Below are 113,688 nucleotides of genomic sequence, written 5' to 3' on the forward strand. Positions count from 1 at the left end.
ATTAGTTATCCTATGATTTATATTGACTTCAAAAATTGTTTAGCATCTGAAAATTTCAATAGACTTAGAAGAGCAGACAGTTTATTCGCCGATCCCAGCAAATACCTTTGTATTCAAATTACTGATTAGAAATCCAGAGAACCGCTTTGAATAATTATTTTATTCTCAATCTAGAATTAGTTGTATTAATTAGAAAAACATAATGTTTGTAATAATTCAAAACAACCCAGTAAAAGTTGTCTACAGTGCAGTTTTACCTGGGCAGGGCACAAAGCAGGGCTGCTTCATCTCTTGTTGGATCATCCTCTTCAATTTGTCTCCACAAAGCTTGTCGTCCACTGGCTGAGGAGGCGACTCAGGCCAGTCTCCCCAGTGGACGACGCATGACAGGCTCCGTCTCTGAAGGCCGTCGCCACACTCTGCACCCTGCACACACACACAACACACACAGGCACATTTGTGTACGTGGCCAGAATACTTCATGTTTGTAACATGTCACTATAATATTGATTTAAGAGGATCTGTGTTGTGTTTTGACATGAATTTGACCATATATGCATTATAAACAGGGGATTATGATGAATCAACTACAGGCGTTACGAAAGAAAACAGTGATGCCAAGTGTAACAGTATTGTCTATAAACCTTGAGGGAGGATATGATATGAATAGAACACACGTTTATTTTGGATTTTGACACACAATCTGAGCCCAAAGAAGCACCAATCCAGGTTTCCACAAAAGAGAATCGAGGCATAATTAAACAATTTGAAAGCATCATTCTTCATCGAGCATTTGCAAAACTATTATTTTAATTCCCATGTGTTTTTCATCAATGTTAATGTGTTGGCGTGTTAATGCAACATGAATGTCACAGAATTGGTGTAAAACCACTGGTGAGAAAGTATATTACATCACCTACAGATTACAAAAGTCATTTCTTCCTGCATCCGTTGGTTTTATCAACAGCTTGTTATGACCAGCTTCTATTCCACTTGTGCACTTTTTATCTTTTGATTGTGTGATGACTGAGTTGCGGTGTGTCTCTGCTGGTTGTGCAACGAATTGCCCCTCACGGGGATAATAACGTTTTCTGATTCTGATTCTTTTTTCTGATTCTACATGAAGCACATGTACAAACAAAATGGGGGACCCACTTATAAAAGATGCTCTTCATAGAACTACTAGTGGTCAAAAACTCCACTTGATATGCAAATCCATCACCATTATTACATTAGGATTTATTACAACATTTAGAGTTATGATAAATGATCTATTATCATTAGTTTTTGCTGTGCTGGGATTTTGCCGAGTAAGCCCCAGCCAATAACAACAGGGTTAAATTTCTGACTCTCTCTCTCGCCTCTTCTCTGTTCATATCATGGATGTGTAAAAAGCTGCAGGTATGCATTTTTGATGAATTATCACAAAGTAGCACAACTGATTTACATTTAATTCGTGCTTTAGCGTGCCATTGCTGTTAAACAATCACAATGTATTTTCTTCTCCGATTTACAGCTTGGTTGTCACTATTGCTGCTTCCTCGCTCCGTTTACAATCACGCTTGCACGCCTCCCCGGCACTATTAGCAACAGCTAATAGTGCCGGGGAGGGGATGGTCAGTCCTCAATTAAATGACCTAATCATTGTGAAAATGGAAAAATAATTTTATATCCACCCCATCATTCAGATTTGCTCCAAAAATGCTGGGCTCTTCCATGACCCATGATTCACTAATGAAAGAAAAGGCCAACAGAGTGCCACAATTCACACAAGCAATAATATAGGTAATACCTCTACTGTGCACGGAGACCAGTCACTCAGCAGCCAAGTGTAACAAGGCCTGATGGGACATGGCTTGATCTGGGCGAGCTGGTTGAGACAAGGCCGACCCTCTTCATGAGCCTCTTGCAGGATCCGGCGGGTGCGAACGGACTGACCTGCAAAGGATCAAAGACAATGCATACGTAAGAACAGACGCATGTATGTACAAATGTCAATGCAATTAGGTCTGCTCTGTACAGATCAGATGAGAATCTACATTTCTAGAACTATAATTATCAAGATGAAGTGCATCTCTGCACAGTCATGGATAATATTAGAACATTTGCATGAATAGAGAATAAATGAAAATGTGGCATTCATACCCCTTGACGGTGCAAGACATGGGGGGAAAATGCATCAATGCACAAACATAAAGGTCCATAAAATAAGAGTTAATAAAATGAATGACAGAAATGAAAGATGATCATCCTATTGGGAGTGAGAAGAGGCTGCGCCTTCTCTTCAGCCTGTGAAATATTTCCCTCGTGACAAAGAGGAATTAGCGTGACTGAACCATACATCTGTGTCACTGTGCCACTTTATGCTCACATCTAACAGTTTCCTACACTAAGTGCTTTGTTCAAGTGAGTCATTAATCATGTGTGAAAGAAAAAGTTTTGTAAATGGGAACAATAAAAATAGCTGCCTATGGAGCAGCCCTGCATGGCAAAGCAGTAACGGCTACCGTGTTGCATCCTGCGAGACTCAAGCAAATCCATAGAATCCGTCAGACATCCAGTCAAGGCAGAACTTGCATGTACTTGTGTTACGATGGTGGAGATGTATGGGGAAAACTGCGTTCTGCTCCACCGACCGTCTCACAAATCAAACCCAAAAGCATCAACAATCCTGTGAAATCCTGACAAAACAAGATACCCACACTGCACATCCATCACCGAAGCAGAAGACTGTTCTTCTTCGTCTACGAGAGGGAAGTGAGTGAAAGGCAGAAAAGGAGCCACAGTTAAAAAGCCAGAAAGCCCAGTGTAAGTGTGAGTTTATCAGAATAAGGTTGTTAACTAGGCGGAGACGGACGTCGAGTGACAAATTTAAATTACCGGTAATGAATTTAAGAATAAACTGTTTAGTCTCTAATTAACGGAATAAGAGGTGTCCCTTCTGGGATATTGACTTTTGGAGGCCGGAGAAACAATGCATGCATCTAGGTCAAATCATCAACTTTGCAAGTGGCGTTTATGACATGGCTTTCTCAACGTGATGCCGAGCGGTTGGTAATTACCGGTTGCTTATTTGAGGAAGCTGTATATTTTAGTGAGGAACACTGAATAATTTCTGACATCCAGAAAGGTCAGCTGCATAAAATCTAGGTTGAGCCAACTTGAAATACAACATTGTATGACAAAGTTGATGGTATTTATAAAAAAAAATCGGGCTAGATAAAGAATGATAATTAAGTGGGAATATTAATAAATAACCGGGGGGAAACACACACACACACACACGCGCCGTTCACCACATAATGAGGCTTTGGATTCCTTATACTAGTAAATATTAATGCATTTAAATGTATTCATGCACAATTCGACATTTTGGTGAATGCCTGAGTCGACGGTATAATGAGGCACTCGCGGTGGACTTTGTGTCTGTTCATCCGAGCGGTGTTCCCATTGGTTTCAGTCGCGTTTGTTTGCTTTAATGCTTACCTTGGCTGCCGCAGGTATGCGAGCATTCTGCCCACGGTGACCAATCAGAGAGTATGCAGCTCACGGGACAGTCGACCACGCAGCTCTCTGACAGCCTCCACTTGTTTATCAGGCCAAACTGCAGAGAGCAAGAGCAGAGCTGTGAAGAGGGCTGCTGAATTATTTCCACCAAAGAGATAAAGAGAGCGCCTTCATTTTCAAGGTATGGGCCGCAGTTCATCTCCGGACAGGAGGAATTAAATATTAACTCTATTTCAGATGATATTGGGCCACATTTTATGTCGGGGAATCATATTATCAATGTGCATTAAGCAGATGGAGCAACATCCCTTCACGTTTGTCTTGACAAGATGTAACATTGGTGAAAGTTTTAGTCTCGTAATACAGTTATCTTGTAAAATGCAAACTTTACTCCGAAGATATGATGTTTTCTCATATTATTTTCACTTTTATCACGATATCTTTTGTACCGACCCTCAGTATGACTTAATAGTCCTTCGTTTACTATATATTTCCCTGGACAAAGAGAACCATTGCTAAAGAATAAATGCACGGACCTGCCATTGTGGAAACAAGTCCAGATCACACAATGAATACCTGCTTGCACTTTTGTGATTCCACAATCTTGCCATCGCTGCGAACGCAGTCCAAGAGACGCAAACGTGATCCCCGACCACATATGGCATTTTCACTCAGCTGACATGTACTCCAGTCTGCAATACACACACACACACAGTTATGCAGCAACATATGTTATTTTCACTGTCAGACCAGCTTGTAGTCACATTCATTCATCTTAATAAATTGCACTGGAATTACAACTCTGTCTATAGTGTGAGCCACTGGGAGCTGCCCAGTCTTAACGCCTCATCATGTAACTTCAGGCTTGCTGTGCTGATCTGATCATCCTACCTGAAAGTCTGTGCTGGTAGGTAAAGCAGGTGCTGCTGACAATGCAGGGCTCCGACTGGAACAGTTCTGGACATGCTGGGCTTTCCGAGGCTTGGAGTCGGAGCACATGTCTACTCCTGTTCCTCGCTGTTAATTGGTCACACTGCTGCACAACAATAAGAAAAGACAGACTAGCATGTCATCGTCAAGCATGAAGGCTGTCAGACATAAGGGAGGCTGGGATGTAGACAGCTGGCATCAAGGCATCTTTAAGCAGAAGAAAGATATTAAAGGCCATGCTTATTACCTACTGGTTAACATATTCTGATTGAAGTGTCATCAGTGGTAATGTTGTAACTTTCTGGAACATAAAATGTGGATTTATCACAACATAATGAAGATTTGAACACGTGTGAGTGGAGCCGCTGCCAACATTAGCTCAGGTTATTCATCCAATAACTTCAGATCCAGACATAGGATGACTTCAAACCCTCTGCGTAATAGTGACGAGGAGAAAAACTAGGTCTACAAAATGACTAGTATTTTCTTTCAACAATTCATTGGCTTTCTATGAAGCTTCCCTCTCTTATTGCTTCTGAAAAGAAGAAAAATAAACACACATAGATGCAGGACATCTCTGAATATATAATGGCATTGAGAAAACACTTTCTGTGGCGAAGAATAGGTGGTTTCTGCGTGACGATGAGAACAGCCTGAGCATAACAGTAAAAGCAAATTTACATCTTTTATATCCGCTCACCAAAGGCATCGAGAATAACTGGGACACATGTTTGAGTAGAACTATTTGACATATATAAATTAAGTACGGCATCCTGCGTGCTATAAATACTGTGTTGTCAGAAAGAATGTCCATCTCATCCTGTAAAGTGGGTTAACTGGGAGAAGTTGAATTTAAAACAGTATTGACTCACACTGGAAGCAGTTGCATGTGTGGGATAATAATTGTCAGGAGACTTATGAGAACTGTAAGAGTAGGATTAGCAATTATCTACCCGGGGACAGTGGTAGCAGGAGCAAATCACTTAAGCCACCCTCATTAATGAAGACAGGTGCGAAGGATGTGGGGAAAAAACGTGCGGAGAAACCGTCAGCTGTGTTTCTGAGGAAGAAGAAAGATTCTACCCGTAAAGGTCGTCACACTGAGCTGCAACTGTGTCTGCTCCTGATGCATCGAGTCTTGCACCTCAATCACCTTCGCCTCCTAATGAGAGAGTTCTGCACATTGCTCCTGAAGATACTGCAGCCATTGCACCCAGAATGCTTGATTATTAACTGCAGCCGAGCTGCGCGTGCCCATTTGTATGCTGTATTAGAAAATAAGTCTCTACAATCTGAAGGCTAAATTGTTCTTTTGGTTGTTCACACCATTTAGAGTCATGTTAAAGATACCTGCACGTATGGATGTAAAAATATTAATTTGCATCTACCATAGGTTGCTATAAATGTTAAACCACTAAGTATGAAATACCAATAGCTTTGGCTCTAATACACAAATTGCCTCACAGTTACACGTTCCCTGCGATGCAGATACCATACTGACTGGGGATTCTTTACTAGTGCCGTTCGTTATCTACAAGTAGAATCGATGCTGCATTCCTGACCTGAGTTAAAATAAGCATGTGTGCATAGACTAACAGAAAACCTGAAGAGTTCTCACACAGCATAAAAGAAGATATTGTCAGAGGGTGTGCTTAATAAATAGAATGAGAAGTTAGCAATGCTCCACCCCTACAATTCAGAGCAATAATAAATGAGTACCAGTACCAGTAACAGTTTTCTTGTTTGTCTTCTGCTCCTTTCTCTCTAAATCTTCTGGAGGGAACAATTATCTATTTCTACAGGGAGTTACAGAGTCGCCTCTGACTTCAAAGTGTTGATTCTCATCCCTGACCATCTCACATCCAACTAAAATTCACCCCATGCTGCTGGCAGAAACAAGCTTTGAATTGATAGGTTGCTGAAAATGAACACCATTTGGCAAAGGGTGTTTATTCTTAGAAAACAATTCATATTATTTGTTACCCTGAAATCGGCAAGTAACCGGAAAATTGGTAGCTAAGATAGAATATACGTGGAAAAAAAAAATCAATTTAACACAAAGGTGGCTAAAAGTTTTTAAAATAAATGGGCCTCATATAACCTGCGTCGGTTTGTTAACAAGGAAAAATCATTATAAATAGGGTTTCAAGATTAACTGTATGCAAAAATCGACTAAGTGAAGTTGCCTCATTGCAGGAGATTAAATACAGCTAAATTGAACCAGTCAACACATATTGAACACCCCAAGAGATGACGCATAACGCAAGGAGAACAGAAACAATCATGTAATATAAAAAAAAAAATGAATCAATGAGTTAAAAACAACAACATTGATGTGTGCATTAGTCCAACTGTATAGACCCTATAACCTACTTTAGGCTACTATTTAAAATAGCCACTGTCAAAGACATGATGAAGTTCATGAAGCAACCCAGTTTGCATGTCTGAACGCTGCCTTTGTTGTAGCAGCTCATACGGAGAGAGCAGGATGTGGGACGGCTCACGGGGGAGTCTCTCTACCCGCCTAAGTGGTATTCAAAGAGAACTGATGCTAATGCATTTTGGTATCAAATAATTCCATGGCAGGTTGAGATGTGCTGGTCATCAAACTATGCCAACATCCACATCCTGATTACATCACTATTTTCTGTTTGACTCCAAACAGACATAATGTTATTAGACAGTGCGAGGGCCACAAAACCCCTACATGCGTTTATTAAATGAAGATGTTGAAATAGACAGTTTAAATGGATTTGATGCTTTGTAATGAGGAGCAAACAAATCCAGGTGATTCTCACTTGACGACGGAGTTACGTTCCGAAGGCCATTTATACTGTACATATGCACGTACTCACTCACAACTCCGCAGCCATTGCATTATTTGTCACTAAACACAAATGTCCGAAAGCTCGTCATAACTCCGAATTGTCGTTAAACAAGTTCAACGATCTACTGTGCTACATGTGGTAACTATTTCAGGGTTGAATTAACTGTTGAAAAAAAATACTATAAAAGGTAATTGAAAAACATTGAGGCTAATTGCATAATATCTGTATTGTGTTTTCTCAGCCTTGTTCTCGCTCTAGTTCCGTGTTTCAGTCCAATGAACTGCTGTGTTTGACAGAAAACCTATAACACGGACCCAGTCATGTGTGACCTGCAGCCTGTGGCCACCAAAAAGTGGCACAGGTTACATATAGTACTTCAGGTTATGGGCTAACCTTTATGGGAAATGGAATCACACTGCTAATAACTGTATTTAGGTAATGTTATAAGAAGGTGCAAGGCCAAACTAATGTTTGCGGGGGGGGGGGGGGGGGGGGGGGGGTAAGAGACTGGAAAATACAGGAAATGAGAGAAAGTCAAAATTAACAGTTGAGAGAAAGACATCATGTTACAAAATAAAGGCAGTACAAACTAAAGGGAATGAAAACAGTAAAAGATAACAAAATAAAATGATACCCCGACAACACTAAATAAAGGCAATAAAATAAAGGAATATTACAATAAAAGACAGCATCCCAAAAGGCAACTAAAATCAATTAGGCTGTAGAACAGAATGATCAAAGACGAATAAACAGGATGGCGTTACATAAATGCAGTTCTGTAAAGATGTGTTTTGAAAGAGGCTACTGAATACGTGAGCCTTATAGTCTGGGATTCCAAAGCTGAGGCACCCAAACCGCGAAAGCCAGGTCACCTTAAGAACCCCGCCCAGAGATATAAGGTCGGGCGCTGGCTCGTAAAGCCTAATTAGTTCTGTTATGCCACACGGAGGCGGATCTAGCCTTGCTTTAAAAGTGACCAGTAAGATCTCAAAAAGAGGGTGATGACATGGTGATGTCATCTGTCAAAGCCAGTAGAAGCCGAACAGCGGAAGGTGGAAGGAGTGATTTCGGTGGAAGGAGTGATTTTGCTTGACGTTAGTTTTGTGGTTACAGGAAAACTGGGTGGATATAGAGCTACAGATCAGATTATTATTTCTTTTTTTATTATTACTTCTTTTTTATTCCCTGAAGATGTAATTTTGTGTATTTCTGGGAAGTCTATAGAGACGTCGCAGAGCTAGTTATCATTTACACCAAATCTATTTAATCAGAAAATAAATTGAAGCTGGTTAGAGTAAAATAAGTAATTTAGGCATTCAGTAAACTTTCAATGTATATGACATAAATGTGACTTGACATGCAGGAAAGGGAGACAAGAGAGAGACACTTATAAAAACCATTATAACAACAAATGTCAGAACAAACAAAAGTCAAACAAGCTCCCTCTTCTGTCTACAGTGGCTTTATTTAAAAAGATCATTTAGAAATGACACATTATTTTAGGCATATTTCTCGGGAACACACAACTTGTCATCCAACTAAGAAAAAGTTGTTCGATCAATGCTTCTTACCAGAGGGCAGCTGCTCCATGGTCCCCAGGCTGTTGTCACACAGTCGTTGGGGCACGCGAGGAAGCAAACCTGGGCTGTGGGTGGCATTTCCTCCTGATCACATAGACCGTCTTCCACACTGCTGGTTCCCCCACTTGTTGCTCCCTTCTTCACACATCTGCCAGAGCAGTATATGTAGGTGTATAACAAGTCTCAGGGGGGAACTTCTAAGTCTGACTTAAAATAGATAACACAATTTTTCACAGGTAGCTCATTTCTCTCGCAGAGTCTCTAAGCTTTGTCCCAGGCGTTCTTTAAACATTAGGCTGCACACAATGGAAACATGGGTTATAAACGAGTATTTACTGGACAGAAATGAGAGCACTGGGGTGTGTGCTCAAGTTAAAGACAGCTAATGGAACTTCTGGGTCTGAGAAGTTCAGCCAAGGTGAAGCGCTTTAAAACTGCATTTTCTCCCCTGGCCAGCAGGGGGTGGCTCTATTGTTTGCAATAGCGATGTGATGGCGTACAAATAGGTACCTACTCTCTAATATCCATCAAATTACCTTGTTAAACCATTTCCTAGTTACTTCATTGTTCATATTATAGCCTCATTATTAATAAATTACACAGGGTATGCAATAAGATGTGATATAAAAGGTATTATCAAATCTTTAGTTTTAGGAAAGAGTTCCGTTTCAGCAAATATTTCTTAAGTATTTCATCTGAAAACTGTCAGGTCTTTCAGTCTAAAATTATGTACACATTTCTAAAATGTAGAAAATAACTTTTTTAACTCATCTTTTACAGTGGCCTTCTGCAAGCTTGACTGGGGCCAGATTTTATTTCAATGGCTGTGATTTGGACCTAAAGGTAGGCTTAGACCAAATTAGATGATTTTAGCTTTTGACACAGCCCAGTGCCCCCCCCTCCCATTTCTGATGGTGCAGGGAAAAAGTCAGCATGTCACTTCTCTCCTCTGGCTAGTTTAAGTACTAAAAAGGCACTGCCAAAAAATCAATGAAAATGGAAAGCTCATCGTGGAGCCGAGGTTTGGTTTGAATGTTTATTTCCACTGGCATTGGCAGTGCCAGGAGTAGTGTCAGCGCCAGCTAGAGGACTATGTCCAATCTACTTGCCCAGTGTGTGCTGCTGTGCTGGGCGAGCAGCCTGCCAAGTCCAACAGGCTCACTGACCTGATCTTGCGACTTTGGACTCCCTCCCCACAGGCTGGCAGGTCATCCACGGTGTTGATGGTGCACATGGACCAGGGCTCAATCCTCCACATGTATTGGCTGCATTCACTGTGGCACCGCACAGCCTCGTACACCTGTACATGTAAATGTGCACACGCACACACACAGACACACACACCAGAGACACAAAACACAGAAGGAAAAAAGGAAACACATGAAGGACGATCGTAAGGAAGCAGTCGAGTGAGGTACCTGAAAAATATAGATATTTACATCCTTTGTGTGAGGAGGAGGTGGATACACTTGTAGAGAATATAGACACTCATTTTTCTTAGTACAGCACTGAATGTCGGGTCAAATCCTTGGAGCTTTCATGTTGAAGGATTATTTTATAGACTACAGAGCTTCATTGTGATTTTTAGATTCTCTTGACTTTTTATGTCAAAAGACCATTTTTATGACAAGTTTCGTGCTTAAGAACACAACACCGGCTCACATTGACTTCTTTTCCCCGTTTCCTTTTGAACTTCAAATACGGAGTTAAGAATGTATTGCTTTGTATATTGCACATTGCTTCCCTGGGATGTTTTGAAGTCTGCACAACACCCAATTAATGGAAGATATTTGTGCTGCGCTGTCAGTGATGCTGAAGTCTAATAACTGGATTATATTTCATTTATTTACCTTTTCTGCTTTCAGACTATGACATAAATCATAAAGTAAAATATCGGATTGCCAGGTAGACTTTTTACCAAAGAGACCAACACTAATGGATGAAAGCGTAAGACTGTTGCAAAGGGCGATGGATTATCATTCTTTACATTAAAAACACATGAATGCATGATATGGTGAGGACAACATGAGGCACGTAAACCGGCGATGACATGGCAGTAGGCACTTGCGCTGAGGATGTAATTGGGTGGAGGTTGAGCTTATTCCCTTCTGTGTATAACCAAGGGAGCAGCCAGTGCAATGCTCCTGTAAACACATGTTCCCTCTCAATCTATGTAACAGTCTGCCTCAGTAAAAGGTATACTCCAGAGGACACTTTGTGGGAAAAGCTATGACAAGCAGTAATGGGTGTTTATGTGCGTGTGTGTGTCTGTGCACAGACTAGTGAGCAGGAATGAATCTGGAGTATTCCCTCCCCTACGAGCCACACAGATGCCCATTACACACCCTCATCATCTTCCATCTGTCTCTGCAGATGCCCCTGCTGGGTAAACTGGCAACTGATATGCGCCCACTTTCTCCATTACAACTTTAAATACCCAATTCTAGCTCAACAGTTAATTTTTTATCACCAGACAAAGACTTTATAGTCGCCTGCTGCAGTATACCACGGTGTATTTATTCTACATTCTTTCACTAACTCGATTTGTTCTGTGAGACATTTTGTCACCTTTCCACATCAGGTGTCGGATGAATATTTTAACACTTGTTGCGACATGGAGAAGAAAAATATTGGAGTTGCTCCCAGGTATATGATCTTATGTCAGTCACGTTTACAAGGCTCTGTCATCCTGGAGGAAAGAGGGATCGAGCCGCAGTTCGAATCACCCACAGGCCAGATTCTCTCCCGATCTTGTTATGACAATTGTGGAGTCAAATATATATTATTTAGATGAGCAGCAAGGGAATAATTATTTCCCAACTTGAGCATATTCTGGATTTTTCTTTTTTTACAGAAAATTTACTTTTCTCCTAATGCTATTTTGAAAATGTCAGTCTGAGTCCCTTCAGGAAAAAAAAGCAGATGGAATATGGTCCAAATGCACTTCACATAATTACGTCCACCAATGTAGCACTCCCTCCAATTACACGATTGTTCTTTCTTTCTCTCGACCGGAAGGGTCACGGGAGTATATGTGAGTTGGACAGATCTGGCATGCATTTTGTCTTCATTAGCTAAAGCAGAGTATATGTACAGAATGAACAACACTGACCTGAGCCTGCGTGGATGTCCATATTAGCAGTGCATGACAAGCCAGAAGTTGGGCAGGGGAGAGAAGAACAATGATACGATCATTAGTTTAAATTTTCCCTGTAGTAACAGAAATGTATGGGGTTTTTTTTTTGTCTTGTATTTAATTTTCATCTTCATTCTGCTCTCTGTTCCATTGATGGCGTAAAGGATGATTAAGTACTTCGACATCTACAGTGGATCTAGCAGTGCTGGATCTTTTGCCAAAAATGAAATGATTCATACTGCTGAGAGAATTTCAAAGCACTGCGGTTGGTTGTGCAATGGCAAGACCTGCAGCTGAAGGCGACTCTGAGACATGAATTTATCTGTGTTGGTGGTGAGACGGAAGTTGGCGTAAATGAGCATATGCTCAGAAAGCTTTCTCGTCCTCCGTATATCGAAACAAGGTTACGAAAAATAACTGCTGTCAAAACAAAAGCAGTAAGGCTGCGCCAATGTATTTTTCACAGAACAAATAAAGTCACCTGACCCAAGACGGCACAGACATAGATAATTCTGAAGTAGATTTTTACTGGCCTCACATGATGCACGTGTGAGTTAAATGCTGTTTGTGTCATGACGTGACAAATGGTCAAAGCAAGAACATGTTTCCATGGTTATTCCACAAATCCTCCTGGAAGCCCAGACAGTCTCTTTTTCCATCTTCATTCCTTTGTGAATGTGAACAGAAAACGCTAAGGATCAGGTTGACCGATTCATTTTTTTAAGAGGCAATTATTCATGGGCAGTAAATTTACAACAGTATGATTTTTGAGGGGGGGTAAACTGCAGTTGATTTTCCATGTGCATGGCTTTGCAAGTAAGGTAAATGCTTGTTGAGCGCTCTCATTTATGGTTTGAGATATTGGATATTGCTTCATCCTACGCCGGGGAAATGAAACGCACATCTGCAAAAACTTAAACCCCATGCAGACAGACATTCGTAAATGCAGACTGCAACTGTCTGAGTAAATTATCCATAACATTCAATCCTCTATTACAGAAAATGACGCGCAAGAGGACACGTGAGTGCCGACTAACCCTCCCACAGGGGTACCACTGGATTCTAAAAAGAGGAATACAACTCAATGTGTGGCAAGAATATATAAACTCTTCTATTAATGTCAGTAGGCACATGGATTAGCTGACGTACAACTGCTCTGCTGAGAAACAGGAAATAAAAATAAATAAATCCAGCAAAATAAAAATAAAAAATGGAAATAGCATTCTAATTCTGAAAGATGGAATTCCATAACATTAAAAAAAAACATTTTGCAAACTAAAGCAACAAGAGATCTTTAATCATAACAGGTATTACAGGAACAACAACACACGGCCTCAAGTGAGATATGGCTTCTAATTTAAACTCTTACTGCTAAAGACTTAAATGACCCAAAGGCCTTACAGGATATTCCCCCTGGACCCAACAATGTCGGCTACACCACAGGGCAAAGGCATGAATCTGCATAATTAAACTAATTATGGACCATTAAGCTTGATTTCCAGCTCTGAAAAAATCTCAATTTCTCATTTAGTTTGTCATCCATTAAAACCACACAGCTTGACAAGACATGAAATTATTAGCATACATTTAGCCAGCACTTAACCATACACCAGTTTTTAATAAGCAATGGTCAAAGATCTTTTTTCATAGATATGCAAAATCAGGGTTAGAGCTAATCTAGTTTTAGAGCCGAGTCTCTCTTTCGTAGGTCAAATCCAGAAACCAAAGAGCTTGCACCTCTGCCAGCATAATGTTCATTAAAACAGGACTATTCGGAAAACATTCCAGGTTGTATCAAAACTGAATCATGCAACATTTTTTTGTCAGCATGTCTATGAAAGAGGAAATATGTGAGCATGTGGGGGTGCACAAAGTGTGTGTTCAATTTTGTATCATCTTGAGGGGATCATCAATCACTGCACTCATCGCCATAGTGACAGTTGCTTTACTTGAATCTCCTTCATGGAAAATTAAGCACCTAATTCCTTGTCCCTGGAAACCTCCTCCGAGCAGTTGGATTAATGTATTCATCATAAAATATTTCCTTAATATTGCATATAGATGTATTTTTATTCGAGATATAACTTCTTACTTTTGCCACGTGTATGAAAGACTGCTACATATTGGTGGAATTGGTGGATGTTTCATCTCTGTACCCCTCTCTGCTCCTGCACTTTCACACAGTTCAACAACACATTTTACCCATATTTGGATTATAATCTGGATTTGTTCCATATTTAGATTTAATTGTGCCCAGCGGTGGAATATCATTATCATTTTTTTGTTTCTAAATCTAATTATTACCATTACATTTAATGAAATTGACAAAAATATAAATTCTTCCTTTGTCCAAAATTGATCGGTAGATAAAATGTCATCACAATTCATTGTCAATTTCTTTTTAGAAAAAACAATCCAACAAACCAGATGATCTCATGCAACTCTCATTGGTATAACTAAAGTGAGTGATGCATGTAAGCAACTTGTACTTCAATGGAAATAAAAACATTTAATTATTAAGTCTAATAACACCTTGATTCATTTGGCATGTCTTCTTAAAACATTTTTTATTCTGCTATCTCTATCGGTTTCGTGTTGGTTTTATTTCATCTTTGAGTTGTTCTCCAACAGCCATTCGTACAAGTACAAAGTTAACTTTATCATTTAAAATAGATGTTATTTCACTGACACTATACTATCAAAATACTTACAAGTCAAATTAACAGAAATAAATAACAGGATTTTATGGAATTAATTGAGAGGGAAAAAAGGAGCGCTTTCTTTGGAATTACCTTACAGGCTCACAGCAATTATGCAACAGCTGTGTCTCTAAAATACTCCTTCCAATTGTGAAAGGATGAGCATATTTAATATTCAGTCCGTAAATTACAATACACTTAGTTTTTTCTATAAAGTAATTACAAGACATAAGCTGTGACTAACCTTTGTATATGAAGTAAATGCTAAGAGCCATTTGAGCAGCCAGAGGCATTAAACCACTAATACTGCACTAATACAGCGCCCTTTGACCTCTCGCGATGCTTTACGCAAACACATTCACATACAGTGAAACGCACCACTTGCTCTTCATGAGCACTAATCATTTATGCAGTCCCTCAAACACCCCCCAGACTCCATAGAGTACCTAACTTTTGGGGCTGTTGATAGATAAAATAGTAACACATGCCTTAGCACCGCTCTACATTAATTACACCTTATTTGCCTTCAGCGATATTTCATTCTAATGGACAGAAATGAATTAAGCACATGGCTGCATTCTGGTAAAACAAATAGTTTCCTCCGTTTCTTTTTCATGACATCTGCGATTCTTCCATTCATTGGGCCTGTTCTGGGCTGTTGTAGCTTTTTTTCAGAAGAAGAACAGCAAACAGATAGATGAAAGAGACATATAAAGATTGGCATTTTAAGAAATTTGCCACAGAACGAGGATGAATCCTAAGTTCTTGAGCAAGTCAACTTCTCCCAGGCTGTAAGCTATTATTTGGATTTTATTTTGCAAACTTGTTGACAGGAAGAATTAATACAGCATGAATTCACGTAAAAATCTTGATGAATGAAAAAATGGGTTTAAGTTAAGGTGAAAAAAATGAAGCACAGTAAAAGCTAAAAAAGTCAAAAGTTACTGATTAAAGAATTTTATCAAATTTTTTCACTCTATAAACACAAAATGTCTTTGGATAAGTGGTAGCGGTTAATATTGTGGAAAAGCAACTGTAGTATGTACAGTTTGCAGCAAATACTGACAATACTTAATGAGCTAGATTACAAATCCTTGGATGATATGGTTGCTGTATGAATCAGGCATAATCAGTGGGTTTATAGGCACACTCCAAAAAATGAACAAGGATAAGGTGCCTGTTTTTATATAGCGGTACTCGAGAAGGAGCATCCTTGCTAAAAACACTCCTGGTCAGTGGGTGGAAGGCAGAAGGCACATGACAGATTCCTTGGTCATCAATCTTTCACCCTGTTTTACTTGTGGGAAACAAAGTGTCCCAGGACATAGTCAACCTCCTTCATTAGTTTGGCTATTTTGGTCCATATTCAAGATACCAATGCCTCAGCGTAGGAGATAATGGCTAAGCCAGGTTTGTATGTGAAATCTGATGCCTTGCTGTGAAAAATAGCTCCTTTGCATTATCGTTGAGTTGGAGGCAGTTAATAAATAGTGATATGCTATCACTATAGGAAATAGTGATTACAGACCTGAAGGAAAAAACAACTATAGATACAGAGTCACCCTTAATATTCAAGGGCGAAAGACAGGAAGCGGCAAGCCGCTCGGAAGTTACCATGTTTGCCCCATCATGTGATGTGCTCTGTCCAGTGAGCAGTACAGACCCACCTGACTTGCTGCATGATGCTTACATGCATCAACTTTGTAGCAGAAGATTCAAGAAATTATTTTCATTACAACCTCAAGAGTTTTTGGCTTGGAGCATACAAAATAGGCTCCATGAAAACCAGCATTGATAAACAGCAGATGGCCATGAGCTCATGGAGTGTCTCTCCAAGTCCAGCAGCTAATCCTGAGACGTTTAACTATAGCTCTGCTGCTTGGGGGGTAATTTATGATCTATATGAACAGCAGTGCAAGCTGCTTCATAACTCTAACCCATCATGCTGATATAAAATTTGTAGAGCCAATCTGGATGTGATGACCTTAAGTTCACCGCACTTGCCTGAAAGTTAAACAAAGGGCCTCTTTATCATAGGCCTAAAGCTAATACACCCATATTAACCTCTGTCTTAAACTAAAAGACAAGAAGAAGATCATGAGGCAACAACGGCAGAAACGACAGCTTTGAATAATGCTAATTCTTTTAAATAAAATGCCGATTTAAGCAGGTGAAATACACAGCTGCTATCAATATAATGAAGTATGGCTGCATGGCATCGCCCAGAAGCAGCTCTGTGGGAGAGGCTATCAAACCCTTCAATAAATGATTGCCGATAATCAACCATTCATCAGCGTCCTATTCTGTTCTTTAAGGCAGGCAGAGCAGCAAATCTCAACGTAATGAGGATAACAAGCAGCATCACCCTTATAGCTCATACTGCCATTTGCTAAGAAACCAAACACCCAGCTCAACTGAGCCAAGACATCCAAAGGTAGCAGGCATGCACTAAGTGTTGAGTCTGGACACTCAGTGTTGACACCGGTGATGTTCACAGTCAATAAAGCCATTTATGAGACAAGCAGTGATCCCAGGTCTCAAACAGCAAAACATGAACCTTTGCCTCGAAGTGGGTGTTTATCGGCTGCCGTGATTATTACATGGGTCATTGCTTGGAGTTGCTGGACGCTGCCCTTAGCAGTGGATAAGGAGGAACACATTATTATTGACAGGCTTGCACGCCGGCAGTCGGCATGCAAGCCTCCTCATCACAAGCTAATTAAAGCATCGGCAGCAGCGTCGAGCAAAGTGCAAATGTGACAGCTCCTGTAGACTGCATGACGTGTGTTCCATATGCATTTTGAATAATGGTATGTGCAAAGTACTCACCGTTAGAGTGCTTTTTTTTACAGTTCCTTCAAACTAAACTCGAATTTCCAACATGGAATTTGTGCACAAAAAAATCTGTGTTGAAGAATCCAGTCTTCTACAAAGAATGCCCCCCCCCCCCCCCACCCCCCCCAAGTACAGCATCGGAAAGAAATGGGGGGAGGGGGGGGGATCATTGATTTGGTTCTTTTATCTGGATCCGCTCCAAAATTGAATGCTTTCCTTCATGGATCATGTTGCACGCTGCACACAGTTTTATGTTAATCTGTGAAGTAGTGTCTTTGTGGCTTACTGACAAAAAGTCAAACAAGATATTGAACAAAGAAACAAAAAAAACAAAAAAACTGAATCTATTATGAAAATGTAATGAGTTTGTCAATAATTAATGTGAAATGAGATTTCCACCAGTATTTGTTCAAGAAAGGAGCTTAACTATTAGCTACTGATCATTATTAGTTAACTGCGTTCTATTGAGCTCTGCTATGGCTATCTGTTAAGAGGACTAATCACTCGAAAAATATAGTCTTGAATTACATCACATTTTCATCTCATCTCAATCTTGTGAAATATCATCTCATCTGGAATAACAATAAAATACAGAGACAGAAAACCATCGTTTTTGTCATATTTCCTATCTGATGTAGAGTTGGACCAAGACGTAGAACTCAGAGCATGTACTCTGTTCCGTCTCTTGATTATATAACAGCAGGATCCAGTATGCTGAGGGTGGAAATATATATATATATAACTCCAAACTGCTGATTAGCCCAAAGCAATCCCAATAAGCAAAATGAACAGGCTGGTGTGTAAAAAGGACTTATCTGCCAAATTCAACACAGACATTCAGTCTTCAATAGAATTATAGTGCATGTCTTCCTGCCATTGAGATGTGAGTGGGGCATGCAGAACCTTAAGCAGGGTTAAAGTGGGATTTGGCACATGAATAAGCTTCATATTCTGGTCCAGTGACAAGCAAACCTTAATGGAATCAATTCATGTTTTATCCCTAACCAGAACGAAAAAATAATAATAATAATGAGATTACAAGAATCAAATTATCTTCAAAAATGGAAAGCAACTGTGTTGAACGTTATACCAGCATGTATACCTGATTTCTCCGAAGCAGCAAATATGTGTGTGAGTTTTAATATAATTAAAATGTGTCTTGTAATTACAGACCGAGTGTGCATCTCCAGGAGCTCTACTTTGATATCTTTTAACTTTCTCTAAGGGTCCCTTGGGGAATTTTGCTTACGTAAATGGGCTCCAAATAGCAGTGCTGTGAAATAAATTGTGAAGCACCATTTTATTATCATTTAGACTGCACCCATCAATATACTGCACAAGTTTGATCCCTTATGCTTCAAACTTCAGGAAGAAAATGATGCATTTTATCTTCTCTCGATGAACTTGTCCCTCCTGATTGACACATTTCTCACAGTCTCACAACTGGCACATCATTGTCCGTTATTTTCCCCCTTGCTTCTTACCGGGGTCATGAGATCCATCAGCAAGATACTGCATGACTTACTCGTTTTGATGACACTTGCTATTGATCACGTTTCCAATGCAGAAAGCCTTACAGACCATCTAATTAGTAACAGCAGCAGGTTGCTTTAAACGCCGACGCAGCCTGTTTAACTGTATGTTAAAATGTGTTGATTTTTCCTTGGTATTTTCATGGTGACAGCATCTATTTCCTTCCAGTATCTCCCCATCGTTCTTGATCACTCAACCATGTGATGAGCAGGTGATGCTCTGTAAATTTCATCGGTGTCAAGGTAGTCACTCCCCGGTCATTGCTCCAGGGGACACATCTGCTGGAAGGGGCAAGGATACACTTTTGCTACAGAGCTTTCAAAGTAGTAGAACAGCATTTTCCACATTCATTTATTTGGGTGGGTTGCTGCAACATCAAACATTTTCCATTTTTACAGCAGAAACACATGCATTTCCTTCAAAATTACTTTAGTTGAGTGGTCTATTAATCTCTATATAAATGAATGAATTATTGCAGAATTTAGCATTTTCTTTATTTCCTTTCTGTGAGGAGTTTGCAGGTTTTCCCCGTGTCTGCGTGGGTTCTCCGGCTTCCTCTCGCCAACAAAAACAAGCAAATTAGGTGAATTGGTTACGCTAAATTTTCCATAGGTGTGAGTGTGTGCGTGAATGATTATCTGTCTATGTGTGGCCCTGCTCGCATAGGCTCCAGTAGATCCCACTACCCGGATTTCCAATGAAGCGGTTAAGAAAATGAATGAATGAATAAATCTCCCCTTACTTCATGGCAATTGTTTTACTAAAATTGGAGGTGTTCCTCAGAAAGGCAGCGATACACATTCTCCAGAAACATCACACACATAAATGCACGGTGGTTGGTGCAAGTCCGAATTTTGACAGGGTTATGGCCTTGATTGAAGTATAATACCGTCCACACCTCCAGCAGATGTACTTCACTTAAACTGGCCAATTTGATCATGTTATTGAGGTTATTACAGGGCAAAACTACAGGGGCCATATAGACTGTGTTAGTGGGTACTTAACCATCTGTACACAAATCTCCACTCGAACAGAGCGGAATATTTTTCACGCAGTGATGCCTCCTGTTCCTACTGACCTCTACAAACTGAAGTGTCCTTTCAAGCCCATTCAAGCATACAGACAGCATTCATAAAACGCTTCCCCTCTTTAAACCATAACCCCATGAGAAATATGCGGTCACAAAATATTCAGGGCTATGGCTTAAACATGACTGTGGAGTATGAAAAGCTCCCATCTGTCCACTCTGCCCCCCTGCGCCCAGCGCCTTTTGTTATTTAACAGTGCCCTGGTTTCATGCCAAGAAAAAGCCATGTCTTGCAGGGCAAATTATTTCGTCTGAGCGAAGACACCGGAAAATCAACAGGTCACCCAGGAGTCCCATTGGCTGATGCTTAATAAAGGTTGTCATTGAAATGTGAGCTGAATATAAAAAAGGTGCAGTATGTATTTATACAGCTTTGGGCTACATAGCTACATTTATATATATATAAACGCAAAATGGAGAGGTGTACAAAAATGAAAATGCCAACATACAGCATTCCAAGGTCACATGAATAAAACTGTATAGCGCATATGTGGACATCATATTTAGTAACACAGGAACTTTACATTTAACAAAGCCTCCATATGACACGTATTGTGCAAAGAATGAATGCACTCTATATATGAAATGCTGCTATATTTAAGCAATGGAAGCAATTCAGCTGAGAAGAAGTGGCTTGAGAGAAATGTAGATAATGATGAAAATGATGATGATGTCACAGCTAAAATGTCTTATTCTATAATCCACAAACTATACACGAGCAACTGGATTTTGTTTGGACAAACAGTCACATTCCATAATTTGTTTCCATCTTGTGCTGTACAGAACTATGGCTATACAAGTACTGCTGTTCGCCTTACCTGGTTTTTTAAATCCAGCTGAGGGCATGGGCGTCCTCCGTTGAAAGCTTTCTCCCTCAGCCATTTGGACCTGATCTTTAACCCACTGCCACAGGATGCGCTGCAGGCTGACCAGGCTGACCAGTCACTGAGCTTACAGTCTAGGGGGCATGCAACGTGGCAAATTTCAACCACGTAACCTAAAATGTAATTATTGGGAGAAAGAGAGAGGCCTGATTCAGACTTGGTCACATTAATAATGCCAGGCTGACCCTGCCCTGGACAGTGCTTTGTCAGACTTGGGCCCTGCACACCACTAACACCAAGAGCTAATAATCTGACTAATAAGTGTCTCATTCCTACATTGCACCAACAAGGGCAAAGTAAAACTTGGTTTGCACACTGCATCATGCTTGTCGTTTAATTACCATCCCCGAATGGCTGAAAACCTAGTTCAACCATCTTTTACCCAAAATTATGCAGAAAATGGGTTAAAGTCCCATGAAGCATGAAAACAAGTGCAACGTAATGCAATGCAAATATTTTTTACTTCTGATCATTCTTTCCAGTTCACTTATGGCCAAGAAAACTTGCGTGCATTTAATTCGAAAATGTATATGATTATCTTTCATCTGATGACTCGTAAAAATAAAGATACAGTTCCGATCACCTGAGTTGCTACTCACACCTGAACCCGATTGCTCATTGATAGCTTTAGTATTTTATGTTTCAGTTTGGCAGTAAAACAATTGACCAATCAGATCTAAATAGAGGGGATTGACAATGTAGCATGTCTCACTGCATGGCTAGAATCCTCTATCCATAAAAAGGTAGTGACAGAAAATAGCAACAAGGGTGCATAGGATTAATCTTTTGTGCATGTAAAGGCCCAGCAGGTTAAATTAGTATAGATACTTTCCTACCTGACTCTGTACAGAGTGTGGGGTCAACCAGGTGTCCCTGGTGGTCATTGCAGGCGACAGCTCTATAACGTAGACCGTGACCACACTCTTTTATTTCCCGGTGGCTTGTCCAGCCCTTCAGCGACCCTGGAGCTGAGGGATTAGGGAGGATGCAAGATGACCAGTTTCCATAGGGCTGGGACAAAAACTCATCACAGGGACAAGCCTCAATCTCCTCCATTGGATACAAGTCTGCATTCAGGCATCGCTCCTTCTTTTTGCTGCGACCTAAGCAGGATATGGGGAGAGAACAAAAATATTGAACATGTTCTATGCACACACCAGAACAGAGCACCAGGTGAATGAAACTTAATTGCCAGTAGCAGCTATTACTAGCTTTTCCTTTTGTGTAAAATGTGAATGCTCAGGCCAGAGGTTACATACAAAAAGAAGATTAAGAGCTGATTCCACCCTTTAATTTTTAAGCAATTAAACTGAGTCATGATTTCACTCAGAAAAGGCCATTAAACACCAATCGTTCACTTTTAGATTTCGCTTATGAAAGCAAGCAATCATAAATGTGTTTACCATTTTCTACATGTGGTTCCATCAGAGTAAGTCAAATGGAATAACCCACAGTAAAATGTCTGGTTACGACCTGCAACTTTTGCTAAGGATGAAACCGGTTTACTTAATGGATCATCTTGCTCTGTTCTTCCCTATCATTTCCTTCATAGGAAATTAATATAAATTAAAAGCCAATCTGTTCTCTAAAGTGCTCCAGGAAGTCCTCTTCTATGTAATGCACAGATAACACATGAACGCACCCCAGAGAATGATTAGTGATCATTGAAAGCATATTAAACTTTAATCTTTCCTCAATTTTTAATCCTCGGGGGACTTGTACATAATTCATATCATCACTACAAGTTTATGTTGTGAAATTTAGACTTCAGTTATTATTTTATACAGAAAAAACTCATTCTGAATGCATAATACAAGCAAGGTTACCATTGTATTCGACTGAAAGGCATATTCTTGACTCTTGCATGGCATTTTAATGCAAATGCCCATATCCAGGCATCGCACATCATGCACAGACATTGTGTGCTACCGTGCAGAAGGAGTACTAATATTGCTGCAGTTGTTCTCTCACTCGAGATAAGAAAGACAAGTTCCTTAAAATATATCATGCCTTTTTGTCTCTTGATGAACATTTAGTCCTCGCTTTCTTTTCCATCTTTGATTTCTCACCAGCACACATTTCTTTCCATGTATTATTAATTCTCGACGACACGCAGGCAGTTTGTGATTCAAAGCGTTTGAAGCAGTGGAGAAATATTAGACAATGGAAAGCTGCCCATCTGCTCAGAGACTGTTCTCTCAGCTGAGGACGTTTGTCTCAGAGGTGGTGTCACGATTAAATGCGTAAATTCTCAGTTTGGTGAACCCACTTTCCCTCAGGCTGCCTCATCTCTTGTTATATCACTAATAATGTCCATATATTTCCCACAATTCATAATTGTTAACGGATTTACTAACAAAACAAGATGGAATATCCCTTCTATCTTACAATAAACATGTTTTGAGGGTATCAATGTGATGGCTGAGGCTTCTTGAATGTCTTCTGAAATGTTTCTGTGAAACCAAACATAGTAATAATATCAAATTGAACCATCCGCATTTATTGATTAAAAAAGATAATATGGAGCCTAGGCATGTTTCGATAGTTTTCCTTTCAAACTGCAAATTCGATATATATTTCCTTTAAAAAAACACAATCGCGCTGAAGAGCTCAATTAAATTATCCATTAAGACCATAAGAACTAAGCACAAAGTACATTAGCCCTGTCCATTACAATTGATAACTATTAATAAACCAGCATGAACAGGAACGTAACTTAGCAGCTGAGATGCAAGTGTTCCTCTCAGGCGCTGTCACTATTAATATCTGGACCAGTAACAGATGCTACCCGTCAAGCCATCCGACTGCTCAAGAAGAAGCTTCAATGATTGCTTGCCTGCTTTGCATCATTCCATGGTAATACATTATATGCTATAGTGTTCATTTCTGAACAGTCATAAATACGCCACTTTCTCCCATCGCATTACAAAAAACAAGTAGTGCATGTAATAGAGGGAGACAATTCGAGCTTAAACAACAGGCTAGAATGGAGTTTGGAAGATTTTGATTCATGTCACTATTTGTAAAGCTATTGTTCAAACTTTTCAGTTGTAAAACCTTTGAGTAGTTGGAAATGTATTTCTACAGAGCGACTGTCTGCTGATGACCAGTGATAATCCGGTAGGTTTCACCAATGGGGGGTTTAAATGAAGGTGAACTCAGTCAACTTCAAGCATAAACTGTAAAACAAATTCTCTCCCAGTGGTCTGACATGACCAAGCAAGCCTCTCAGTTGATATTTTATTGTGTAGGAATTAAACGTGAACTTGTTGTTTGGTAATAAATAAATAAATAATGCAGCAGGGGCAATCAACACTTTGACAAGCATGCTTAAGTAGCTCCAACGAAGCGTAAAATTCTACTAAAGCATTTTTGAACTTCAAAAAAGTTGCACACAGTCAACATACACACCAAGACCAAACCAAAGGTCTGTACTGTAATTTGGCTAATCCTGCTGCACTTGTGTTCCTAGCTGTTTCATGGATCCGGGGTGTATGCGACGTCCTGTGCGGCCATCGAGGGGCCCCATCTGTTTCTGAAGTGGGCCTGATTGCAAACACTCCCTTCACAGAGTGCGAACGCACTGTCACCGCACCATAATCGTACAACAATCTGTTCAATCTACGCCACTGCTGGTGTTTGATTGAGGAGGCACCAGTGCGACATTACTTTCCTTTGACAACTGCATTACAAGCAACACAGCAAAGTGTGCCTTACACACCTTATTGTATCATTATGTAGTTGAATTATTCATAATTTAACATTTGCTGTGGCATACTCCATCAGCAGCCACAAGACTGAAGTGTTCGAGTATACCTTCATGTTCAATCAATGATTGATGCATTTATAAACAGGCTGAGCTGATTTATAATTTAATATTTGTTACCAGACTACAAACTAGCACAAGAGTCATTTTCTGACTGAATAGTGTTATCATGGGCTCTGTTTCTTTGCAATGCCTCTGACTCACACCTCTGATTGGCTTGGCCAATTTTCCGCCTGATTGTCTGAACCTGGTATTCGCTAACCGACATAACCCCTAAACGCTCAGAGGCAGAGCAGGGTGCACAGTGGACATCACATTGTTTGGTTCTTAGAATTTTTTGTGAATCTTTACCAAATTCCTACTAAGACAATATTCATATAAAATGTAAATATATAATGAACATTACTATAAAATATGAAATATTGATGCATTTAATTAATTGACATAAAGTTACCAAACCACAACCTTTATTAGGGAATGTAAGAACAGACAACCGAAATTGAAAGATAAATAAACAGAGGAAATAATAATAATAAAGGAAAAGAGCAACAGTAATATCTAATCCATTAAAGCAACTTGACCAGAAGGCTGACCCAAAATGATTTTTTTTTTAAATGTACTAACAAGCTTAGTCTGACAAATAAAGCCAGTCAAAGCAATTTTCAACGGCTGAGTAACAAATCTGGAGTGGAGCTAAACCATTTATCTGCAGTCACATACACACGGACTCTGCTCTATGATCGCTGACGGGAATAATTCAGAAGTCAATGTATGAACCTGCTGCTTGAGAAGGAACCCAAGTACGTCTCAGATCTGCCAATACAGAAACATGTCGGCATCACTTTACAGATTTATTTTCTTTCCACCTGGGTTAAAATCATTGTTTTTCCGAAAAGAGGAAGATTTTGATTATAAAGGCATCAGTGTAGTTTTGTATTATTTCAATTAAGCATTATCTGATTAATATGATTTCACTATAATTAAAGTAAACAAACTGAAACAGCACTTCCTCAGCGCCGTCAGAAGTGATGTTTTAATTGCAACAGTAAGAAATTATGATTCAGTGTTACTTTCAAGATGCTAACAATTTGACAAGGTCTGTAACATATCACAGCAACATTTTGCACATCTTATTAAGGAGAGAGAGGGAGTAGGGGCGCCCTCTCTCATTCATCCTGCAGCGTGACGGACCTGAACGGCCCTTGCTTGTGAGACGGGAGATGTTGTAGTTCGATTTATTTCAGTTGTCTATATTAAATTAACGATTGCCACTGATCATCGACATGGTGCCGTCACTGAAAAAAAACCCACAGACACGGCAGCAAGAGAGTTTCACTGCTTCATAATAGTCATTAATTGCCCCCTTCGGCTGGCAAGCCTGCACATCCAGTAAAAACCTCCCTGACTACAGAGGAGTCACATGTCTAATTTAAACTGGTTAGCATTGAGCAACAAGCCAGGGAACATAGCTATAAAATATATGTCACCAGACCAACACGCTGCCTGCACTACAAAAGAAGGAAAAGGGCTCGAATGCATATATCGCAGAATAATGTTTTTTTAACGTCTATAATATATGAGCTGGGTAACTTCATTTTGCACACGTGATTAAAAGGTAAATTCTAAAGAAAAGAGAAAAGAAAGCTGGCAGGCACTGGCCCATTAAAGACTTTCTAACTTGGCTTGCAGTTCTTGGCAAAAGGCAAGAGTAGAAAGACAACTCCCATTCGGTTAAATACGTGGAACGTCTTCAAGCCTTTCCTACGAGCACACGTCCAAGTTGACTTTATTCAACAGAGATATCTACCATGACCTGGATGACCGAGGATCTTCACAGACAGTCTCTCTCTCTAAATTCTCCAGAACTCCAATAGTAACACACAAGAAAGTTTAATACACCCAGGACTCAACCTAGGTGTTGACTGATAGTTCCTACAGTGTAACAATAACAGGACAGCTGTTTTTATACTGGAATATTCACTGCAATCTGATCTATTCCAAACTATTACCTTGCCGGATTTCAGTTTATGAAAATTTTTCTTCCAGGAAATGCAAGCTTGTTAGACCTATATTGCAGTTTAAATATGCAAAATGTACACTTGGAAAGTATGACTTTAGCATTGATATTAGCATGGCTGTGTTTTCTAAGCAGAAGGTAAGCCACCAACATCCTTAACTGCATTTCAAAGCATGGAAAAGTTTGGATTTACTTTCAATGTACATGTGAGTTTTTTTTAGGTTTGTAATAACGCTTGTATAAAACTGTTCTAATATAAATTGGTTTTGACTAGTGTGGCTCTGTGAAAACAAGAACACACTATTCCTGCATAAAGCCCACACTAAACTAGGGCTGATTCCATCTGTTGGATTCTAAGAGCATTATAAAAGGATATATGGTATATTTACTGCAAACCCCTCCAGCACTGGATCAAATATTTATAAAGACAAATAGAATCCAGCCCAGTCTGCAGCCACAGCATGTTGCACAGACTTTTGCCATGTGCAATGAAATAAGGGATTACAAGATGGGGAGACATTATTTAAGGGACAGTAGAAAGTTTCAGAAGCAGTGAGAGCGTGAGGAAATAGGTTTGTCTAGATCCTGTTGTATAATTCACAGTCAAAAGTGCAATTTACTACATTAATATTTGTCAATATACAAACAGACCCAAAACTGAAAAAAACATCAATAGCATTAATTGCAATTTGCTAATTGCTTTGAGAATTGAGATTTCCAAATCACTGTGCCTTTGCTTGAGCTGGGCATTTTCCCAGAGGCAGAGATAAAGGGAAGGGCTTGTCGTCTGCCGTTTACCTGTGAGTGATCGTTTTCGACTGCGAGGGGTGCCACATCCAGAGCAGTCAGAGAACTTGGACCATGCAGTTATAGAGCAGTCATCCTTGCAAGGCACCCGGCACTGTCTGATCTGCGGGGGCAAGGGGCCAGCCCTCAGCAGGCACTCTGTCATATTGGCTGGCTCTCCGCTCTCTTCAACACAACTGATTCCTGCAAACACAGCCCAGAGTGCAACATGAACAATTACATGAACAATGCCCATAAGACAGATTGTACGTCATGCAGTAAAGTCATTCAGCTGTAGTATTTTAATTTTTTCCAATTTTCTCCGAGCAATATTTTCACATTCATCCACATGAGTTCTTGTCACGCAGCAGTGGATCAGAGGCTTGGGACTTGGTTTAGAAAGTGGAATGTCACCGGTTCAAGTCCTGACCCAGAAAAAATATGGAGCGTGGACTGGTGGTTGGAGAGGGGGCAGGCTACCTCCAGGGCACTAATTCAACCTTCAATAACAACACCTACAAAAGACTTGGGGAAGTAATGATAAATTTAACAAAAAAAAGGGGCACTGCTAATAACACATTAACCTGAATGGTGAATACAATCAGAGCATTTGTAGCTAATCAGTGATGAATAAACATTATGAACAAGAACTACAAACATGTAATTGGTTACTGATCCACTGCAGTGGAACCTTTAAAAATGAAAAATAAAAATATTGTACTGGAGTTAGATCATCAAATAACATGAGAAAATACAGCCTTAAATGTATTTAAGTAAAAAAAATAACGGTACTTATTACTGATTTCAACACAAGAGAAATAAACCCCCCACAACATAACCAGACGTACAACATAGCATTTTACTGTGAAAGCTCGCCATCAGAGCATTAAGCTGTTGCTCTGATTTTTTGTAAAATAAGAAACAAATAAAAAAAAAATAAACATGTTACGTGGGGGAGACACTTCCTAAAAATAACTATTGTAATTTTCTTGAAACCAAAGCTTTGCTCTGCAGAAAAGATGATTTGATTTCGGACCATATCGCTGCATACATTTTCATACTAATGACGGTTCCTTCGACACAACTGTAATTTCTTTACTCTGAGTTATGTAGTTTCTGAAGACATTTGTGTGAAACTTAAACTCTGCTGTGCAGCAGAGTTTGTATTAAGAAAAAACATCAATACTGTGTTTCGTTATGAAATAATCTATAAAGCATTATAGTCTGTTTCATAGTTTTAGACACAGTTATTCTTCTTATTTTGTGTCTCATCATTTGATAAATTGCACTGCTTGGTCTAATAAATGGCTCATCCTTGAAGTCGAGTACACAAAATATCCAAATTTCCATCTCTGGAAGGATATTTAGCCAGTTTGACTTTAACAAAGCATAAAGCAATAAATCATTTTGCTATAGATTGGGCTGGCCACTACATTATTTTAGGGGGGGATTACATTTGATTTGTACCACTTTTGCAGACCGTGAATAGCGAACCAAATATTGTGAATCAAGTTGCACACAGCCAGCATGGCCCTTTGCATGGGGGTTCCAGGGAATAATCATTCTGTGGGTGTAGAGCTCTGGAAGAAGCAGCATAAACAAGACAACCCAGAAAATAGTTACAAAACCAATCTGAGTGAACTAAAATAGTTGTATAGAAATGAAAAGGAAAGGAAAACAAATGTGTCACTGCTAATGCAGGATGAGAAGGGTGGAGGTTTTTTGTTTTTTTTGTCAGGTGCCACTATTTGAACAGGATTGGTTCATTTTAACTGGAGCTTTCTTGAACATAAAAATAGACATTACAGGAAAAATGCAATCCCATCCACTGGCCACTCATGTAATCATTGAAGGAAATGTTGCCTCCCCCTAAAGCCTCAATGTCATTGAGGATTCGCTTATATATACAAACACACCTTTAATCGATTTCATCGATTTCTATTTGACTTTTAAATTCTGCCCGCTGACAAAACTGCTCAGTTTCCACATTTCTACAGCGAATGTTGCCGGCTGACGATTTGCTCACAGCTATAAAAAGGTCTTTTTTTTTCTGCCGCATGCTTGTTTTTGTTCAAGACTGATGATATCTAGATGGACCTTCAACAGTGAATAGAATTTTCCCTTTTTGAAAAACACCAGTAAAATAAACAACAACAAATCATTAACAGCCTCTACAATATTGGCCTAATTAGAAACACGGTGGGAATAATTCCACATCCCTGCTGACAAGTAGTTCTGCCCATTTAAGTCCAATAGTCCTCTCTTTTATCAAACCTACTCCACCAGTTACAACCGCATTCTGTCATCCGGTTTCTTTTTATTAGCAGAGCCACACTACGCAAGTACTGGCATTATGATTGTGACATTAGAATTCCTGCCTCCGGTTGCCCAAGCCCATTTGTGTGGCCTTTCACATCACGGTCTCTCGAAGGTTTTGTCACGTATCGTTGCCACCGACTGGGATTGTCTTTAATTATACAGTTACTTAGGAAGGTGAACTTTTATGAGAGCCAGTTGAAAGGGAGAGCTTTGAAAAGGATTATCGCACGTTAGACTTTTAAATAGCAATTGGTCGCTTTTATCAATTTGTACATTTTTATTTTTTATCATCACGTTTAAAACGTGGTTTTTCATCCACACAAAGCGGCTCCCATCGGTTATAATATTTGTGCTAATTCACCTGCAATACATTCATACTGGGTTCTGTTTTCGACCCTTCACAGTGAGGGGGGGGGCAACACATCCTGCTGGTTGGCAGAATTTGGACTCATGTGAAAGTATTGGCTCTTTAAATACTACACATTTACCTGTGCTAAAACTGAGCTGTTTCTCATGGGTGAAGCGAGCTGCCTTAAACCACCATGTTGACAATTCCACTGTTCCCCTGTTCCCTCAGTTCAAGATTTTGGGTGACATCTTTCATAGTACAGTATGAAGGCCATCCTAACCGCACCGTCACCGTTCACACTCTGATCATGTCCTGATTTGATCATTTTAACTCCATCCTGTCTGGTCTCCCTCCATAAAATACAAATGCTTCATAACTGAGCAGGCTGTGTTTCTACCAGACCCCCTTACAGACAGCATATTGCTCCACTGGCGTCCATTCCGGCACTGATTTCATGATACTGCTTCCTTCTTTGAAGACTCTAAACAATCTGGCATATCTGTGACTCTGATTTCCTTCCCCTCTTTACACCCTCTCACCAACTGAGAGCCTCCTCCGCTATCAACCTCACTGTATACCTATACCTTTCTGAACCACCATAATGCTGACAACCTTCAGCCCTGTTGACACTTACCCCTGAAACTCCATTATAGGAGCGATCGATAATAATAACTCTCTACATACATTTATATCTGGAATGGGTGCAAACAAAGGCAATGGAAAGACATGGGGAACCAATGCACACGTGCACTAATCTCAAAAAAATGGAGCAATGGTGATCCGAACGTGTTCCCATATACTTCTTCTCATCCTTATCTGCTTATAATCATGTGTACCTACACTCACACATTGACTGTGAGATTCAACCCAATTAACACGCGTCACGCCCTCACATTTCACGTGTTTTCTTTGTTCATATCAAACTTCTCCTTTTGTGTTTTTGTTTATTTAGCTGAATCACAGCCTATTTATGGATAGTCAGTGAACTCAGTGATCTGCACATATGCCAAACAAAAGCAACAAATAATTGTGATGTGCACTCTGGTGGAGCAGATGCCTTTCAAATAGTTCTGGCAGCTAATATTTACAGATGTCTGTAAACAGCACGCAGTGCAGTATGCTGTGGTTGTGATGTCAGCGCATCAGACTAACTGTGTGGACAAAAAGTGGGTCTGATATATATACAGACACACAAACATATATTATCAATAACTAGTAATACACAAATTATTGCATTATCCAGTATAATTTCTTCTAAGATTTGTGAACTTCAAGTTCTTCACTTTAAACACCAAATTCTCCAATATTTGGCAGATAAGTAAAGGAAGCTAATAATATAAAGCTTATCCACCAAATACAACAATGTCACACTAGATTGTTGACTGCGGTTAGATGCAACCGGTTAATCATCAAAATATTTCTGATGCTGCACACAAGTCAATGTGATATTCAGACTTTCAGCATCTCTCGCTTTGGGAGTGTTCGTCAATGCGTATCTAGTAAGCATTTTTAAGTTGTCGCATCTGACACAAATGAGTCATTGTTGTCTAATTTATTCATAAGTACAGAATATAACATACTATTGCAATGGAGTTTAAAAAAATGTGCATGTGTCAAAATGCTTTCCAGTCCCATATGTGCTGAAGACCATCCAGACTAGAGGGGCTCAGCTGCTACTTAACTGCTGAGAGCCAGCAAGCTTTAGAGGAGCCAGCTGGGGGGGGGGCACAGCCAAACCTTGTGGAGAAATTAACATTTGCAATCACGTTGGCTTCTGCCCTAATCCAGCGCTGTTTACCAGTGAAAGAAGACATCATCATGTCCCAGTGAATCCTATTCTATAACATAGAAGCAGGCTTTCACCTTCTACTCTATATTTCTTTGTAACCCAAGTCACAGCAGTGAAAAGCGGGTGTTGACTCGCCTGACATCATGATGCTGCACAATCTGCATCTTCATTCTGCAAAAAATGTTCCACCACTTTGAATACCTGGATTAGAAATGGAAAATAGCCTACTGCTGAATATTGTGAGTATATGTAGATGGCCCTGAACCATTTGAAAGGTTCTTGATATATTTGCATATCACCCAGTATAACTTCCTGTAATTAGACTAAACAAAACTGCTGCCACTCTCACAAGTAAAATATTTATGCATAAAAAAATATGTATTTATCTCAGTCTATAAATACAGACTTGATTTCCTTCGTCGTGATAATCGATCCATGTGACAGCACATCACAATAATGGTCAACCATCATGTTTTTGACATCTGAGTGCCTCGGGCTGGTCATGGGAAAAGGTACATCTAAAATGTGGAAAATAATTTTTCATGCTCCTGAATATCTGCCTACAGGAATATACTAAACATTCAGGAACATTGATCTCACTCTCACATTGTTTCAAGGCAGTACATCAAACTAGGGTCACTGCAGCAGATCAAAGCTAAAATAGTCAGGAACCATTTGTATCCTTATCGTCTTCACTGGGTCAAGACCTGCCTGCTATTCTGACTCGCAGGTCAAAGCTAACTTTTAATGGTTTCTGGCATTTTGGAGAAGAGACAACGTGCAGTTTCTACTGTGAGAGGCAGATTGGAGACAACGTGCAGGACGCGCAGCTTTCTTAGCATTTTGAATAGAATGCCTGAATGTGGTAGTGAGGTTATGGTACAAGCAGGCGACAAAAAAAGAACATATTTGAATATGATGGTGGAAAACTAAAAACAAGATATGCTAACAAGATCCTGAGGGCCATCGTCCTGCTTTTCATCCATCATCACAGCACGCCCCAGCACAGCCTGATATCATGGACCCATATTGCAAGGGCCTGCACACACACCTACTTGATGCTAATGCTAATTTTAGCCATTTATTGATTGACCATTTATTGTGACCTGTCCAAACCTCACTCATCCAATCATCTTGCCAAGTAGATTCATTTTCTTGTAAAAGGACAAGTTGTGACTAAGAAGAGCTGCAAATTGGTGCTTAAACTTTGTGTACGAATCAACAGTATTGTATGTATTTTTTTTGGTCTTTAATATGTTCTTATTAAAAGTTTTAATGCCCATTGCTATTGTTCTATTTTGCTCTAATTGTGCCTCAAATTTGACATTTACATGCCATTTGCACTGAAATGTTAACTCACCCAGTGACTGAAAGGAATCCTTGAATACATTCTTGCTACCAAAAATCTATATTTAAACCTTGTGCATCAACTGACAGCAAATTCCAGGCTAATACTTAAGATATGAAATGTCACAGGTATTAGAATCATCATTCACAGAGGAAGCGTTGAAGGTCAATGAAGGTTGCTCTTAAACAGAGTACTCCAGACACTTCCTCAGTCCTCACAAAAAAGTCATAGAAAGTCACTTGAGAAATGTCAGTCATAATTATACTGCCAGGAAAAAGTGAGCAAACCAGTGAAAACGTCACTTGAATCCTGTAAAAAAAATTAGAAGATACCATTTTTAGGTGTTTTAGGGACATTTGTTTTCCTCTAAATCACATGCATCAAACTCAAGGCCTGGGGGCCAAATGTGCCCCCCCTACATAATTTTTTGTGGCCCCCATATGTCGCCAGCTACATATGGGCTCACGATCAGCACTGGACAGCTCCTTAGGTAGTCGGCAATATATGGAGCTGTCCAGTGCCGATCCTGAAAGTGACGTCTTTTCCGTGGCATTGACTCGGGGAATGTTCTTTATCTTGCCCACTTCGGTTGGTTTGCGCATGTCCATGACAAGACAAGGTGGTGGCTTTTTGGTTTTGCATCAATTATCTTTGTTCCTGCGTGATGATTGCATTTGAATGGAACGTTTCCACATGATTAGATGTGTTAATTTATTCCCATCGCAAACTTTGGTTCATACTTATGATTTTTCTCATTTACAGTATGGCTTTATCTCTAACAATTTTTAAGCTATAACCTTTAAAAAAAGTGATTTAAAAACTGAATCTTTTATTTTAATTACTGTGGTGGCTAAAGAGTTTAATAAAAAAAACAATTGCTATTTAACAGCATGTTAAGGAGTAGTTACATTTATTTTACATTAAATGACATTACATGTAGTTAAATGTTTTACTGTGTTAGGGTTTACATTTGGCCTTTGGAGGGCAAACATAATGCTAATGTGGCCCTTGGAGAAAATGAGTTTGACACCCGTTCTCTAAATGAATCTGAAATCATCCATTGCTTCTTAGCAATGTGGCTGAAATCGCTTTGAGGACTCCACTCTCAGATCAACTCAGAAAGACAGTATGCAGGAATCCACATAATCTAGAAGCATGCTACGAATGGTAATCATTTATGGTTGACACTCACTGGGACACAGTACAAAACCCAAGATATACTGTAACCGTTGTTTCATCAAAGAGGTAATTCTGCTGTGCAGGCATGCTGACAATAATCAGTATCACATTATAATAAGACAAAATGAGAATATGCTTACAATGAAATAAACACAGCTGGAGTGTAGAATGACACCTCATTAATGGAAACAATAGTAAAAGAAGATAAAACTTTCAACGTACAGCATGATTTTGATAAATAATAGATTAAAACCTAGCAATACAAGCGAGTATATCCAGAACACATTCAGCAGTACAGTTGCTCAAATAAAGCTTAAAGCAACTAACTGCAATATATTTACTCTTAACTGCTTTAGTGTAGCCTGAACATTAAATTTTATTTGTGATATGATTTGTGAAGCAATAATTATGAAAATGTTCATTATGGATGCGAGTTTGAAGCTGTGGAAACACTTTCATTTATGCATTCAGGGGGAATTTTTGTTTTACAGTTTTGATTTTATTATGTTACATTATTAAAGATTGTATACTGTTTTCGTTCACCTTTCAGAAACAGAAAAGGTTCATCTTGTTATTCGTGTTAGACAAATTTAGTTTTCTACCACTTTCTTGATCAAGGAGCCATTCTGAGTCTGCTCGGTAGGTCTCATTAGGTAAGGATAAAAAATAAATGGAAGAGGAAAGCTTAAGGTGTCAGGTGGTGGCAGCTGACATGTGTACAGCTTTAAATATGTCAAAAGAAAGAAAACACTTGCCTCTTGTTTCTACCCCATTCCCACACTGCTCCCCTGGTCCAGATAATCCACGTCGCACAGAATCAGGAACCAGAATACAGATGTGCCACTTGTGTGTCCTCCACCTACAACACAGTTTATAGTTAAATCTTCATTTGCACAGCAGACAATATATATAAATGTGTGTGCGGGTGTTTTTTCTTTGTTTTGTAATTGCCGATCTTGACCAAAGGCAAAATCCAATGTGCAGCCGTTATTTATGCAAGAAAAGGGATTTGGGTAATCTTCAGATTCACAGCACATACGATTTATACATTATTCAAAGTATATAATATATATATATATATATATATATATATATATATATTTTGGTTAGTTTAGTGAACAAAGTTGGGAAGAAAAAGCTTTTACAGCAGAAGTTATTCTCCTTTAATAAGCCTTAATAATTAAGCGATTGTAAGCAATTCAAAACTATTTCCTTCACAGGCTGTGCTAATGTACTGTAGATGAACAAGGATTACGTATCCTGGGAAGAAGACAGTGTAATAATTGATGTCTTACCTATACACTGGACATACAGGAAGCGTTTCACACTCTCTTTCTTCATACAGCGTGTCAGGACACTCTTGACCTCCATTTGAGGACCGCTGAATGATGATCCTATACCGAGACTGTGTGACAGCAGTCGTATTATCTGTTGAACATGAAGCACAACCATCAGAAGAAAGCAGCACTAAGTAAACACAGTTTGTTGCACAGTGTCATTTCCTATGTGTCTGCTGTGTCAACGTTCATCCAAGTGAAAGCAGTTTGCCCTTGAAGCTGTGGCGTCTTCCACTTCGCTGCAGACTGCCTTTGGACTCACAACACTGCAACGGTTTCATTTGGCTCCTGCTCCAAGGCTCATTACACAACACTAATTACTGAACATTGAAAATGCTGCAATTAAGAAAGTGATTGCATCATCAGTGGACCCAATGGACTAGAGCATATTTACAGACATGAGATGCCTGCTCAATTCTTTTTAAAACAATTACATACTTTTTGATTTCCAAGATACTTACAGTACACACATTGAAACCCATTAAATGCCCCATCTTCATCGTGATGTGTCAGCTGAATGTTACGGACGGTTAACACTCTCATTTACACTTAAACGTCATCATTGAATACACCAGAGACACCAAGGGAGAGAGCACATTTGGTTGGCAACATTTTAAAGCTAGAGTCCCTGGTGGCAATGTTATCCCTTATGAGGTTTTTCTCTCATATTCCTCATGTCTTGATATTTTAACTGTAAGCTGTCCTATCTTTTGGATATAGATTTACAGATGCCAAATTAAAAGTATAGCTTTTTTTGAATTTCATGTAATGCCATAATATAATGTAGTAAAGGTAAGGTAAGGTAAGGTTACTTTATTTGTACCCGAAGGTAGAATTGGTTTACAGCAGTTACACTTCAACTGTAGTCTGCTGCTGGTCGCAGCGTGCGCATGCGCCCGGGCAATGTGGGTGAAGTGTCTTGTTTCCATGAGAGAGACACTCACAACAATATCGTGATTTATTTTTCTCAAGTTTTAATTGTCACGTTTTTATTTCACCATGCCACGGAGTCAATTCATGGTTATTGCTGTGTAATTCTATTAAATATTGCCATTGATATTTAGTACCACCACTCAAGCATAGTTAGTCAGTAAACTTGAATTATCACATTTGACATACAGTATTTGTGCCTTTAGAAGAATATTTCATGGAAAGTTCACATTCTTAAGAGCTACCTGGTATGCAAGTTGAAGGGCAAGCTGTCCATTCACTGAAGGGTGTCACAATGCAGTCGTTCTTGCAAGGAAGCAAACAGGGCTGAACTGTTTCTGGACGAGCAAGATCTGAACACCTAAAACAGAGACAAACCATGGTCTGAAATTCTCTTCAACCCGAGGGCGACGAATGATACATTTCCACTGTCGTGCTGGTAACAGAAGAGTGCAGTGAAACAGCTGGCCTGTCCTTGACATCACACATCTCCCGACAGGAAAAACAACAATGACAACATCAACAAAAATAAATATTATATGCCCGCTTGCCTGCAAGCTCAAACAAAATGTGGACAAATGTCAAAAATTCCAGATTTGTCACACATTGTGTTTCATTGTGGGGTAAAAAGAAAATAGTCATATTACAATAAAAGAGAGACACTCCCAGTATTCATGCGCAAAAGGTTCTTGTATGTCATCTATCATGAGAAAAGGGATGTCTTAGAGTCGGCTGTGCAGAGCCAAAATAATTAATCAGAGCATTTTACCCTTTTTTAATCATCCAACAACCTACTTTTCATCATTAATAAGATGAAAATTAAGTTAGGTTTAAATTATCTGAGAAAATGACAACACACTACCACGCCATTACCGTAACAAAGACGAGGCGAGAGCCTAAACGCTGAGAGCATTAAATGTGTGATGTGACAAAAGATACATTTGCACTGTCTGGAGTCACATTTATTGAATAAAGATATGCAGCATGAATTTCAGGTTTCAACCAAAACCAGTAAAAAGGGAAATGCAACATATGCATATGTAAATATATGTAAGTATTATCAAAAAACAGAGGCTTTACAAATATATACATTAAATATAACAACGAAAAACAAAAATACGTGCCGTACAAAACACTTGCTGTACAGCTGAAAGATAGTGGCACGAACTAAAAGATGAAGATGGAAATTGAGAGTTTAAGATATTTAAGATGTTATTTTCATTTGGACTCAGCAGAATCAACAAGAATTGGAATGGTCGCGGAACAGTGTGGGTAGGATGGTTTGGATGGTTTGGAGACAAATTGAGGGAGACAAAATTGAGATGGTTTGGAAGAGGGAATATTGGGATATATTGAGAGAAGGATAATTAGGATGGAGCTGCCAGGCAAGAGAAGAAGAAGGCCAAAGAGGAGGTTTATGGAAGCGGTGTTGGAGGACATGCAGGCGACAGAGAAAGGTTGAAATGGAAATTAATGATCTGCTGTGGTGACCCCTAACCGGAACAATCACAGACCTACAGAAACAAGCAAACAACACATAACCACCTCACACATCTATTCCAATGCTTGTTAGTGGAGGTAATAAACGAAAAGGGGCAATAAGTGAATTACAACTATGTAGAGGAATAGTTTAATATGTATGCATTTGAATATAGCTGCTAACACAAATTCCTCATGTTAAAATATGTATTTAACAAACTGATTAGTGGAAACATCACAGTATGGGATGTTCATTTTTTAATTTAGCCTGAATCTCATCAGCTTCTCTTCAGCTGCTCTTGTTGGAGCCACTAATGTCATTGCACACCTTGTTAGGACAGACATAGACCTTTAAATAGGCATGAAGTAATTCCTAATTTGATTGCATATGCAGTAAAGTTCAGCAATTGATGGAAGACTTGTGTTTGCCCTCAAATAAAATAACAAAAATTCCAGGCTTCTTGAACATCTAACGAGGTAAATATTGTTCTTTCTTTTTCTAATCCAGCATGTTAGCATTAGGTATAAATTTCAATCCACATTAAATTTGATGTTATATAACATTAAAGAGTTACATAAAAATAATGTTGCAATTTTTTCAGTATTTATAGTAATACAGTACACAAAAAGGGTGAGCCCCTTTTTTGTTTGCTATGGTGATAGCTCAACAGATGAGGTGAGAGAGGAAGCTCCTTGGAATATGATGTTTGCAGATGACATTGTGATCTGCAGTGAGAGCAGGTAGAGGATAATTTAGAGAAGTGGAGGTGTGCTTTAGAAAAGAGAGGAATGAAGGCGAGGAGGAGTAAAACAGATTATATGTGTGTAAATGAGAAGGTCCTACAAGGAACAGTGAGGTTACAAGGGATAGACATAAAGAAGGTAGAGGACTTCAAGTACCGAGGGTCAACAGTGCAGAGTGATGGAGAGAATGTGGAAAGGAAGTGAAGAATCATGTGCGGACAGGCTGGAACGGGTGGAGGAAAATATCAGGTGTGCTCTGTGATAGGAGAGTGTCAGCGAGGATGGAGGGAAAGGTCTACAAGACAGTGGTGAGGCCAGCCATGATGGACGGCTTAGAGACAGTGTATCTGAGGAAAAGACAGGAGGCGGAGCTAGAAGCGGTGGAGATGAAGATGCTGAGGTTCTCCTTTGGAGTTGGTTGGATAGGATTAGAAATGAGACAAAAAGTTGGACAGTGAAGGTTAGACGTTTTGGAGTTTTGGCACAGGTGGTTGAGCGGGTCTTCCTATGATCGAGAGGTCGGCGGTTTGATTCCCGGCTCCGGCGCATGTGTCCGTTGTCACCCACATTGCCTGTGTGAATGTTGTGAGCGAGTGAATGTTGGTGGTGGTCAGGAGGCGCTATATAAAAATCAAGCATTATTATTATTATTATAAGATCAGAGAGACCAGACTTCGATGGTTTGGACAAGTCCAGAGGAGAGACAGGGACTATATCGGTAAAAGGATGCTGAGGATGGAACTGCCTGGGAACAGGGCCAGAGGTCGACCCAGGAGAAGATACATGGACGTAGTGAGGGAGGACATGAGAGAGGACGATGCAAAGGACAGGGTGAAGTTGGGTGATTTGCTGTGGCGACCCCTCACAGGACAATCCGAAAGTACAGCAGTAGACAGTAGTATACTTAAAATGGATTACAACTACCACGTAAATGTAGGAGCAGCTTATTTAAAATAACAACTAGGTGGGTGCATGTATCTTGTAACAATGTACAAAACAGTTGCAGACTTTTGTTGTTATCAAGGAGACTGAATGTTCCAAGAATAAATCAATCAAAGTCCACCGCACAGCTACTAATTAAACCTGCAAAAAGTGAGGCTATACAAATTGTTTACCAATGAATCATTCCTGCCACACCAAGGACACAATTATCAGGTCTTAAAGAGCACTTCACAGAGTTTTACCAATTTCTTTGTTTTAAAATAGAAAATAATCCTGTTTTTTCTCTCTGCTACACATCTTTTAGAACACATTTATGATGCACCCTTTGGCTGCGTTGCATTTTGTTTGTTGTACAACCTTGAAGTGGTGCAGATTAATGCAGCTAAGTAAAATCTAATAAGTCTGCACTTTGATGTCTTTATCAACAAGAAGACAAACCCCTTCCTTAACACACACATGAATGGCCATGCACACACATAATTTTAACACTTTTTAAATAGCGAGTGGCTTCCTTTGCTAAATAAGCTGATCCAGGTCTCAGTAGAGACCCAGCATGGGGCCACATTCCAGCAACTGCAGAAAGCCAGCACAAACAGGAATGAGATCAAAGTATGCCAAAGGATAAGGATTCATAAAACCCATCCTCCCCTTGCTTGATCCCCTCTCTCTCCCTTCTTTGCAGTGATGGATGCTAGAGGGCATGGCAACGCAACAGAGCAGCTAGGTGAAAACTGCCTACTTTGCCCAGAATGAAGGGATCAGGCTCACAGTCTAGGCCACGGTGTTCAGCTGTAATAAGGTTAGAAACATTAATTGTCTTTCACATGTTGGTGATTATCTCTTCAAAATACAGCTACTGTAATTAAATGAACCTTACACTGGTGTATTTATCTGCTGTTACAACCCTCAGAATAAAGTTGATACCAACATCAATAAAATCTGCCATTAATTTCCCCTACAGAAGAAAAAAATCAGTATTTGTAAATTTCAAAATAAAATAAAATAAATTACCACACATGAAAGTGTCATATATTTTATTCAATTTAGTGTGTTGTTGTTCTGTCACAATTTACGAATGTATGTATTTGTATAAGTATAAACTTAGACTTGGAAGGAACACACTTGGTATTTTTGCAGACTTTCTGACTGAAGATTTCTACTATTTAATATAAAAATATTAAATACAGTCCCTGTAGGGGTATTGAGCAATCTTATTTACAGTTCTTATTACAGTGTGTTAAAATAAATAATCCCCCCACATAGTACACAATACACATATTTTGCACTCTTATTGACATTTATTTTGTTTATGAATAAATAATGTATCTTCTTAAGTGATGAAAGTAACTGTAAATTCAATTTGCAATTTTTCTTAAGGGTTCTGTACTGACACCAGGAAAAACCTAGTGACCTTTCATTGAGCCAATGTCTGTCTAGGAGACAGAGGTCTGTTTTCCCGGCTGCACATGTGGACTCTTGTGGATGTTTTCTGAGTTAAATGACCTTTCTCAAGTAGCTTAGCAACAAAAACTTTCAGGTATCTGCCAATCAGATGGTGGCAGTTAAGAAAAAACAAAGGAATATCTTACAGATTAAACATGTCTTTCGGTAAAATGAATTAAAGCTAAGGAAATAGCTTTAACTATTAGTAAAGGATATATGTTACTTATAATATAATAATCTATGCCATTCTGGAAAGACAGTCAAACCCTGACTATGTCTTTGCCAGTGTTGAGAGACAGCAGAAAGTCTCAGTAAGTTGTTATTGATGGTTTTGCCGCTGCTACATATGAATAGGAAAGAAGGGATTTAATTTACAGAATACAGCACCGGAAAGATCTGCTGGTGGATCACGGGTGGCAGCGTTCCTTAAAGCCTCTGTGTTGGGAGATAGGACATCCATAAGGAAAAAAAACCCTCTCCATAATCCATTTTATGGCACTGTCAATAATGTATTGAGGTAAAGAAGGGTAAACTTCTTGAATTATTTTCAAATCTATCTTCCTGCTGTGTGTTATAACATCATTACAGTGACAGCACATAAGCGCTGTGCAGCGTTTGGCGTCGCATTGCTGGAACGGCAGTCGATAATGGAGGAGCATAAGCAAAATGAATTTCAAGCTTATACAGAGGAAGATCCTCGACACCGGCAGAATGCACAAAAGAAGAGCTCAATTTACAAAACCCTGGAGATGTATTTTCACAATGCTTCAAGTCCTTTGGGTCATTTGTCACTAAGTAAAAGCATACACTCTGTGTTTTAAAATGAGATCCTGCTGGAATCTTAAAACATTAGTTTTTTTGTGAGAGAAACACGATCACCTCTGAATTGCTCTGCATATTTTACAACACTCTTTCTTCTTCAGCACCATAATTTTCTGTTTTGTTTCTCTTGGGAACTATTTTGCCCTTCCGGTGTCTAGAACTAAGCATAGCGGCAATGTCAGAGAGTTATAAAAAAGTAAAAAAAAATGATGCTTCAAAGCGCCTTTCACTTATTAGCATAATGACTCAAGAGTCGACATTTTGTGGCATGAGATACAATTCTTCCCATTAAACATTTAGAATAGGTAAAAAACCATTTATTCTATTTATGATCAAATGCTTTGTTACACAGACTTTGGAGAAACACCTTCCCAAACTAAATATGGTAGATGTGGTTTTACCGTATATTAATAAACAAAATGACTCAAAGCTTTCGCCTTTGGGTACCATTGAGAAAAATAATTTCATTGCCATATGAAAAGAGCTGCCAAGGGGGAAAAAAACGATTATATATAATACTGATATTGAATAATTTTTATATTGTCTAATTATAAATTGGAAATACCATAATTAAGATAACCCTGGTCAGAGCACCTACCTTTTATTGATGACGGGGCCTGTATTCATCTTCGTGCAGATCACTTTGCGGATCTGAAATCCCGTTGCACAGGGGGCGGTCCCGTTCAAGAAGCTGGATCCACTGAGATCCATTAAGGCATCCTCGATGCACGGACCCCAGGCTGAGGCTTCCCAGTAGAGGACCATACATGGGTGGTCATTACAGACTCTCCATTCCTCCAGGGCTGCCGCAGCTGGACACGGCTTACCTTCTGGCGTGCAACACACAGGAAGCAACAGAGGGAAAGACAGCCTTTTGATGTGTTTGAGTGAGCGCTAGTCCAGCAAAACAAGGCTGTTTTGCAGGGTGCATGTTATTTGCACAAATGTAAACTCAATTTGACCTTCAGTACTAGCTGCAGTTTGTTGCTGGAAGTCATGATACTGTTCCTGCCCATGCACCGGCTGCTTTGCAGAAGCACAAGCGTTTGTTGAAGTTAGCAGAATGGAATTTAAATTTGTTGTCATTGCAAAGGAAAAGTCACAATGAGGTCACAGTCAATGAATTAAGAGCAAAACACAGCCCACTGCCACGCCGTGACAATCAATATCAGCCCATAGAGCCTGAATCCTGGCTGTCATATATCCGGGCGTTATTTGTATTCATACATTATGTTATTTTCTACACGTAACCTCCATGGCATGATGCCACAGTCCAAGCTGGAGACCGCTCAAGCCTGACAGAGATATTAACACACTTTTATTCTAAAGGAGGGGAAAACAACATCATGAATTAATCTGTGGTATTTAATGTCGGTAATGAGGTAATGGATCTAAAATTAATATGCAATATTACTAATATTATGTGACTTTTGATGGACATAAATAGAACCATTGGGAGGAAAATCTCAATTGCAAAGTCCAGTAAAATTTACATTTGTAAAAACGAGAGTATTTGTTATTATAAAATTAAAGACTGTTGCCATCTTTCAGAATGTCTCTTCTTTCATAGATATCAAGACAAAAAAAGGTCATTAACATAGAGTGAAAAGTCAGAGAGAACCCTGCCTTACCTTTCCCTGGGAGGGCGAGCACTGCTCGAGTTCGGCTCTGCCGGCCTTCTGCACTCTTGGTGGCACAGCTGTGTGAGCAGGTTGACCAGGAAGACCAAGAACCGACCACACAGTCTGCTGAACAGGCCACCTCGCAGGTTACTTCTGTGGGGGGAGCAATGCCTTCACAGAGCGCTCCAGCCACATCTTTTTCTGAGAATGACAATTTTGGATACAGAAACTGAAAATGAGACAACAGCTGACGGATTGAAAGTAACTAAGTCCTCATTCGACACCAACCGGATATTTAGGCTGACAGTCTTTGCACTACAATGGTTCGAGTGACCCAATTTTTCTCCCATGTGGCACAGATCTACTAAGAATTATGAATGTGTAAGAAAGACATAAGAATGTGGAATCAAAGCTCAGAATCAAGCATCTATCATATGTGGAATAAATCAGATATGAATCAGTTCTGTGCATCATCTAATTGAACAGACTGGATTTTCCCTGTCAATGCATGTCATACATTATTGAAAATGCATGTGCACAGACTGCAATAAGGGCGGTCCTCTTTCTTCCTTGCCTTAAAATTCAACCAATATTTTTACATCTCTGATAATGTTTTAGAGAGCAGTAGTTATAGTAAAGGATAATTAGAATTGAGTATCTAGACTCGTAGTATAATGACAGCATTACACAACCTTGTGCAACAAAAATTGGGGCTGCATACAAATCCCAACCCATAGGAAAAATGCATGACATTTCAGGGGTATCTAAGAACTGCAGATGAAGTCTAACATTATACTAGGAACGCCAAGCAGCTCATTCCCCTCCTAATTGGATTTACACATGGTGATCTGGATCATCATTAAAAGTTTTTAAATTGTTCTTGGTATCTTTATACACCAATCATGAAAAGTAAAAGTGAATCGGAATTGATGCGTATTTTTAACAGATTTTTGGATCTGTAAATGGGGTTTTCAATGTTAAAATGTAATATTTTTTACTGACTCCATTCTGGATCAGATCCCAATGTAATTTAGTGGTAAGATAGAGGTCCCCATCCTACATGAGTGTGTCAAATTCCATCGGTCAATAACGAACCGAGATATTGAGGAACAAATTTTGAAACTCCATTGACTGCAATGTTAACGGAAATTTCAAAGTAATCCATAATCCACGATCTCTTCACTCCATAATCCATATAATCCATAATCCATAATCACCACAATTTTATCATCCTTTAACATTCCCAACACATTTCCCGAAAATGTCATCAAAATTCGTGTTCATGTGCATGAAGACAGATTGCCAATGATGCACATCCACAAACAGCCTCCAGAAAGAGAGCAGCTTCATATTCCGATCACATTGGAAGAAAGAGTAAAAGCATTTCTGACTTTTCCTTCAAGGATAGCGAGGGAGGAGAGCAGCACGACCCTGTTCAGCTGTCCTCATAGATCATGATTGGATCAAAACGCTGGTGCATGTTAATGTCAGGTGCAAACTAGATGCAATCTGAGTAGGAACACATTTCTGGAGGAGATATTTAAAAGAACTCTGTGGTTCTCAGAATGTGTAGAATAATGATGTTTTTTATAATGATGTTAAATAAAAAAATAATTTAATTTAATACATTCTCAAAGGTAGTCAAATGCAAAATGTTTTTGATACTTTGGGGGAAGCAAAGATTCTTAATGAAAAATTCATTGAATTTTGCAGGCATCCTTAGTTGTCCTTCCTTCGAAGTTGCTGCTCAACACAAATATAATTTCATTTTGTCATCCCATTGTTTTTCTCAGCCTGTCGTCTTGCAGTCAAGTAATGAAATATTCATCAGAGCTCTCAGTTAACTCTTCTTTTATAAGAGAAATAGATAATCTCTTCTTTTTACTGTACTTTCATTCTAATGACTCTTTAACCATGTGATTAAACAAATTAAAATAAACAGTCTCATGAATGTTAATTTCTGTATAACACCCTTATTAAAACCTCTTTTTTATTTCATGTTGGAGTTGGTAGAGGCCCATGCTTTTTTCTGGGTCTCTTTGTCCATGAAATAGTTAACAGGGATGCAACACTCATTTCTAAACAGTGCCAGCGGCAGCCAGAGGCTTGTTCTTTTTGGATATACGCTCATGGACAGTATCATTAAGTTGCTCGAACTCTCCATCATTCACTCCATTGCGGAATATGGCTGTTGTACACCAACAACTCCGGGGCAGGTTTGCCATCAATTTGTCTTTTTGTTTTCTTTTCAAGCAGATATCCTCAATGCAGAGGAGGCGAGTAGAGAGAGCAAATGTAGACATCGCCTCATCAGACAGATGTGAAAGACTCCCTTGGGAAGTTTGAAAACCTTCAGTCCATAAAATGAACGCATCAGGGATCTCCTGCCATCAAAGTGCATACAGCCGTGTGGCACAGGCGAGGCGCTCAGCTGCTGGAATAGCAATGGATACGGCGTGGTGTTAGCAGCATAAGATGAAAAGCCAGCCATCCCCAAGCATTTTGCACTAATACTTTTCCATGCTCAGTATTGAAAACACTCCTGCCATATGGGACATGTGAATTATATATTACATGGTTAATGATGAGAGTATAGTACAATGATTTATTTTATTTTAAGTTAATCACCTTTGGGAAACAAGGAATATTCTTTTTAATTATCTCCAGATTTGCATTTTTCATTTAAATTATTTAGTTTGAAGAACCCTTAGTTGTCTATATAAAATCAACTCTTTCCTGAATTTGGTTGTTGTTGGTGTTTTATTGCTATTATAGTTCATATGAGGTCTTTAGTAGCAATAAAACACCAACAACAACCAAATTCAGGAAAGAGTTGATTTTATATAGACAACTGAAAAGGTCCTGCATTGTAGGTTTGTGAACAAGGATGTTCAAATTATCTCAAAAATGCTTAGTTCATATGAGGTCTTAGCATTTTTGAGATAATTTGAACATCCTTGTTGGCATTAAAATTGTTGTATTGTATAAAATATGATCATTTTTGTTCATGCATTTCTTTATTGTTTAATCTTTACAAAAGTCCATTGTTTTCTTGTGTAGGAAGCATTAATATTGAACATAATTGTTTTGAACCGGTGGGGCAACTGCATTCGGTGGGAAATACATTGTCTTTGTGTGCCGTGTCTTCCGCCCAAGTAATTATTGCTTCAGGCGTCTGTACTTCATAGAAATGTGCATAAAAGGAAATGTTATGCGTTGCTTTTTCTGTGAGGCGACCTCTGTGACCCATATGCAGAGAGACAGACAATGATATCGTTATATAGCACCTGTGTAAATGCTGGAGATAAGAGACCAATTTTGTCCTTGTAATGCAAACCTGCTCAGTAAAATACAGTAAGCTAAAGCTTATAAACTTTACATTGATATAAAAACTTAGGTATATCTAAAGTTAAGGATACATTATTTACTTTGTTTAGCTTCGCAGGAATGCCCCGAGTGTAACAATTACAGTAGATGCTGAAAAGGTCCTACATTGTAGGTTTGTGAACTTTCTTTCTTTCCTTATAAAGTATTGTGGTTTTGATTGTATAAATAGCACAACCAGTGTAGGAAGTGGAGCCTAATTAGATTCCATTTATACACAGTATGGAAATCAGTCATGTTCCAACAGTTCTGCTGAAAATCACAAAGGACTGATGAACATTTTAGCAGACAAAAAAACAAGAAAACATTCTGACAGCTTTGCCAGTCTTGAAATGCTATGATGGCATGATGGTCACACACATGTGCGTGTGTGTGTGTGTGAGACTGCATGATGGGGTTTCTGTAAATAGATGCTTGCCCTGGGGGTACGCTTGCATTATTAAAAAAGGGCTCTGTTGTTGAAGCTTTTACACAGACATAATATCCCAGCCTGCTGAATACAATTTTAAAGTTTTTTTTTTTTTTCTATTCTCCTCAATTAATCCTCTTCATTGCAATTATTCAAGTAGCTAAAACTAAACTGCGAGTAAAAAAAATAATCGCATCAACTATGTTCAGGCTGCATTTAAGACAAAGCTGGCAGGCAAGCACAACAATATTAGAGCTCACTGTGAATATCAAAAATGGGCTCAGGCAAACCAACCGCGATCAATAAATAATGTTCTTGATGCATCAAATTATTATGGCAATCACACAGGGCTGCTTTACAGAGTTCATCACCACCTGAATGTTTATAAATGTAGCAGAAACAGTTCAGACCAGCAGCCATAATGCTGATTTATCATTTTCTGGTTTGGGAAGTTTTGCCCGCATGCATCTCAAAGGGGTTAAAGATGTCAGGTCTCCTCAGTCACATGTCCTCCTGGTGTGTTGTGTCGTTGTTCGATGGGTCAGAAAAGGAAGCTGACGAGTGTAGAGCGAATGGTTGCTGTGCAGTTCGTGGGAGAGGATGGAACGCGAGATCTACAAAGTTAAAGGGTTTAAAAACTAAAGGCTTTGGTCTCTGCATGAATGCTGCATGATTTAACAGGAGGAGGTTTTTTTAATTGGACAGAACAACCCTAATCTGTCGCCACAGGATCTGCCTGACTGACTACGCAGTTGGATCAACAAAAATAACAATAAAAAAAAACGTACAGTCTTATTCTCAGAACTCTGCATAGAAAGCAAAGCTGAATCTCACACTATCAAGGTTGTTTCTTCATAAACTCGAATTATTTTTGGAAAAGAAAAAATATTCATATTAATAAATAATTTTAATGGTAAAATTGGTAATTTAAAAGTTTGTTTGGACATTCACATTAATGCGGCTCATGGTAATCCTTGAACATTGAATATAAAATACTCAGTCAGACCCATTACCTAAAAATGGTTCACCTGATGACAAAACACCCAAACAATAAAATAAGAGAAACCAAGCAACCACTACACAAAGACATGGCATAACACAAGAGACAGCTGTTCAGACCAGGACTCAGCAGACCGCCAACACACAAGGACAAATAACAAGTCTGTAAGATGACAAGAAAGACATTTTGGACAGAGAGAGAACATGGTTTAAGAGGAGTGTAAAAGAAGACGTGTGTTTCAAACGGCCAGCTCTAAAGCGAGGTGGGGGGTCTACTCTACGCCACAATTACCAACATTCGCCAACATTCACACTTTCAAGTTAAACTGATGATGCAAATGACGCGCACTGTAATTCCCTATCACACAAACACTTGTGTCTTCAAAGACTGTGAAAGCCTATAATAACAGTGCTTCTGACTCAACTGTTGAGGCTCGATCCTAATGACTGTCTTTGTGTTAGGAACCTTAGAGGAGTTTAAGTATCTGCACTCCCCACCAGTCACTTGAAAGTGAAGGAGCCTCATGGATGGGAAGTGAAATGTGTCCAAACCCTAAAAAGAAGTCCAGTCTCTTCGGATCCATCCTTCACGGAATAACAGCATGTTGCAATATCAAGTTGTAAAATCTAAAATTTCCACAATTAATCGATTAATAACAATCTACAATTAATTATTAATAATAATTAAAGGCAATACTATCAAATGCAAAGAAAAAATAATAAAGTGATGTGAGATTCAGTTACAACTCCCTGTGGTAGTGGACATATCAAACGTTCAGACAGACTCATTAACTGAGGGCCAGAAATGTCAAATGGTTACGCAACGACTATGTGCTAAATGAACACCAGTGCTATCAGCCATTATTGCACTAGCATTATATGAGTAAAAAGTCATAAGTAGTACATTAAAACCAAAATGTATTACATGTATTACATTGAAATGTCATGGATATCTTTAGAAATCTTATATTATGGGTTGTATTTAATCTGAAAGACAAAAAGGGACCAAATGAGCTCATCATACTACAACCTAACACAAATCTGAATAGAAAAACCCAAAGCAAATAGTGAAAAAAAGAAAAAGGAAAAAACATCATTAGCGGGGCAACACGTGTGCAGAGTTTAGGAATGATAATGAAACTGGATCAACAGATTATGGAAATGTACTGCAAATACTGAGAAACAACAGCCTGCCCTGGGACATGCTACCATTTGTTACTCGTGCACTTGAGCAATGTTAAGGAGGGAACCACGCTGCTCAGCTTATGACGCATTTGTTTGCTTAAGTTGCAGTGGTGAGATCAGACAGCTGCCATTGCTGGTAGCAAAATAATGTTATACTCAGGAGGATAAGGTAAATACAGTAGTACCTCAGCTTACGAATGTCCCTACATCCGAAAGTTTCAGGTTACGAAGTATCTGAATGGGAAAATATTGCCTCTCGTTACGGAGGCGTTTCAGGCTACGAAGTCAAAAATAGCTGCTCGTAGCTGCTCTGCCATTGGCTATCGCCTAAAATCTGCCTGGCAACCCGTTGCGTATGCGTGTATCCCAGCACGCTATTCGTGTCCCCCTCGTGTCACCCGGAAAAAGTGTTGACAAGTCGGGCTATTGCTCATGATGATGACGTCTGCCTCGCACATTTCCGACGGATTGTCAAAAGCCAGCAAAAGCAGACGTCATTGGATCAGTTTTTCAAGAAACGCGAGGCAGAAAACACCGCAAAGGACCAGTAAACAAAGAGGACAAAAAGTAACAGCTAACAGGTAGATTAATATTTAAAAAATATATCATAATGTAGCGTCCGTCGGACGCTGGAATAAGCACACGACGGGTAACTCTCCCTAACTCCCGCAGCTCTCCCGCAGCTCTCCCGTTCTTCTCCTCCTCCTTGCGGCACCCACACACACACACCGCCCCTCCTCCCTGGATGCCTTTGCGGACTCTCTGCAGCGTAGGAATAATGAACACTCCTAAAACATGAACCGTTACAATACTTTTGCGGGGCTTGGAACGGATTAGTGCATTTACATTCAAAATGCGTCTCTACTTACGAAGTTTTCACGTTACGAAGCTACTCCCAGAACGGATTAAATTCGTAAGTAGAGGTACCACTGTATAGGTAAAGTTCATGTGTGTCCAGAGTGATACATTGATATATTTGTGCATTATGCATTTATGCAAGGGGAAATTCATCTGGGTGATCTGCCTCTCGAAGTCGTAAAATGTCCTGGGCTGGTCTATTCCATTATTCCATACATAAATCCTTTCAGAAATGACCTTGTGTTGTCTTTAATCAATACAGCTTGGCATTTATGTTATAGTGAGGGTTTCCGTATTGCTTGAACAGAAAAAGGCTCGAAGAAGTGGTATCATAATACATCAAAATGCCCGAAATACAAAAAATATTCATCCTATTCAGAAAAAGCAATGTAAGTTATTGTTACTACCATTATATGAAAAACACATTTACAATTGGCTGAATTTTCTTTGACTCTATGGAGCCCATTTATGTTGATCGGCATAGGAAGTTCTGAGAGTGTTCTATCGCTCCATGGGAATTCTCTGGTGTGATTTTGAATAGAAAATAGATTTCATTCTGTACTCGGCTGGTCTGTACATGTCCTCTATTGAAAATGTGTAGCATTTACAAAGACAATGAAGACGAGGCTGTGGCGCAACTGAATTTCTATTTAAAACTCGAATGGTAGGCACTTAGCAGGCATTTAGGAGCGCTTTAAATAAAAGATGAAAATAAAGTTATTAGCTTGAACTTTTTTCCCCCCAATAATGCTTTGTAAAACATTGTATTTAACATCTTGGACACTGTTTTGTTGGATTTGTGATAAAATAAAATAAAAAAAAATTCCCAGCACTCCATTGTATAAACTTCACACCTTTCATGAAGGCTCAATCTTAATTCCCTGCTGTCATTGTTTGGGGCTGTCAGTTGAGACACCAGCTGTTCTCATCAGCCGGTTATAAAGATCCAACAGCACAGCGATAAACCTTTATTGTTAGTCTATCATCTTGCTACTGTCGATTTCATTCGTGTCGTTGTTATGTGCCCCCCTCCCAATAAACCGCCTTCACAAACTCACCAACTTCATCACTCACCATCAGCCTGATAAGTGTCAGCAGCCGTCAACCGCCACCAGCAACTGGATCGTTATTTCCCTGAAGATTCTACAGTCAGTCTGATTAGCAAAAATAATTAGCTTTTTTATTGAACTTAACAAAAAATAAGACATAAAAATATAAAATGTAAAGTTTTAAGTGTAATTTATCAATGATATTGGAATCATTTTTTAAAATATTACAGCTAGAAAAGCCCTCAGAGAGCGCAGACCTCCGCCGAGCAGCTCATTCCCTTATAATTAGATTGATTTAGAGAGGCACATCATCAAAAAGTTCTAGATCATTATTGGTATCTTTATACACCAACCATGAAAAGTAAAACTGAATCAGAGTTGATGCGGATTTTTAACAGATTTTTGAATCCGTAAATGGGGTTTTCAATTATAAAATGTAATTTAACGTCATTCTGGATCTGATCCAGATGTAATTCGATGGTAACATAGTGGCCCCCGCCCTACATGACTGTGTCAAATTCCAGACACATTAATCAATAATCAACCGATATAGAGGAACACATTTTGAAGCTCCATTGACTGTGATGTTAACGAAAATTTCAAATTTATCCATAATCCAGGATCTATTCTGGATTATCACCAAAATGTAAGTATCTGTTCCTGGAAACATTCCCAACTTTTAATGAAAATGTCATCAAGATCCGTCCAGAACCTTTTGAGTTATATTACTGTATAATTGATGTTTTTTTTGGATATACTTTCTTAATTTTGCAAGGCTGGATCACTGGATCAAACTCAGACACAATATTTGATATGTATTATGCCTGCAGTGGAGGATGGCTTAATCGAGCTATATATACCTTTTGATTTGGCACTAAGGAGACACCCCTAATGGTCCACAATACCCACGAGCAACTTTAAAGAGAAGTTGATGTCAACGGTGTCGATTTATAAGACCAATGCACAGGCAACATTAAATGTATTGAGGCTGTTGTAGCACTTCCTGTATGAAGGCAACACCACCTGTAAAAATATAACCAGGGCTTATTCAATATGATTAGAAGGCAAGCTACTACTATTGAGCGATGCCTCCACAAATCCATACATGCTTCCTGTTTTTGACAGCATCATATTTTTAAGTTATATAATCTTTATTACCGGTACTCATTTTAACTTCTCATCAACCCCTCCTGTTCGTATGCTTGAGAAAAAACCGAATATTATCGTAACAATAACTACGCGTATCAAAATGTCCAGCCTAATCATTTACCCGCCAGCACCTCCACACTCCCTCTCTCCACAGATCGAGCTGAAAAATACTGCAAGGTAATATTGGAAACTCATCAGCAGAATCACACCAAAGCAATTCAGAGATGACGCAGATAACATGAGTGACAATTCACCTTCAGGCCTGGATTTAGCTTAATCTGATTGAAGCTCCTGTGAAATGTGAAAATTGAATTGAAATAGTCTATAACTGCTTCACACGTGTCTGACCGCGGAGGGAATGGCGCCCCTTCCAGCTGACATTCAGGCAAGAGGGTTACACCTCCAACAGGTCATCAGCTCATCACATTTCATTACAGCCGAAACGTGCAGCTCACCAATTCACGTGGGGGGGGGGGGGGGCATGGAAACTCAAAGGTCAGAGATTAAATCAACAACCTTCTTGCATTGAGAGAGCGCAGCGCTAACCAACTGGACACTTCCTGCTTGTAAATTCTGGCATTTATATTCGCAAGTCCTGAAACACTTTAGCGACTCGTGAATTAATACGTAGAACAATCGAAAGAAGCATCAAAGTTAAGAACACCCGTGCACTTTTTGTGAACATGAAAGCCTTTCATGCTTCTAAAGCAGTGTGACAAAGGTAGAAATATGTAGCTATATCGTCAAAGATTCATATGCTATATTCTTTTTGGTCTTTTTATATTATGGAGAATTAATAAATTATATATTTTCTTTTCTCAAAACAGCTCTTTCACAGATGAAAATAAAAAACCCGCCAGACTGAGTGATCTGAATGAATTCAGACTTGTCCGCATTAAATAGAAGACACAGACAAAGACACACACAAAACGTGTCTCTCATCTTTACTTCTGGCTCAGAAGGACAATTTGCATGTGGTGAGTCTGAAAGTGCAGACATGCTGGCAATTAGCGGCTGCTTTTTTCCAAGGTCTACAAAAATATAAATGCCACGCATAAAAGAAATGTCACTAAATGCATATTCCGTCTTGAGGAAAAACTGGCCACTGGAAAGAGATATTATTGAGATGTCTGCATAAAACAAAGAGTCATATTAAAAACATATTGCAACTTATACTGTCCACAACATCTTCTATCCTTCATCAACATTCACGTCATCAAACAGACTTATTTACTCGCTTTATCGGAAGTAATTGCATCCAAAATCTAGACTATGTAATAGAAAAAGGCTTTATGTTACGAGTTATGATGACAGTTTGACGCTTTTCTAATTTGGCTGTTCAAAAAATGTTCAGCAAGTATCTTAAATGGAATCACGTCGTGTCTTTATTTGCTCTTCGATCAAGTCCTATCACCCAGGAAACCGTAACTCTCGGTGTTAAACACAGTGACGATGCTTTCCTGATCTAGCTATCCCTGCTGTGTCAGGCTACAGCAAGAACATTGGACTTTACATTACTGAACAACTTGACCCGAACACTGAATGAAATACTGTGTGGCAATAATGAGTCTGATGCTCCAATTAAGAGAGGAACAGTGAACAACTTGTCAAAATTCACTGGCAATAAATCTGCTGTGGATAATTTCACAATACTTTTTTTTCCTCTAACCTAACAAAGCTCAAATTCTTAGTTGTCCTGTCACCAGTCATTAGATTCTCTTGCTGGCTAATAGATTTGGACCCGCCACTGTCTTCCTGATAAACACACACACATGATTTATGGTGATGGAATAACAAGGCACACGAAAAGTATGCAATTAGGTTTAAAATCCATGCAGATGAGCAATTAATGCCTGATAGGAGGCTGTGATTCTTGATTCTAATCAGGCCAATGTTGTCTGCGCACATAAACTCCGTGATGGACCCTCATGAATTACGCATGCTTCGTTAACTCGGATATTCTGATCACCCAATGTGAAGAAATGGCTCATCACAGACTTCACATTATACCTGATGGTTCATACGTCACAATATTATTGATAGCATTTCATTTTTAGCCCACAGTGCTGATGGCTCTTCTATGAACGTAATGATTTTTTACAGCCACACGTAGATAGAGTTGGATTGATTTGAAATCCTAAAGTCAATATTAATACTGAAATACATGCAGTCAAACCAAAACAGAGTTAAAGATGTTAAGCTTGTCCTCTTAGCTGTGATTTTGCATTGGTAGCTAGCCACAGCGAGGAGCTTTCTCTCCCACATTGCTTTAAGGACTGGAAAAAGAGGACAACTGCAAACCTGTCTGTCCAAATGTCACAAGAAACGATGACACCAATCGGTTTAGGTTTTAGAATGTGTCAAAAATATTGCTGTGATGATTTTAAATGGTAGAAACTGTATTAGCTGGATAACAATCCATGATGCAAATACAGATTTCTAATTTTGCACAAACTGATTATTTACGTCGCGAATTGAGAAGATTACCTTCAGCGCTGACGCAGCTCACATTCTGGGCCGCAGTTCCAGGACCACACAGGCCGGTAGTGGGGGTACATCGTTCTTCTGGTTGGATCTGCCACGTGTAGCACGCAGGATCTTCACAAGGGAGGAACTCCACCAGATGAGGGCAGACCTCCTGGGGACTGCTGGACTCCCACAACGGCTCTCTCCTCCGGTGTCTGAAACCTAATAGAGAATAATAAGTGCAATATTTTATGCTGTTTCATTCTAACTCATCATTCAGTTAATGATACAATTATTACAATCTTCAGATGTAGACTTCACTGGTCATTTTCTCTGAAATCCACTCCTTAGATCTTACATCATCTGCACTCTCAAAAGCAACACCTCTCAACATCACCAAAAACCATGAGAGTGGAACAATAACAACAAATGCGAGTGTGAAATAAGGCAAAGGAGTCTGTGTTTATTATCTTATTGTTTACAACAACAACAAAATATGTTATCATTTTGTTGAATTTCTCCACAGTAACTTTAGGAAATAAAATGATGCTTCATACCCATGCAAGTATGTTTTAGAATAGAAAGCCTTTATTTTCATGGCATAGTAGCTACACAATGAGATTAGGAGTGCAGCTCCGTCTGGTGTCTAAAATCAACATAAAATACAAATGATAACGGAACATTCAAGTACTTGCAGGATAATTTAAAGTTTAAAGTGAACAGTGCATGCAGAGAGATTGACCAGTATTTAGCATATGTTAATAGTATACATTTGTTATTGCATGTTATACATTCAGACATTTTGAAGTGAATTAAAAGTTCTGTTATTCATGAGATAGCGCTGAATGACATTATTTGTAATGGCGGGATTAGAAGAGCAACATTTATTAGATTCAGCTTTGAATAAGAGGAGCTGTAAATAATATGATCTCACACTAAATTACTGCAATGTTCAAAGAATTTAAAATTGCATTTGGTTAATCCATATGAAACTGCCTTTAAGTTTCAATAAACCAAAAGCAAACATTTGCTATTGTTGACTTGTGACCCTCTCATTTGTATAACTTTAAATAGATTCAAGCAAATGGCCAATACCTTTTGCTTATCCACCAGAGTGCTGGGAACTTCATTAACCTTTCAAGTAATACAACATGTGATGCGAAAAATGTCGAGTCTATGAAAACAGCATAGAACTGCCTTTGAAAAGTCATTTCTGTCTTGTTCTTCATATTCAAAAGAAACACATTCTGTAAAGACGGAAGAATTTCTGGAGCTTTACAGGAGAAAGTGAAGGAAATAATGAGGCCTCTGACACATCAGTGGTGAAAGACAGTGATTCAGGTGACGTTACAGTGACAATGGACTTGACTCCTCTCCAATTAGCATGTGTCATTTTTTATCCTGCTGCGGGTATATTTAGTGTTTCCGATGATGGTCATTTGCTGTGTTTGTAACAACGGCTCACAAAACACAACAAGAAATTAAACAGCGAGTTAATAAATACAAAAACATGACAAAATAAATCAAATTCACAACAGCAAACTAGGAAACACAACCACAAAGCGGAAAAACACAACACAAGTTAGGTGCACGCGATCATCAAAGACAGCCATTATTTGGACTGTTGCAACAAAGACAGCGTAATCAAAAAATGGCAACATGAGCTGTACTTATTTTTTGGCAAAATGATGCTGGAAATTTTCATGAATGTAATAAAACGTTTTATTTATTTATCACTTATTATACATCACATTTATTTCCTAAAAAATATGTCCAATGTGACTGTCCAATCAGCAATGATCTTTGTTGATTTAGTATTTATTTTATTAATTAATTTAACAGGGACAATAGACATTACGTAACAAATACTACGGTGGCCCTGAAGTGCAAATCACTACAACAAAATAGAAGCACTACAACAAATTGAAAAGCACAATAACAAACAATAAAAAATGTATTTAGATTTAGATAACTGTAACCAGATAATCATCTAAATGGCACGAGATTCTCAATATAGTCGGCGAATCGTGACCATTAACAGCCAGGAATACTAATTGAAAGCAGACAATAGGTGAAATATATGAATAATTACATTCTGTTGCGTTGATGGACTCTGATCTGTGACCCTGAATTGAACTCTTGTAAAACAAGCAAATTAGCATTATGTAATTTGCTTTTAAGCTCTACCACTTGTCTTCCACTTAACCTTTTTAAGACCCATCTATCCTAAACAAGAAGTAAGAGCAATAATTAACCGTATAACTCTCAATAATACAGTATTCTCCATGAAATGGCTTTGAATTTTTGGATCCCCGGATTACAACATCATTCTACTTTTCAATTGCTATCAATTAAATAACATGTATGCAATATTGTTGAACATTTTTTTTTTAATTCAGTACTATCTTGTTGATATGCTTAATAATTTAAAGAAAAAATAGAGCAGGGAGATGTGAAAGGGGAATTCACATTTAATAAAAATATATATATTTAATACATTTTTATATATGATTCTGAGTATGTTCAATGAGTCAACTGGCCCATAGCTCTTATCCGTCTCTCAAAGCTGGATTGCTCATGAAATATTTCTTCTTACTTGACACATCATCCTCTAATCTACAGTCTCTATCGACTTCTGGGCTCCTCCAATTCCCCGATGACATAGAAGAATGTCCTGGTAGATGAAAAACAACAGCATCATGAAGCTTTTTCTCAGCTCCTGGCACCTCATCCAGCCAACACCCGAGCTGCAGCGGCAATTTTCTTGGAGCCATCCTCATTTCGCCACAGCACTGAAACTGTGGCAGGAAGGTACCGCAGTCTTTCCTTGCACAGGTGGACGTGTCTAACCCCATGATACCCACTCAACAAATTACATCCCCTGACCGACTGCGGGTGCCAGGCACCAGTTCAGTCGTCTGATCTGTGGTGCTGCCAGAGAGTGCTATCCGAGAGCAAAGCGACTGTGGTTCGATAGCAGTATTGCCTAGAGCATTGACTGCTTCTCACATTCAGGCCACAAAAAAATATTTGGCATGTGCTTGCCCCCATGGATATTAATAATTGAGAGATTCCGTGGTCGTACCAGGTTCATTTCAGGGAAAGCAATGGCTATCGAGGGATTTTTGGCCCGTTGTCATTCAGAAATACACCAATCGTCAAAACTGTGACTTTGAGTGAGGCTATTAACACAGTTTCATCACATAACCACTTGTGCTCTGTTGATTTTTTCATTTTCTCACCACTTATTCCGCTATCGGGTCACGGGCCAAGCTGGAGCCAATCCCAGCAGTCAATGGGCGAGAGGCAGGGGACACCCTGGACAAGCCGCCAGTTCATCGCAGGGCAACACAGAGACAGACAACCAGCCACACACACACTCACACCTACGGACGATTTAGGGTCACCAATCAGCCTAGGCTGCATGTCTTTGGAGGCGGGAGGAAGCCGGAGAACCCGGAGAGAACCCACGCAGACACGGGGAGAACATGCAAACTCCACACAGAATGGCCACAAGCTGGAGACGAACCTGCGACCATCTCGCTGTGCGGCAACAGTGCTTACCACTGCGCCACCGAGCCACCCCTTTGTGCTCTGTTCATTTCCCAAAATAACTGCACAATGCGAAGGGACTCAATAGCATGAAACAATCTGAAAGCGCATAAAGCTATTGTGAGGCAATTTAAAATTGTAATTTTCCAGACAACAAAGCTGGAGCGGAATAAGCATCCTGACTAGTTTTGCTCTTTTGATGCTATGATCCCACGGGCCTGTTGGGTAGAGATGGCTCACCGTTCATTCTGATACGAAACATAAAGGCTAAGTGTACATGCAGCAAGGAGAAAGAATTTCTTTACATCCCACGGCGCACGGGCAAAAGACTCGGATCATGACAATGTCTACAACTTCATTGCTTTCCAGCAAACAAAGCTTGCCGCAAAGCGTGGCTCTTTATGAACCCCCATCGCAAGAAAAAAAGAAAAAAGAAAAACAACCTGCTGCACCCCACCCTTTGGAATATATTAACGGCTCCGTCTGTGAGAGGAGGTGGCTCGTCCTGTTGAGATGCTCGTTGGAGATTGTGGGTACTGACCGGAACAATCCACACTTCATTCGCTCCCCGGGGGGCTTTCATGCCCATTTACTCACGGCAGGGGCGAGGTCACGCTGCCCTTTTAGCGCAGCGCTAACACACTGCAGCTCTGCCGCTGTGGCACACTGCATGCAGCGCACACTAAACACACACACACACACACACATACAGCCCCTACGAGCTGTCAGATATGACACACGTTCACCTGTGAGAATAGATGAGAACGTTTAGACAGCATGAGAATGCTGAATGCTTCTATGCACACACGCAGACAGGAAGCCCCTCACTGATGCTCCTTTAAACCCCCCCCCCCCCCAGAAAGTGAAATCTGAACTACGAGTGTGCATTTTTTGTATGCTGTAGTTTTTCTATATGGTGTCTTCGTCGAGATCGCACCGTCTCTAAGCCAGTAGCTTATCAACAAACAACTTACATCTTGAGCATTGACTGCTCTGACAACATTACTCTATTGCACTCATTCTCATTCCCTCACTCGCCCTCCATCATACATCAGCAGCTCCGTCCCCCTCTTCAGTGTCTACGTTGCGATAGTCCGTTTAGACATGCAACACATGGTGCTTCGCTAAATTGAAAACATGCAAATGACAAAGGAGGTTAATGCAAAGTCCCTTGTTGCCCACGTCGATTGTACTCAGTCATAGTTGCAGCGGTTGTAAATGTGCTACATGGCTCTAAGCAATAAAACCCAACAGCTAATTGTTTTTTGGTTGAGTGCTCATTATTAAACGAAAGCTCCATCTGTGTAATTATAAGCATCACTTTTAAAACATATCAGCTGGTTAGTCCACTAACTGTAACTCTTTTTGGAGGGGTTGGGTGTGTCCATCTCTTGCTAACAGAAAGGCAGATGAAAATGTACATGTCCACATCACTTAAAATAATACTCTGACCTACGTTTTTGTTGGATTCTTGTCATTTTGTCAAATGGGCAATCATGTTATTATCCACTTTGCATATACAGCTGGTGATAACCAGCGCTAAATGGGGCGAGCAGCTAGATTTTTATGTTAACATCAGGAGCTTTGCTATGCTTGTATTTTTAGTAGTCCTCTGCATGATGCTTCAGACAGCCACGTCTTTTGAAAGATGGGATGATGCTTAATTATGTGGCAGCAATGCACAATTGTCATATTTCATCTCCCACAGTGAGATGCACTTTCCTGACTTCAACCACAAATTGGACTGCATGACAACCATAGATTGCACACATTTGCATAATACTTAAAACAATTGAAAGTTACAAGACTATAGTTACAATATATTGGCATTGAAGGAAAAGGGCTGCGCACATTGAAATGTTTCATCTTGGGCTTTAAGTTCATATTTTAAGATGCTGTGAACGTACCTTTCTTCCCTTGTGGTTCTTTGCAATCATATATGCAGGTACCCCAGGATGACCACAGGGAGAGCAAGCAGTGGTGCTGGCAAGGGACGGTGCAGTGCTGGACGGCAGAGGGGGGCTCACCGGAGCACAGCCCAGAATTCACCGGCCTGGACACTGAAGAAGATTGAAGAGTGTATGAGTTTGAAAGCGGAATGCAAAGTGAAATTTGTGCTCAGTTTTATGAAAACAGTGAATAACTTAACGAAGCCTCAGTTACAAGAAAATAATAGATTTAGTTTAGGTCTTTGTCTTTTTACTTCTTGATACAGCAGCGTCACCGTAGCAACAAGCTGAATAGATTTAGCATCACTACAAAGTAAAAAATAAGTATGTTATAGTTGTTTATATTCTTTGCACATAATTGATAACCTATATTTTTGAGCATGGGGGTGATCATCATTAAATATGTTTGAAACATTCTAAATTTGACTCTTTAAAAATAAGATGTACATATATAAATGCATAATGCATATATGCATATATGTATACTGTATAAACATCATGGCTTGTAAATGCAGCTGACCTTATATGTTGCATAACACTGTTACTTAAGTAATACAGTCCAAGGTGAATGTATTGCCACTTGTATGATCTCCACACCATGACATTGTTGTGATGCATTATCTGTCTTGAAATCCTAAAATTCAAAATTGACTGACTTTATCATCTCATATTATGCCACATGTTTATTACAGCTTGTTAAATCCACGTGATCAGGACATCACATTATTAAATAACAATAATTCACCGGGTCGAGGGATGAGCAGGCTCTGCTTCACATTCAGTGTCCTTGCAAGTCCTCATTTAACAAAGGCATATTTTATTTGTCCTCTAAAAAATCCAATTTCTCCTCGATTCCAAGAGAAGTGCCGTGATTCTTGTACAGCATGCAGCCTGGGTGTTAGCTAGTTTGTCCACCCCCACATTAAAGTGATTAAGGTGGTTATAATTCCCACACTAACATACACGTTGGCTGTAATAATAAGCATCATTGTGTACTTTGTATTATTAATGTGTTATTATGCTGGCAGAATAGAGGAATTTCCGGCTACTGTATCTAGTGGAATTTTCCACCATGTCTCAGCTCAGGAATGTCATGAAATCCTGAGCCAAGTAATTTGCTGCTGACGACCAAATCCCTCCAGGCAGCTGTTGGTCCTCTTTCGCCTGATGTGCACAAGCAGTTGCTTTGTTTGGAGCATAAAAACCATGGAACCAGGGTCAGCATTTAATAATAATTATCAGTCTTATTAATTTTGTTTAATAGGGATATATGCTGCTGTGCATTCCAGGAAGGGCATTTTTACAAGAAATAAATGAAAAACATTCAAATAAATCACTGTAAGATCAAACGAAAATTATTATTTCTCTATAATAGATATATGATACATTAGAAAACAGGATTTAAAGGCATAACTGGTAATGTCTATTGCTCAGCATAGCTACAGATTTACAGTAAAAACTTGGTGTCTCTTCAGGTTCCTTGACAACCTCTCAGTGATGTCATGTCTCCAGGAAATGAATTCCCTATCATTCAAACACAATGTGAATGTTGTTACATTTGGGTACAGAGGTACAATGAGTTTAAATATGAAATGGACTCAGGCTGTGTGTTTTATGTTGTTTCCACTTTGTGTTCCGATTCATTTATTTTTACTATACAAACAAGAGAGTAGAATCAATCTTTTCATCTCTCGGGGCAACGCAAACATTTCAAAACGCGTGAGAAGAGAAGATGAGAAAGAGATGGGATGCATGCATTGTAAAATACATACCTGAAGGACATCAACACAGTTTTTGTCCATTAAAGATGGGGGGGGGGGAGGGGTCTGTATGATTTCAGCAAGCATTAAAGAAAAAAGAAAGTCTTTCAAATAAAAAAAGAAAGAAAAAAGGCCATGAAACCTTTGAGAAAAATGAGCTATTTCCCATGCAGAGCAGTGGGTCCCTGCCGTTTAAAGAGTCAGGGAAATGCACTCTAAATGAAATGATAATGCATATTGTCTCCTTGCTTTGAACACACTTTTTTTTTCTCCTGCTGATGTTTCTTTCAGAATTTAAACCTTGCGGCTCTTGTTAGAACACACCACCAAGTTTATTTGGAATACATTCATGTTATATGGCTCAACTGTGATGTAGGTGGATACACTTACCCTCTTTTCTGTGATGTGGGATGGAGTCATCTGGGACTTGAACACAGTAGGTCGTCCTGGTCTGGACCCCCCCTCCGCACAAAATGCTGATGTTAGCTCGCCGGCGGTCCTGCTGGCTCAGTAAAGGGAAGATGCGACATTCTCCCCAATCAGTGGTTCTCCACACGTAACTGAAAAAGCAGACGGCACACACTGTAGGCTCAAAAAGCAAACAAGTAAATGGAAATTAATCGCTGCTGGAGTTACTGTTTGATATGTCCCCAGGAGAATACAGGAGTCATATTTGCCTACGTTTGGAAACAACGTGGCAATTTATACATTGATTAATTGAAAAGAGCTCAGTATCGACAAACACACGGGAGGAATTTCAAAAGCCACAAAAAAGGAAAAGACAAATTACAAAGAGCTGTCTGAGGTTAGATCCGCTCCCACCGTGTGTCAGGAGGAGGGAGGAATGATTATTTTGAATTCTAAACAAATGTTTGGTCTAAACTATGAAAAATGCATCAGTGCATGAAGCCTTATTATTGGAGGAGTTTACCAGAACAACAGCCTCTGGTGATCTATCAGATGCTTAATTTCTGTAATGAGTTTTCCCTAATCATGGAAATATTCTGCTCTGAGGCACGCCATGTAGCAAATCAAACAAACTACCAGCAGTGTAAATACTTTTCTACTTATACTTTGTTTAGTGAATGTAAATAAACTATTTTTTTTCCAACTCAACAATATGTGTTATTTGTCATTTATAACACATAATAATAAATGTCAAAACATGCAGTAATTCAATAGTCAAGTCACAGATATTTTCAAGCTTTGTCTAACAATGATTAATCAGGTGAAGAAGCTCAGGGAGTCCATGTGAAAAATGAATAATTAGTTTTTTTTTAGACTTTTCTGTTTAATAATTTGAATCAGGAGATTATATGTGCACAGAGCTCTTGTTTTTGAGGACTGTGAGCTCAAAATGAGATCCTTACTCCTCGGAGCTACCTGGGACAGTTTGGGAGTAAATCTCCTATGATGTTGCAAGCTTCTTTTTCCTCAAGGGCAGGACATCGTTTGCCCCCTCCGACTGGGATCTGTGTCATGATCCGTGACCGGAGGCGATAACCAGGCGACAGGTCGTTGGAACGACAAGTCTTAGAGCAGGGGCTCCATGATGACCAGTCGGATGTCTGACAGTCTTTGGGCATCCCACATGCCTGGAACATTAGGGGGGAGTTGTCCTTGGTGCAGAGACTGGAGGAAAAGAAGCAAAACAACACCTGAAGAACACATTCTGGAGTTGAGACCGAAAAAATAGAAAATCTGTATAACGCTATTCCAGCTTAGTTGCTAAGTGTCAGGTTTTGGGATTTACATTCATAGACAAGGTAAAAATGACATCAATAACAAGAAATAGATCCTTCACCGAGAACATTTATTTGTAGTTTGATTTTCTCATGGACAAATGTCAACTATAACTGTCAATATACAGTATATGAAATAATATAACGGGCCTCAGGCATGACGTACAGCCTTTACACTCTACTACATTCGACTGCTACAAAAGGCTGATCACTTAAACTCACTTAAGAGTATGGAACAATTGCATTAGTCAAGCAATTAAACCTCCCATTGTTCAATTTGGACAATTTAATTGGGTTATTAAGATGTGAGTGCAATGTTCTCTTAGAATTTTACTTTATAATCGGGTTGCAATTAGAACAAGAGAATGAGGCAGAACTCATGTGGGAAATCCATATTCAAAAATGTCTTAGTAAATATCATGCTAATTAGAAACTGTAGTGGAAATGATCCTTTCACACTGAAGCCATAACGATGTGGACCTCGTGTGTTGTTGGAGATAATGGCATGGGACTGTTAAACACAAGATATTCTCCTTTAAGGCCATTCATTTATATATTCATTCATCACAAAGCCAAACAATCTGGCATGATGCCACATTCAGCCACACTAGAGTTAAATCCATTGATTAACTTTTATTTTGTGCATGAAAAATAAATGAATTTCTTCCAGCACAGAGTTTGCAGTTTACATCCAACTGAAAACCTCTGGTCTCGCCCCCTTTATTTTCTTTTTCACAAACACAATTCCATGAGTAGATATAACAAAAGTTGTTTTTCTCTGGAAACAAAACTAAAATTTATACTTTCAGATTTCACTTTCTACTCTGAAGGGGTTCGCATATCTCCCATGGCTGGCCTTGATTAAGAGAGTCAACTAATGGTGTGACTTTACACCAGGCAGACTGTAATGTGACATTCTGTCAATATTATATACAAGCTTTAAAAAAAAAAGAAAAAGAAAACTCCTACAAAATGAGATACTGATTATCTCTGGATGTGTGTATAATTTCGCATTTTGTACGAGTGCAAATCCATCCTTATCAAATCAAATACCAGGATTATCTTAAACAGCAGGTGATGGGGTGGTAGCAGCACTTGACATTTACCTCACAAAATGCTTCACCAATATATGACTGTACTGAAGGAACAGCCGCTCTCACATAATCTAGTTACAATTGAATAAGTAACCACCATTGTTAAAAGCATTTGGTTTCCATGAGTGCAACTCGCCACGAAACAAAAGCCCCACCGGAACCATGAGGGCCCTGGCCCTTGATCACTTTGCTGTCATGTGACTGAATGATACGAGTGTATTGCAGAGGAAACATGGAAACAAGCAGCTCCATTAGGACTATTTCAGCCACCTTCAGTGACAGAACTCTTTTACACCTTCCCACATACGCGCCGTCAGTGGTAGAAGAGACTGATGTAAGACAGATCCAGTTACCTGACTAGGTTTGTGAACCACCGCTGTTTACACAGAGAAGCCAACTTGCTTCAAGTCATTTTTTTTAAAGATGCAACACATTGCAGCATTTGTGATTGGCTTACCTCAGCATTGCATTCTTGCCATCGCTCCGTGTGCAGCGCACTTGTCTCGTCTGGTATCCCACCTCCAGTTCCCATGCCGTGGGATACTTGTTTTGTGTATGAGGCCGGTGCTGGTGGCCGTGGTGCTGGTGATAGGAGTAGTGCCCAGAGGCCAATGTGTGCATTGTGACTGTGTTGTTGTCACTGGCGCTGGTGCCGATGTCCACTGTGGTCCTACCATTCAGAAGGGTATCTTTGTGATGGGGTAATCGGCATTGACTCCAGGCCCCTACTTTAAGGCTGTACTGGTACTCACCCTCCCCAACAGGGCAGTCGACAGCATTAGGACAAGTCCTGGTTTCTGTCAGGTTGGGGCAGTTTGCACCTCCGTACATGGGTGTAGCAAGGACATGTCGAGTCCGATGCTGCAGGCCAGTGCCGCAGGTTTTGCTGCAGCTTGACCAAGAGGTGAAATCTGATACTACACAGTCCTGGGGGCAGGGGATGAGGCATGCCTGCTCCACAGGTGGCTTCTGGGAAAAAAACTCACATATCCGTGAGGATACCGTTGTGCGGTTTGAAGTGCGCGCACAGTGTACCTTCCGCCTCTGGATGCCATGTTGCGCTGTAATGCACTCAGCTGTCCTCAGTGTGAGTTCATTGGCAAAGAATGGGACAAGAACACAGCCCCCCCATTCAGACACCTCCCACTGAAAGAGATTCTGGTGCCAGTTGCAGACCTTAAAGCAGTGTCGCTGACTTTCTGGCTTGTCCATGTGCTGGCAATGGGTATGATGGGAAGTCCAGCCTTCCATGTGGACGCACCATAATGTCCTTTTCTGAATCCCATCTGAGCCACACTCCTCCCCAATGCAGTGGCCCCACTGTCCTGCAACCAACACAAGACAAGCAGAGAGGGCCTTTTCATTCAAATCTGAATACAAACAATATATAATTTAAATTGGAGCATGCAAACATGCAAACTGTACGGGTATTTACTTAATCCATAATTACTTTATTCATGAGCAAATGAAGAAAAGGACATAAAGTAATAAAGCCAGGCTGATGTGAATTGAGAATTAAAATAAGAACTTTTTTATTAATTTACAAAAGACACAGGTGTGATATGTTATCGCTAGACAGGAGAGCAACAATATAGGAATATGGCTTAGAAGCATTTTTGTTGTTGTTTTTAATTTAAATAATTACTTAACATTTTATTGCAGGATGATGAAACTCGTATTTTAGTGTGTCGGTTCTTTATTAGTCATTCTATGCACATATTTTATTCATATTCCACAAGTGGATTTCCTTAACTAAGAATCCTCCCTTCTAATTACTTATTGACAGGAGGTTTATGTTGTGCATGAATCATAATCTTAATAAGCTTTGTTCACGATGGGTTTCATAATATGTAAGTACCACCAGAATAGTCATTCTATACTAAGTTTTCTTCACAGTTTTGAATCTTTGAGTTCTACTTTTTAAAATGGGGACCCATGGTGGCACAGTGGGTTGCGCTGTTTCCTCACAGCAACAGTGTCTGCCGTGGGTTCTCTCCGGGTTCTCCGGCTTCCTCCCAGCCCCACCAAAACATGGGACTTAGGTGAATTGGGCACAATAACTTGTCTGTATATGTGTGAGTGTGTGTGTGTGTGAATGATTGTCTGTCTATGTGTGGCCCTGCAATGAGCTGGCGGCTTGTCCAGGGAGTGCCCCGCCTCTCACCCATAGACTGCTGGGATAAGCTCCAGCAATATATTGTATAAACTCTCAGCAAAATGAATGGAGGAATCTCCTGTACTTTGAATACAGTATGAATACTTATTCATCAACAGATTAATACTTTTTAAAAATGATGTTTGTCATCTCGCTGTAGTTTGACTTTCTGCTTGTGGTATCCTCATGTGCATTACCCTTTATGCTTGGAATAAAGAATGTTTCATACATTCTAACAGGAAAAATTCAAAGCCAGAGACAAACACAATCTTCTTTTGAAATGTGAAAGCTTCAGAAACCGCTAACAACAAAGACAAGCAGGAGGAAAAAGTGCTTGATTATACTAAATCGCACAAGGTTGAGACATTTGCTTCAGTCAGTGGCTGTGCTGTTTCTGTGGTGATTAACAGTCTAATTGAAAGGTTGGTTCATCGTTCATGTGCATCAACAACACATATTCTAAAATCTAAAATACAATGTTAAATATTCTGAAATCTAATGACATTAGACTGTATTAATACAGTAGGCACAAAAGAATGAGAACATTGTGATGAATCATGTTGTTAATAAAAGGACCATGCTGGTTTTTTAAATAACTGTAATGTGTTCTGCACTCACAAAAGTGCAAAATCCCCCTTTTTTACTCCTAAAATGGAACATTTCACACAGAGTTAAGTTGGAAAAGACACCCGACTTTGTTTTCCTGTATTCACTGTCATATTTGAGTGATGATGTGGTCGATCCCTGCTGTTTATAACAAAAACTCACTTCTCAGTCATTGCCGGCGACATAAATGTATGTCAAAAGACAAAAAAATAAAATAACAGCAATCTTCCCACTCAGAAAAACCAGTGAAAGGTATAATGCTTCTGTGGTGGAAGAGAAAAATGCTGATAACTTTTTCATTGTGAAATCTTGCATGCACATCCAATTGTAGCTTAAAATGAAATACTTAGAAGAATTCTAGCTGACCACGGCCTCTGTTTTGCTAAAGAATGAAGCTACAAACTTTTCACAGCCACCTTCAAGTTTCAGATAAACAGGAAGAGAATTTAGATTTCAGTTGATCCATGAAAAGAAAACCTGAATGTTTAATTCACATGTGAAAAGGAATGCGTCAAACTGGAATGATATGAATAGAGGGTAGAGTTATTAGCACACACACACATTCCATCTCACACACACACTCGTTGGATTTAATTTCAATATGCCATTAAATCCTCATCAGAGTAGAACAGGATAATGCGATCCATGTTGTTTATGTCTGGAGAATGCCTGTGCTGCGGTTATTAAATGGGTAAATTAATTTTGCCGTTTGTGATCTATTAAAAAAATTAACAAGAAAAAACAACTGATTTGTGTGTCCTGTTATTTTGGTTCTTTTGTTATCCTTTTTTAAAAGGAATAGACATGATCAGACAAAGAGAAAAAGGAAATCAATTTTCTGATATGATGTTCTTATCTATGTCTGTCACGTTCAGTTCCCATCAAGTTATTTTGCCACATGATATGGAAAAGATAATTTGATTCATTTGTTTCTAATTGGAATCAAATTGATGTAATAATGAGATCCTACTGCTTTGTAAATTGCTTTCGAATGACAACTCATTGAAATTGTTTTATGCCGTTTAGCGCCCAGAGAGAGCCACTGTTAACACTTTGCTCTCTGCACAACCATTGATTTGTCAGTGCTACTTTGCAGCTGTTGCTTTCTGCTTAAAGGGGGGACATTTCAAAATGAATGAATTATTTCACAGCTCATCGAAGCACATCATTGAGTTTATTCACATTGGATTTGCAATGTTAATGAGGACTTACAGTGTGACTAACGGCATTATGTTTATATGATCTTTTTTTTGTCAAATGAACGTGCTCACAATAAAAGAAAATGGACCAAAAAAAAAGCACAATTATGTGATTTTTCTTTAGCTTCATTCAAACAGAATTCTTTTTAGGCCGAAAATAAGATGATGGTTTAGAAATGTTGTAAGAACAAACAAAAGTGATGCAGTAAAAAGAATATGTCAAACTATTGTACAACACAACATGAAATACGTCGTAGCTGTCTGAGCGCATGCAAGCATGTCTGTCATGGGCGTTACAGATAGACTGTTGCAGCAATTATTTCAGATCCAAACGGATGTTTACAAGATAAGACATCTTTTATCGCAAGACATGAGAACAAGAGGCAAGACCAATCTGGATCACATCGATCAGCACATAATAATATGACCTATATGTGATTTAAACTGAGCCATTTAACCTGCAGTTTTTCAGCGCTGCCATCACTGGGAGTGATTATTATTATTATTATTATTTATTTCAATTACCCATGATTAATAATTTCGACTTGCAATGGTATTCAAATGGTCAAGTGCGTACTCTCTGATGATGTACTTTCCCTTCTATGATCTGCAGCATCTCAGGCAGCAGTACGACACTTACAGCTGCAGAGCTTCAGGTGGAAAGAGCTCTATTGAGAGGTTAAAAATCAGACACACACTTAAGGACAGAGAGAAATCCACATTTTTAAATGAAGCTTTATAAACAGTAGTTCAATTATAAATAAAGCTGGCTAATTCTTCTCATTCCAATCATTATGTGCGATGAAAATGAGCTGCGGAAAATATGAGGCCAATTGAAAACACTTAAAATGAATAAAACCAAGCTAAAGGGGATTTTGGGTATGTAACATTTTTAGTGCCAGCATCTGCATAATGTGTCACATTCATGGATTTTAAAATGTGATCTTTAACAAAACGTAACTGCAGATTTATTCAGTGAGCGCCTGAACATTTTGATTCGTCACTTGATTCTTTTCAATTGGTGGCATGCTGAAGTAACGTGTGTCACTTTCATTTGACGATCTGAGCCCGACTCGAGCTCATGTGAACCACCAGACTATTTGTTTACAACTTCAAGGACACTTGAAGTGCTTTGAACGGGAGAGACATGCCGCTCTTCTGTCAGAGGAGAGGGGAAAGCTATGCAGAATCGCTCACAGCTGTGAAAATGTTCCGTCAACGTTCTGCTATATGAAAACATTTCTATCAGACACTTACTGTAAGGCGTGCGGCAAATCTGATTCAAAAAATGTCATTATAGCCCTGCTTTTAACATCCCTATTCTGTAAAGTGATTAAAGGGCTGTCATGAATTCAAGCAAAGCTGACGGAACCAAAAAATAAAATCTGAAAAGACATTAAAAGACCTCCACAAAAAAAATAAGGAACACGAGCAGGGATTCACGGCCCAGACCTTCGGCGTTGAGACGGAGTGCTCCTGTAGTCACTGATGGCACTCCTTCTGATAACCACTCTTTCAGCGACATGACCACCTTTGTTCAATGGTGCTGTTTTCACACTGTGCCAGGACACGTGTGTGTGTGATTTATGGAAGCCTGATTGGGAGTGATTCGACTGCCAGGGGAGCCAGCTAACACAAGCACTAGTTCATCTCCAAAGCTCTGAATAATCACTCTCTCGATCTGTCAGCATCAGCATCTGTCAGCCCCTCAGGAGGAACCAGTCACCAACAGCTCCTTCCTTGCTGCCGCACTTAGTCGCCTTGCTTACACCTCCAGGGGGCTCCAGTCCCCTCAGGGGCCTCTGCTATATTTACTATTCCATTTGTGTCCCGGTATAATAATAAAAAAAATAAAAAAAAGACTTGGTGCAAGGCTGAGTAGACTTCACTACAATGGAAGAAAAGACAGAAATTAAATTTCGCTGCTGTAGCGTGACTGAATACTCTTCAGTTGAACCCTTTAAATTGGACAAATGATAGCAAAGCAGTGCGACAGCAGCAAGCAACACAACAAAAGCTACATTCAGGATGCAGCAAAATGAGACAGAGATGAAGAAGATGCAAACAGCAGAGCGGCAAACTGTCATTAGAGCAGCAGGGCTCCTTCCAGAGGACACTGCCCTCACAGCTTCAGTAATGTTAAATGTTCTCTTTCTGGGTTGCCTTTAATTACATTTCTAAAATGCATCCTGCATGTGCGAAAATCAGTGAAAGATTTCTTGATGCTGACCTTTCCGAGTTCATGCCACTATTTCAGGGCTGTTAATGCACAATGTTTACCGGCATGGCTTTAACCTTTAAAACAAACACAGCTGGATTTAGCTCAGCTCGAAGATGCTTCCAAATGAAAGGCTGACATTTCTGGCCATGCACGCTGTGCATCAAATGAGTCAAAAAGACAATGTAAAATTGTTTTGAACATTTATTGATGGCATTGCTGTTTATCTCTATAATCCTGGATGCTTAACTCACCTTGAGTTGCACAAAAACATTGATTTCAACCTCTATTTTTGCTCAGACATGAACTAGAACATCAGCGCCACACTCTGTGCAACATGGTTCAACTGGTGATTCACTGAACTCACACAAACAGGCAGCCCTTAATATATATTTATCTCTGCACTGCAGGTTTTTGGTGAATTTTCCCTACAAACATCTGCCGAGTTTACTCAGCATCCTTCGTCAGTGTCACCGCCTGAGCAGAGTTTGACTGTTTGGATGCATGCATGTTTTGTTGCAACATTTTTTAATTAAATGATACCTGCATCACTGAGCCTCATTATATATCCTTTTACCACACTTCCATCCCTTGTAATTTATGAGCAGTGAGATGCATCATCAACTACAACATTTGAATGTGCAGAAATTCATCAGATTTTCATCAGGCAAGTCGATCCATCTCCAGAAGGAAAATGTAAAATGTGATCAAAATGAGTTGAAAATTACCAAAGGTTAATTTATGAGCAAATCAAATGACACAAAACACTTCACACGAGCTGCTATTGTGACAAGTCTGACCTTACTGCTAAAATCTAAATCATACATTTGCATAAATGTGGATGCTTTATAGTGTTTGTGTTTTGGCTTGATATTGAGGTACTTATTGTAGCTTGTATTATCCTGAGGCAAAGCATCAAATGCAACAACAATATTCCACAGTAATGAATTATGGACCCAGGGCTCCAAAACTATACACATAGCCCCAATAGGCTTTTGATATAATTTAGCTTTCAGCCCTACATCATGATCGTCACACCTACTTGAATGTCTATTTGCTGACTGAATGGCCAGCAGTACAAACAAGACAAAGCTAACACATGTCCCCATTGAGGGATGTAATCCCTATTTGGGACAATCAGTGAATAACCAAAAAATAAGCAGTGTAATGCAAACCCCTCTTAGGCAACACAATGCAATTACACAATATCAAAGTGTTGCAATGAGAATGTATTCCTTTCATTTATGAAAATATGGTGGCACTGATCCTTTTTTTTTTCTTCTTCTTCTTTTCCCTACTGATCCAATATCGCGAGTCCCATTTCACCAGGAGTGTTGATACAAATAGTGACACTCACATTTTATACTCTAAAAACTGTAAAATGGATTTATCTCAACTCAATACTGTCGTAAATCTTGGATGGTCACTTTCAAACCAGCATGAAGACTTTTCAACGAATAACCAGTCATCATTAGTCAGTATTAGTATGATTAATTTAGGCAGTTATTGTAGTGCGATACAAGGACAGTGTTTAAATTGTGCAGCAGTCAGAAAACATTATGAGGTGGACCCAGAAGAAACAACAGAGGCCATGAGGAAGGACCAACATATCTGATGAAATCAATTTCTCTTTTCAGACAAAGCATAAACAAAACAAAAAACACACTTGATAAAATAAAAAAAGGACTTACAACTAAATTTGAACTTTAATATTGACAATTTAAGTGGGCTCCTTGAGCATTTTGACTTGAAAATACTTGTTAGCTTCAACCGAGTCAAAATAATTATTGCTGCTATTTAATTTATATATTTTTATTATTTATTTGTCAGTCATTTATTGTAAACAAATGTATTCATCTGTTTCAGAAATCAAAAACACATTAAACCCATGGGTCTCTGAAGACATGACTGAATATCTTTATGTTTATGCGCTCCGCTGGCTGTCTGTGTTGTACATTTTCTGTTTCTCTTACTTTTTATGTTTTATGCAAGAACTTTATGTTTTATGCAAAGTAACTATATTAACATGTGTAGTTAAACTGATATAATGTGGGGGCCATGCTCTGAAACATGCCCAGCTGCAGTGAAACCTCTGCTCAATGATAGCTGGAAAATGGTTCATGTATTTAAATGACATACAAGAACAGACGAAAAATATGCCTGCCTTCCTCTCTGCCTGTTCTGCTGATCTTTTTTTCTGAGTCACATTCGTCTTTCTTTCCTTTCTCTATAACTACCCACAGCAGTGGGCTGTTTCAAATGGGTGCTGTTATTATAGCGCAGGTTCCTTTCAGTTAAGTCACGAAGAGGTGGGTGGATTCTCTTCTTAAACCTGGGCTTCTAAGCCAATATGGACTTTCTAGATTTGGTGAATGAGTTAGTTTTACTGGAAATTTCACAGTTATTTTTGCAGTTTCGATAACACTTTACTTTCAGATCAAATTCCTGATATTTGGGGACACTAAAGGTGGTTGACCGGGTCATCCTATGATTGAGAGGTTGGTGGTTCGAATCCCGGCTCCCGCACAATAACTGTATTTGTGTCCTTAGGGAAGACACATCACCCACATTGCCTGTGTGAATGTAGTGAGCGAGTGAATGTCGGTGGTGGTCAGGAAGGCCGATGGCCTCGCTTCTGTCAGTCTGCCCCAGGGCAGCTGTGGCGAGAATAGTAGTTTACCATCAAGAAGTATGGAGATAATGAATATTGCACAATGTAAAGCATATTTGTGTCTCGAAAAGTGCTATTTAAAACCAATGCATTATTATTATTATAAATCATGTCAGATTGCCTTGTTGCTTCCATTCTGCAAATGTGTGGTAAATAAATTAGTTGGCTAGTGGTTTTCCATTAAGTGCAATGTCATGTCAGCACAGCACAACTGAGTACTGTTTTTTCTATTTTCTTTTTTGACAATGTATCCCATTGCAGTGACATTTCCTTTTGTTTTTCTCAACAGTGATCATGACACGTCCCACTGTCTTGTTAAATCTGCTCAGCGACAAGATGAGGCCAGGACTTCTTCCTGAAATCAATGTCCGGCTCTTCTATTATCTTGCCTTGGGAGACCAACCAGTTCATCTTGAAAGCAGATATTGTATTTCTTCTAAGATCTCGTTTATACATATAGATCTCACTTTTGATTTTAAGGTGGAAAACCCTACCGGGGGTTTTGTCTGAGAATCAGTGTGTTTACACTTATAAATGCCACGGCACTTTATTTGCTATCACTTTAAGACATTAAGTACTAAGGCAGGGGCCAGCCAGAGGTGCGCTTTACCGGTGATCGGAATCTTTTTCCATGTAATTGCCTGTCTCATGTGGTCTCCTCCGGTCTCTGCACCAGCTTGTGTAGAGGTGACAAGTAATTGGATAGGATGTCATTCACTCCTCTGTCTCACTGTCTTCTGTTGACCAGGGATTTCTCTTGTTTGAGCACAGGAGCAGAACTAATGGCCGTATCTACAGGCAGAACCTAAGGATAGACCCTAGTGGTTTGATAATGCAGGTGACAAGGGTCATAACAGGACTGAAATAAACTGAGATTTGTTGTCGTTGGAAATGCACCACAGTTTGTCTATCTTATTATTATTATCCTCCAATAAAAAGGGCAGACTCAGTTTTGCATTTCTGGGAATGATTTTTCGCACTAAACACTAACAAAACAACAAATGAAATCTGCTTCTGTTTAGGATCGTTTAATATTTATTCAAGCAACGTATTTAATCTGCGAATGACAATTGCCGGTGAGGCAGTCTGGATGGGATAGAAAAGAGGGAAAAACTGGCTACTTGAGCAATAGCTGCAGGGGAGGAGTGCCATCTGACTGTACAGAGGGCTATAAAGCAATACTCCTGTAACTGTTGGAGGGAAGCACTGACAAGGTTTCATGGTTGACTATCTGCTCAAACTTCATTTGAGCAGTGATTGCTGATGCACCCCAGAGGTTTTCCTTGAACTGCTCTCAAGCTGAGAAGCAATTCCTGAAGTCCTGCTCTATTTCCACTCAAGTATGAGGTGACAGCATTTCAAACTGAGGCCGGCAGGCTTCATCTCCCAGAACAACGTAAACTAAGCTCTTCCAGCAAGTGCTCATATCCAAACAAAAAAACATATTTTGTAACACGGCCCTGTTCATTTCTGATAAATCCAATAGCCCACATTAAAAATAATCTAGTTTGGTAGAACGTATTTGATGCAGCGATTCTCAATCTCTCCCCCTTCCTGTCAATGCCAGTGCTGCTCTGCTGCACGCAGCCTCCACTTGAATCCTCTGGTTCAGGGTTGTTCAAGACGTTTGCTCATCACGCCCCAATATTTTTATGAAAACATCTGTGGGTATTGGGAGTGAGGTCAGAACCTAGATGCCAAGCCCAAACTATGTTGTGCTGCTATAATACATTTCAACATAACATTTCAAATTGGACTTGGGCTGAGGGATCCACTGTCAAACACCAAGACTGAGCTGTTCTTGACCTTCTCCTCCTCACTTTTTTTTAACAATTTCTACACCATATTCCCTACAAATAGAATTTAACTTTCACAGATAAATGTAAAATACAGACAAACCTAGCACTTAAATAAACGGTATATAGTTTATATTGCTTGCATTGGTATAGATTATTAGCGCTAAAATAAACTGATTTTTTTGTTTTCCCCTTTGTGTTTTGCTTGAGTTGTTCACACAATGGCAACCAATGTAAATGAAAATTCACCGTTTGGAATCCAACATGTCTGCTGAATCTGTGCTCTCATCAACCTCCTTGACACCTGCGTCAAATCATCTTACAAATCAACAATTGTAATAAACTGGCTCACTAGCGAACCTTCAATAACTAGAACCGGTTTTGTGTTCTTCATAGCAAAGCAGTACTTGTAATTGTGCCCTTTTGTCTGGTAAGTGTGTGCCCTGTCCATATGGAGTGAAATTATTTTTCCTGTCATTTTGCTTGATTTTTAATTTTAACAACAATCTGAACATTGATTTTAACCAGCCAACAGCTCCAATAGCATCAGTGTCAATCGAATGAAACAGGAAAACACTGCTATTATTTAGCCTGCAGAGGCTAAACGGTTAACCCAACCTCCATCTGTCATTTGTTTTTTCTTTGCCCTTCAGTTATTAGACGCTCTCACATTTTACAGCTATCTGTGGGAGGTCACAGAAAAACTGGATACAATTACATTTACTGGTATCTTTCTAATTGATCTGCAAATTCGATCTCTACGTGGCTTCTTCGGTTCCGAAGCCTCTTGGACAACAGGCAAAATGTCTTCAAGTCCAGGTGACTTTATTCAACACAGCTTCTGCCATTACCTAATTCCACCATTTCAGCAGAGAATGAGGTACATAGAGGGGACATAACCATTCCTGACGCCAAAGTCAGCAGAACCTCAGTGCTGATCTACATCTTAAATAGTGAAAGTACAATACAGAAGTAGAACAATATGCTTTCAAATGCCCGATTGAAGACTCTAAATATACTGTGTAAGGTTATTTTATTGCTGCTGAACATTGATGCTCACTTGATCCCCCTCAGCCAAAATACACAATCCAGCCTGTTTTTTTTATCGGGATCTAAACAAAGCCATCGGCCATCGTGAAGTCACAGTAGTTCTTATCACTGAGTGCATTAGCGATGTGCAGACACTTCAGAAGCCATTCCTCTGGGAGATTTATTGAAAAGGACAGAAAACTAATGGATAGTTTGGGAGTTCTGATAGTCGGAGGTGTATGTTCCTTTATCTGCCATAGATAAAACAGGAGACAGCAATGGCCCCACGAATAAACCAAAGTCGATTTTAGTGCAAGAATTTATAAATGATAACAATTAATTGATTATTTTAGGCTGGCGTGTGGGTCACACCACACCCACCATCGATCCGACGTTTCAGTCCTGAGTGAGACGAGCCTATCGAGACAACAAATCTTCTTAATAGCAGATTATAATACTTATTGTCCTCAAATTTCACATGAATATTCATGACCAGAGGAGGACGTCTCTGGTGATTTATAGGGAATTTTCCCTGTACAGATGAAGGTAATATAAGTCTGGTCGGTCAGTGTAGCTGAAGCTTGGCCTGTTTTTGGTAGGGAGGCTAAGGTGGATTATACGTTTTCACTCTGCTGTAGAAACCATTACATCTCCATGTCAGTAAAAAAAACGTTGTTTTTTTCTGAGTAGAACTATCCATTATAATAAGCAAGTATGTACAAAGTTCATTGTTGAGGACAGCTTTACACTTCTCACTTGGTGACGGTTCTGTTACTCATCTTTCACCTGCTTATATCATTTCACATTTTACTGTGTTGTGCTGAAATCAACATTCCCCTCAGGAAAGCATCACTTGGCTGAAATACTAGTCTGTCCAGGGCTCAGTCTTTCATCCAGATACCAGCTAAAGTGATCGTGTTGATGGGGACGCAGCAGCAGGTGACGGAGAGTGTGAGTGCGGTTCAGCTAAGTATAGCGTCAAGGCTGGAGAGTGCGTTGATTGTAACAGGTGTTTTGTGTTGTACTGATTTCACTGCCATTTCACAGCAGCAGTCTGCCAGACCTTAAAGGAACGCAGCGAATTGAAAACGAGCTAAGATGCTAGCGAGGACCTAAAGTTGTGCTTACATTGAAATTAAGTTTTGCTTTTAATAAAGACTGTTTACAGATTTCACCATCAAGCTTCCCACCTGAGAGAAGTCACTGCAGCCGCAGGGAGAATTGTCAAAGCAATGTTTCTTTCAGCCTAAACTGTAATTGGAGCTCATTTAACCCTGCCATTCTGGCCATGTCAGCACAAAAAACCGCAGTCATTTCTGCATTGGCTGTACAGCTAAGCCATAACTAACTTGGAACCTCCATTTTTATCCAGCATACACAGGCTCTACACACACACACCTAATGAAAGCAGTGTAAGTAGCAGAACAGCAGCTTTAAACCTCCACAGGATACATTTAAGTAGACTGGTGCTGGAAAGAGGTCAATTTCCAAAGGACAATTCATCATCACTGTCACACACAGAAAATGTAGGAGATCAAATTGAAATGTAAGTTCCTTCAAGGTGCAGCTACGCTATTCAACATATGTTTGGGTTAAATGTTTCCCTTTGTGTACCATCTCTGCTTCACTTCTTGCTTTTATTGTCTTTCCCACTTTCGTGACTGTTGATTAGTTTCACCTGGGAGCCTTCCCTCCCATGTGTATTCAGTGGTTCTGCTCCCACCTTAGTTCATGCCATACTTTTGTGTGTCAAGCATCTCATCCTTTCCCTTTCTGCCTCGGTGATCTGCATTTGGGTCCAGTTTCAATGGATTCCATTTGTTTGTGCTCAAGTGCAGTCAGACACGCGATGGGGACAACATTTGTCATCAACTAGCATGAAATTAGTTCTATGCTCATATAGCCTTAAAGCAATATTGCTCATCCATTTACTCGTTCCAAAAAATGCATATGGCAATGGGGTGTGCATGTCATCCACATACTAACTATATGAACTGAGGCAGCTGTCTTTTCCAACCCTGTTACAGATGTGATGCTTCTCAAATATATAATCTCCACGGCTGATGTAACATTTTCTCCCTTTCATGTAAGTTTCAGACCAGTTTAATACCAATCATCTTTTCAAGTCAATTGATTAGAATATCATGGTCAATCCTGTCAAAAGCTGCACATAGTTCTAAATTGCTCTCATTGGTCTATGCTTACTTTTCATAAAGAACATGCTAAAACTTATATTTTTTACTTCGAGCACAGAGTTTCCACTGCACAAATTTGTATTAGCTGTACATACTATGAAGTGAAACTAAATTGGAGCCACTCCTGATTTATTCAATTTGTGCGTGCGTCTCACACTTAATTGTGTTGGATCTTCAAACAAAGTTCTGTTTGAAGATCCACTGGAGTGTGAATGGGTGAATGTGAGGCCTCATGTAAAGAGCTTTGAGCGCTGCAAAGCGCTATATAAGTGCAGTCCATTTACCATTTACAGACAATCCAAATAAAACAACAGAGGAGCTCCTCTATTCATGGGAGAGTGGAACGACACACCTTGATGTCAAAGCTGATGAGACGAAGATTGAATTGAAGACAGCGGTTCTCTTGGGGATAACGACGTTGCTCAGACACCTCTAAGCCAACCCGAACACTAACCCTTCATTTGCATACAGCTCAAACACCTGATTAGCCCAGACACTCCTTCGGAAAAAGGTGAAAACAACTATAGTGTCTGAACATAGGGGTGCAAGTCGGTTGAAACTGTCTGTGCTGTCGGAATATAGAGGCGTCTGAACATAGAGGAGACCCCGTTCTTTTGCACTGCCACCCTTTTGAATGCTCTTATACAACAAGAAACTAGAAAACGACAATCAGAGATCAGAGATTGCAGACCCTCGCCTCCAAAAGACTATTCGATCTTGTGAGACAGTAAACAGGGCTTCCGGATCAGAGGGGCCAAACCTGCTCTAGCTTGCTGCTCCGGAACGTACTACAAGACAACTTCAGGGACTCTTTTTCCCATCATACCATTCATGTCCCTCCCTCTTAAAGTGGCAGTTTACAGCACAGGCACGGTTCCAGATGTAAAAATAATTCTAGAATCTGGATCCAGATCCGGATCAACGGCATTCTCGGGGAGGACCGAGCCACGGACAGAACCCTGCTTGTGTAAAGATTTCAAGTCGATTGGGTTACTAGTTTTTGAGTTAGGCGCTCGGACAGACAAGCAAACAAACAAACACAGACAAACAGACAAACAAACGCACCCAATTGCAATACCCTCACCTCCTCTTCGGCGAGGGTAAAAATAATTATAGAATCTGGATCCAGATCCGGATCAACGCCATTCTCGGGGAGGACCGAGCCACGGACAGAACCTTGCTTGTGTAAAAATTTCAAGTCGATTGGGTTACTAGTTTTTGAGTTATGCGCTCGGACAGACAAACAAACAAACAAACAGACAGACAAACGCACCCAATTGCAATACCCTCGCCTCCGCTTCGGCGAGGGTAAAAAGGGCATTCAAAAAAGGTGGCAGTGCAATATTGTATAAAACTGTTGCTGATTCAAGGCTAGGAGAACTTACTGAATTTGTGAGAAACATTAATTCTGCTCTTTACCAAGAAATTCTGAAGGAAAATATCAGAATGCCATCATAAAACCAAATTCAAAACCGAATGACTCAATGGAAAAAAACAAACAAACATTTTAATGTGGTAAAGTCAAAGCCTAGACCTGGACCCATTGAGATGCTGTTGCAGGATCAGACTTATAAACCTTGCACTAAAGCAGTCCTACAAAGAGGAATGTGCCACAGTCAGTCATGTCACAAACAATCTCCAGTCATTAGAAGCATCTAGTTGAGATGTGAGTCGTGTGTTTAATTTGGCTGATTTATCATTTCCGTAAAACATTTTTTTTTGTTTTGCCTTTGCTAAGCTCAAAGCAATAAACATCAATATTGATGGAAAAATACGGTTTCCCCGTTTCCCTATTGTTCCGGCGTGTGTCTCCAGAGTGTGGCTGGAAGGCCTGCTGATTCAGTGTGTTCCTGCTGCCTCCTCTCTATTGCCTGCTGCCAATCACCTAATCAGATCCACCTGGTCTCCACAGTACTTAAACCCTGGCTCTTCACCCAGTATTCATCGAATTGCCCATTGTACACTGTGGAAATGACATAGACTTCTGCTCCAGTTTGATAGTGATTCTCGTATGCGCTATGCAGACTGTTTGATCTGGACCCTCATCTTTTCTGCCTCAGGTCCATTCCTCTACCTTCTGTTCCAGTTGCTGAATTCCTTTCCCTTCTCCTTGAGTTGGTTTTGGAAGATTTTTTTTAACCTGGCTGTGCTTGGTCTCTGCCCAATATGTGCTGCTTCCCCATTTTGAATTCAGTTGTTGTCCTCAAAACATTATTCTGCAAAATGTTTTCTTTATCATCATACCAAAAAATAAATGAATACAACAAGATAAAAAAAAATGTGATTCAGTTAGAAAGGTGTCTTCCTGTAAGCACCTATATTCTCGTACAACATCTGAGATGCAGAGAAATGCAGAGCTCATCCTATTAAATCCACAGTAAAAGAAGATCAAACATGTCTCTACGGGTCCCTATTAAAAGGTCTCTCCTCATAAATAAGTACTGGGCATTAGGGGTGCGAAAACGGTGCATAGAAATATCTTATATTAATGATGCATTGTGTTTATTGCACACTGACGCTGTATTTGACCTTTACAGTAAACCCTGAACATTTCAGATCTAGCTTAGATTGTTTGCTAAAGGAACTAATATCTGAGACTTTACGGGATCAAAGAAGTGTCTCTGTTTTGGATCACTTTAAGTCTGAGAAATTAAAAATAATGTTTCCTTGAATATTCTTTAATTTAATATTTCTTGACTGATAAGAATGAGTAACAGCCCCAAAATTATGTTGGTGCATTTTTTTTGTTACATTGCATTGGCACTGTTCAATTTTTTCCATTTCATGTGCAAAAACGAGAGCTGAAATAAACTACCCACAATCAGTGGCAAGTCGAATCCATGATAAATCATATTTATATTATCTATTGATCGTTTTCTATGCTGATGTGATAGGACCTCATCTGTAATTGGAACGGTGGGTTCTTGTTCAACAACTGTTGTAAATGACTGCTTAAAATGACGTTGCAAGTCGCATAACAAATGTCAGATTCTATTTGCAGTGCTTTAAACATCCTCCCCACCAGAGACAGCGGTGCACTAGCTCAGATTAGGTATCAGACGGATGTACAGCCGAAGCAACATTTGACTTTCTGCATGAACTAGCTTATCGGGCCTCGCTTCACTTGTGATGTGTAGCTTCTTTAGATATTTTGACTTTGTCACTAAGTTGCTAATGCCATTCTGTGGCACAGGCCTCACGCTGCCAAATCAGATAGTCTGAGAGCATGATCCCTGATCAAGGAAAGCCCCCGAAGCATCCCCACAGCAAAACCCACCAGCACCCTTTTCCCATCGTTGTCTGTTTATCATTACCAGTGTTCTCTCCCCGAGTTTCATCTGATTGAAATTCAACATTGTGAGTGCCTCATTTAAATTTCTATGAACTGCACTCCCATTTGAGTTCCACAAGTTCAACAATGCACCTGCAGGTTTGTGAAATTCAATACTTTTTTTTGTCAAGAGAGTCCATTGTTTGAAGACTGAGGATGTGTAGTCTTGAACTAAAATCCCTTTTGCTGGAACAAATATTTATAAAACAGTTTGTACTTTCTCTCTCTCCAGACATTAAGAAGAAAGATGAGCGATGGGGCATTATTTAACCTAAACTGCAAGTTCTGTGGTTGATGCATGTATTTTTTCTTATTCATCTATCGCCTTTACTTTGGTGAGTTTTGAAGGTATTGGTTTGCGAGAGTTGTTCCTCTCTCAGTCATTATGGAATTAGAACACAGTTAGCTTGTGTAATGTAATGTGACCTGCAAGGCAGATGAGGGGCTAAAGGCGAGGTGACTGCAGTCGTCTTGTCTTCAAGGAGCTGGATGGATGGATTCAGTGAAGTGAAGTGAATTCATCTGGAAACTTGCCAAATAGTGGGAATAAATATGAAATTAATATTGATTCATTCTAAGGAAAGCATAAGTGCTGTTCCATTTTACTGATACATTCAGTATCAAGATGAAGTCCCCCCCCCCCCCCTCCAATTTCCTCTTTATATTTTCAAAACGCTCAATCCGTGGAGGATTATGATTCATCCAAAATGAATTAGCTGTTGCAAATCAGTCAAAGCGCTGCTTTGCAAAGTCATTCAGACAGCCCCGCACATCTGCTTCTTGGAACATCCTTTATATGCATTGTCATCCTGATATTTCTGTTACATCATCATAAACATATTAATTTATATGCATATATTCTGCATAGGCATCCTAATTATGCCTCCACTTTAATCCCGCCCTCACAGCCTCCCTGCTCTTTTCTGCTCGCTTCTTGTGTACCCTCAGTTCTGACAAGTCTGTTTCAGGATAGCAATTGATCAAAGACTGTAATGAAACAAGCGCTCTCAATAGACAGAGCTCTGAAATCCGGAAGTGCCCCATATGGGAATTCTTTCTCAGGTAGGAATACAATCCATTGGTTTCCCTTTACTGTTTCTCCAGTTTGTTCCCCACTGGGTCAAAGACACAGTAAACAAAGTCGACTCTTTTAACAGGTCTCTGTAGACGCTGCTCTTCTAAAGTAGAAAACATTGTTAGTATTTGTGGGGGGGGGGGGGGGAGTTATCTTGGAGTGCATCAGTAAGAAGTCTCTGTCCTCTGCTATTCTGAGATATTTTAAGTCAAGTGAGGAAACATTGATTCCAGGAAGCACATCATTAATTATCAAACAAAAGAGTATGTAGTCTCAGACAAGCAATGGAAGCAACCTGGAGAGCAGCTTGTCAAAGGAAACCATTATGGAGGGAATGCAACACAAAATAGATGTTTTTTTTTTTTTTATTTATTTTTTTTTTTTTTTTTAGCTGTCAGGTTTTTATCTCTCGTGGCATATTTATAGTGAGTCAGTCAAACCTTCAGACTGTTCTCGTAAAGCTGAGTAGCAGTTATTTACAACTTTACTAGCAACAGGCATTTCACATTTTGACAAAGCACCATTGTCTCGGACGGATTGCAATGTAGCTTCCTCGCCATGGAGTGTATTTGTAGAATATATTAACAGCCTTGATCAAAACAAGAGGCAGAATGAGTAAAGCATTGTGACACTAAGGTTTTATTTGGCTGAGCAGCAGACCATATCAGGTTCTCTATCTGTTCATTTCATGGAGTGACAAATCAATGTATGATTTTGACCTTCACAAAAGCATTTTATAACGTGGAAATCTGGAGGTCATTCACATCTGCGTCAGAAATCAAAATCCCAAGCTTCTGCTAAAGGGTGTACTCCTGTCCTTTGTTGCTGCTTTCAAAAGTTCTTTGATTTGGAGAACCTTCTCTCAACACTCTTACCATATTAATATTAAATAGCTGTTTTCGAATCACATTACGGTATTGGGACTTTGGAGGTCATAAATCATTTGGAAGAGTTTTTTTGTTTTCACTGAAGCTTAAATCCAATTAGCAATGACTAGGCCTGCTAGATCGTGATGGCTTTGATATTTGCAGCCAGTTACACCACAACCATATGGTCAGCGCTGCACACACAGGCAGACGCCGCCAGCATCTGAACTACTCTCTTCAGTAAAAGTGAACTAATTCAAAGGGTATCCCGACATAAATCACAGGAGAATGTATTAAGGAGACTATTCAGTTCACAGAAGACTTGATCGAGCACAAATTAGCAGAGATGCCTTTTGTATATTTCAATATTGGTATTAATTGAAGCTCGAGAAGCCATTCAATAATGAGATAAGCTTTTATCTCTGATTGCCATCATTTTTAACAATAGCACTCCAGGCTGATTATTTCCAGTAGCCACAGGAGTTCTTTATAATTACTTTCATTCCTGGTTCCATCTTCATGTCTGTAATGGGGGGGGGAAAAAAAAATGCCTGCATCTGAGCAGGTTTGTAACATTTTGAAGATCGGCGGGGTGGAGTCCCCATGCTGCCTGGTGGTGATATCGAACAGAAGTGCTGCGATGAAAACTAACTTCGATGTGATGATATTCCCATCGGATTAATGGTCTGACTGAGAATCTCTTGCCTTGTGGCTCCCATGAGATTAGCCGTCAGCTTTTATGACTACCTTGATCAGTTCCCTGGAGGAAGGCCCAAGTTCAAAATGAAATCTCAGCTGTGTAATCAATGTAAGGCGCTTTCCGAGGAGATTCGTCAAGGTTGCTTTGATGGCTCGGGATGCAGTTTAGCTTTTATAAATGTGATGCTGATCAAATTCTGATTAAAACAAAGCAGAGCATCTGTTTGTCATTCACTTTATTGTACATTTTTCAATCAACAGGATGCCCAAGGCACTTTTTAGAGTGAATGAGGGATTGGAGTTTTAATAAAATGCTTGAGTTGTATAATATCTTAAAGGAGTGGCTTCTCTCTGCCTCAGATCAATAGTCAACTTTGAAATATTTTCACCTTGATCTTAATCTGCCTGCCTTGGTGTGCTAGATTCAGACTGCCCAAGAGAGATATGTGTGGAGGCGAATAACAAGCCATATTTCTTTATTTCAAATTTTAATGAGATGGCATTTGTGCACATTTGCAGTGATTTACTGGATTGCAATGCCCCGTTGCATAATTTATACTGTTAGGCGAGAACAAGGGAAACATCCTGAAAGCTTTACAGTATTTACACAAAGCAGAGGGGGGAAATTAAATCAAATGTGTGTCACGTCAAATGGTGGCATGAGAAATAAGTTTCATGAAGTACTTTTTAGTAGTCTTGCATTCATGTTGGAGTTCTTGGTTTTAGGTCAAAATTCTTAAGATAATCCACACTGATGCCCGTGATAGGATGAAGAATGAAGATCTTTGCTTGAGCCTGATTGGCCAAATCTGTGTCATCACTGTGGCAACTTTAATTCTTTTCTGTCTTTGATGAAAGAAATCATTCATGATAATTCTATTCTCATCATTTTATCGAGATGCTGATTAAATGAAGGGAATCTTCTGATTGCAGTCCTAAAAATACATGAATGTCCATGCATGGAGATAATGAAACCCGATGCTAATATCGCTCTGTTAATTTCGAAGTTAAAATCATACATTATATTGTCCCAGCAGGGATTTCCAGACTTCCCTCGCCCCAGACACCTTCTCCAGCTCACCCAGTGGGATCACAAGGCTTTCTCAGGCCAGCCAAGACACATAGTCTCTCTAGCGTATCCTAGTTATTCCCCGAGGCCTCCGCCCGGTGGGACATGCCCGAAACACCTCCGCAGGGAGGCGTCCAGGAGGCATCCGATATAGACGCCCCAGCCACCTCAGCTGACTCCTCTCGGTGTAGAGGAGCAGTGGCTCTTCTCCTCGCTCCTCACCCTGTCTCTGAGGGTGCGTCCAGCCACCCTGCGGAGGAACCTCATTTCAACCCTTTGTATCCGGGATCTTGTCCTTTCGGTCATAACCAAAAGTGAATGACTATAGGTGAGAGTATGAATGTAGATTGACCATTAAATCGAGAGCTTTGCCTTTTGGCTCAGCTTTACATTGTGAAGTTACTTTCCCTTTTAAGTGTTCCTAACATGGTATACTCTGACACCCTTGAAGACGTCGTGAAGCTTGGAGAGCAGTGTGACAGCAAAAGTTGTCTTTCCTGTGTAAGTCTTTATTCTAACCTTTTGAGGCTTCCTGTGAAGCAGAAGTATCATCGTTTTGACAGGGATACACAATCTGTCGACAACCCATGTCCTACGAGACAACTCACACGGCAGAAACCATTGTTCCTTTTTTTGCGATAAACAAAAGAGTGGGGATTCCGGAAAGTTAACAAACTTTGTCTTTCTACAGTGAACTACAGTCAAAAACGGCATATCAGTTGTAAATCTGTTGTTCAGTCAACACCAGTAAAATGTTATGGGGCTTAGCAAATGTTGTGCATTTTCTGTTCATCACGATCTATCTTCAAACTTCACTAACTCTTCATATAATTGCAAATCATTCCTACAGCTACCATATCCTTTAGCCTCTCTCTCTCGCTCTCTCCCTGGCTCAGCTGCCATTCCCATATTGTGAAGTACTGCTCATCAATCCCTCAGTGAGCGACTTCATATCAGTATGTTGTGATTTTTCATAAAATAATGTAATGTTCAATTCTATCATTTTTTTATTTTTATTTGTTTCTCACATTAAAAGACAAAATGTTTGGGACAACAGAGCATTTAGATTGTGCTTAGTCGGGTGGAAAAACTTTAATTTCCCCCTTTTTACATTTCAAAGTGAGACTGACATTTTTAGAAAAGTTATTTTGGAACATCCTCCTTCGTCTGAACTGAAGACCAGAATAGTGAGGAAAAAAACATTATTGTAAATAAAGTCAGATTTACTTTGCTCTTTTCCCCCCAATAGGATATTTCCATAACAAAGCTCCACGCCTGGCTCCTCATACAGCGTACGAGTATTGAGACAAAAATAAACATCATTTATAACTTACAATGATTTCAACTCAAATGATGAAGCTGTTCATCGTTGACTCATGCAAACAGTAAAGAAAATGTGTGTGTTCATTTAAATGCTTGGGCATGCCAGACACATTTATCAACCGGCTGTGGTAGCACATGCGAACACAGTCTCTAATTGCATATCATAACTTGTGTTCTGTTCAGGATGTCACTTGTTATTTACAGCTGATTGGTTGTTTGAAGTGTGTCTGTGCCAAGTGCACGGGATTTAAATACGTTTGTGTTACTCTGTGTCGGTTGCCACAATTCTCATATAATCAAACCTCCTGGTCACTTCTGTGCAAAACAATCACTCGGCATAGTTCTCGAGAGGAAGGAACCTATTGGATAAGGAGAGCTCTTGATTTTAATCCAGCACCGCTGTCGGGATGCTTTTCTTCCACAACAGATCTATAATCGGCAACGCGATATTGATTAGAACGGCAATAGTTGTTCAGTTTTTGTTACAAAAGGAATCTCGTATGAATGTTTAACGAGATACTGTTCACAAGTTAGCCTCATGCTAAGTAGATAAAAATTCATTTCACTAATGTAATGCCATTTGATTAAATGTGAATTGTGTTCTAATCTCTCCCAGCTCACTGCCTTGCCGCCTTCGAGCTGGGTTTTTCCAGACACACCAGAAGCTCGCTGCAGCACTCATGTGTGATTTAGGCTTCAATGGTGCAACAGTGTAGTGAAATTGCAAATAAATTTACCCCGACTCTGAAAGGAAATGTTAATGTTGCCAGAATGCATCCTCCGAGTTTGCATGTTCTTCATCACAGGGCCCCCCCATGAAAGACCAGGGTCTGGGGGTGCAGCCCTGCAAGCCCCATGAATAATACAGCAGTTCCTGAGGTCCCGCTCATTAAGGTAAGCCTTTATTGATTTCTCATTGTCTGAAAAATCATTGCCTGTCAGCTGATTCTTACTGGGTCAAAGTTCCCACCTAATTTAGATGGTACTTTAATGCTTGATTATTCAGTCATCCGGAGAACCCTACATTATTCAGTAACAAAACATAGAAAAATAAATATTAAATAAATCTTTATTATTTATTGAGTTACAAAAAAAAAACTTGGATGAGAATACAGTCTCATCTGGGATGAGCTCTGAAACATATCTTAGCTCGGCTGTAAAAACCAAAATAAAGAACCTTTGATCGGTAAGACAGTTTACGGAGAAAACTTAAGACACGCGTCAAAGACGAGTCAGGAGACACAAGCAAGCGCGGGACGAGCACGGTGTCTTTTTGTCCCATTTAAATTCAAGCGGTTATTGAAGTCAAAGCAAATCCAATTTAAACTCTCTATGTTGGGGGGATATCAGTAACTTAAAGCTCACAGGGCTGCATTTGATTGGTGGGAATTCACAATCAACATATTAAGAGCTGCAAACAGTATGCAGAGAGTATCACTCACCTCTGATTATATTATTGAATCTATTTCCTCAACAAAAAACTAATTATATGCAGCAAAACAGACCTAATGTAGTGAAGTTAAACAAACCCCCTTTGGCACTGATGTATTTTGGGATCCTGGCGGTTCCTGTTACGTTTCTTTTCCTCGCACAGAATTTGATTATCAGAAACAAAGTACATAAAGCCTTACAAGCTGGTATGGACTTATACTGGTGGTAAGTCTGCACGTCTTCGTTAGGAAGGCTTTTGTCTTTGAGTCACTTTAAAAAAAAGTTAAGCAGTTGTCACCATTATCTGCTAAGTTTCGCTCCTCCTCTCTCAAACACATGGACGAAGGTCAAGTTTCGACTCCAAGCGAAGCCGCAACTTTGGGAACTGGCTTAAACAAAAGATTTAGCCCACAATGCTGCTGCTGGCCTAGATAGACTCGCCGAACACACAATAGAATGGCTCTGCATAATTTAAAGCACATTTATGCCTTGGCAAGTCCAAAATTAAAGGACAGCTTGTCAGCCTCTTTTTAGATACATTTATGTCTGTGATGGACATGAGGAAGTTGAATCAATATTTAACTAAATGAATAGTATAACTGTTATAAGCATACTGGCGCTGCTGCAGAGACCCGTAGGAATATTTGCTTATCATAAGCTAAACTACACCAAATGCATCCTTACGCAAACCCGACATGTTTCATTGAAAACTGACTTCTCTTCAACTTGAGCTTCTTTTATGCTGATTTCACTTCAAAGAATTGTGATATTGATTGTTACAGTGCCCAAGCAGCCCCAGAAGCTAAATAGAGAACATATTCCGAGGTGAAACGTGTTATGTTTGAGATTTCCATTCTTGTTTCAAAAGTCATTTCCATTTCCAGTTAAGCAACAAGGCATAAGCCATCTAAGCTGCGCAAGGATGTCAAATCCTCGCACTTGGTGTTCCGGTTGCATCCCCTTTGAACGAATGTCCTTTCAAGTGAAATTAATCAATCTCTTTATCACTCTGGCTGTGTCATTACCCAACCACGGAGTGAGAAATGAAAGTGCTAATCACACAGCAAGTGGGGCTTTTGTGTGGGAGGGGCCCAGTTTTACTCCTCAAGCTGCTTTGGAAATGCAGTTTCAATTGAATTTGTAAAAATGAGTGCAAAATGAATCTGGAGCTCATCACCGATTCCCTTTTTAGAATCGCAGGGTATGACATGACCTTTCAATGCAGCTTTAAAAGATGATACACTCGCACATATGTGAGAATGTGTAAAACATAATATTATGTGTATCCCACAAATGATATTTGAGATATAAGGGTATGATGAATCAATATCAATACTGCATGCACTGTGCTGTTCAGTGAAACCACTTCAGGTGGACTTGACAGCTTCATGTTGTCCAGATCAAGCCAGAGGCCTTTACGCAGCCACGGTCACACTGTATCACCATGCACATAGAAGCTACACTTCTATGTGCATGTACTCATTTGTGAAGAAAAGTAAATATATTTGCTAGAATAAAGAAGTTAAAGAGCAAATATGTCTAGTAGTGTATGACTGGGATCAAATGCGGTTGATCCAGAGAAAGAGCAACACTTACCATATGCATAGCAAAGAAGAAGAAAAAGACACGCTACCTGTTTTCCATGAGAAGTGATGGTCCTTAGCAGAAACAATATCTGCATGGACTGACGAAGAACAGAGAGACAAGAGGAGGAAGAGGCCAAGGTAGTTCCCTGCTCGCCATGTCCATGCAATGACCCTGAAGTCATCTTTCAGAGTCATAGTCCAGCCCATTGCTTCCTCTCTTACTCCTGCGGGAAGAACATGAACTTCATCAGTATCTCACTCACAGACCTCGGAAAAGAAGTGGGCTGGAGGAACCAGAGGAAGAGATTGCAATAGCTCTTTTTAAATGGGGAAAGTGCAGGAGGTCTCAGATGCTCCGAGGCGGCTGCACTGAAGAATATTCCAGTGAAACCTTCAGCCCAGAAACGTGACAGTCGGTGTCACCTTCCGAAGTGCATAAGGCTCTCTCACATGTGAATCATAGTTTCATTATTTTTAATTCATATGTGCATGAGAACACACGTGATTCTCCTCCCACATGGAACAAATATAATTAATGAGAGGCTTGGGCATTGCAGCCTCCCATGAAAGTGGGAAGTGAAAAAAAAAATATTGAAGGAAAAGGATTTTAAGCCTGGAATAGTACATGGTATTAGTACCTTTTTACTACAGCTCATTTATGCTCATCTCCTGCTGCTTGCGATTCAGGTCCCAGTAGCGTTAGAGATTAATCCTGGATTCACTAATTGTGTTGTTCCAACAGCAGAATTAATGAATAAGGGACTGAATCTGTAACACCTGATGCTCCGAGACAATGACATTATGGTTGTCATGGTTATAATGATTGATTTTCCAAAAACAATTCTTGTTGTACTGTTGCCTTTGGATTTGTTGATCTTATTCTTATCATCCGGTAACGCACTTAATTATACAGCGTTTGTTTGTTTGTTTGTTGTCTCAGAAATCTAAAGGAATATTTGCTTCACATCAAAACTTGTAATTTTACCACCTGACAATTTAGTATAAACAAAAAAACAAACAAACCCTGAGCTGCAGAACAGAAACACGGAAAGTTAAGAAGCATATCACAATGATATGAAAGATACATTTTTAATCCGATTCATGTTTGCAGAACACTGCAACACAGTGGGTTTGCATTTACCTCAACTAAGTATCATACAGAGTATGTGATGGTAGATTAACAAACCAGCAGGCACATAACATTTAGGATTAGTTCAGCATGGCTTTCCTCTTAAAACGGTAGGTGCTTGTTAATATTGTGCTTGAATTAATTCAGGGAATTTTATTTCTTATTTTAGTTTTTTGTTGTTGCTGTTTAAACTGTGGAAGCATATATTTCTTTTGAAATAAGAAAGATTTGCCGGGTAAGGATGGCTTGACGCCCAGAAGTAATCTGTAAAATGGCCAATTTGAAATGTACTCTCCGCTTTTCCTCTGAGTTTGATTATTTCATAATCATCTAAAATATTTTCATCTCTTTACGTCAGAAGCTTTTAAACTTGAACATGAATCCCGTCTTTGGGAGTTCAACAGCTCTCATCAGTACTAATCTTTGACACACAATATCAAGACCGAGTTAATTGTTCTTTTGTTTAAAGATAAATCCACTTTATGGAATGTGTACATTTATTATCTATTACAGCTGCCTTTGTTTCACATCTTTTATGCCGAGGGGATTTCTTTTATTTGGATGAATGAGCACTCGGCTCAGCCATGTGCCAATTAGACGCCTCTGGTTCCTGATTACTAGCCAGCTTCTCCTGCTGCACTGGTCTGGAATCCATACCTGACTGCACTCAGATTACATCCTCCCTCCAGCCAGTTTAATTTGACTATTCTTGGGACAAATGGAACTTTCTATAGGCTGAGAGAATGTGTAACACCCTATTGAAAAAACATGGTTTAAATATATATATATATATATATGTATGTGTATACAAAACTACAACAAATAAAGATGAATCCCCATTTGTATTTTGAGGTCTCCGGCTCATCCAGCCTGTCTCTGCCAGTACAGAAGGAATATTTGCTATCCTGAAAATCTTTTTTAAAGGAAAAGCCCTGAAGCTGCTAAATATCTGGGTCAAAGAAATCACGCTCAGATTCTCAGTGGTCTCCGAAAACCTGACAAACTGCAGTGTGACTCAGAGGCTCTTGCGCATCCTATTAGATATCCCACAATCTGAAGGAATGCAATGTGCCTCTTTCTCTATAGTCTTTGATCAGCACTCACTCGCTGGATCCGCACAGCAAATACCCTGCAGCTCTCACAAGGGAACAGAACGGCGACACTCCGCAGCTTTCTCTTCACAGGTGGTCACAATAATTAATGTTTGATTTGGTCTTTTCAGATGAATGGCAAAAGCTAATTTGGTATGCCAAGGTTCTGACCAGTCTCCATGTGATCCCCAACATCTCTTTAATCAAGACAGTCAGTTCTGTCTGGAGCAGAAACTGAGGCATCGCAGTATGTTAACCAGAGATTCCACCCTCCCACTTAGATTTCCTCACAATCGTGTTACCAGCCAGCTCGTTCTTCCCCTCATATTCCCCAGATTAAATTCCTGCCATTATCCTGTGCTCATCCTTGTGTTCTACATCCAGCGTATTCAGGTTAACACAGCCGCAAGTATTTTCTCCAGGCTGCGGTGTGTGTAATTGTTTTTAATTGGGCTTGGCAATGCAAAAGCAGAAATCTAGCCTCATCCAAACATTTTTTGGAGTCAGAAATGACTGCTTGGAATCGCAAAATGCACTGCGCATCACGTTTCTTTGTTTTCCTTTGATCACACATCGTTGTTTGTCTGTCACTGTATGGACAGATATTTGAGAACAATGCTGTCCATCCCATTTTATTCTTACTTTCCTTTGACACATTTCGCAACAGATTCAGTTCTGTGGCAGAGATGACTTTCCAATTTTGTTTGAGGAACAGGTCACATCTGTGAAATATAGTATACTATGTATCTAATGTCTCCCCCCACCCCCCCCCCCCCCAAAAAAAAAAAACTTGAACATCCTCTGACTTGTCATCACGAACAGTGTTGGGCACTATCAGACAAATTGTCACCCCAACTCTCACATCAGACTCCAATGATAAGTTCTCAAAAAGAGCAGCGTGCTCTATTTCTGCGTGTTTCTGCAATGAGTCTTATAAACTTCATGCTGGTTCCACTGCAGCAATGTAGCAAAGGGAGCGATAAAGTTTCACGCTTTAAAATTAAATATTGGATAATCCTTTTGCCTCTTTCCAACAAAATTATTTAAAACTTTGATTTTGTGTTTACTTGCTTTCACCTTCGTTTTGAGTTGAATTGTGTTTGGAGTTCTGACACAGTTCAGTTTCAGAAAGACAAAAATAGAGGATATCAGAAGCCGGTCCAATGCTTTTTTTTCCCACACCGCCACAAATACTCTGTATTTGGGAAAGCGTGATTCACAGGATTCATACCTGAGCAAGATGGCTTCCAGACATCTCTTTCGTTGATCTGGTTGGTTCAGCGGCAGATGCTCTTTAATCGTTTTTTTTTTCCTCCCCCACAGAGGAAAGCAAGGAGTCGGGTCAGAGCAGGCCTCGAAAGATGTTAAGTCTGACAAGGATGGTAAATCAGCTGCACCAGCGCTCCTGCCTAAAGCGTCGTGCAGTGGCGTAATCCTGTGTGAATCAATGCGTAGAGGCTAGGACTGTGTTGCACCTCTGGCAACGGCGTGGTTTGAGCTCCCTGGTGCTGGCTCTGTCAAGCTCCCACCAATGGATGTTCCTACTGGGATTGGCTCAACAGTGTCTGAGGGAGACAAAAAAAAAGACAAGATTGCTTTTTTTTTTTTTAACATCATGTATCAAGAGCCATCGTTCATGACAGTGGTGTGCAAAGCTTACAAGCATCGCCTAAGACCTTCTCAACTAAGGTTTCTGTGCAGATAAAAAGGGTTGTTTTCCCAAATGTATTTGCTGTTCTGCGGTGGATTGGCAACGCCACTTGCATATATTATTATAGCATATCATATTAGCACATGGTTGCTGTTGTGAATAATAAAAGAAATCACAAGGCTGGCGGCGATAATTTGTCATTTCCTGTATCACATTGTGATGGTGATATCAAAGACAAGAGTTCAGTCAAAGAGCTCGGGTTTCTGCTCTCCTATGTCATTCAGTGATTACATGTCAACCCTCTGTTCGACTCTGCTCTGAGAGAATCTAATCTCTGGAAAACTAATTCTAATAACACTTCCTGTACTTGTCACCCATCTGGCCTCGAGGCTTTCCTCACTGGGCCCAACTCTTATCTCAGCTTCCTTATTGACCTTCTTGGCCACGCTCCGGAAAACCCCCGCAATCCAGCGACCCAGACCTTATTTCCCGAAAGGCTTTGAAGGACTTTGCCTCGCCATTCCACCATGGCTAAAATGAGCTCCGTGTAGGTAGCTGCACATCTCCTCCTCTAGCTGGTGACTAACTAAATGATAACCAACAAAGACAATAAAGAACAGTGTTTCAGGAGGGGGAGTGCAATCTTTACTCACGCACAAATTTAGGTTGCTATTAAGTGTTTGCACTACGCTCTACTGTTTCCTCAACTCTCTGGAATTTCATGAAGTAGATTGTACAGGAATTATTGCATACTTAATTATATAAACAATATCCAAGAAAACAAATTAATTGTGTGAATATAGGCTTTCAATGTACTCAAGCAGAGAGGATAATTTAAGTATTTAAGCGTACCGTCTATAAACTGTCATGTATCGTTCCATTTGTCTGTACGCCCGCTGAATATTTTTGAGAACCACTGTTCTACTTTCCACTTAGAGTATTGCTGGGGACCTGGTGTTAAATTTGGGTGGAAATGTTTTTGTTTAATATAAACAAATGTTACATAAATGACAGAGCAGACTGTATCGGGCAGTAGAGGAAGTGAGTCACACAGAGAGGAAAGAGAACATAGTTTTTACCTCTGCTCTTATAAAAAGAGACAGGTAGACCGTCAAAATAAAGCTTTGCATTGATTTGGACAATTAAGATTCACCATTCAAAATTAATTTAATTGTTGTTGAAAGGAAAGCAAGGTTGTCTTTCTGATTGTAAATTTGAATCAACTCCTCTCTGAAGGACGTTTGACAAGCACAGAACATCATAACCTTCTTGATAGCAGGAATTATTCATAGGGTTTCTGTTTTTGACTACATTGGTTTACATAATAATCTGGCATCTGAGTATATTTTAAAATAAATCAATTAATATGCTAAATTATGCCGTGTTAACTCATCCACACCGTAAGAAGCAAAGGCTGCAAGATCGTTCAACTTGGGCTGCTCTGTGCACTCCTGAAACCCTGTCAGTTTGTGGATTAACAATCCGTAATCTGTATGATTACTTAAAAAGGGGTTGATTTGCAGAGGAGTTTTACCTGCATAATTTACGGAGATCAAGACCTTGATATTTTTCTGTTATCAATGTAGGATGGTTAAATGTTGTCGGATAAAATTGTGGAAGCATTCTCATGTGGGTGGTTGTCGAACTTGACCATTTACGGAACATTGCCATCTGTCAAATTTCTGCTTGCCTTTTCTTAGACATCATTGTTCATCTCAGCATATTTTGGTCCCTTAATATGAATTCTCAAACATCATATGAACAAGCATTCGTACGCAATGTGTCTCCAAGCTGAAACTCTCCGTCTGTATCCCATATGCATATCCCTACATCTCAGGTACATCAAACTGAAATGTGAAGCTTTGCCAACAGCCAAATCAGTCATCTTGACCATATACCTCGGTATTGCAATTCCCCCAGATATCCAATTAGAATCGTAACAGTTGAAATGCTGCATGTGGCTGTACCTGGAAAAAGAAGAGTATATCTGTAGTCTGCCTATACCTCTATCGCAAGCGGCCCATGCTGCCGTTTCTGAAGCCAGGGTTGTGAACTCAATCAGCTGCATGCTTATTGCTGTGACACCAAATATACTATGCCTCTGTCTGCCTGCCTCCATGTGCTATAGGTGCAGTGGTGGCTAGTTAAGCAAGCTGACAGGGTCACAGCACTGATAAGTCAACGGTGGCGAGCCAGTCTCACCACACACGGATTAGTTAAATGATACCATCTCCTTCTATATAAGGTTCCCTTTCCACACACAGAGTGGGTGTTGGATTTAGTTTGATGCATTTAGTTTGCTCGATTTAGTTTGGTAAAAATCTTTGTCATCTCTGTTGTGATTCGATTTCATGGTATGTGCATGCTGCTTTTAAATGTTGCATGTCATGTCATGCATTTTGACCCTCTTGCGTGTCATTTAATGCCTTCAACTTTCTCAGTCGCTAAACAAAAAAAGATTTATTCATAATTAGGAAAAGATGAGTTGGCTTAACCTCACTTCAGACAGGTGAACAAACTAAAGACAACACGTTAAATGCATCTGATGATAAAGTGATAATTGAATGTGGTAATTAGCCTGTCAGAAAGACCCCAGGGAGACTATAATCTAAGTAGAGGAGCAGTCAGTCAAATCAACACATTTAGGAGGCCAGCATTGGTGGAGGTGGCATCTGTGGCTGATAACTCTGCTGAGACTGATCTGTGAAATTGTGATGGTGAGGTGAGAATGAACTATAACCCAAATGCACAAAAGAACAGTATTCCTGAATAACCTTTTATGATAGCTCCATTTGATTTTTAATTACTTACCTACAGATGTCAGTTGGGTCAGAGATGACTTTTTGTTTCAAATATGAGAGGCGGATTCCTGAGTGAAAATGCTGCATTTGTTCGACCTATCCAACATTTTAGATGCTTCCGTGCTCCTCCTTGCTCTTTTTGTACTTGACATTTATTGCTCTATGACATTCAAACTGACAAGGGCGCATTGTAAATGTAATGTGATAGGCATTAAATTACACACCAGGAAAAAGAAGGGTACAATAGCCATCCATCCATTTTCTTGTAGACGAGACGATTGCAATCGTATCCTCCCCTACAGCTGCTTATCTGTCTGTTGGGTCACGGGTGTTGCTGCACTCAATCCCAGACACGTTGCCAGCGCATCATGGGGCCACACACAGAAACACAACCACTCACGCACACACTCATGCCTCCAGGCAATTTGAAGTGATCAATTCAAATATGCCTCAAGTTTTTGGTGGTGGCAGGAAGCAGGAGAACCCGGAGAAAACCCACGGAGAGAACATACAAAGTATGCACAGAGACACAAACCCCGAACCTTCTTGCTGTGAAACAACAGCCCTTAGTCAGGCTGCTATATTGTGTGATTCTTTTTGTTATTTGCAAATGCTGAATAAATGGCTTTGGCTTGGTTTCACAATTCAATCACTAATTGTGCTGCCCTGGAAGCGCATGAGTCTTAAGTTACATTGATTAATTACAAAGTAAATGTGATCAAACAGAAAATCTGAAAGGGGCAAAAATACAAGACCAGGATCTTTAAATATGGAAGAGCTGCACTGAAGCTCTTAATCAAATCATGACAAATATTACTGATGAACAGGAATCTTTATTTCCATCTATTTTTTTATTATTATTTTGAACCACAATCGAAAAAATTCCTTTATCATCTCAATTACAGCCCACAGCTGTTAACATAATTCTAGCATGTTTCTCAAAATCAGATTTCTACTGAAAAAAAAAAAATCCCAACGCCAGTCAGAGATGTGCAGACATGCTTTGGAAGAGATAAGTTAACGTACCGGCTGTTGGCATGACTCTGATTTCCAGACAGCTCCTTCATGCAATGACAGTGCTTAAAATTTAAAAGGTTTTCAATTTCATAGCTAGATATTCATGAACCATTTACTGACTCACACATTTCCTGTTCAAAGCAAATCAGCCTTTAGTGTAACATGATACTCATTGATGTGGTGCCTGATAACAGCCCACAAAGCATTGTAGTCAGATGATGTTCACTGAATGTTTTCATCACACTATAAATATTTCATCAGGGATACATAAAAGGATTCAGAGAATGTCAAATTACTGACGAAAAATAGCAGAACAAAAAAAACACAAACATTTTAGCATTTATTGGTGGGTGCATGCGTGCAGAGATACATTAAGTGAAATGACTTCTCTCATATTCTTTGGGCACAATTTTAATTGTTTATGCTTATAATTAATAGGTTTTCTTCAGTGAAAATACACTCCCTTGAAAGACTGCTATTTGAATAACAAGGTGAGTGGGGGGGATTTGGAAGAAATACAGACAGCAAAAAAAAACAAATGTCTGTGCCTGCCGAAGTGGAGCTGAGAAATTATTCCACAAAAGGCAGAATGAGAGAGATTGAGAGCTTAAAAGAGAAACAAACCGTTCCTGGATAATCGGATTTGTTTTGTGTGGTCGTTCCACCTGGCCTCCCTGCCTCTACCTCCCCTTCATTAAAAAAAAAAGAAGCTTACAATTAAAGCAGCACTGGCTGTAATCCTGGCCACTTCATCTCCCCTTTTCAATTGAGAAGAGAGTCTCGCGGGTCTCGGGTATGCAGGTGACCATGTCTGAGTCCCGGCTGCTAGAGGACCAGAGGGAATTGCCGCACATGGCGAGAGAACCATCAGTGTGTGTGTGTGTGGTGTGGCTGTGCCAGGATTAATTCTGAGGAGGCCTGGCTGCTGAGGCAGGCTGATAACACGGGTCAGCAGTTGCAAAGACACCTGGACCCTGAAGCCACGAGTGTCTCTCTGGAAAATGACCGTTAATGTAGTGGGAGCTGTGTTTATGTATCTCTCTGTGTGCACGTGTGTGCTCGCGGGGCTTAGGATGGGTTGTCACCTGCCTAGCCTGCAGAAGATGTCCAGAGATGGCTGAAAAGTGCAGACAGTCAATTATATGGAGAGGGGAACCATGGGTGAAATTAAAAGCCTGTTTCTGGCGATAAGTGGCAGCAATGAGAAGTCTTCACTATAAAAAGGTGTTATCTTGGGTTGTGTCAAAAATGTTCCAACTTGGAGAAACAAGAGGTGCATGAAAAAGTGGTGAAAATGTGTCCTTGTTTGATGCAAAATGCTGTAACGTTATTTTTGTGTAGAGAAATATAAAAATATCTGGAATATTTAACAACCTGCCTTCACTGATTTTATTTTCTACAAATAACACACCTGTCACAATTTGCAATATGGCAATAACAAATATAAGAAAATGACTGTACAACTTTATGCAATAAAGAAAATGGCTTTGCATTTTGCGTGTTTTGGTCTTCAAGCAGAATTGCTTATTTTCAGATCAAAGAAAAATTGATACATGCAAAAATTTGATAACAGAAAGGCAGTAACAAGTCAAAATGGGGCAAAGAATATCAAAACAAACTAAATTGGTCATTTTAACTTTGTAAATTCTAAGACAAGATCTTTGTTTACGCATAAAGGCACCACTTTTGTATTTGAGCCATCAAAAACATTATTATTATCTTTCTGTCTCTCTCAGCTTCAAATGTCAGTACGTTACTTTCACATTGTTCGCTGACCTTTCCAAATCCATCAACACGGCCAGCAGCACTAATAACCTGGATATGCACAGTCTCATACTGTGCTATACATATTTGAAATAATGAGCTGATTGCTATGCGATGAACTATTGCGTAAAAAGATGACATGCGCGCGACACGATAAACAGAAACCTGTGGGGAGATAAAAAGTGAGAAGGTGCCGCACCCAGGTCATTTTCCACTCTAATGAAAAGACTGATTGTCAGAGGTCTGCTATGCACAGACGTTTACAACTGTTTATTTCTCTGGTTTATCAAAAAAAAAAAACATTTACAGGACCAACCCGTGGGCTCTAGTAAAAAATAAAAAGACAATTCTTCCTGCCATCATAGCGAAACAAAAAAAAAAGACATCCTATGAGGCACAGACACTCAAATACAGAAAGAGAGCCGAGAAAGCTAAACCTACCAAGGAGTGTTTGAAGTCTTTTTCGTAAAATGGGTAGAGTCTAAGCTCCACTGTGCAAGAGCTCAAAGTTCACATTTCGAGGGGTTGAAAACAAGTTGGTGCTTTGGGCTTGAAGGAAGCGCCAGTATTGTTCTGAGAGATAAGGGCTCAGGACAATAAAGAAAGGTTGCCTGAGAGACCGGATGCTGAGCCCGGAGCTGTCTGGATTATCACAATGCAGTGGTGGATGGAAGGCGGAGGGGGGGGAGAAGATGAGAAGAGGCTGGCCTAGCATCTGTTAATGGAAGTTACAGGTCCGCGTGGAGGAGAGGCACTCAGACGAGTGACTTCCTGTATTGATTGACAGGTGTTTCAGGGATTACATCTTAACTTGATATTGATTCAGATCACTTTGTGTGAGGATTCAGGGGAATGGCACGAGTCTCAAGACGGCTGTTACATTTCCGCATTCTGGCTTCTTCATTTTAATTGTCACTGCCTATTTACTGTTGGTTTGCATGAAAAATCTAAACGGCAGCCAAAAATAATCCCGGTTTGTTTCTTTGATGACCGACTTGTGGCGTTGCTGTGAAGACCTCCTGTGAGACGCAGCAAAGAATTGTTTTTTTTTTTTACATAAAAATGTCAGATCTGAGAGGCAGCCATGTGTGCTGTAAACAATGCAGTGATTTTTATAGCTTTGCAGTAAGATTACTAAAGCCACAAAGTGTTGGTTGACACGTAAGCTTGATGAGAAGAAAATGGACCACTATTATGGCTCAGCCGCTCAAAGGGTGTAGCATGAACGGGAACGAGTTCCTACTCTAGTATCGAGTGCACAGAGGGTGTTCTGGCAGCTGCAACTACACTCTTGGCAAACGGTGTGAGTCGTTAATTGGAATTGACTTCGCTCCCTTCAGCCTTTTAAAAGAAGACAAAACAATTTGTGACGATTTGTCTGTGAATGATGGCGACATAATGACAGAGACAGCGACATGAATAAATTGCTCATGATTGTGATCACGCCTTTGCTGTCCCCTCTTAATGATTCTAAGGTAGAAAGTCACACAGAGAGCCGAATCATTGCACAAAGTCAAATTCTCTAAGCCTTTCTCGTTCACACTATGGGGGTCATGATGTCCGCTGCTCTTTCTGTTCTCTCGCTCTTCTGTTAACCGATTTATTTGGAGTCTCCAATCAAAGCGCAACGTCAAGTTTTAGTGTAAAATTAATTGTGGAAGTGCTCGAAGGGTTTCTTTTACTATTGCATCGTCTTCTGTGGTATTATAGCGGTTGTCGTTCGCTTGCTGAGTAACAAATGATACACTCTTCATGGACTAGTTATCCTTTAGTTGTATAGCAATATGGCTCAGTCTATTTAACATTCACCTGTTGGATAGCTACAAATATAGGCTCACGTTTATTTAGTTGTTTTTATTGGCCAGATTGAAGAAATCAGTTCTTATTTTGTATATTGTATTAAGCGTGATATTTGATCAAAAAATGTATTTGTTTCTTCTGATATGTGCTTCTGTGCCTTGCTTGGCATGTGCTGTAAGAAGAAACCAGTAATCATAAGACCCATGCAACGCTTCAACATTGTGCCTGCATAAAATCCCTTTGATAATGATTCAACCGCCTCACCCCCCACCCCCACCCCTGTTATGTGAAAACGCTTCATGGCCTGGACTTAAGCCTCTTATGGTCTGTGTTTGGCCCAATGGGTACTAATTGTATTAGCCGAATCGATAGAAATGCTCGACAGCATAAAGATGTCGAAGGTGTTCCCTTTGTAATCTAGTCTTGTCATCAAAATAACTAATTCTGCATAGGAATCCAATCATCGACCAAGATGATAATTAAATCAAAGTGCTTGCTTGTCCTGTCTATTGTATTATTCTTTTTTGCTCAAGTAAATGGCATTTCATATATTAATTTATTAATTAAAATTTTGAAATAGACCACAGGCAATTGCTCTGATAGAAAATGAATGTTCTACAACTGATTATCTTGCATTCATGACATCAATTGGGAAGGAGTTTTTATCCAGGGTAACTTCCATAATGAAAAAAAATCCCTTTGCTCCCCTTAAACCAGGAGAGAATTTCAGATAATACCAAATATAAAAGGCAGTTGGACTGTTGCTGAACGCTCCGTTAGAAAATATCCATTGGATAACCATAAACTCTCACTAGAAAGACCATTCTTTTGAAAAAGCTTGAGCATATTGAGTTGGAAGAGAGTGGCACAGGAACTAGTAGTTGCATGAAAATACACAGAATACATGGAGGTGTTTAAGTACTGGTAGAATATACCCATTTAGCTTAGAATATGAAAGGAATGTCATGCCTCAGGTATTCGGAAGACTGACAATGAAACAAGCATTATACACAAAAATGCATATTTGAAATACTGTAAATTCAGAAGCAAGTTCAGCTCTGTACTGCATTCTGGACCTGTCCAATACTGTGCTAGGGAAGTACACGAGTCTGACAGGCAGCTGTTAGCCTGTTTTTCTGATTTCAGCATAAAGCAAATAAAAAACATCCCACTGTTGTTTTATTTGTCACAAAGATAGAGATTCAGCTTCATTAAAATTATGTAAGATAGATTGATTGATAGATTGATAGACTTGTTCGTAGACCTCAAAAATGATCTTCGTCGACCCAAAGCACACAGCAAAGGAGTGGCTTTGGGATGTTTTTGAATGTCAAATATAAAAGGCTGTGGATTCTTATGTACATGTTATATTATCCTTCTTTATTTATTTTTTTATAAATGAGCAAAACAAATTAAAAAAGCTTTTTCTCACTTTTGTCATTATGGGGTATTGATTTCCTTTTAGAATATGACAGTAACATAACAAAACGTGGATTTAAACAGCTGTGCTGTGAATGCTTTCCAGGTGCTTTCTAGCCTTTCCTACTAGTTCAGTTTACTTTATACAACGAAGAGATCATGATACTTCCTCCACCTGCCAGGTGAATCATGGCAAGTTAAGAGACCACTTTAAAAAGCTATTTGTAATTACTTGTGTGCTCCACACAAGTTAAGTTCACCACAATAAGGTAACCTGACCAACAAAGCTACAAATTGAATCTTCACTTCACTGCTATGAGCCGTCTCCTGTAGTTTCAGAGAATGTATTAGCGACACTATACCACTGTGAATGCATCACATCTGCAAATTAAGTATCGGCACTTCATTTGCAGCAGAAGTCGTGTAAAAGGAGGTGATCTGACTAACCTCAGTGGTTTTCAACATGACCTTAAATCTGTCAAGGGCAAAGGAGAGCTTTTCAGTGCGGTAATGTCCTATCTGGCAGTGATGCCATTCAGCAAGGTAGAACTTGTTATTGAAGCTGAGGGCCAAACAGCCAATGGCAAATGACAAATAAATTGTTTTTCCTGTTAACATACAGTTATGAGCTGGGCTGTGTTTTTCATTCATTGAAGGTACTCTCAAAGGAGTGGCAATGAGATGAAAGCAAACCTCGAGATGAAAATAACCTTGCTTTATCTTCAAATCTAGTGACCTAGTGCTCCCCAAAATAGCATAAAACTGTTGTTTGCAGTACAACCGTCAAAGTCTCTCAATTGTTGTACGATTAATATTGTGCAAATAAATGTCAATGCCAGTGTAGAATGAAGGACGGTTGGCTAAACAACGTCTACAATAGCTGTGCCACCGTGTGAGTCTGAGTCACACAGCCGAATCGGATCTCACGCCAATGATCCATGAAATCTTCCTGACTCCTCAGCATAAGTGAAACTGGGAGAATAATTTTCAGCGTTTGAGGCGTGAGCACCAAGATGAATAGCCACACTGTAAGACTCGCATCTTTGACACACGATGGGAAGAAGAAACAAAGATGACAAAAAAAAACCCAGAGGCATGCTGAATGTCCCCATCTTTATTTCCACCAGTCTGACCTACCTAGTTTGGGCTCATTCATTTATTATCATTTTTATTTTATATGTTGCTGCTTATTCAGAATACTTCTTTAATCCCAAAGGGACATTCCTGAAATGTATATCTTTCATTTTGCGTCAACTGACTGCAATGTCATGAAATGTGCTATTACAAAGTCTTGGTTGTGGAAAACCTAAATATTCATTCTTAAAACAATGCTGTACATAATATTCATAATAGATTTCTTTCTTTTTTTTTTACTTAAACTTCTACTTAGAACTTAAGTTTAAGAAAAAGTAAAGTTTATTTTATTTTAAACTCATCGTAGGAAGGCTTTGTAGTACTTTGCTTGTCATATACAGATGTATCTATACCAAGAGCCGGGCTCTTTAATGTCAAAATTGACTTTCTTGTAATAGATTCTGATTAAAATCTTTTTTTTGTTTTTGTTTTTTTGAAAACACAACATACATTCTGTTGGTGCGGTGGAAAATGTTCTTCCTCATTTGTTATCAGTTCATTCAAAAGCTTTAGGCACTGACAGAGCTGTGCATCAGCAGAACACTCACTCTGACCTTCCCTGCTGTTGAGCCCATTACGCTTCAATTAATGACTGAATCCTGCTGTGACCAGAAGGAACAGCTGCTGGACCCACATGGTGGTAATTCGATGAGACCACAGGGATGCAAAACTTGATCCCCCAATCAGACACACCGAAGCACGGGGGGATACAAATTTGCTCTGCTGTATTGGGTCTTGAGGAGTGGGAGCCATGACCTGGACACCATGAGGCTCGCACAAGTGTGCAAAATTCATACAGGAAAAAATAAATGTGCTGAGCGTCGCCATATGGGTAATTCAATCCCAGATGCGACAAAAATAAAATCTGATTAGTGGCTATCCTCTCTGCTAATGGATACTCAAGAGTTTATGGGAAACCATTGCAGAGGGTTTTTTTTTGTTTTATAACCATTTAGGTCAGTGATTATGGTGTCATATTCTCAGTGCGCTGTCCTATGTTTTACCAACATAACATGTACTGCCAAATATTTTAATCATATAAACAGATGCCTGTTGTAAAATTATATGGTCATTATTATCTATAATGGAGATAAAATATTCAGTGTATGTCTGAAAAGCTACTTTGGACACAGGTGGGTGTTACGGTTGTGGTTGCACGGTGGGTGCCTCACAGCAAGGGATGTCTTGGGTTCAAATCTAGCTGAGAACATGGGACTTTGAGTGGAGTCCTCTCTTTGTTTGTGTGTGTGTTCCCTCTTGGTTCTTCTGCTTTCATCAGCTCCAAGCATAGGGGTGAATTGGTGACTATAAATTAGCCATGGGTGTGAATGTGAATGTGTCTATAATAAACTGCCCACTGGGTGTAGCCTGCTTCTCTCCAAAAGTCAGATGGGATATCAAGGGATATCCTCTAGCCACCCTGGATCCTCTCAGGGGTTACAGAAATAAGAAAAAACTAAATAAACAGGCAGATTATTAGTATTATTATATGTGGATGAATCTCTGAAATTTTGAAATCTAAATACGGGACGGATCAGGATTTTTTACGTCAACTACAATCAGTGTGCAACAACCCATCTGTAATTGACCCAATCATACTAGAGATGACCTACGCAAGAGAGTGAGAAATAAGAGGTGAGAATCAAGGATCTTTCTTCATATTGACCAACATAATATTTCATAGCATCAACACTTAAGAGATTAATTAATGAACATGAAAAATGTGACACAATGTGTTTGTGCAGATCACGTTTCCCAAAGGCCTCTAACAATGCCTACACTTCACCTGTAGCTACACCAGGAGTCTTGGAAGGCGTAATTACGCTGGGACTTGCCATGCAGCCTGAGACAGTGCAGTTGATCGGATTGAATCTCACCTTGATTTGACCTCTTGGACCTGATCTGGCTGAAGCAACTGAAACAAAGTATCTACAAAGAACAATGCATTAGTTAATCAACTGATATATACTCCAGATAAAAGTGTCCTGATCCCATTAGAACTAGAAACAGCTATCCACTCTCTACTGGCAGTTTAACTGTTGCAAAGAATACATTGGAGCATCCGACGGAGGCAGTATCCTTCATGACGGTTATTAATGAGCAACTTTTTTTGAACGTGGGCTCAGCAGAACGTGTGCAGACAGATGCAGAGACGTTATCGGTGTTGTCCTACATATAAGTGAAAAATATAGTTCTTGGCTGTACATTAACACTTATTTGTCCCTGCTTGTATGCATATTTCCAGAGCTACCAAATATTGCCATCAGGAAAGAGAATAGTACCGTGAGGACAAATCCACATATTTATCCTCTTAGCAAATACCCATAAATTATCAGAGCTGTTGTTTAATGAAAAGCTTTTTCCAGTAAACCACGCCATTGCTATTGGCTTAAGTGAACAAATGCTCTGATTTATTTTACTGTCAACACGTGTGCAAATTAAGAAGAGAAAGTACACTACTCTTTGAAAAGTCATTTGTTTATTTCGGTTTACGGAAAAGGAATTCAAACTGACTTTGAATTCAGATAAAATAAATCGGATAAAATAAATAAACAAATAAATAATGTTGAGGGAGGCACCAAAGCAGCACAAGAATGCCTTCTACATCTGTATGAGCCGACCGGAAGCATGATGCAATCAGAGGAACCGTATAAAGTAAATCGTCAACAACAAAAGCCAGTTTTACAAAATAAATATTTCAGATATAAATGGTTTCTTTGATGCCCTGACTGCAAAAATGCTCCCATGCCCTGCGCCTCCAGCACGGGTCAGGTGGACGTGAATAACATGACTTCAGATCACCTCAGACTGCAGATGGAAATGTGAGGGCAGAAAAGTAAAATATGCATCTAAGACTTTAAATCTGACTCAACAGATGGTGAAGATAATGCAAAATGTAGAAACTATGAAACATTTTCTGCATTCGATGAGGATCTTCTGAGCTATGCTTTCTTCGAGCGAGAGGCAGTCGATTGATCTCTGGAGCACTCCCAAGAATAAAGAGTTGCATAAATCTAATCGTGTGCAGACAAAGGCACGATTAAGGCTTTGTGCCTGTTGGAATGACACAAATGATTTAGTCTTTGTGCCAGACAAAAGCAATGGGACCAACGCATGCCTTGCATGTTTGACATTTACTTTAGATGCAAAGGCCATCAATTTACTTTAGTTTGCTTATTGTTTTTTGGTGGGTTTTTTTTTTTTTTTTTGTATTTAATGAACTTCCTCCAGTGATAAAATAAGCAATTATTTTTGTTGATCTTTGGTTTGTTTGAACTTTATAGAATTATGTGTGCAGTCCTGCCTCACTATGCTTATGAGCTTATGATTTGTGAAAACAATATTCAATATTTGTTGCACGGGGCAGATTTTTAACCAGTATGAAGCCTTAATCTTCCTTTATTCAGTGTTTATTTTTTTTTGTATTTTAACGATTCATTTCTGCAAAGAAAAAATAGATGCAGAAATTCTCATGTATGCCTTAATAAATGGGGAGGGGATCTCTAACATCAGAATTAGGTACCATTCAAGCCGGTTTAATGAGTGTAATGGCTTTAGACGCGAAGAGACTGCCACTGTGTATTTAAGTGGAAGTGAAGAGTATCATTGTGCTAGTGATTACCCAGGTAACATGCACTGTAATTTATGCATTAAGCTCTGGAGAGTCCCATTGGGGGAGGGGGGGGGGGGGGGGGGGGGGGAGTGGAGGAGGTGCAGTCAACTGACAGGAAAACGTATAAAAGAGTTAGTCCTCAAATACTGTTGTGCTAAATTTGTCTAACCAGGGCATCTTTGACATTTCCCTTCCTCCAGTAAATGTAATTTGGATCCAATTGGAGGTGGTGAGTCACTTACAAAGTTTTTGTATTGTTTTGATATATTTTGACGCATGTGTGAAGTTATGGGAGCTGCTATGAGGAGTTGGAGTCAGCTGAAGCATGAGCTTCCGGATAACTAGCTAACTCGGAGAACTGACAGACAGCAAGTCAATGGGGATTTCCACAGAAATAATTTGCTGTGCATGCAGTACGTTACAGGCGGGCATTCATGACAGTGGGTTGATGCATGAATCATTAAATTGGAGTTTTAGTGTCACATTCTTACCTGCAGGACAGCTCGGGTGGAGGGAAAACAAATTCTGAATTCACCATTTGGAAATCAAAAGAATTGTAATTTTCTCATGTAACAATATGCACTTCTGCAGACATGACAGTGATTCATGATCATATCTTGTACTGCATGTATTTAGATATTTAATAAGACTGCGATGGTTACTGTTATTATTAATGTATGTTTACTCACATTGTATTCTCATTTCTGAACATACCAAACAGCATTCTGTTCTTATTTTACAAATTTTAGTATGCACCTTTATTAAATTTCCTAGCAAACTTCTCTGACAAAAGGCGAATACTGGGAAAGATGGCTTTCAACAGTAGTTACAGCACACAGTAATAATCATAATAATAACTTATATGACGTCCATGTATTTAACTAACTTGCATGTGTGTCAAATATAAGATTGAGTCTTTCTAGTTATGTTGTGCAAGGTTAATGCTTTGGCTAATAACTTATATAATGGGCAGCACGGTGGTGCATTGGTGGCGCTGTTGCCTCACAGCACACAGGTTACAGGTTTGAATCCAGCTTAGGGCCTTTCTGTGAGCAGTTTTTGTGTTGTCCCTGTGTCTGCGTGGATTCTCTGATCTGAAAATTATCTTTTTAAATGTGGCATTTTTTAATGATGTAATATCATGTCAGTAATGTTTATATTCCACCAGATATTACTTATTTACTTATTGTATTTATTGCGTAATGCCATTCAACTATTTTGCCCTTCTTTTATTCATGTTTACTCAATGCAAATCAGCATATTCACACCTGAGTATCAGCCATACTGTCTTATTTTAATATATGTGGAAAGTTGGATGAAAACAAAAATAAAATCAATCTTCAATATGTATGCACCTGTATGTGTCTGCATTTAACGCATCAGTAAAATATGTTCTTTCACTTGGCTGCATTTGATTTTAAATTCTGTTCCTTATTAGCTCTCGGAGAGATCATTATAAATTATGAAAAGGGCGTCGTTATGTTTAACTTAATTCCCATGTCCTGGCTACATATATAATATTTTTGAGATTGCACCTCATATTTTTAGTTAATGTTGAATTTGATTATTACTGTGTAAACTGCAGTGCGCTGACAATAGTGATAAGCTCCACAAAGAAATACAGCCCTGCAGATTGGAGTTGCTCTACCATCAAAGGCAAAGCAGAATGCTCTTTCACGATTTCAAAAATAAAGATCAGCTCCAGTTAAGCAAAACATTGGAGGATCTGCGCACGCTGGTATCCGGATGACAGAGCTGTATAATCATGCAATTAAACAGAGAGAGTAGCTGGCATTCATTAAACAGGAGCCTATCTAAGAATAACGCTGCTATATGGTTCATAAAACCCAGATTAGCTGTTTCCCTCTTTGTGAAATATCTTCTTGAGCAGCTTTTTCCAAATATAATCAGACATGAGGAACATGTGTTATTTATTATTAGAATATACATATATTATTTAAACAGACCATAATTTACTACATTCTATTCTTTTATTTACAGAGCAAGCATCAGATTTTCAGTTCTCATCAGTGAAATTGTGATGTGGATTCAACAAATGTCAACAACAATATCGTTCCGTCTCTTAGCTGAGCTTTAAATGTCAGCCCGCGTTTGTCTCCGCTGACACAGATAACCATGTGTGACACATGTTATCTTATCTGATTCTTCTCCCACTGACTGGTCAAATAATTCTGCAACTTGCATGAACTGTCTTCAATTCAAAACAGCTTGGGACCATTCACATGTTGTGCCATGCACATTAATATGAGCAATGGCACCAACAGAATTCATCCAAACAATCCAAAATGCTCCATTTACCTCTAATTACCCAAATTGCATTGCACAGTGGAAAAAGTAATTAATCATTAACTGCTCACCCTTCCCTCAACCACTACTGTACGTGTGCAAATCTTACTCAGGCCCTGATGCACAGTCAAGCTGGATCATGTTTTACATGTAGTTTTAATATTCTAGTTAAGATGTATGAAATTTTAAATAATTCTCTGCTATCCAAAGTAGGCTATATTCAGAAATATGCTGATAAGAGAAGTACAGTCCCGCTGAATGAATGCACATTCAGGCAGCAGCAGGAAACGTATTTGAGGAGATATCACTAAAAGTAGTCTTTCATTCTAACTGTCATAATTAAATGCCACTCTATGATAGAACTCCACTAGGACTGCAGTCAAAAAACATTTAAAAAATAATATGTAACCTTCCATACTTTAAACTCTAATTGTTGATCTATCTATTCCTTATAAGACATTGACTGCTCACACTGTGACGCCATATGGCAATCTCATTTTTCAGTTCTAGCTCTTATCTGATTGATAAAAAAAGGAAAGAGAAAGGAATGGAGGTGTGGGGCTCTGGAAGAATGACTTTATCGAACATTGATTCTCCATTGAAGACACTGGCCGACACGCGAACAAAAGGGACATCACCGTGGCAAAATCCAATCCAATATTTTCAAGGTTGACAGGTTGTCAGTCACTGGTCGACACTTGTGTTTAGTTCTGGTGGAAAGCTGTTTTAAGACTTTGGCAGAGAGCAAAGTGAAACACTGCCAATGAAAATCGTGAGAAGAAGAATGCGATAAAACCGAAAGGGACTGGTCTCCTTCTGGTCCGCTATCTTCATGGCACCCATTTTTGAGAGCAACAAACTTTTTGCAGTATTCCATAATGTTGGTTCCTTGCAACAGCGAGTACAGGAGGGGGGCTGTTTCTGCACTGTTATAGTAACGAAATGCTTATATAACACATAACACGTTTATAGCATCTTTGATATTGGCTATTACTGCCACCAACAAGTTAATTTCAGGATTCAGAAGCACAAAAGTATTCAAGCCGGATTTTCTGAAAAACATTTTATTTTGCTACATCCATCTATTTTCGGTTCATGCCAACATTGCAAGCCAACACATTCCTTTAAAAACTGCCACCAGACGCCACCCTAGGCTAGCATCCAACACCAAAAACCATTGAGGCTGATCTCCCATGAGAAGAGGGGAGAGAGGAGGCATTGAGGCCACTGTTCGTCGAAACTCCTCTCAAGTTGTTGGAAGGTTGCAGCATGAGCCACAAAATGTTGAATATGGTCCAGATCACAGTATCACTGCACAAATTCTCCATAGTTTGTGAATATGGTGGTGGTCAAGAGATTTCAGTGAATGAATGGACGGTTATCTTCATCGGCAGCAAATCAGGAAACCAATAAGCTATTTGAGTGCTACATATTTCTTAGTGGTTACATTTTAAAGTCAGAATAAACACGCCTATACCTCGACAGAACCTTGCAGCACGGTACCACATTGGTACCACAGTGCTGGCTTTGTGTATGAATTCAGAGGAAGTGCATTTCAGCCAAACGCTGAACTGCAGCTCTTCCTCTGCCAATAACAGACAGTGCAGAGAGAAAGAGACTACATTTAAACCGCTTTTTATTTAATAGTTCAACCTCACACTCTGAGAAGTAGCTGCCTAAAAGTCCACTACCCACATACTTAGTGCTCAAAAACATATCCAACACTGCAAGATAGTTAGAGTTGCAGATTTGCATACTGAAAAACAATGGATTATTGGCTTTAACTTTGTCATTTTCTCTGGAATTTTTTTTGTACATTATGAAATATACCCTTCTGCAGTGCAAAGAAGTTCATATCTTTCTTCAAAAAAAAATCTGCCTCGACATTTTCCCGGGGAATACAGCAACAGACTTTACATCAATGGCTTTGATTTATATTGCATTCAGTTGAGAATAGAGAATTCCTAAAGTCAAACTGAAGCCTTCTTCCAACTCCTTATGAAAGAACAGGGAAGTACAGCGCTACAATGAAAGCAGTTGACAGTATATGTGAATCCACACAAAATGATTCAACTTCCTGGTTCAATAAAGTGTCAATCCTTGTCTCCCGCCTCCAGTAAAAGACTGGGTGGGTGTATTGGAATTAATGTGCTTAGCATTTCATGCAGTGGCATTTATTCTGAATATGGCTTTAAGAAACTTGTTACTTTACTTTACTTTACAGAAAAACCTAACAACTCATTGTCAAAACTCCAATAAGTTTAACTTTATTAAGACATCAAAAAACCAAACACAGATATATTGAGCGTATTTTTTCTTTTAATGTTTAAAAGCACACAAGATGCCTTTTTCTATAAATATGTCACAATATAATATAACACCTGTGGTATATCAAATACTGATATAACATGATTGTTGTGCAGGCACATCATATGCTGGTCGCAATAAAAGGCCATTCAAAAACATACAATTTGATTACACGAAATAATACCACAGATGGCTGAAGCTTTGCGTGTGCGGAGTGTGTAATCGACATGCTGGCTGCAGAATGTCTATCAGAGCTTTTGCACGTGAACTGAATGTTCATTTCACCACCATCAGCCATATCCAATGCTGTTTCAGCAAATTTGGCAGTACATCCAAACTCCCTCCAAAACCACACATCACGAGTAACCAAACCAGCCCAGGGCCTCTACATCTGGCTTCTTTATTTTTGTTATCGTCTGAGACCAGCCATCCAGACAGCTGACGCAGTACTTTGCACAACAAACCAATTTCTGCTCAAACCTTCTCAGGGAAATTCATCTGCGTGCTGAATGCTGATCATCCTCAACGCCTGACCAGAGTTCATGACCATAAGAATCTTGTAAGGGCAAAAGCTCAACTTCAATGGCATCTGTGTTCTCTTCACGGATCAATCCCACTTTACATTGTATTGGACAGATGGTGGATGATGTGTAGGGCGTCTTGTGCGCAAGCGGTTTACTGATGTCAATGCTGTGAACACAGTTGTCCTACAGTTGCTCTAGGGTGGACAGGCATATGCTTTGTGCTTTGATAGTGCAGTCGATACCATGACATGATCCCGAGGCCCACTGCCATGTCAATTATCGACCATCACCTCATGTGGGTAGATGATTGACATGGCAATTCATCAAAGATTGAAATCTTTCACTGGTTCCAGGACCCTGTACATTCTCCAGACATGTGAGACCCTGTCAAGTCA

At 39.5% G+C, this 113,688-nt stretch overlaps 1 protein-coding gene across 1 annotated transcript; it reads right to left on the reverse strand.

The window, feature by feature from the left end:
• Nucleotides 1-257: 257 nt before the first annotated feature.
• LOC137915588 (thrombospondin type-1 domain-containing protein 7B-like) lies at nucleotides 258-90,943 on the reverse strand (the record flags this gene model as incomplete). Its single annotated transcript, XM_068758782.1, has 21 exons — nucleotides 90,784-90,943; nucleotides 65,945-66,812; nucleotides 64,035-64,283; nucleotides 63,042-63,211; nucleotides 60,850-61,002; nucleotides 55,412-55,612; nucleotides 43,901-44,092; nucleotides 42,868-43,099; nucleotides 37,085-37,200; nucleotides 35,868-36,000; nucleotides 35,328-35,431; nucleotides 27,601-27,792; nucleotides 21,856-22,122; nucleotides 20,954-21,132; nucleotides 10,012-10,145; nucleotides 8,837-8,993; nucleotides 4,399-4,543; nucleotides 4,084-4,199; nucleotides 3,487-3,604; nucleotides 1,793-1,938; nucleotides 258-426 (listed from the first exon to the last, which is right to left on the reverse strand). Coding segments are annotated over exons 1-21 (4,201 nt in total), but the record flags the coding sequence as incomplete, so codon positions are not given.
• Between the last annotated feature and the right edge of the window lie 22,745 nt (nucleotides 90,944-113,688).

The sequence above is a fragment of the Brachionichthys hirsutus genome, unplaced genomic scaffold (genome assembly GCF_040956055.1).
Source record: "Brachionichthys hirsutus isolate HB-005 unplaced genomic scaffold, CSIRO-AGI_Bhir_v1 contig_749, whole genome shotgun sequence".
NCBI lineage: Eukaryota > Metazoa > Chordata > Actinopteri > Lophiiformes > Brachionichthyidae > Brachionichthys > Brachionichthys hirsutus.